General features: G+C 41.0%; 4 protein-coding genes across 6 annotated transcripts; 3 read left to right on the forward strand and 1 right to left on the reverse strand.

The window, feature by feature from the left end:
- Positions 1-3,667: 3,667 nt before the first annotated feature.
- On the forward strand, positions 3,668-10,202 carry LOC114566234 (rho GTPase-activating protein 24-like). Its single transcript, XM_028594558.1, has 9 exons — positions 3,668-3,719; positions 4,953-5,066; positions 5,761-5,968; positions 6,069-6,201; positions 7,344-7,417; positions 7,950-8,071; positions 8,146-8,380; positions 8,853-9,839; positions 9,962-10,202. The coding sequence occupies exons 1-9, from the start codon at positions 3,668-3,670 to the stop codon at positions 10,200-10,202; spliced, it is 2,166 nt and encodes a 721-aa protein (XP_028450359.1).
- A 6,048-nt stretch (positions 10,203-16,250) lies between these two features.
- Positions 16,251-25,346, reverse strand: LOC114566929 (putative monooxygenase p33MONOX). 2 transcript variants are annotated; one of them, XM_028595784.1, is made up of 8 exons: positions 25,197-25,346; positions 23,379-23,444; positions 21,703-21,878; positions 20,847-20,961; positions 18,905-19,032; positions 18,717-18,820; positions 18,398-18,555; positions 16,251-16,815 (listed from the first exon to the last, which is right to left on the reverse strand). In XM_028595784.1, the coding sequence occupies exons 2-8, from the start codon at positions 23,401-23,403 to the stop codon at positions 16,601-16,603; spliced, it is 921 nt and encodes a 306-aa protein (XP_028451585.1). In that variant the 5' UTR covers positions 23,404-23,444; positions 25,197-25,346; the 3' UTR covers positions 16,251-16,600. The 2 variants fall into 2 exon arrangements, with proteins under 2 accessions (XP_028451585.1, XP_028451586.1); XM_028595785.1 differs by lacking the exon at positions 25,197-25,346 and adding an exon at positions 25,013-25,187.
- A 1,222-nt stretch (positions 25,347-26,568) lies between these two features.
- On the forward strand, positions 26,569-57,351 carry pof1b (POF1B actin binding protein). The gene is made up of 13 exons (XM_028596427.1): positions 26,569-27,297; positions 30,245-30,306; positions 44,234-44,465; positions 44,865-44,898; positions 45,759-45,839; positions 45,995-46,087; positions 47,360-47,473; positions 48,197-48,349; positions 48,931-49,050; positions 49,935-50,066; positions 52,066-52,139; positions 52,748-52,862; positions 55,330-57,351. Exons 1-13 carry the CDS (start codon positions 26,933-26,935, stop codon positions 55,348-55,350), a joined length of 1,596 nt encoding a protein of 531 aa, XP_028452228.1. The 5' UTR covers positions 26,569-26,932; the 3' UTR covers positions 55,351-57,351.
- Positions 57,352-77,422: 20,071 nt separating this feature from the next.
- On the forward strand, positions 77,423-99,297 carry LOC114566798 (protein sprouty homolog 3). Of its 2 annotated transcripts, none has more exons than XM_028595553.1 (2): positions 77,423-78,253; positions 96,192-99,297. In XM_028595553.1, the coding sequence occupies exon 2, from the start codon at positions 96,278-96,280 to the stop codon at positions 97,196-97,198; it is 921 nt and encodes a 306-aa protein (XP_028451354.1). In that variant the 5' UTR covers positions 77,423-78,253; positions 96,192-96,277; the 3' UTR covers positions 97,199-99,297. The 2 variants fall into 2 exon arrangements, with proteins under 2 accessions (XP_028451354.1, XP_028451355.1); XM_028595554.1 differs by lacking the exon at positions 77,423-78,253 and adding an exon at positions 81,501-81,554.
- Positions 99,298-144,179: the final 44,882 nt, after the last annotated feature.

Consider the following 144,179-nt stretch of genomic DNA (forward strand, 5'->3'; position numbering starts at 1 on the left):
GCGGTTCAAGTTGTTTTCACTGTTGATTTGTTTAACTGTTAAAAATTCAATTAAATAACTGCAACATCTTTCCAAAAGTCAATGGGTTAAACGTGTTGAATAATCATGATTTCAATATTGAACCCCAAAAAAAAATCGTGATTATGATTTTTTCCATAATCGAGCAGCCCTAAGTGGTGGAAGACCAGAAAACCCTCATATAATTTAGATTGTTTCGGAAGGCAATAACAAAACATATTTTATCTTTTCAGTTGGAGAATTAGAGGACTTGTTGGATTGAGAGGCTGGCAAACAGGTACACCAACTGAATACCTATTATCTATTGCCTTGTAAGTTCATATCATATTTGGATATTTCCTCTGTATAGCCTGAAGAGGTCACTAAAGAAATTCTTTTCCCAGTGTAGTGTAACAGAACTTGACTGGCCTGCACAGAGCTTTGATCTCTCAACCTCATCCAAAACCGTTGGGATGAACTAGAACAGCGACTGTGAGCCAGACCTTATAAGCCAACATCGGTGTTGGACCTCACCGGTGCTCTTGTGGCTGAATTGGAGCAAACCCTGAAACCAGAAGAATGGAGTCTGTATCAGCCGATCAATGCCCGTGGCGTTGGGATAACATGTGCAATGAAAACATGTGGCTGTAATGTTCACATGGCTGCACTTATGATGATGTAGGTGATATGTCTGGTGTATATTTTAAGCCTGTAGGCAGGACAACTATTAAAGGGACAGTTCACCCCAAAATCAAAAATGCATATTTTCCCCCAAATAGTTCCTACATGAAACTGCTTACAACCAGGTCTGTGGTTATCTTAAGTAACCGGGTCAGGATTTCTGAAAAGAGACATTGCTTTTGAGTTGTTGAAATGTATTTTTTTGGTGCTTTGAGCACCACAAGCCCGAGTGCCATCTACTTCCATTATATTGGAGAGGAGGCAGATATCTCTCTGGCTCCAACACTGGGCAACTCACTGAAACAATAAACAATCTAGACTGATAAATAGGACTACAGGTACAGTCAATTTTGGGGTGTGCCTAAATAAAGTTGTGATAGAACTGTCTTTAATATTTGATTGCTTGATAGAACTGTCTTTAATATTTGATTGCTTGTATTGATTCTAATTCAATACACTATATACTGAACTGTACTTTAGGCCAATTCATTTATTGAATTGGACTGTATTTAGAGAGAGAGAGAGAGAGAGAGAGAGAGAGAGAGAGAGAGAGAGAGAGAGAGAGAGAGAGAGAGAGATCCTCATACTTTAATTGAGTTCAAAAGTCGACTGGGCCGACAAGCCTTTCTCGCTTTTATGTCCACTTGAATCACGGTGACAGTGTGTGTGTGTGTGTGTGTGTGTGTGCTGCAGCATACTTGAGCAGCAGCAGAATTTGAGCCAGATCATCTCTCTCTCTCTCTCTCTCTCTCTCTCTCTCAGCTGTGATTACTTTGGTAAAACAGCGCTGCGTCGCAGAGAACCAATTTTCCTAATGCACCCTTCACACACACACACAGCATGGTTATTGATGAGGTAAATGGGGAGGGGGGCAACAAGGGGGCACACACACTGCTGGGAAATGGGGAGAGAGAGACAGACGGAGAGAGAGAGCAAGAGACAGAGAGAGAGGGTAAGGATAGTTGAAACAAGACAGAAGGACGAGCTAGACGGGGACAAAGAGAGGGACAACGGGAGAGACAGATTGGAAGAAAAAGGGGACGGAGCGAAGGAGGAGAAGGACGGGGATGACAAAGACTTGGACATTCGGATGTGTAGACTGTGTTCTGGAAATGGAGCAGGGCCAGTTAAAGAGCTAATACAGCAAAAGACAGAGAGGGAGACAAGGAAGGAGGGAGGATGCAGGAGCCAATACTAAGACCGTCTCCATCCTGATGGACGATGGAGTAGTTTGACTTCATGGCCGGAAGAGATGAGGATAAAGAGATTAAAATGTTTGGATGGTTTAACTTTTCGTCAGCTGCTGACAGAACATATAATATAGAAAGAGAGAAGTACAGAGAAAGAGACAGGTGGAATTATGCTAATCCTGTGTCTCATACAGTGGGAAAGTAATCATGATGTACTCCAAAGAAAGGAAACAAAGTCAGACAACTTACTCCTCGTGCTTTTGATACCGTGCATGTGAAAGGGATTCTCTGTCCCATTTAAAGCATCAAGAGGACAAATTAAGTCCGTGTCTGGGGTTCTGGATATATGGAAGAATGCACCCTAAATGATCCTTTTTGTGGTAAATGCTGATGTTTAAGAGAAGTTCTACCAAGAGAAACCAGCACATCCTTTCTGAAGGAATTTTCTGCAACAAGCAACCTGGAACATTTTGCAGGTTGTGTTGCTCACTAAGCAGCACTGCACATGTGTAGGCTGAAATTATGTCTCTCACACGTTTTAAACTTGTATTTGTCAGGATTTTTTTCAGATTCTTGTGAGGAGGAGGCTGGATGCTGGAAAAAGCTGATTTTGTTGAGTAAATGAACTGAAACTGTCTGTGCTTCCAAAGAGAAAATATAATAATAGTCAGAGAAGAGTTGCTTATTTGGGAAAGATTGCAACTTCCTGGGACCTTTCTCTCTTTGTGACCCGTATTCAGCAAGAACTTCGCTTAAAGGCTGATTCACCAATAATCTCTCCTCAAGATATTTCCACACAGAACCTCTTTTGAAGACTACGCCCTGGAACTTCTCATCAAGAATTTGCCCACCAGGAACTGCTCCTAAAGGTGTCATACTGTATCCAAAGTTCTCCCTTTAAGGCTCGGTGCCCATCAGACACTCCTCCCTTTGAGGTAAAATCTCTCTGTAAGGCCCCACATCCACAAGAAAAAGCTCTATTTAAGGTGTAAACCTTACAAAAAACGGTTCTGTATCTACCAGGATCCTCTCTTCAAGGCTTTATGTCAATCAAAGCTAACTTGAGGTTAGCATGAACACCAGGATCCTTTCTGCATGGGTAAAAATCTGCAGAAAGTTCAACTAACTGGAACTCCACCTGAAACCTTTCAAAAATGTGTAAACGCCCATTTGAAATTTCTTTTTAAGGCTTAATTATATGATAATATTAAAAACCCACCAGGAACTGTATAACTACCTGGAACCTCCCTTTAGGCTTTAAATATTAACTCTCCTCTCACTCTTTCAAAGGTGTTCCAGCTTCTAAAATCCACTTCTCTTTAAGGCTGACTATTTAACTGGAATCTCTTTTGTTAAGGTACTATATCCACCAGGAACCATGAACCTCTCATTAAAGTTCTTCAAAGTAAAGTTAAACATCTACAAAGGACCTCTCAACTAAAAAGACACTATATCCACTTAAATCCATCCAGGAACCTGTTTTTTTTTTTTTTAAAGATTTATCCCCCAAGGAACAACTTTTCATGGCCATACATCTACCAGGATGTTAAAAACAAAGAATTTTTCACAATCTGCCTAAGTCCGATAGCTAAAACTAGGAATCTGGGTGGTAATAGGGGCCCACGACTGAAGCGTGACGAAAGAAAAATCATAAGTGATGCAGTTTTTTTATGGACCGTTGCTGTCTCACCCTCTAAACTTTCACAAGTCAGGTGCAAAAAACGTTCACATCGTTGTGTCTTATTTACGCTGAGCATCTACAACTGTTACCATAGCAACCGAAGCAGGAGCGCTGCAGCATGGGACTCAGCTGCTTCAAGTCCTGGAAACATGACAGTACAGGCCACAAAGGTGAGACACATGCACGCACGCACACACGCACACACGTACAGTACATGCCATCAACATATTGTTTGTTAATCCCTCCAGAACTCTAGCTGTGTGTGACTGTGTGTTGCCCTTCAGTGATAGGCCTATCTGTTAAATGCTGAGTCAGGGTCTTTTATCTGAGGTGAGGTGACTTTGTGTGTGTGTGTGTGTGTGTGTGTGTGTGTGTGTGTGTGTGTGTGTGTGTGTGTGTGTGTGTGTGTGTGTGTGTGTGTGTGTGTGTTTCATACATATATGTAGGACGTGACTTTGAGGAGGACAGAAAGTGGTGCAGGATGGGAGATGGAGAAGAAGATGGGGATAAGTGTGTTAATGAGATGAAGATAGGGATGGGTGGGCAACCGAATGTAGCTTATGTGGTGTGTGTGTGTGTGTGTGTCCTATAATGGTGGCTGATTGTGAAGGTTAATAGAAATTGACATGGGTGGTCCCATGTTGCTTTTTTGTTCTGTGTTAAGATTCATGTCATTTGTAACACCATGTCTTTGGTCGTGGGGTTACTTTCTTAATCTCCATTCAAACAGGATCAAATTTCAGGGGGAGGTGGGTAATCAAATATGACACTGACCTCACATTAAAAAAGACAGCATTTGCTAAAATTATAAAACCCATATACCTGACAAAGTCCTCTAGCACCCATGTGCATTGTGACATTTTAACCATTACCATCATATTTCTTTCTCTTAAACAAGTAGTTTTGTGCCTAAGTCTAACTAAACCTAATATGTGTTTGCGACTGGAATTTGCACTGTATGCCACAGGAAGTTAGCATTTTCTTGCCTTAAACACTAGGGCGCATACTTCGTATACTTTACAGAATTATGGACCCCAAAGAAAACCGTGTAGAAATAAGGCATAAAGGGGAAGTGTGCCAATTTCGCTCCTCAAAGTCTGTTTACATGTGAAACAAAATCTGGTGTTGTGGATAGCCCGCTCCTCATCTCTGTTTGAGGCTATCGGGTCAAAGTTTCATTAGCCACTACTAGCATAACACACTAGCATAAAAAGGTACACTATTACAATAAACCACACAGAAAACTTTTGAATGCACTTGAAGTATACTACATTAGCATTGTGTAATTGTAATTGTCAGCGGTGATTGACTTGCAACTTGGCTTGCATTTTGATTTCGTTATAAAAACTTGAGACTTGACTTGGACAAGCTCCCTAAAAACAGCCCTGTTTGTGTATAAGCAGGTAACAGAGACGTGTTGGCCAGCCCGGGCTCGTATTTCTTCCTCTCCAACAGTGCCGGTCAAGGTGACGAGTGGCTGAAGAGCCTCAACAAGGGGGTCTGGATCCCTTTCACAGGTAAGTACACCTTAGTCTAGCATTGCCAGACCAATCAACACAGCACTGTGGAGTAAGGTTGTGGCCACACCACATATATTGTCTTGGGTGGTGCTAAGCTCCGGACACAGAGATGGAGGCTCTGCAAAATGGTCTCAGGAAGGACCTTGTTTTGGTGGAACACTTGCACCCCTCAAAGTCCACACAATACAGTAACGTGACCTATTTAAATTAGCTGCATGGTTAAACGTAATTTGCTCCTACCAGTGTTTCGCCATGTGTAATCCCCACTAATTGCTCCAGAAATGTTTCAGTTAGATGGTAAATGCTGTATATCATATATATCTTTGTCAATACTTAGAATCATTTCCTGACAGAGCCAAGCAGGCCAAATCTTCTTCAAAACTTGCCATTTTCAGTGTGTAGCTTGCTAGCTCAAAGTTTTTTTTTTGTCATAGCAAAAGGAGTTTGTTTGAGAACAGCAACACAGAGAGCTGGAGGTGAGGGACATCCGTATCCTGGAAATGTACTTCCTTTGATCCAGACTTATATGAAACGCAATATGACAGGCCAGCTACACGTCTCACTCTGCATTCTGGTTTCTTTTTTTTTTTTTTTTTTTTTTTGCAATGTGAACCATTTTTAAAAGACCTTACTTCTTGTTTCTGATTGGATGGTGGAACTTAGCTCTATTAAAAATCTTCCTCTCTTGCAGGGGTCTTTGGTCAGCGTCTGGAGGAGACGGTGTTATATGAGCGACGTTATGGGGTACGTTTAGTTCCTTTAGTGGTGGAGCAGTGTGTGAACTTCATCAGGGAGCGTGGTTTGCATGAAGTGGGCTTGTTTCGCCAGCCGGGACAGGCCAGTCTGGTCAAAGAGCTGCAGGAGGCTTTTGATGCAGGGGAGAGACCTTCCTTCGACAGGTACAATCCCCCAGTTTTTTGTACTGTACTGTTTTCTGATCACTTGTTCTTAAAAAGGTTTTTAAAAGAAGTTATAGCTTGCTGTGTGTTTTGCCTGCAGTAGCACAGACGTCCACACAGTGGCGTCACTGCTGAAGCTCTACCTCAGACAGCTGCCGGAGCCTCTGGTTCCTTACAGACGATACAAGGACTTCTTGCTCTGTGGTCAGAAGCTGTCGAGTGACCGCACACTGGTAACTGCAGCTCAGTCAAACAATTCATAGAGCAGCTTAATACCCCCTGGAAATCTTGTTGTTGCTGATCTCTAGTGGTTTACCTTGGCTCACCTGACTGCTCAACCACAAAGGGCAACAGAACACTGCTCTTGGGATATTTTGAAGTGGGGTTGTATGAGGTACTTTTAAGTGTATTTCCTACAGTAGATGGCGGTCAACACGCCCCCAGTTTGGGGAAGCAGACAAGAGTATTGACACGGAAGCTATGCTGCTTTGGACGAGGGCAGGAGCTAAACATATTTTAGCCACTGAACAAAAGGCTGGTAATACACTGAAGTACCTCATACAACCCAACTTCAAAAAATCTCAAATATCGCTTTAAGTTACTCTAAAAGGTACAGTTATCTATAATTTCAGTATTTCTTACAATTTATTAATGAGGTTGAACAAAAACATTTGCAAAGCCCCCTTTTTTAATAAATAATTTTTTTTATAATTATTTATATTCATGTTTACATGTTTGCTTCTTTAGCTGGTTAATTGCTGCCACTTACATGGCATACAGTAGCATGTCAACTTTCCCCTCCAGTAAATATATAAACAACATTTAGCAGGTTGGCACCAGTTTGCCGTTACGGGCGCAGCCATGCTGGTTGTGGATGTGACAATTTTAGACGAGAAGGAGTGAGATAGGAGCTGCTTACACTCTACGTTACGTTACACACTTTCATTGGCAATCACATCATAGCCACGCCCTAAAACACCCCCGCTTTATCGTTGATTTTAAAATCAACGAGACCATAATTTAAAAAAATCATCATTCTGTGTTGCAGAAGACGTAAAACTAGCGATTGAGACCATAAACTCATTATGAAAATGTTTACTGAGGTAATAAATCAAGTGAGAAGTGGGTCACTTTCTCATAGACTTCTACAGAAACCGACCTCCTTTTGCAACCGCACGTGTCTCCCCCTGCTGGAATTCAGATAGAATGCCGGTTTAAGGCACTTCCGCATTTGCAGCACTTTGCCGAACCGGATGCGTTGTCCATTAATATTATACAGTCTATGGTTGGCACCAATAAAGGAAGAAAAAAAAACGTCCTTTCTTCCTTCTTCCCCCCCATCCTGAATCCCATCCTCTTATTATTCCCCCCTCAGGTTTTGGGGGAGTTGAGGAATCTTCTTCATGAGTTGCCAGTTGCAAACTTCAACCTACTCAACTTTATCTGCCAGTAAGCACCTTGTTATTTAGACTGTCTGTAGCCAGGTTTTCATTAAAGGTGCCCTGCCATACAAAACCGTTTTTACTTCCTTTACTAGGTCCATATGTGTTCCTCCTTTGTCAGCCACTGAAAAGACATAAGCAGAGAAATCAGGCAAATAACAAAAGCTGGTCAGTCTGACATCATATTGCCTGAGCTCATTACTATTCATTAGCTCGCCCAGTTGGGCTGGGTAAAGGATTCTGACAGCCAGTCTCTCATTGGCTAGCTGTTAGCCAATCAGATTCAAACAGCTTAGCTTGTTGAATATTAATGAGAACTGGCAGAAAGAGTCCATGGTAGAACTTCAGACAAAGTAATGAAATATGTGTGGCAGGGCACCTTTAAAGTACTTGTCTTGTTTTGAAAAAAAGCGTTATGTTATATAACGTTAATGGTTAAACTTGATGAGACTTCCTAAAAAAATGGCAGTCTTTTGTTTACGCTTTACATGGGTGGTGGAAATGCATGTTGTTGACTGATTTCAGCATTCAAAATGCAGGTTTCTAAATGAGGTCCAGAGTTTCTCCAGCAGCAACAAGATGAGTGGCCAGAACTTGGCCACTGTGTTTGGGCCAAACATCCTTCGAGCCAAAGCTGAAGACCCACAAAGCATCATGGGAGGTAGACAGCACAATATAACTGATTAATTATTCTTTTTTTTGAAGAATGTCTTAGTGTCTCTACGTGTGTCCTAGGTGCAGTACTGGTCCAGGTGCTGATGTTGGAGCTGATCAGAGAGCATGAGTCTCTGTTTGCCAAATTCCCCCCACTCATCTCCGCCCATCCACCTGGAGGTTCACATGCATCACCAAGTGCTCTGAGGCAGCCTCATCTCCACCCGTCGCCCTGCCTCCGCCAGCTGTCTATGCCTCTCATTGTTGAGCGGTCCAGAGAGCCAGGACAGCCTGGTGCAGACGAACAGAACTCCAGGTGCAACAGACTAACTGTAACAAAGCTTCGCCATCAACCCCACAACAACTGCAACAAAATAATTTCCCTGAGGGGATCAATAAAGTATTCTGATTCTGATTAACATCTCACAGACTCACAGTCTATATGCGTGCTCTGGCAACTAGCAACTTCCAAGTGCCTACAAAACAAAACACAATAGGAAAAACTCGAGAACATCATTCACACAGAGGGAGACAAGTAATAGATCCCCCGGACCTCCTCTTTCCTGGCCTTTTATTCTTTTGTCCTAGACATGCCAAACCAATAACATTTTCTTCCTACTTTCATCCCTTTTCTCACACACATCCATCTTTAATGCTCAATTCTACCTTAAATGATAAAACATTTTATCACATACTGTTGTAATCTTGGTCCTTGCAAGTGCAGTGATTTTAGACGTAAAAAATGGATCATCTTGAAAGTCTAACCTTCCTTTCCCTGCTTTCTGTAGTTGCATCTACTCTGCTGCTGCCAAATCAGACGTATCCTTTGGCCGGAAGAGACTTCTCGGCCATCGCTACACCTCCTCACACCCAGAGAACTGCTTCTACCCCTTGCCCTCCTCCAGTCAGCCCCTTCAGCACCACTCTGACAGACACAATATGGATTATCACCAGTACCACATGGGCCAAGGACCATCCTCTGCAAATGTTCAAGCCTCTACAAACAGCCTCGAGCTACAAGACCAACTGCCAGACAGCTCCAAGCCCAGACCGATGCTCATGGGCTGGGCAAAGGCCTGGCCCGGCCCGACAGAGGCAAGTGCTGGCTTCTGGAGCTCTGGTGCTGCAGAGGAAGAGGGTGCAGTGCCAAGAACAGCCAGCGAGGCCAGCAGTGAGGCTCAGGAGGACAGCAACCTTTCTGCCTATGACAACTTGGACAAAGGGTCTCTACGTCAGAGGATGGAGGACGTCACTGGTGGACATTTTGAAACCAACGATTCAGGAGGCCATATTGGAATGTGTGAAGAGCAGGTAGAGGTAGAGGAGGAAGGGCAGACAAGGGACTCATCCTCTTCATGGTCTTCCTGCGAGGTTCTACCATTGGACGAGAGCAGTGATGCATTGGGAGCGGTTAGTCCGGACATGTCACCAAAGAGACTTAAAAGATTACCTTCAAGTCAGGTAGCAGAAGAGGAAAACAGTGATAATGATGATCATGAAGACAACAATGAAAATGATGAAGACGTTGATGATGATTATAATGAGGATGATGATGATGGTGACAACGTCCACCACCCTAACTCCCCAGCCTCCTGTTCTGTACTCAGTGACAGCCCTCTAAGTACGGGCAGCTCAGAGGTGTTCCTCCCCTCTGGTCCTCCAGACCTCCAGGGGCCTGAGCCTGACTTCCAGCCCAGGGACACTCATTCACTCCTGGCTGAGCTGCGGCAGCAGATGGCCCAGCAGAAGGCTGAGTACCAGGCCAGGATACAGAGGTGAGACACCAGCACAAGGAGGACATGTATACAAGTGGCCTGGTATTTCACAAATGTGACATGTAGCTACTAGTGTTTGTTGTATAAGTGTATGTACTATATGGTATTTGTGTGTATTGCAGGTTGGAGCGCTGTAATGACGTCCTGGAGCGGCAGGTTGCAGTACTGCGGCTCAGTCTGGAGCAGCAGAAGTGTAGCCGAAGCGTAGCCGAGATCAAAATCCACAACATGGAGCAAGCCAAAGCAGACGCTGACCTCCGAAACAACACGCTGCAGAGAGAGATGGAGCTGTTCTTCCAAATGCATGGAGATATCAAAAGAAGAGGAGGGGATGAAGGAGGAAGAGGAGGAGCGAGTCTTTGAATCTGGAAAAAAGATAGATGAATTCTTTGAAGGGTTTGGATCAGTCGGAGGATAAGACAGGGAGAGAGGGGTTGTTGTTGCACAGAGCTTGATGAGAAGGATGGATGGATGGATGAATGAACAGTGAGAAAGAGTGAAAGAAGATCTCAACAGGAGATCCAACTCCTCTAAGTTCAATGTTATTGTCCAATCCAGAAGGCAATCTAAATAAATAAATGTTTGTGTAATTTCACGTTAGCCTCAGGCTGAGTAGCTTAAGTTCACGGTTTCCAGAAGAATGCAAAAAAGTTAAACTTTAAAGAGATAGTTATGGACGTTGGCAAGCTTCTTCACCTGTGAATGTCTGGACTTACCCATCTAGGGGCTGTTGGACTCGTATACTGGAGCAACTGATGGACACTCTAAAACTTACTACACACAAGCCGATAATCGGTCTGGCGAGGTCAGTGACTCAAGTCTGTTCAGTGTGTTCCGTGCTGTTGTCCGTCCAATGGGCCGTCGGCCTTCATTTTGGCCGATTTGACATGTTGAATCGGCGGGGCGGGCAATGCCGGCAGTCGGACTCAAATGACCCATCTGATTGGTAGAGTGCTAACCCGGAAACAAGGAGCGGGATGAGCTTGACTAGAGTCTCTCAAAATCTGACGAAAATCTTTTAAACTAACCTTTGTTGATCTGAAATGAAGACAGATTCAGCAGCTGCACGGCTTATTTCTCGCTTAAAATGATTTCAGAAACAAGTTTCGGTGAACTATTTTAGTACAATATGAGATCGTATTCTGAACAAGCCGCCATGACAGCGACAATACAGATTAGCGCCTGAACAACCAAGATCTAGAAGAGGAAGAAACTAAGAGCTTGTCCTCCAGACTATATTTCAAGATGTCAGAACTGCTCACACTACAAGATGTTTTGTAGTGTCACATTGACATTCACAACTGATCCCATATTTCAAGATTATTCCAGTAAGAGAGAACAGCTACTGGACTGCATGTTGCCAGAATTCAAGGTCAGAGTCCATCAGTCCATGTCCACATAACACATGGAACATTAATGTTGGTCTTTGCCTTTTTTAAAGCCATGTTATGTTGTTTTTGAGTGTTCGCTGCCTCCCGCCTTTTCCCACCCTTGTTTAACTGACAATCTTAGTGGGTACCGTGTCAGACTTGTCTCCAAGAAACTCAACCAAACATCACTGATGTTTACTGTCATAGCGTCTGGGAAAGCACACATCAAGGTCAAGATGCGTCTCGGAACTGCTCGAACTAGACAATCCGTTGTGAGGAGAGAAAGCGTTCATTCCCTTCCGACACAAGTGTTTCAGTCTCTGACCACAATAATGTATCTGGGACAGGAAAAATCATAGCCAAAGTTGTAAATTCTGCATTAAGGCTTTAGAAAACTTAAATAGTTATCTTCCAGAGACAGCAAGATGTAGTTTTTCAGTTCCTACCATAGACTGTATCATCTAAATGGAAAGGACAAACAAGTTTGAATTCCACGTCGGAAATTCAAGCACCATTCGCCACCACCATTTGCCTCATCAAGGCAGCAGACACTGTACTAAACACTAGTCTTTTTCACGTATTTATTAACCCCGAAATACAGACAGTTGTACTAAGTGGTCAGCTAATATAAACTAGAGCACAGGGAAAATTTGTGGAAAATGTCAATGTCTGTGTTTCTTTTGTTTTTCACAACTCAGGACCAACTTCAATGGGAATTCATGACTCACGTCCTGTTGTCCTTGCTCTGATAAATGGAGGGACTTTCTTGGAAAAAAACAACATATCAATCAACCGGTAATACTCGAGCATAACTGGTTTACTTTAGGATACAGATCTGGCTACACACTGTTTTTCACTATAGTAAAAATTATATATTGAGGAACTCAGGAACTAGACTGACTTGCTGTTCAGGAATTGAAACTGCACTCCAACAGAAGCAGGGTGAAGATGTTTTTGTTTTTACATTTTGAGAAGCATTGCAAAGACTGAAAGTGTACCCAGCCCCTGTCAAACATAAAGATACCAGAAGTCTTGTTTACTCTGCATGAAGGTGCTTTTGCAATAAAACACTCTCTACGCTTTACCCAAAAATAAACTCTGATAATAATCAGCAAATCTCTTTCAGTGTATTTGTCAGTTTTGAACATGCATGTGTCCAGTGGGGCTGGCTGACTATAAATTCACAGATTATTTGATTTAATTGGGTATCATTGCTGGTTTACCCGGGATAAGAAATACAATCGGAAAAAAAGATTTGTCCAAATTCTGCGACATCTCCGGATTTGGAGGATAGGACTGACAGGAAGCTCCTCTCTGGCTGATGATGGAGGAGTTATGAATGAGAAGTAACTTTTAAGATTATTCCAACACCACATGAAATGCAGCACACATGCCCCATCTTAAAATGTAAAAAGAAAAGTGAAATATATCCACCCTCTGATTGGGATCTGCTGTAAAATGTGTTCTGCCCACGCTAAACCCTTCCATCAAGTTTCATGAAAATCGGGCCAGTGGTTTTTTTCGTATTCCTGCTGACAGACTAACAAAAACAGACAAACAAACAGAGCCAAAGTTGCTAGTAGCCAAGGAGGACATGAAGGATTAAAAAAGAAATTATGGACTCCTCAGAATAGGAAATAATTTTTCATTCGAGTTTCTGCGTGCGAAAGTCGCCGGACGCCACAATCTTGCGAACGTAGCCATACTGAGAAATCCAGAGACAGTTTTGTGGAGCTGATAGTCTTAATTAGCTTTGTAGCAACTCTTTTGGCAATGGCTTGAATGTAACGGACATTCATTAATATCAAAAAGTTACGCACTAAAGCTTTAAACTTTAAGGGTTCTACTGTGTCAATCTCAGTGGAAGAAGAGTGGAATTAGCGTTCAAGATCTGTTGTAAAAACACAATGAAAAAGGTTTTGGCAAAGAAACACAGAAACGGTATAAATCAAGGAAAATGTCTCTTTATCATCAACTGAAAAAATGTCAAACAGATAAACAGAAACTGTAATTCAGTCAATTTGTACTACAGAGTCACACCACCACACACACAGGAGATACAGATTTGATATTTCAGTCAGATAGAGATTTAAAGGGAACAGCGTCACACTTTAAACACAGAGCACTTGTGAACACAAACTATTAAACATAAACGTTAACGGAGCATACACAGTCGTATTCATTTAATATTTACAGCTGCTGAAAGCAGAGTGTGTTGTCTTCTGTATCCAACACAACATCTGACTGACACAGCAGAGTTACAGGTGGCGATTGACTGGGACATTTTTTACTTCCACTGCTGTGTGTCACATAACACATAGAATCTATTACCAGCAAACAGTCTGCTTCCACTTAATAATAAAAGTGAAAAGATAACAACAACAATCAGCCAGGCGCTACATTTCATTTAACAGATGAATCGCGGCGCTCATTAAGCTCTACAAAGCTCCACACACACACACATGATCTTGCAGAAACCTTGTATAAAAACCCATTTATTAGCAGTAAACTAGTACTGTAGTATTGTAGTATTCAAGACCGGTCTCAAGACAACTTTTTTGAAGGTCTCGTCTCGAGATGGACTGCATTTTTTAAATCAGGATTTTATTTCAAGACCAGTCAAGATCACAACCGCAGTAATATCATTAAATTCCTACACATAAAATTCACCTCTGCAATGATTATTTTATCAGGACATTTCTCATGGTACCCTTATACATCCACACACGTAAAAGAGGCAAATTAAGAGGAACCTTAATTTGCTTTCCGTGGTTGTTTTAGGGAATAAACAATGTGAATCTTTCAGATCAATTGGAGGAGTGCCTATGGTTCGCATGTTCCACATTTTATTTTAAAGTGTGTCTTGCAGTGTGGGACTGGTCTGGTCTTGGTCTAGACTTGGTCTCAACCCCTTGAAGTCTTGGTCTTGATACAGTCTGGAAGTCATGACTTGGTCTTATTTTAGCTGGTCTTTGCTACAACACTAACTTGAATGGTTGACACCTCTCTTAGCAACCAAACCGCTGAAATCCCGCTGCAGTTTCTAGAACAAAACCCTGTACTTCAGTTATTTTCTGGTATTGTTGAGTTTTTTCTCAACATTTCCTTGCACTGAAGACTGCATTTATGTTTAAACGCCAAAAGCAAAAGGGTATCTGTGAAAAGCTCTTCCACTTATTCTGAGTGACAAGGTTTCTGCGGGATGCGGCCGGTGTGCACACCATCTATCTCTTCACTTTACTGCAGCGGTTAAGCACCAAAACTCATCAGAAACACAAACGCTTTATATATTTGACCGTTGGTAGAAAACAGAGGCAGACATGTTAACGGAGCTCACACACTGAAAACTAAAAGGAGGCCTTAAACACTCTTCTTTTTGGTTCTTTTAAGTGTTCCATTTTGATTGAATCCAGCAATCTGAAAACACTGCAACATGTCAGTGTGCCACATGTAGCTCTGATTTTTTACACACACATCTTTTATCTTCTGATCCGTAATAAACCAAAATCTGTTGCTAGAGTAGCATATATTAACAATCTTAATCTATAAATTAAAACATCTATAGAAAGTGGAATGCAAAACAAATGAGTAGAACGTTTCAGTGTTCAATTGTTTTCAGATTGTTTTGCTTTGCTGGTTTGATTCATATTTAACCACACTGAAGGAATTGGTTGACCTATTCTTCCCACCTTGCTTAATGAAATGCACCTTTAGGAAGATAAATGATACGGTTTAAAGACAAAAAGGATGTAAAGACTATCAACACTGAAGAAGAGGAGGTTTTCTCACATTTCGTTGCATCCTGAAGGGCTGTGTAACACGAGAGGTTTGGGGTCAGGTTGGATAATCGAGCATGTGGACTCTACGGTGGGAAGAGTGGGAATAAAGTGCATTTACAGGAGGGTCATTTTAAACCAGGATCACGACCATCTTCACCTTTAGCTGGACAAAGTCCTCAAGATCAGTCAGTCAGTCAGTCTCTCCAGGTAACCTGGACTCGGAAGTTCAAGTTGAATTTATTGGCTTGAGCCCATGTTGATGCCAGCACGCTGCAACTAGATGTAACAGTTAAGAGAGTGTATAAATTTACAGGCAAGCGACACGGTAAACACCTCAAAGCAGTTTCAATGGCAAAGACGGTAACAAGTACAGTGGTGGTCTGAATGTCAGAGCTGCTTGTAAAAAAGGTCCCACGAAATGGCTTGGAGTTTTTGCATGCAAAAAGGACGACAGGACTTTGTCTTTTTCTGCTAAATATGTTTGTCTAACCTGGGGGGGTTTGTTTACAACCTGCCCTGTCGGACTTCTTTTTGGTAATGTTGCCACTATCCCAGATGACAGGGATTACCTTGTTGAGCATTTTCACAAACAGGACAGGCTGTCCTTATTGACTGATCGTACATATGTTGTCGTTAGGCAGTGACGTATAGTGGCTGTTGTAATCATGATGGGAGCAAAGGGGGCAGCCAGGTGATGTGGTATAAAAAAAGGTTTTGTGTAGGAAGGAGGTTGGGGTGGATTGATGGGTCGAATAAACACAAGACATTCACCCGGGAGAGCAGTGCTCGCGTCCTCTGCGAAACCAAAAGTCAACGTTGTTGTTTTAAGTTACGGAAGTTAACATCCATACGGAACAACGTCAAGTTCAATGTCACTATGTTAAATTAGTTATGTACAGAAGGTAACTTATTTTAACCCAAACCATGATCTTTTTTCAGAACTTTTGGGGCCTAAATGTAACAACCACGTAACGATCACGTAGAGCTGGGCGATAAGGAGAAAATCAAATATCACGATATTTTTGACCAAATACCTCGATATCGATACCACCACGATATTGTAGTGTTGACTATTGGTGCCTTCACAAAATATTTACACAATGAGATTTTTGGCAAATAATCATCAGTAATGTGTATATAACTAAGCGGGTAAAGGCAAATAATAGAACAGTTACAACAGTCTGGTAAGTTCAGAAAATGACATCACTTTACTGTATTGCAGCCTTTAAAACCAGGAAAAGACAACACTTATGCCATATTACGATATCCAAAATCTAAGACGATATCCAGTCTCATATCACGATATCAATATAATATCGATATATTGCCCAGCTCTACAATCACGTAACTGTCGCCGTTTCCCAACGTTGAATAGAACGGTCATATTATTGAAAATGTGCGAACCGTTGTGTGAGAATACAGGAATTATATACAAAACTACAAAAATGAGACCCAAGTTGTAATGAAAAAGATTTGCTGACCCCAAAAGTCTACGATGACATCATTGGATGGAAATTTCATCCTAAACCCATAACAACACAGAGACGTTGTCATTTCATGGGACCTTTGGTGTCTGCGTGATGAGCAGCTCTGACAGGTGTGGTGCTTCCGCTCAGAAGCCAGAGGGCGTCAGAACGTTCATGTCTCTGGGTTTGAGCTTGTGTGCTCGCGCTCCCTCCCGTCGACCATCCACTGTGGGAATCTCCATTTTGGGAGGAGCCATTGACTGAGCGGCGGAGTGGTCAGCCAGACGCGTGGCCTGTGACTTCATCACCTCCATGGCGGTTGGCTTCTGGGCACCACGATATGCCTGCAGCGCAAAGCCTCCTGGGAAAAGAGAAAAGAAAATGATTTCTCACATTTTGGCAAAGAAAGTGCACAAGGCTCAAAGGATGTAAATAACAAAAAACAGCTTGCAAGTTGTATATATGTATGTATGTATGTATGTATGAGATTTCTGACTGCATCTATTAATATGTTTTTCCTCCACCATTGATGGTACTGCAGTCTGTAAACCTTCTTTGATGACTGGTGGAAAGATCGGCCTCACGTCAACAGCTTTTTGAAACACTTTTGCCTCAAGCTCTTTTACTTATTACACCTAAGTAAATATTATCTGGTATTACACTTTCCTTTTTATCCATTTCTTTGACAAGTTCTTAAATGACTTTTTACATTACAACATTTCATATTGAAATGATATACTATATAGAGTACACATCCAAACTACTATATGCCAATTCTAGATATTCTGTTATTTCGCTTTCCTCCCACAAACCCACTCTTCAGCTCGGCAGCTATCCCTTTAATGTCTTTGTAAGACTGAAAATTATGGATTAAGAGAGTGAGAGAATTCTCAACTCTGCATATAGAAAGCACATATTGTTTACATTACATCAAACTGGTGACAACGGATACTATCACACAGAAACTGTAGACTGTACAAACTACACTAGGAAAAACCAAAAAATGCATATAAATTACAAAAACTGGGTGGGGGAGAAGGTGAGGGGTGGAGGGAAATGGGGTTGGATTAAACCGTCACTATCCTCTTGGTCTTCTTCATTAATTCTTTAGTTTTGAGTGCATTCTAGTTAGAATAAAGTGTTCCTGCTAATAATGAACATGTGTTCATCTGTTAAACTGGATCACCTGTCTGTAAGTGTAGAGCACCGCAAGGAAAGTTAGTCTGCCACTGTACTGTTGCAGCCTCTATTGTATGTAAATGTCAATATCCAGCCATCTGTGATGGAAGATTAAACTACACAGGTACAACAGGGTTAGTGGGAGTTTCCCTCCACGTTGTGAATAATATCAAGCAGTTATGTAGTTGAAAAATCTAACAACATTTTCAGCCAGCAACTTTTGAAGTTACACATTGGTGTGTCGTCATTCCTTCCATCCACACAACTTATTTTACTTTTTTGTACCTACCTAAAGTCATCCTGGAAAAAAGAATTTGATAGTTTCCAAAACGACTGAATCGTCCCACATGTGAAAATGTAAATGTTGTGTCTCAGCAGCCGTCCGTGCTCTGAATTTAAACATGTCGGATCTGACTTTTAGATCACTGGGATGCAAAAAAAAAAAAAAAAAAAAAAAACTATGCTTCACTGTCACGTCACAAAAGCCAATAAGTGAACAGACTCACACTAAATCAGTGTTTACCGTTAGTCTAAAAGGTCATTTGTTCACCCATTAACCCAAATCCTGTTTCTGTTTATGCCAAACAGAAGGGAGTCTTTGAAGCCTTGAGCTTTTATTGGAGTGTTTAGTAAAAAGAAGAAGAAAAAAAAAAGATGCCATGGGAACTTAGCTGACAACCAATTAACATAATCCTTCAATTTCGGAGTACTTAAAGCTCTTTTTGTCAAGATTCCGTGCTCCGCAGTAGGGCGATGCCGTTTACCTGCGGTGGCAGAGTCTGATCCCAGGTCCGAAGTCGATTTCTGGACGAGCGGCCGAGGCCCGAACACGCTCCACCGTTCGACCGCCATGTCTCCTCCGGCCAGGTCCACACTGCTGTTGGAGGAGCTGACATCTGAACTCGTACTGCCGAACCAGCCCCTACACAAACACACAAACAGTGTGTAAACTTAAACAGGTTATTGATTTTCAGTGTTTATCCCATTTTCTGGTATGAACAGACTCATGAACAGGATTTAGACCACAGGACAGTAGACTCATGGTGTGTGTGTGTGTGTGTGTGTGTGTGTGTCTGTGTGTACCTGCGTTGTTGTCTCGGGGAGCTGTGTGGTGTGTTGGATGGAGTGGACTGGGCGGAGGAGCTCTGTCGCTCTTCTCTGGCCTCCATGCTCTGGATCTGCAGTTTCTAAACAGCGACGACAACAAAAGGCTTCAGTCTTTAGTCAACTGTCGGGCCGTGTTCCGACTGCCATCGGCGTGCGTATCTTACCTGGAGGGATTCAGGCATGCGGTGGTGGTGTCTCGTCTCCTCAGCGGTGAGGCCTTTGTGGGGAGTGTAGCTGGTGTCGGTGAGCCCGGCCCTCTGCTCAAAATTGTATACACTGTCCTGAGTCTGCTCTGAAAGAGAGAGAGAGAAAAAAAAAATTGTTTTGATAGTTCTTTAAAAGTGACACTCTATCTTTAAATATCAAACATTCAAACCCTGTAGATTTACAAGGATTTAACAGGTTAAAAAGGTTTTAATTTTATTATTTTTAGGATTATAATAAAGAGTTCATGTTAGGGCTGGGCGGTATGGAGAAAATCAAATATCACAATATTTTTGACCAAATACCTCGATATCGATACCGCAACGATATTGTAGTGTTGAATAGTGCCTTCACAAAATATTTACACAATGAGATTTTTGACAAATAATCATCAGTAATGTGGATAATGACTAAGCGGGTAAAGGCAAATAATAGAACAGCTAGAACAGTCTGGTAAGTTCAGAAAATTACATCACTTTACTGTAATGCAGCCTGAAAAACCAGGAAAAGACAACACTTATGCCATATATGCAATATTAAATGGCAGCGCACCGTTGTATCTCAATGACCTAGTGAAACCCTATGTGCCTGCTCGAGCCCTGCGTTCTCAGGGGACGGGTCTTCTGAGTGTCCCAAGGGTTAAAAAGAAGACAATTGGGGAACGGGCCTTTTCCTTCCGCGCACCAACATTGTGGAACAGCTTACCTCTGAACATCAGGCAGGCTTGTTCTGTTGAGGTTTTTAAAGCAAAGCTAAAGACCCATCTGTTTACTGTTGTGTATGACACCTAATTTTTAATCTAATGTTTTTCTGAGAGTGTGTGTTATATTTTAGTCATTGGAACTGTTTTTAAACTGCATTTTCTATGTTCTGTACAGCACTTTGACTTGAAAGCGCTTTATAAATAAATGTATTATTATTATTATTATTATTATATTACAATATCCAAAATCTAAAACAATATCCAGTCTCAAATCACGATATCAATATAATATCGATATATTGCCCAGCTCTAGTTCGGGTTGAATAAAAATGTACCAAATATCTACAGAATCTTGTCGAACTGGCTCCTGCAGTGTAAAGCACTTCTTCAGCTTTCTATCTGTATGCTTTAGAGGTCCCAAAATAATGCCTAGGGATGGGTATCATTAGGATTTTAATCGATTCTACAAATCTTTTCAATACACCTTATCGGTTCGTTCTTTATCAATATTCAATACTTGATTGATTATATTTCATTACTAAATAATAGCTTTAAAATATATACAAGTTATTTAAAATAATAAATTCAGAACAGGATTAGAATTTATTTATATTTTAAATATAACTAAATGTATTCGAGCAGCAGTTTTACAACAGCAAAGTCATTATATAAACTTAACAATATCTCACAGGAAACAAATCCAAAATGTCAATAAAATAAAAAAATATTCCTGACATCAAAATACTGAGTGAAGTCTTAAAAGAATGAACTATAAAAGAACCGGTGACACTGAATCTTATCAATACTATAGTAATTTAAACGGTTGCCCCAGGGCCTGTTTTATAGCGGCTTAGGAGTAAGTTAGCTCCCAAGGAGGACATCTATGGATGGTTTTGTTCTGCCTGTTGTCTGAATACAAGAGTATTACTGTACCCTTACCAAGACAGATAGTAAAAAAAAAAAAAAAAAAACATGAATTCATTACTTCCTGGTTAATTAATTACTTGCGTTGACTTGAACAACAAATTTAACAAAATGTTCAATTGTAACTATTCTTCTTCTGTTCTTCAATTATTTTATCCTTTTTTTTTTTTACTTTACTTGTTCATGGCATTATTAATTCTCAGTTTTGCTTAGATAAAGTACATGTGGTCCTTTTTAAATAGAGAATATTATTGGCATTAACAGATGTAACATACTGGTGATGAGAGAATTCATGATGATGGAGGAGGCCTTGGTTTTCACTACAACTGGTGACCTGGAGGGGGCGCTGTCCGTCACTTTAGACCGACTCACTGAACCACTCTCATCCTCCTGGTGGGAGAAAAAAAAAAATAAAAAAAAAATAACACACACCAACATCATCATCATCATCATCATCATCATCATCATCATCATCAGGGCCGGAGCCAACGATTACTTTCTTTGTCGATTAATCTGTTGATTATTTTCTCAATTAATGTTTGGTTTTCCAAAATTTGAGCAAATGGTAAAAATATGTCGATCAGTGTTTCCCAAAGCCCAAGGTGATGTCCTCAAATGTCTTGTTTTTGTCAACAACTCAAAGATATTCAGTCTTAGTTAGTGATGGCCAAATGAAGCATTTTCTTTATTTTCTGAGCCTACTTGATGGCGTTCTCGGTTTTAAGAAAAACATTCAAGGGATGGCAGCTCATTGTGCTTTCAACCCTTTGTTTAACAAAAAGAGCCATCTAGTGGGATCAAAAATTAAAACAATGCTTCACGAAAGCTTCATTTGGCCATCACTAGTCTTAGTTACGGTCACAGAGGAGAGAAGAAACTAGATGTATTCAAATTTAAGGAGCTGGAATCTCAGACATTTTCATAACAAATGACTCAAAACGATTAAAATCAAATAGATCAAAATAGTTAGTGGTTAAGCTAAGCGTTGACAAATAATCAATTAATCTTTGCAGCTCTAATTATCATCATCATCATCTACACACTGCATCACACTTATCCTCTTGATGACAAAACAGGATATTGTAATAGTAAAAGCAGCTGTGTTTGTGTGTGTGTGTGTTTCTTTCTTACCTCAGCTAGTTGGTTAAACTTCCTATCCGGTATGACGGGTCGTCTCCACAGTTTGTTGATGCTGATGTCATGGGGGGGCGTGGACATGGGGGCCTCCAGGTTATCATCGTAGCTGAGGGCTCGTCGGGTCATCCCGACGGGAAGCCTCATCCCGCCCATTCCCGAACCCTCCAAGGCTAAGGACACAAACAACAGGTTTCTCTCTTAACTTCTTGTTACCGACAGCGTATCACTCTGATACGGGTGGCGAGGCAGAGACAAAGTGAAATCATTGTCTCAGAAAGAGGAGAGTCATTAACTGCCTCACCAGTTTCCAGGTTCGTACCCCTTTTGAAGCGTAAACTTCAAGCATTTTCAAGGTATCTAAACCAATCATTTCCGGACTCTCAAAGCCTTAACCATCACACCTAAGTTGTTACTATAAATGCAATTGCGAAAAATAAAGTTTACAGAATTAAACACACGACACCTGAACATTACACCCATATGTGATTTTTAACATGTCATTCCAAATTCATGGACATTAATCTGCTGATACAGCAGACTCCACTTTTCTCAGTCAGCATTTCAAATTCATCCCAAAGCTGTTAAATGGGAAAACTATTTCTTTATGGACCTGGCTTTGTGCAACAGGGCGTTGTCATATTCAAACAGGAAAAGGCCAAACACAAAGTGTTGGCACAAAGCTCAGCGCACTGCACTCTATTGTCTAAAGCGGTGACTTTTAGTCCCAGGAACAACTTTTCAAAGAACTAAAAAGGTTCCTTCAGCCCATTGTTACCTGGGTTTCCACCAAGGTCTAAAGACCTGTGAAGATTAGGCAAATAAGTTATGGCGTTTTTCCATTACATGGTACCTGCTTGCCTTTTTTGGTTTTCCATTTAAAAAAAAAAAAAAAAAAAGACCCCTGGTAGCTGCTAACAGGTACTTTTTTTAGTATCACCTCCGTCGGTTTTGCTACCCAACCCTAATAATAAATGTAAACATTACAAAGGGTATGGATGTAATTTTTTGCACTAGCATAAATATTGGATGTAATTATTGCACAAGAAAAAGATTATACGTAGAAGTATAAATAAATGTTAATTTAGACGCTGGTCTCTGCGGCCAAAACGCAACAAGTTCCTCAAAAAGGTTCCTAGTCCCCGGGGAAAGTTCCTGCGGTTAAAAACGGGCTTCAAATGTTGTTTTATTCCACAGAATTAGGATTTCCCTTCATTGGAACTAAGTGGCCAAAACAGCCCCAGACCAAATTGTCTTTAAATTTAAATCACCTTTATTTATTCAGGAAGGGCCATTTCCAATGACGCCCTAATTACATGCCATATCAAATTACAATTCATATAAAATTGACTGAACATAGTAATTAATAGTATAATATACAGTTGCAATACACAAAACAATTGGAAAATGTTAAACAACTCAAAGTGCACATGTAGGCTAAATGTAGAATACATGGACTCCTAAAAAAGACATTTAAAGTAATTAAATAGAATCAGGCTGTTTAATTTCATTAGAATCTGAAGGTTATTCCATTTATATGGAGCATAATACTCAAATGCAGTTTTGCCTAATTCTGTCCTAACAAACCAAGGAATCACAAGTGTGAGTGCCATAGTGATACAATTTAAAATTCAGGAAGCTTGTTAAATACACACCTTAAGTTAAATACTAACCTGGTAAGTCCCCTGAGCCAGACATGATTTCAGTAAGACAATGAACAAGATCAACCAGGACAGGATCTGGAAAAAAGAACATGGAGGGGTTGTTGCATTATAACATTTAAAGAGGTAATAACCAGAAAACCATAGACCGAAAATCTTCTCTGCAGCAGCAAGACCTATTTTCATTCTGTAATCATCCTTTATATTTTATCAAAAATATCTACATGCCTCAGATTACAGCAGCAATGTAGAAGAGATACAAACAGACAACGTTAAACATTGAAGAACTAAATAACTAAGATACTTATAACATAAAAAAATAGAAACTATACACACATTACACTATAGTTTAATCTGAATTCAGCCTAGCATTTTAGGAATCTTTGCAAACGTAAAAATTATGTTTTGTGAACTTGAACAATGCTTGGTAGCCTATTGTATGCATATGGAATGTTAGACCGACTGACAGGGTTAACAATGTTAAGGCGAAACAAGTAATGAATGAAATTAATCAACTGGAGAAGTATCATAGTGATAGCTCTTAAAATGTACAGTATACCCCACATGTAGGGTCTCCCCTTAAATTATTTTGTTTTAGGTTATTTTCACAAAAAAGTTAAAAAATGCTTTTAGTCGAACAGAGAAAGGGATATTTATACAACGATCGAGAAATAAAAAAAAAAAAGATGGTGTTGACCAGATGCATGACAGAGGGAGGTTATTCTCTGCTATAACCAGCGGATGATGGCAGACGGACTGGATTACATAACTCCTGCAGCAGTAGAAGGGGCGCTGCATCACTGACAACGAACAGAGGTTTACTCCAAAGTAAAAGCTTACATTTGGTCGATACGTTTGTACAATTACAGCTCACTTATTGTCAATTAAATTATGAATAGGCCTATAATGAGAAGCTATGCCTTTCCTCAACAAGATTGTTTCAATAGTTCTTAGCTCATTAAACATTTTATATAATTTCACAAAATTCATAAAAGATCTCTCTCTCACACACACACACACACACACACACACACACACACACACACACACACACACACACACACAATCTGTAAAATACACATACACCATCCTCCCTGAACGGTAGAGACGAGGTTAGGGTTTTGAAACAGATCACAGATGAGGCGAACTAAACAAGCTGCGACCTCTAGGATTCTATAACCCAGTGGTTTGCTTATCTAGTTAGCATTCTAAACTGAATCGTTTAGTACGAATAAAATAAAAAATAAAAACATGTAGAGCAAGTAAATGTAACATAAAAAATAAAAACATGTACAGCAAGTAAATGTAACAAACTCCGCATTCACGACATTCGGCATTTTAAAGTAGCCTATTTTACAATGAGGGTAACAGGTATAACGTAACGTACTGTCTTATGCCTTAGCTACGTGATATGCTATGATATTACATTTAGCACATATCTGAATAACCTAAGTAAATGTATTTCCAAGATTCAGGCTGACCGTTAATATGGCCGTGAGGGAGGCAACAGAGGAGCCAATTTTATGATGTAGCCTACATTTTTACAAAGACAGGTACCGCTTGGTGAATTTTAACTCATCCCGAATTGAAGAATGGCTGCGATAGATTCAGAAAATGTCTGAAGTCGAGGTTTAAAATGTACATACGTCAACCGAGAAGCGTTGATTCGTTCAATTATGTATTTCCAGGGTGCAGTTTGGTGGCTGCTGGTATGGTCGACGCATTCAGCTAGCGGAACCAGTCGGAGCTGGATGAAGGACAAGATGCCACTAAGCTGGCAACTAACAACGGTTGACAACACCGTGCGTCGACTGCCTTGTGCTCTCTCACCGGAGGTAATGGCGTCTTCAGGACGACGACGGAGACATCAGTGACCCACCAATATTGACTGGATCGCGCAGAAAACAACTGAGTCGTCGGATAGCTGTAGCCATTATTGTGTCCGATAAATAAAAGCCGCTTCCTCAATGGAGTGGTACATTACGGTGCTTGTTCTCGCTGCGCATCGCGAGAGTAGAGTTTAAACACACACACACACACACACACACACACACACACACACACACACACACACACACACACACACACACACACACACACACACACACACACACACACACACACACACACACATTTATTCATTAATTTAGCTTCATTGGTTTCATTATACACCTTTTTCACGAGATATTTTTTATTATTTATATATCACAACGAGAAAAGCACAGGTGTACCCTAAATATAGACTAATACAATCATCCAATTCAAAAAGATGTATCCTATAATGGTTCTGGTCGTTGTTATAAACCAGCATGCAACACCAACACCAAAAATAAGCTAAACGTTATTAAACAAATCCTTTTTTTAAATGACTAAATAGAGAAAAAAATGTAATCTTTTTTTTTTTTTAAACCCAGCTCATTATTATGAAATCTTATTTCATCCTGGTTCTTTTCAAAATAGAGTAGGCTATTGCAGCCATGCAATTGTAAACTAGGGAATGAAATTTAAGGGCCAATGTCATTGGGAAAATAAAGAGTAAGAAATAACATGTCATAAGAAAGTATTGGATTATTTAACAATGTATGATTGCATTATATTTGTGTTAATTAAATTGTTCGATTAAATTTTATTTAGGATTATAGTGTCAAATTATAACGTTAACTTCTAGGTCTAGGGTAGACCACACTCTATAATTAGGACCCAACAATTCCCAAGAGCAATTGTTGACTAATAATAATAACAATAGGCTAATAATAGGTTACTAATAATAGGCTACTAATAATAGGCTAATAATAATAATAATAATAATAATAATAATAATAATAATAATAATAATAATAATAATAATAGTAGTAGTAGCAGTGGGCGTCGAGCAGGACGATCATACACTGTACAGCATTATGCACTGTTGGATATAACTGCTATGCACTGAACATATTTTGAGATAGGCATGGTGTTGAAATACTGGCAAATGCATGAATTACTGTGCTGATGGCTGTGACAGTACAATCATGGGTGGCTGTTTTTCTCAATTCAGTTCTTTGCCTACCCCTGACAGCAAATCATGACAATGTAAATTCACATGCAAGCATTTTATTAAAGAATTACCTAGAAACTAATATTTTGGAGCAGTTTAAAGTGTCCGCTCCACCTGCATGTGGGAGGAGCACCTGGAGGACAGAGCAACCAGGTAGGACTTCCTGCTAGCTGTGATCTACATTCTCCTCTGACCCCCCCGCCTCCTCAGCAGTATTTGCATACAGAGAAGCAGAGCACCTCCCTCAGTCTTTCGGTCTTCCTTTCCATGGAATAACTCCTGTAACCGGACTTTCCTCTCCAGTTTGCCCAGCAGAGAAGGAAGTTCAACTGGGGTGGTTAAACTCTCCACCGCTGAAAAACACACCCACGAAAACAACCCGACGAACCAGCGTGGTTTTGTGACTTTAGGCTACTTATTTAAGAATTTGACTTCCAACTTTCTGCGTTTGTTTATTTTTATTTTTTTTCTCTCTCTCGGTTTTTGTGGGGGGTCTACAAGAGCTGATCCACTCCGCCGATCCATCAAGATGTCTGTCCACACGACCCAGAAAAGGACGACGACCTACCGGACCGTGAACGTGGCCTCTCCGGAGCCGGTGACCAGCACGGTGATCTCCTCCGGGTCGGTGTCCCCGATGCCGTACGCGGTGAACGGCAACTATGAGACGATGCGGTACCTGGTCCCGGTGCAGCAGGCCGTGCAGCAGCAGTCCTACATCCCGGTGCAGCAGCAGTCCTACATCCCGGTTCAGCAGCAGCAGCAGCAGGCCTACTACGTGATCCAGCAGCCTAACATGGTGATGCAGCAGCAGATGGTGTCCCCGGTGTACCTGCAGAACATGTCCCACCTGAGCGTCAGCAGCCTGGACTCCGCCGACCTGATGTACCAGCAGCAGAGCACCATCGAGGTGAGCCCCATATGTTCAGCTTCTTCTCCTGATGGAAATGCCTGTTAAACCATTATCATTAGCCTATCTAAGATCTATTAACCTATCTGTGTTTATATACTGTCTGTTTATATATGGGTGTTTATTGTGTAAATATGTCTGTTTTATTACTATTGTTATTATAACTAATTCTATTTTTTCTATTTCTTATAGTTATGTTTATTTTTTTCTCCTATGTCTACTTAATGTGTATTTGTGTTATTCTGATGTATGTAAATCTTTTTCTTTTGAGCTGCTGTAGCACAGGAATGTCCCCAATGTGGGATTACTAAAGTCTATCTTATCTTATCTTCTATCTATTATTATAATGAAGGCTGGAACAAATCTTTCCCCTCTTCAACCCCTTTACCTGCAGGTCAGAGCTCATATTATGTGGTCCGTGAAAGGGTTTAATAAACTTGCATAACAGTGATATTAACAATGGCAAAGAATGTAGTTTAGAGAACAAAAAACAGCATACAAGCTGGTTTGAGTAACCGCCCCCATAAAACTCTGGCAGGCCAGTTGGCTTTCTTAAAATTAATTTTACACTATGCACACCGAAAATCAACCACCTTTTATGCAAAGTTAAAGTATAAAATCAGTACAAAAACATAAGAAAATATTACTTAAAATACTCTTATGTGAAAGGAGCCAACAGACTTTACAGGAGTAATAAAGTAATTTGGGGCCCCTCTAGGCTTCAGGGCAAGCAGCCATTTAGTTGACTTGTGTCTCAGCTATGATTAGAAGTAAGTTGGTCAAGTTGGACGAGGAGCAGTAAAACAAAATTCCGTAGATTCAATTTTTCATGTTTTTATGTCCCTTTTTCTACTTATATATTCAGTTGCTTGGTTTTTACGCATCTGAACTGCATCAGCATGCATTCATACAGTACATTCATAAGCAGCTTGTTTATTGGACAGAGTTTGGTGAGGGGTTGTGAAAGTACAAGACCAGATTCCAGTCTCTGAAACTCTGTTGTGTGGTCTCTTGATAAGAGATAAAAAACACATAAATAAATGAGCTGAATCAGTCCAGACTTGATAGTCTTGCTCAGATTTCATGACTGATTCTTGGTAAATGGGCGAAAGCGTGCACACATAAATCATTAACCGATGATCTCAGTTGGCTGTTTAACGTCTTTGATAGTTTATTGGTTTCGTCAGTCACGATCAGTTTTAGCCGCCAGAGCAGGAAAGAGGTCAACTGTAGGGTGAAAACAGAGTGAGCCGCTTTGCAGTTGTCAGAAGAACATTAGCAGCGCAAGCATGTTTCACATATAGCGCTGACTTATAAATTCTGACACCGGGCATTTAATTTTCACAGCTTATGATTAGGGATAAATGGGTGAATATGATGGACAGAAGGCTGAGCTCATGTGGCAATGTGAGCCTTTCATAGTTAGCACCTACAAAGTGTTGTGGTTTGATAGCAAGCCCCAACTATGGATAATGACTGCGTTTTTTTTCTTCTTAAGATTAATGATTTTGGCCTTTTTTAGCCTTTTATTGACAGCAGTCAAAATTGACAGGAAACATAGGGAGAGAGAAGGGCTGCGACTAACGATTATTTTCTTCATCAATTAATTGTCTACAAAATGTTATTCTCTGCAGCTGTCAATTAGGGCTGGGCAAAATATCAATATTATATATCATACATTTTGGATACCGTAACATCACAATATGACACAAGTTTTGTCTTTTTCTGGTTTTAAAGGATGCATTACAGTAAAGTGATGTCTTACCAGACTGTGTTAGCTGTTCTATTTTTTGCCTTTACTCACTTAGTCATTATATCCACATTACTGATGAATGCTTTTCAAAAATCTCCTTGTGTAAATATTTTGTGAAAGCACCATTAGCCAACCCTACAATATCGCTGCAATGTCGATGTATCGATTTGGTCAAAAATATTGTGATATTTGATTTTCTCCATATCGCCCAGCTCTACTGTCAAGTATCATAAGTTGGCATCAAAGGCCTGTTTTCTCATACTTACTCATATTCTTCAGCTATGGTACTGAAACTAAGGTACCATATTGGCATAGGTATTGATGTTGAATAACCGGTTAATAGACGCTGTTTCACTGCCAAGATATAATGTGGCATTACTAATTGTGTAGTCCTATTGTTCAAAACAAACTGTGCTGCAGGCCTCAGAGTTTGTCACCTCTTACTTTTATCTCTGGTCTACCTGACTCTTCCTCTCCATTGATTATGTTTATGTGGCGCCTGTCTAGTTCTGCATCTGTCAAACTCTTCCCTGCTCTGATAAATCATCGCTTCCTGAATGCTTTGCCCTTCGCCCTTGGGATGGTTTACACAAGGTCTCCACTGTTGGCTGAAAACATTTGAATAATATCTTCTCTCCCCATCTTTCTCCTCTGCTTCTTTGAGAAAAAATTGTCTTTCCTCAGCTCCTGGTTTGATTTGATCTCTTTCCAGTATTGAATGCAGCAGAATATTTCAGGATTTCTTTTGGATCTCCTTTGTGACTGCTTGTTTTTTCCAATAATTTACTCATGCAAGTTCTGCTGTTTGAGTCAATGCACTCAGAGCTTAATGCTCATGGTGTGTTTGATTGAGACACAGTGCCACACCCAATTTGACTCTGCTGAGGTGGCACACCCTACCATTTAAAGAAAAACACATTCTTCCACCTGGCTGGATCGGCTGAGCTTAGTTAGATTGCATCGATCAGTTCCAATCCATTACTTTTTTTTTAAGGCAGTAAAGACTTATATGTTTCTTTAGGGCCGAATCCACATTTCTATTGATTTACTTTAGCATGGTTTTAAAACATAAAGATGATGCCATGTGTTGTGTGTCAAGTGTCTGCGGTTTGTTATTTTCTGTTGAAATCTGACTAATCTCTAATTATTCTCTCCCTCCTTTCTCTGTTATTTCAGAGCATCAGCGGGAAGTCTTCAGTGTTCAGCCAGTCATCAAGTCCTATCAAGAGCCCTGAGCCAAGTGCTGAGGAGGAGGCAAGGGCACACACACACACACACACACACACACACACACACACACACACACACACACACACACACACACACACACACACACACACACACAAGAAATTCACCTCCCCATGACTGAAACCCTCAGTAAAGACATACATACGTCGTATATCTACTGAAGCCGGTTTGAGTCAAATTTGAGTCAGTGGCGGCAGTTTGGTTTGTGCCTTGGTGCCAACTCTTCAAATGATTGACAGTTTAAAGTACAACCTTTCTGCCGTACATGGAGCGGTTTCTTTGAAATGAGAAACTAAAAGAAGAAAAAAAATGCAGAGAGGGGTGTGAAAAGTCCATCTGTTCAGTGCAGACACACAGCAGCAGGAAACCTTCAACATGGGAACATGTTCAGTAGCACAACAGGTGTCTTTTTATTCTTTATTATTCTTTTTTTAATATATATTCTCATTTCAGCTGGGGGGCGATTCACTGCACAAGTATGCTCTTTTGTGCAGCTACGCCCTGCCTTCACATTCACGTACTTACAACAGCACTTCATAATCACTGGACTGTCAACTGTCGCAACACTAACAAACCATTCGGGGTGGGTATAAAATAGGGGTGTGTCCAGCCACTTCCCAGAGGCCTTTGCTGTGTGTGGGTGTTTTCCTTTTGATTTCAGCCTGTAGGGTCATGTATGTGTGGCTGTTGTCAAAACTGGGAGATTACCTGATTTATAGCAGCTTTGACAACGCTTTGATGCTGTTTGTCTTGTCATGAGAAAGTCATGTATCGGTACAAAGTAATCGTAATTTGTATTTTAATTCCTGTGTTGGAGTGACAGTCTTATCTGCAGTCCATCGTTGGTGAGAAAAATATTTGAAATACCTTCGTCTGCAGGTGTTCTCCCAAACTAAACATTTCATTTGATCTCAGTGATCATTTTGGCAGCATAGTTGACGCCTTATGGCTGCAACTAATGATTGTTTTCATTATTATTTTGACTCTTTTAGCTTTACATTTAATTGTTGAGTGTATAAAATGTTAGAATGTAGAGAAAAAAAAAGCCCAAGGTGATATTCCACTGTGAGATTTGTAATCTTTCCCCTAACATCATCTGTGGAGTGTGCGCTCAAGTCGCTGCTGCATCTAATCTGTCTTTGGTTCCACTAACTCAGCATGTCTCGTGTCAACTGTATCTTTAGAAAATAATTTGGGCTGTGACGTCTCATCTGCCAGTCAGCTTTTCTCAACAAGGCTTTCTTTTGATGATTCTATTGTTTGGCGAGTTACAAAGTCAGACGAAACTGGTTGTCAGGGAGACTCGTTGACCACACCCCTCTGTGTTTTCCTATTAGAGTGGAGAAGGAGTGTTTCTCAGCCTGGTTGGGATTTGATTTTTACATTTCAGTTTATCATGTATTCATTTTTAAGACAGCGGAAGTTATTTTGAGGGTCCTGTAGTTCCATGTGACTTCTGTCTTTGGAAACTTCGGATTCCTGAATAGCAGTGAGGAGTTTCTCGTCTCACGTCATGCCTTTGTAGTAAAAACAGACACAGTGGTAACGCACGCAAGTTTGAAGTGCTAAAAGTGTTTTTTGTGTGTGTGGAAGAACAGGTAAAAAAGACCCATAGCTGCAGAAGCGTTGGTAAAATCTGTTTTAATGACTGGCAGACTCACTTAACTTCGACAGGGTTCCAGGAAATAAAAGGTGTCAGAATATAAAGTGTAATTACAAAATGGTAAATTTCTATCCATGAGAATTTTTTTTACTACTTTAAAAAAAACAACCAGATATACATCAAGAGCAATAAAAAAAAACCCTGCGGCAACCACAGATAGATTTGGAGGGAGCTTCCCTGTGACTGTATGAAGGGATGAGGTACTATACAACCATATACAATCAATCAATCAAAACACATACACATACACACATATACATATATATATATATACATATATATATATACACATATATATATATATACACATATATATATATATATATATATATATATATATATATATATATATATATATATATATATATATATATATATATATATATATATATATATATATATATATATATATATATATATATATATGTAAGGCAGCTTTCATACAGGTTAGTGCAGTTCAAATGGCTTCACAGATGAAGCCTATAATAAGACAAATTGTAGACGTTCTAGATGTAAACCAAATACAAAATATACATATCTATCACTACAGAAATCCCTAAGTCCTTTACGTAGAGTGGCCGTGATCAGCTGTGCTCGGTGGAACCCAGGGAAAATCTAAGAAACAATGTGTACAGTTATGCTACGCTTTTCGGGTTGAGCGGTGTTTCTTCGAAACAGTGTGCAACTGCTTTGAGGAAGTTTTCTCGCGTTTGGTTGGTGTCCAAAGTGTTACCCAATCAGCAGCGATGATTATGTAAACTCTTTAAAATGATTCAATGTACTATATATTCATTCATTGTTGGAATGAGTATATGTTGTCGTACACGACACGGTGTTCAAAGCAGCACCATTGCAGTTTAAATAAACATTTCACTACGTACTGTCGGGGCTGAACGCACCCCAGGTCAGCTCGCACCAACAGCCTCTGAACGCTAACAGAATATGGAATACGTCTCAGCTTTATAGAATGAGAGAAAATGCAAAATGACTTTCTTTAACAAATTTTGTTTGTTTATATAAACAAAAAAATATCATTTCCATGAGGCTGTCAAGTTTATGTTATGTTCATGCTTATATAAATGGCATTCCTTAGCTTTAATAATTAATAATACCACCAAATAATACACTAAAGCGGTCAGGTTGGTAATCTTTAGGTGTATGCGTATTTCTCCTTGTTGCATTTAGTGTTGCTTTAAATATGACTAATGCGTTTTGACTGTAGCTAAAGTTATACCTTAAAAACAAGTCAGTTTCCTGTGACAGAAAATGTCTAATTTTCAGGAATAATATGAATCCGTACCAAATACTGTGTGTTGTTTTTTCTTTGAAAAACAAATGCAAAATATCACATTAATGGTAACTGTCTTAACACCTGCAAAATGTGGTGTTACAGTTTGGTCACAGGAGGGATTTATTTCTTTTTGAACTTTTTTTACATTTAAAAAATTGTGATTTAGATTTTATTAAGACTTCTCAAAGTTTAGACTTTTTGTGGTTTCTCAACGATGTGACAACTTCTTCAGATGTTGTTGTAGTTTTGAATTAAGCCTCTTATTCATGGTCTTTAAGTCTTTTGACAACAGTGGCTGAAAAATAGGATTGTTGCTACACAACATGATTGATTAATGAGGATCAGTGACTCTCTACCTGAGTGGAAGGTCTGGTAAACCAACAAAGCCAAAAACTGGCTTTGTTTGACTGATTCGCTCAGGGCTCAAAATCAAGTGTTTCGTAGTTCTGATTTGTAACTGAGGCGTACAGAGATCAAGATACCTCGGAAATGAATAGCAACCACTGCCATTAACTGCATTACATTTGTTTCCAGCTAACTCTCTAATGAAAAACTCCTTCATGAACTTGGCAGACCAGAGAAGAAAAACTCGCAGGACAAGTTTTAAAACTGTAACTACAGAAGAAAACCTCAGCACCTGACAGTAAAGGGTTTCACTAACTGGATCATGTCACGCCACACTGTTAGTCAGTCAGTCAGCCTCCTCAGTGATTGGTCGACCCATTCCTGACAGCTCTGCCTGTGGCTGGAAGCTGAAGTTTACAGGTTTGAACAAGCCAGAGCCATAACTGTATATATTAGGATATTAATCACCTGCAGAGGGGTGTTTGAATATTTCTTCTGGGGCAGTAAAATAGGGATTCCATGTAGTAAAAGATGAATATCAGACAAAAGAACTGATCTTTATGTTTATTTAAATCTGTTCATGGGCCTCCATAAAAAATATAAAACGCCACCAAACTATAACAACAATTGTTTCACATGTCTGCTAAAGCGACATATACTTTTGTATATTTGTAAACTTGGGCAGTTTTTGATTTCTTCTTCTTTTTCTTGGTTTGGGTTAAGCCCCTTAGTTCTCCTTAATGCTGCAGCATACAGTCATATTCAGACATTAGGTTGTGTTTTATCTGGATAGTTTGCTTTCTCTTTCATGATTAGCAGCTGCTCTATTTTAAAGTTTACCAGGATTGAAAAGAGGAAAGCTAATGTAACTAATTGATTCAGTTGGCTAAATGAAGGCAACGGTGTTTGTGAAAGCGCATACACATGAGGAAGTGTCGATCTGAGGCTCCAAAAAATCTTTAACTTTAGACATCTGTTGTCATTGTATAAGCAATCAATTTGGAACGGATCAAAGGTCAAAGCCATATTGCTCCGACAAAAACGCTGAGTGAACGGTGTGAGATTTTTTTTGAGCAGGTTGAGGTTTAAGTGCGATTAAGCAGGATTGACAGACATGCTTGCTACTGTGAGGATGGAATCCATCATCTGTATCTGAGAGATGAGCTTTAAAGATGTTCCTTTAAAAATAGTTTTGTTTGTCTGTGCTCAGCTGCTTCTTAAGAAGCTTTTCTCACCACTACAGGGTTTGTAAAGTATTTAGACTTAATTACAGGACAGTGAAGGAGGGCGTCACGTTGTGTCCTGAGGGAAGAACGCTACATTTTCAGTCATTTTAGAGGTGTCACCCACCCAACAAAATGTACAGCTTTCCACCTGATATGTAGGTTTGCAACCATGTTTATTTTACATAGCCAGCTTGCACCGCGTCAATGCTTGTTGGTGGTTCTAGAAATTACAGAGTAAGATAATGCTCTTCTGCTCCTCAGTAGTCTCGCTTTGCCAGAACACTCTCCTCAGCTGCATCTCTAACCCACTAACCTCTCCTTTCTCCACAACGCTGCGGAGGAGGGTCTGGCTAGTCCACACAGCAAAAACCTGCTGTGGTTTATTGGCATTTCTTTAAACCAATCACAATCGTCATGGGTAGGCGCTAAGCACCGGCATAAGCTGCGGTGCCGCCGCAAAATAGCCTCGGGAAGGAACTTGTTTTGGTGGGACGTGTGTACGTTCAAAAGTTGTTTTAGTCGTGCGAGAGAAAACTCAGATTGGACAGATAGTCTAGCTAGCTGTCTGGATTTACCCTGCAGAGATCTGAGGAGAAGTTAACCATAGCCCTCATAAATCAACCGGAGTTCAAAATTCCAACACAAACAAAACGGGAAGGTAACGGACATCCGGCTGAAAAGAGTGATATCCGGCGGAATTTCCGACGGCAACGGAGCAATCCTGGAAGTGGAACGTCGTGGATAAACACGAGACTAGCTCCTCAGAGGCAGCCAGATGATTTTAAAGATACAGTGTTTGCAAAAGTTGCTTGTGTAGAATCTTGTCTACATTTACACACACACTCATGACTGAGCTTACTGAATTGTTTTCATGCAGATTATTGCAGCTGAAAGTTATGTGTATGTTTTTGTCTTATCCCATCTGTACGCCATCTGCTCCACTGGCTGCTGCTGTCACACTTTCACATTTCTGAAGCTGTCAGGATGGTGCTGTACGCTTTTATTTACTGAGGTCCCAAAGCAAGGGACTTTCACCTGGGGATCAGTGATTGTGTCTTGGAGTTGAACGCAAAGGTTGCTTTAGACCTTTTAATTGTCTGACATTTTGACTGACAGGGTCGTAAAAATCCATCGTAATTTTTTTTAAATTAAGATTTTAGAGATTATTTTTAACATCTTAGGTCTGATAGTAAATTAGTTAAAAATCGCCTTAATACTGGCATAGGAAAATCCAACTGCTGATCCAACCCCTTCAGTTGTTGATATACGGTCCGATTGCCAATCGGCCCATTCCTGCTGTTGTGTAACATCAAGTCCTGAATTCCTCATGTCCCCAAACAAGGGATCAAATCTGCCAATGCAGTAAGAATACTTTATACTGTTTAGAGTAGAAATCAACTTGATTTTTTGGAAATAAGTGCTTGTATCTTTACATAAGAAAGAATACTGCAGGTTGTGGAAGAAGAATCAAGAAAAATTCCACTTAATTTTAGAAAACACTGACAAAAAGTCTGAAATCAGGTTGAAGTATTCTTACTGCACTGACGAATTGAATCTCACACAAACATGACCTGATGAGATGTTTTTGCACTATGAACATAGACTCACCCAAAGAGCCTGTGTAGTGGGCGCCCGGATAGCTCAGTTGGTAGAGCAGGCGCCCATATATAGAGGTTTACTCCTCGACGCAGCGGGTCTGGGTTCGGCTCTGACCTGCGGCCCTTTGCTGACGTCATTCCCCCCTCTCTCTCCCCTTTCCTGTCTTCAGTTGTCCTGTCAAAATAAAGGCTGAAAATGCCCCAAAAAATAATCTTAAAACAAAAGAGCCTGTGTAGTAAAGTGACTCTTGTCTCTCCATTATCAACCTCTAGTGTTACTCACAGTCCTGAGAGCCCAGCTCTCTCTCTCTCTCTCACACACACACACACACACAACATGGTGAAGAGGTGACGATGTATTGGGTTACTGGTCTTTTAGGACGCTCCTTTCACAGCCTGTAGATGTGAAACGAGATCAGTGAGCTTCTGATCCTAAAAGACTTTAAGTGATTTTTGTTTGCGTTTGAAACAGGAAGGTGTTGCTTTTTAAAGAACACCTGACGTTTCATCTCATTTGCAGGTTGTTTGACCTCCAGACAAAGTGAAAGAAAGTAAGAAATGAAAAAAAGTTATCTTGACCTCTCACTGTAGTCCATCAAGTTGTTGATGTCAGATGGAAGGGGGAGGTTAAAACACTATATAAACAACTATATACTGCAGAAAAACCTATTTAGGGCTGTAACTAGAATTCATTATCAAATGAAAACAAATGGAAACTACTTAATACAAGTTTTCCAGAACCTCAAATATATATATATATATATATATATATTTTTTTTTTTTTATGAAAGTCCAAATTCCAAAAGGATTCTTTTTTACAATGATACAAAACAAAGAGAAGCAGCAACATCTCACATCTGAGAAGTTGGTTACAGAGAATGATGTACATTTTTGCTTCATACATGATTTAAACCATGAATGAATTATCAAAATGGTTGTCTATTAATGTTGTGAACATGTTGTGAACAACTTACTTTCCTCACCCAAGTGTAAGAAAATCTGCCATTTCAGTAAGATAATTTCAACTTGTTTCCAATACAAATCAAGTTAGTGTCGTCTAAACTCAAGTTCATTTTTTTGGTTTTCAAGTGGAGCGACCAAACTTAATCTTAATCCCATGGCTGCTCTGTTCTTACATGCAGATAAGAACTGTTATGTTCACACACCCACTGTCACGCACGCACGCACGCACACAAACACACACACACACACACACACACACACACACACACACACACACACACACACACACACACACACACACACACACACACACAACTAGAACACTCTCCTCAGCTGCATCTCTAACCCACTAACCTCTCATCATCATAATATTGTTGTTTCCCTCCCAGACATTCTACACAGCAGCATGATCTCAGGTCTGTAGTGGATCCATGGAATTTAGCATCTGCAAGTTAGCTGCTTAATAAACTCTGTCAGAGTCCAACTGAGACATGAACAAAATGAATACATTTCAGATTCAGTCTTACAGTTCTACAGCTTCTGTGTCCTTCAAGCCAACGAGTCTCAAACCCACGGACAGTATTTCAAGATGGTTTAGTCGGGTTGTAAACATGTTTTTACAATTTCTTTTCTGAGGTTTTCCTTATGAAATATAGAACATAGCTCTACAAAATACTGTTTTCTTCTGTTCATTTTCTAATTAGTTTTTTTCTTTAAGTTTTTTATCCAAAATGAGGGTTGTCTATGGATAGTGGATATCGTACACTGTACAGATTGTAAAGGCCCTTGGAGGCAAATTTGTGATTATTTGATTTTGGGCTTTATAGATATAAATAAATTGACTTGACTTACGTATATGCCATGAGATAGACATTTGTCACCATCAGATCTTTTGCTATAGTTTTGCTACCAAGGTTTTTTATACCTTTAGTATTTCTATAAATCAGTGGTGGGCAATATTGCAAATCAGCGAGCAGGAACACATTATGGCAACATTGGATTTACAGGACGTTTGAATTGATGCAACAAAATCACTTTGTATTTTAGGTATTTAATTGACTAGATTAGTAATTCGTAGGAGGAACTCAGAAAAGTTGTACATTTAAATTATTAAATTAAATTAAATTATTTAATTATTATTAAACCCCCACTTAAAAAATAGTTTTGAAATGATGGGATGAATGTCACTAAAAATAAACAACGTATCATAGTCAGGGTGGATATCTCCCGGCATGTCTGGTGCTAATGAGCTGATTGTCCTCAAACCGAAGCTCTCCCTTTCTCTGCAGGAATGACAGGCATGTTACCGTAGCAGCCACAGCCCTGCAGCGCTGAGACACACACACCGATATGTAATCACATACCTATACGCCTTAGCCTTACTGTGTTACTGCTCACTTGTCTGTTGTTTGCAATAAATATCCAACAACAACATTTCAGTAATAATAGCCCCAGAAGTACAAACTGTTGGTCCTGCTGTGACCTTTGAGCTCTGCAGGATCATAAACCAAACTACCAGTTTCACATTGACTTCACTGCAGCCAGACAGCGTTTGGTTTTACAACCTCACGCGGTCAGATACCAGGGTGGGGTGTCAGTTGAGTCACTTGCCTTAGCCAAGCCCTTATTGAGACACTGTGAGATCGGGATCTGTTTTGATAAAACAATAAATCCACAGGTGCTAATTTCAGTGTTCCTGGGATCTTTCAAGCGTTTAGCCACCTCCCTGCCTATGTTGTTCTTCCCTTCTGTAGAGTTCCTTGACAAAAATACTGAAGATCAACTGCCGTGCCAGTGTTTTTCTGGTAGTGATAAAAAAAATTGTTTTTTTTAAATCTTTCTCCCATTGGTTCTGCTACATGGGTGGTGGCTACAGGAAGTGCACTCAGTAACACTTTGAAACAGAGACGGGAAACGTAGGCATCTGGAGTCTTTCTTTTCCTATACTCTGAACTATCAGTTTATCTGGAGCACTTATGCAATCAAATGCAGCAATCCTATATAGGAAGCTTTTGAATATCTAATTCATTTTTTTTTTTTTTTTTTATTTTACGTACAATTATTTGTCCCCCTCTTGCTAACGTGGATAAACAAATATTATAAAAACTTCTCACTTCAGCCTCAAAAGATGACCACAGAGTGTCAACAGAAGCTGAACATGACATTGGAGCGCTGCAGGGCTCCATGCGGGCCTTGGTGGCCCTCCAATGGCATAATGGTGTGTAAACTTATCTTCCCCGGGGGCTCATGTGGAATCTGGCTGGACTGCTCTGCACAGCCACAGGTTGGATATTTAAGAAGGCATGACATCAGACTCTCTTTTGTTACGGGTCAAACCAAGATAAAAACCAAATTAAGCCAAGTCACATCTCATAAGTGAGGAAATGGGTATGTAAATCCCTCAATTTCTTCCTTCCCTGATGTTTTCAAAGGAATGTAATTAATCTTTTTAGTATGAACTTCCTTTGTATCCCAAGATGAAAAGCAGTATTAAGATCATTTAGCCATTAGGGAATGTGACTTTAAAATCCCACATTTGTCGTAAGGAACTGAGCTGGCTGGCTCAAAGCTCACTTTGCTTCAGGATTTTTGCAAAGCAACATTTAAAACCCCAAAGTGCTGCTGTAAATAAACACAGAAATGCAGTTAGGAATTTACTGGCTAAATCTGTTAGCAGTTGTTGAGATTGGTAGCTTAAGAGAAGCATGACATTATAAAATAAAAGTGAGATGAAATTAAAGGCTCATAAGGAAAAAAATGCCAATATGAACCTAACATTTCTATAATGCTTATCATGCTTTAAAATAACAATGCATGCAGCTCTGACTCTTAATTTAGTGCTGGGCCTGTAATAGTTCAATATTTCAGTTACATCTCTTAAACATTAAGGTTTTTGCTGGGTTGAATGCTAGAATTAAAGATTCACACTCCCTATGTTAAGGCAGATGCATGCTGGGACACAGAAGCAGCTTCATGTACCTGTTTTTTTCTGATGTGCAGATTTGACATATTTGAATGTTTCTAATCATGGACACAAAGCAACTAATAAGCCTGTACACTCACCCTAATGATATATTGCATTTGGAGGGACAGGTAGGGGCCTTGGTGCAGTTGCAAGAAAAACAGCTGCACCTTTGGATTACATTTGTATCCTTAAGACGGGAGGGTTAAATCAGGCTAAAAGTAACAAACAGGCCTGTCAAAAAAAAAAAAAAAAAAAAAAAAAAAACATTCTTTTACAAAAAAAGAAGTGCCAAACTTAATTAAAAACTTCATTCTGTATCAGACTTAATCCCACTCAGGGCTTTCCCTCTGCTTAGATGAGAGATCAGGTCATCTTGTTGCTACAAGAGAATACTGAAGGAGTGGTTGTAACTGAGAAGAAATTATTTGTAAAACAACCCGTTTTGTAACAAAGTGCATCACAGGAGCCAAAAATAGAAGAAAAGAGGTTGAATCAAGACAATGCAAACATTGTAAATAATCTCGGCGTGGACCACCAGCAAACAAAGAGTGTGAGTGTTTGCAGAGAGTGAAAGTGCTTTCTGTGTGAAGAGTACTCACAGCAGGCAGCTCAGCGCGGCGTTAGATAACAGGTTACGCAACAACAGTTGGACTTGACTCTGTTGCCACATGTTAGCCTGACAAGCCAGACCCACATCAAGATGTTGTGTCTGGGAACTGACCATTGACAGGGCTCAATCCAAGGGGCGGGATAAACGGTTGTCTTTCAAATTCCCTCTGCACGTAATAGGATAGCGCTACAACCAGGCAGAGCAACGAAGAAGGTAGCAAAGCTAGTTGATAGCCCACCGACTCTATACACAATGTGATTGGCCTGACCAGAGTTTGGTTTTTCCAGCTCGCAAGCCAGCGAAGAGTGCCTAGACTCCCGTGGCTGCAAATTTTATTTGCAGCCACGGGAGTCTAGGCACTCTGCAGAAGGGGCACTCGGGTACCAGGGACAATGGACACTCGGGTACCGGGGACAATGGACACTTGGGTACCAGGGACAATGGACACTCGGGAACCGGGGACAGTGGGAAGAAAGGCTTTGGCCAACAGGACTGCGGATAGCAGCGAAGGGGGAACCCCTCCGGTGGCCGAATAGACCATCGAGCACTCCCAGGCAGCCGGAGCCGAAACCCCTCCGGCGGCCGGCGGCGAAGGCAAGATCCTTCTGGTGGCCGAGCAAGACGGTGAAGGTAGAGCCCCTTAGGTGGCCAGGCAGGACGTCGAGGACTCTTGGGTCGGGGAAGGCAAAACCTTTCTGGCGGCCGAACAGGACGGCGAAGGTAGAGCCCCGGCAGGGGCAGTCTCAGGGGCGGTCACAGGGGCGGTTTCAGGGGCAGTCTCAGGGGCAGGTGCGGTCACAGGGGCAGTCACAGTGGAAGTCTCAGGGGCAGTCTCAGGGGCGGTCTCAGGGGCAGTCTCAGGGGCAGTCTCAGGGGCGGTCCCAGGGGCAGTCTCAAGGGCAGTCTCAGGGGCAGTCTCAGGGGTAGACTCAGGGGCAGTCTCAGGGGCAGTCTCAGGGGCAGTCTCAGGGGCGGTCTCAGGGGTAGTCTCAGGGGCAGTCTCTCAGGGGCGGTCTCAGGGGCGGTCTCAGGGGCAGTCTCAGGGGCAGTCTCAAGGGCAGTCTCAGGGGCAGGGGCGGTCACAGGGGCAGTCTCAGGGGCAGTCTCAGGGGCAGTCTCAGGGGCAGTCTCAGGGGCGGTCACAGGGGCAGTCTCAGGGGCAGTCTCAGGGGCAGTCTCAGGGGCAGTCTCAGGGGCAGGGGCGGTCTCAGGGGCGGTCTCAGGGGCAGTCTCAGGGGCAGTCTCAGGGGCCGGGGCGGTCACAGGGGCAGTCTTAGGGGCGGTCTCAGGGGCAGTCTCAGGGGCGGTCTCAGGGGCAGTCTCAGGGGCGGTCACAGGGGCAGTCTCAGGGGCAGTCTCAGGGGCCGGGGCGGTCTGAGGGGCAGTCTCAGGGGGCGGTCTCAGGGGCAGGGGCGGTCACAGGGGCAGTCACAGGGGCAGTCTCAGGGGCAGTCTCAGGGGCAGTCTCAGGGGCGGTCTCAGGGGCGGTCTCAGGGGCAGTCTCAGGGGCAGGGGCGGTCTCAGGGGCAGGGGCGGTCTCAGGGGCGGTCTCAGGGGCAGTCTCAGGGGCGGTCTCAGGGGCAGTCACAGGGGCAGTCACAGGGGCAGTCTCAGGGGCGGTCTCAGGGGCGGTCTCAGGGGCGGTCTCAGGGGCGGTCTCAGGGGTAGTCTCAGGGCCTGTCTCTCAGGGGCGGTCTCAGGGGCAGTCACAGGGGCAGTCACAGGGGCAGTCACAGGGGCAGTCTCAGGGGCGGTCTCAGGGGCGGTCTCAGGGGCAGTCTCAAGGGCAGTCTCAGGGGCAGTCTCAGGGGCAGGGGCGGTCACAGGGGCAGTCACAGGGGCAGTCTCAGGGGCGGTCACAGGGGCAATCTCAGGGGCGGTCTCAGGGGCAGGGGCGGTCTCAGGGGCGGTCTCAGGGGCGGTCTCAGGGGCAGTCTCAGGGGCAGTCACAGGGGCAGTCTCAGGGGCGGTCTCAGGGGCAGAGGCGGTCTCAGGGGCGGTCTCAGGGGCGGTCTCAGGGTCAGTCTCAGGGGCAGTCTCAGGGGCGGTCACAGGGGCAGGGGCGGTCACAGGGGCAGTCACAGGGGCAGTCTCAGGGGCGGTCTCAGGGGCAGTCACAGGGGCGGTCTCAGGGGCAAAGTCACTGGGACGGACAATAACACAAAACATAGAACCAAAATACCAGACCGAAACAGCTTTCCTTCTTTCTATTGTTTTTATTTTTTTAATGAAGTTTTTATTACTATTTTCAACATATTCTTGCCTTACATCCTTTTTCTACCGTCTTTTTCCAAGGTTTTGTCGTTTAAAAAAAAGTTTTTGTCGCCTTTTTTCATTAGCATTTAAATGTTTCCAGGTTTAGTAAATCTAGCGCTGACATCACTGTATTGTTCCTCTTTATATAGACTTTTTTTATCCTACTAAAAATTATTCGCACTGGTTACATGGCTTAAAAAAACTGTTAAAAAAAAGCTTGAGAACCACTGGCTCAGATCATGCGTAGGTGCAGCGTGGACTGTGCCGGATGGCAGGTGGAGATCCTGGGACCTCAGGTTTTATCAATGAGCTGCCACTAAATCTGCTCCTCAGATGATCTTTTTAAAAATGATCCTGTTTGACAGAATGCTGAGGATGGGGTTTACTTGTAATGCATTTTAACTTTCTTGTGTTAATTACAGGATCAGAGAATCCAAACTAATGATGAAACATTACATCATCACACTACATGTCCTTCATCATCTGTTATCTGAGCAAAATGACAACTTGTTCTACAAAAACATGTTCATACACACACTGTTTTGGCACAACATAGTGTAGATATCACTGGGTGAAGTGTTGACTTTTTTTGCACCATATGTCACTATCAAACTGGTGATCTGGTGACTGCGGGTGGAAATTAGCATTTTCTGCTATAACCTGGCACATGACATCTCTTCTTTTATAGACTAATGTTTTTTGTGCATTTTCCCTGATCAAATAAAGTAAAGATAAAGATCTTTGTCACTGTTGTTTTATGTCTTTTTCCCAACTTGTATTGTATCCGGCAGACACTGGGAACACTATTATTAATGTATACAGTTAGCAATGCATGTGTCCTGACTGAAACTTATAACTTCTAAGGATCAAAACATGAAAAGATAAAGCAGAAATGTACTAACTCGTCTCATTCAGGCACAAAAGATGAACATGCAAATACACAGTGGTTAAAATCTGTCTCTGTCCTGTTCCTCCAGGAGGAGGAGGAGGAGGAGGAGGAAGAAGAGGAAGAACAGGTGGAGGTGGAAGAGATCGAGATTGTAAACGTCATACAGCAGAAGCAGCAGCCGCTGGAGAAGATCTCCAGGACGGAAGTGAAGACCGAGCTGAGGGAAATTCCCCAGCCGACCAAGTTGGACACGCGTTACTTTGGCGAGCTGCTGGCCGATGTCTACAGGAAGAACTGTGACATCCACTCCTGCATCTCTGAGCACGTGTCCAAGATCCGTGGACAGTAAGTCCTTGTGCATTTTAGGCATGTATCTGTCCACAGCAGGATACACAGAAATATATATATATATATATATATTTTTTTAAACTTTTTTTTAAATGATTTTAAAAATGAAAACTAAGTATTTGTGACACATTTTATAGATTTAAGATTCTTCAGTAATGGACTCGGGGCTGAGTGGACTAAACAAACTAAAGTGTCTTATTTTCTTCAAATGCAGTTTGAAGTCATGAACATGAGCATATCAGCATTATACAATTATTTAACATACTGTACTTACTCCCAACCCCAATTTAATGTCTTACTAACTGATGATGGTAATCCCCTTATCACACACACCCACACATACACACTCACTCATGCTGTTGTCCTCATTGTTTGTCTTTCCTCTCTGTGTTACAGGAATCACCAGCTGGATCCCAGCAATGACTACAAGGTGAGAAATGAACCGGCATCACACACATCTGATAAATTAATCTGAACAGAGCTCAGCAGACACACCTTCCTCTGTGGTCAAAGTCCATTTAGAGCCTGTATTTAAACTATTTTTTGAAGAATATGAAATTAATACATTTAAAAACAATCAGAGGTCATATTCTTCATGATGAAAAATGTAAAACATTCAGCTAGCTTCGGTTTAAAAATCAGAAATGAACTGTCAGGACATTTGTTTCAGTCGTTTGATTCTTCACTGAAAATATCCAGCCAGTACTTTTCTTTGTGTGTACTGTATGTTCTTGTATTTTTGTAATTTAACCTGTTACAACGCTATAGCTGGCCTGGCCGACATAATATCTCTTAGAGGCTGTAGCAGGCTCAGTTTTTCTAAGGAATCCTTTGGTACCAACAAATGTCATGCTAGCATGTTGGGTCTAATAACGCTCCAGAGTTGGGCTAAATTTTGGCGAGGGAAAAACTAGCATGGCCATTTTCAAAGGGGTCCTTTGACCTCTCACCTCAATATATCTAAGTGAAAATAGGTTCTATGGGTACCCACGAGTCTCCCCTTAACAGACATTCCCACTGAGAAAAAGTTTTGTTTTTATGCTAATGATGCAGTTTATCATGCAGTGCAAATGGGTTATTTTAGTAGAGGTCAAGGGACCAAACACTTTCTCAAAAATATACAAATCTGTGTAAACAAATTAAAAGGGAAAGTATTTTCTTCATCCTTTATTTTACAAGCGACAGTTTTATTCATTTGTTTCTATTGTGTGTGTGTGTGTGTGTGTGTGTGTGTGTGTGTGTGTGTGTGTGTGTGTGTGTGTGTGTGTGTGTGTGTGTGTGTGTGTTTAGGTGGATAGAGAGGAGGTGGAGGCTTTGCTTCCCAAAGGAGCCAGTGAAATGACCAAACAACAAATCCGCTACCTGCTGCAGGTGAGTGAGTTATTGATCATTATTTCAATAAAACAACACTGAAATACATTTTGGGTAATTATAACACACTTCCCAGTAGGCCAGAATATGACATACTGTGATGATGCACATCATTTATGTGTTAATTAATCTTTCTGTGTGTGTTTCTTTGTCAGACTCGTCTCACTGCAGATAAGAGCATGCGCCTACTGCTGTCCACCTTCAGCAGTCTGAGAGAGGAGCTCCTCCACATGTCTGAGGACCTGCGGGTAAGGTCTAGTTTTGTCACCATTACTGAGATTTAAAAACTCCTCCCTCCTTTGTTTGGCCCAACCGCTGACTCTGTAATTGCAACTTACAATTGCAAGCCAGTTGGACTTCATGGTGGCAGTAGAAAATAAACAAACGCGTCAGCAGCATCAAGCAGAATAGCACTCAGATCATCTGAAACTGGTTGCCTAAATTTGCTTAAAAAAAAGCTTTATCATATTGTGGAAAGATAAATTATTAAGCAGTCGTGGAATTACTATTCAGATCATTTACTCAAAGTACTAAAACAAGTAAAGATTTGATCTAGTTATAAAATGCAAAAGTATTTCTTCAGCAACATATACGTAAAGTATCTTATTAATAGTCCGATCTAGAAGATCTTTACAGCAGTTTGGCTCAGGTTGTCCCCACAGCCGGTACAGCACATTATAAGAGCCTGCAAACAATTATGTGAACTAATTGAATGCTTTAGAGTAGGGGTCTTCAATGTTTTTTAGGCCAAGGACCCCTTAACTGAAAGAGAGATGGAGCAGGGACTCCCTACTACATATATTGTATAAAATGATATTATATATTATATTAAACTGGGCCCACAATAAAATGTGGGGCAGTCTAAAGCCTTTATACATACCTTTTTTGATAGAATACCAAGCTATTAAAATAGCCTAATAATTGTTGGCATGATTTTCTACTGTAAATCATGTTTTAATGTTAAACATACTTGTGAAAGTGAATCCTTAGGATTAACTGTATCTGTGGATGGCCTTAGTGACTACCTTGACTATAGGCCAAGAAGCAGTGGGGGTTTATATTTGCTAATAATATGTTGGATTCATGTTAAAACTTTTTAATTTTTGAAAAAACTTTCAAAAATGAAAAATAATTTGGAGGCCCCCTCCTGCATTAACTCTGAAGACCCTCTAGAGGCCCCGGACCACCTATTGAAGATCCCTACTTTAGACAATAGGCGGCCAGATAATAACAGCTTATTACTGCCAGTGTTAATGCGGTGTGGTGGAGTCAGTATCTCTGTGTGCTTGCATTTCTAAACGGAAACAATTAGCATGAAAAATATGTTCTGTTGTTACTCTCTTTTGATAAAAAAAACAAAAAGAGACATAAACACAAGAATAACACAGGTTTCCAATTCCTCCACCCACCCAGGAGAAAACACTTAACCAATTCCCAAAGTTTCTTTTTGGTAAATTTGAAAAATGATGCCAATGTATTACTGTCCAAATGAAGATATCGCTGTCCTTCTGTGGTCGCAGCGTCTGGAGAGTGACAAGGAGTCTTTGGAGAGAGATCTTAGTTTCAAAGCAGACCAGGCTCAGCAGTATGACTGCCTCCTGGAGGCCGTCCGAGAAAACAACAGACAGCTCCAGGTACAGTACACCTGTGTGTGTGTGTGTGTGTGTGTGTGTGTGTGTGTGTGTGTGTGTGTGTGTGTGTGTGTGTGTTTTTACAGTGAAGTTAATGATCAGGGTGTTTATGTTGTCACTGAAGGTGCATTTACTTGTTTTAAAATAGACCAGGATGCCTTGCAGGCGCTGGTGTCTGTAGAAAGTTAATTTAGCACAGACAATTGACACAACACTGAAAAGTAATCATTGTATTCTTTTGTATCTTATTAAAAGAAAACATGTATATGCAGAGAGACGCGTGTGTGAGCACATGTTGGGGTCTTAAATATTACAAACAACAAAGGATACATATAAAAGGATGATTCCATCCTAAAATTCCTGTCAATTACTGTATGATGACTTTGTACTCACCAAGATCTGTTAATGTGGCTACATCGCTATAACGAAGTCCAATGGGAGGACACCGCGAGCAGTCAGATTATTTGACCCATTTTATTTGGAGCGCCTGCACCTGAAATGTTGTAAATAATCCTTCATTGCACAGGAAATGTGTGTGTGTGTGTGTGTGCGCACAACTACTGTACGTCTGGATGTTTACAACACACAGTTTGGGTCGTAATTAGTTTGCCTTTGTTTTCTCTTCCAAATAAGTTTAACCTGGGTGTTTCTGACTTCCTGCGTTTGTGTTTGTGTTTGTGTTTGTGTGTGTGTGTGTGTGTGTGTGTGTGTGTCCTCCCTCTCCAGGTGTCTTTGAAGGAGAGCAGCAGTATCCAGCGTTCCCTGGAGAGCCAGCTCCTGAGCGCCCGAAACAGCGACTCGAGCCGCGACTTCAGGGTCAAAGAGATGGAGGGGAGGATGAGAGCGCTGGAGAAGGAGAATGAGATACTCCGACAGAAGGTAACACGCCACCTGTCACCTTTTATTTTTTTTCAAAACATAAATGCGAGGTTAATGCCCAATAAAACATTACTATTTTCCAACTTATTTTAGGGTTTATCAACTTTTATCATATCTTATTATCTTCCTTGTACTTTGATTTTATGGTTTGTGATGGCATAGACAGATGTTTCAGTGTCGAGTGCGCCGCTGACATGAAGTATGCGGTCTAGATGAGGGGTTAGACTTCGTAGAACAGTGAGTAAAAAAATACTTGCATAATCCGTGGGTTTAGAAAAAAAAGCTGCAGGCAGTCCGCATTTTAAACCGGCTCTTTGATCTGTGACTGCCGTTACATTTCAGTTTTAGAAGCCAGCTTTTGACATAACTCAATCCAACAGAAGTTATTACATGACGGCTAGATAAAATGATTCATTTTCCATGTTCCAAACTTTTGCACAAAGACCGTTTGAGACACTTAAATGTTGATAAGGCGATCCAAATAATTGATATCAAAACATTGAGGCGGGAAAGTTTAGCTATGCAAAAGAGATGATGACTCACTTTTTCTTTCCCTCCATTCTTGTCAATCTGTCCTGCAGCTGGCAGGCCAGGGCAGCAGCACCAGCCTGCATATCAAGACAGAGGAGTTGTCACGTCAGTACAAAGATCAGCTCAGCTCTTTGAGACAAGAAAAAGACCAGGAGATACAGAGGCTGCGGGTGAGAATCAAACAAGAATCAAATGTCTCAGGATGAATTGTAAATACTTGGGAAATTGCTGTATTCAACAAACTGTTTGGTCTACCGTGCCTTCATTAGGGCGGGATGAAGGCCTGCCTTACTTTATCCTGTCTTCATCAAGACACACACACACACACACACACACACACACACACACACACACACACACACACACACACACACACACACACACACACACACACACACAAAGACAAACATTGTGCTAAAAATACCCTCAGGGAAGTCATCTTGCAGAACAGATGTGGTAAGAACAGCTCATAAGTTACTTAAAGTCATCTCATATTATACTCATTTTCAGGTTCATACTTGTATTTAGATGTTGTACCAGAATAGGTTTATGTGTTTTAATTTTCAGAAAACACCATATACTATTTGTTTTACTGCACATTGATGCAGCTCCTCTTTTCACCCTGTGTGTTGAGCTCTCTGTTTTAGCTACAGAGTGAGACATCTCACTTCTGTTCCATCTTTGTTGGGAGTCGCACATACGCAGTAGCTAGGTAAGGACTACTAGCCAGTCAGAAGCAGAGTATGAGGGCATACCATGCTAGCAGCTAGGTGAGCATTATAACGTGTGTTACAAAGTGACGCACGTTTGTCTCTGAAGTAAAGGCTGGACTACAATAGAGCTGTTTGGAGCAGTTGGTGAAAAGTGTTTTCTGTTGGAGATGGTAAGTGCCTTTGGGGTGGACTTTGGGCTTTTTTACTTTGTAAACCTATAACATGCACAAAAAGATATATAACACAATAAAGGAAAGGGGAAAAGACAAAAAGCATAATATGAGCACTTTAAGCTCTCTTTTTACTCATTTGCCCCTCGTCTCTCTCCATCTTCCCTCCAGAACCAGATAACAACGATCAGGACGGAGGTCACCACCGAGAACTCGTCCTCAGACAAGAGTCTCCAGCTGAAAATCTCAGAGCTGCTCGCCACTTTGCAGCAGCGGCAGACCACCATCACCCGACAGGAGGAGGTCTGTAACATACAGTAACACACCAACAGCCACTGTTGCTCAGGGAGAGAATCAGGTTCTCTGTGATGCTCTTTAAATGTAGTTTTGTGAGGACTGGCTGATCTCATGAGGCAAACCTTTTTTTGGGGGGTGGGGTCATTCGAGATTAGCAGCAGTTTGTTCAAAACTGCTTCTTTTAAAAAGGAATTTTGAAAAAGTTTAATTCTAACAAATTTTTCTTTCATTTATTTTAATCCTAAAACAAGCAAATCTAGTTTGCATGTTTCAGCTCCTTAAATACAAATCAAGTATTCATATTTCTTGTCAACCATTTTTGACTGCAGGCTACACAGTTGTTGTATTTTCTTTTGCTTAGTTTTCCTTCAGTTCCAGACATTGGTTTCCATCCACATCAAGTCTGCATTATTTTTTATTACATTAGTTTGGCAAAAGCTTTTGTTTAAAGCAAGTGCATGTGGATGGGGAGAACTCCGAGACGTGACCCTGCAGTTACTGCTCTTTAACAGTTTCACTGCCATTACATAGTATTGCACTATAAGTGCAGATTGATTTGATAAGTCTACACTGACTGCAAAATACAGACTTGATGCTCATGGTGATGGTTTATAATACTCAAGCAATTTCCAAGAGTTTGCCAATTGAAGGATGTATGGAAATGAATGGAAACCAATGGATGCCTGGAATGCGTGATGGGTTGATATATGCAAAACCTCTGGTCTTTTAATTCCTGTTTGTTGTTGCAGAAAGAAAGTGTGTGACTTACCTGGAATTAAGTGTTTACATCATAAAAACCAACCCTGCTGGGAAATGTGATCGGTTTACATAGAAAGAAACACACACACACACACACACACACACACACACACACACACACACACACACACACACACACACACACACACACACACACTCTCTCTCTCACTCTAGGCTTCTGAGCTTTCATTGATTACTTTTCACCTTTCAGGTCCGACTGCATTTTTTGTTTTTGTGCAGCACCAACTGAAGAGGGCTGTCAGTAAATTTAACCTCAGTAATGCCATGTCACCTTAGGGTGCTGACACACACACACACACACACACACACACACACACACACACACACACACACACAAAAAAACAAATAAATCAGCTAATTACACTTTTTTTGCATTTAAAGGAACACGCCGACTTATTGGGAATTTAGCTTATTCACCGTAACCCCCAGAGTTAGACAAGTCGATACATACCCTTCTCATCTCTGTGCGTGCTGACGGCTCCAGCGGCATCAGGCCGGCACAGAACATGCAGGTGAATGGTTCCAGCAATCCTACTGCTCCGAATAACTGACAAAATAACACCAACATGTTCCTATTTACATGTTGTGATTTATAGAGTAACAGCGTGTACGTGTGTCTCATGTTACGTTGTTTTGTGTACACGCTGTGACTCTACAAATCACAACATGTAAATAGGAACATGTTGGTGTTATTTTGTCACTTTTGTCACAATTGGGAGCAGTAGGCTAGTTGGAACCAGTTACCTGCAGGATCTGTGCTAGGCTAAGCTAATGCTGGAGCCGTCAGACAGCGTTACAGCACGTAAGGAGATAAGAAGGGTATGTATCGACTTGTATTACTCTGGGGGTTACGGTGAATAAGCTAAATTCCCAATAAGTCGGCGTGTTCCTTTAACAAAAAAAAGCCAAAATTCTCAAACGTCAAAACAAAAGCAAAATGAATGAAACAACATGAAATAACATTAAGGAAACTATTATTTCAATTTGTAACAATCTGATCAAAGACTTAATTAACAAGACTACAAATCCGACCGATCAATGCCAACTTTCGGTACTTGAGACTGTTTTTGATACTCGACAGACACAAAGAAATAAATGCAGATATATTATTTTTGTGAACTTCAACATGCATTACCCACTGTATTCTTATGAAGCACACTAGTCGTAACAGGGATGACCTGTAGGTGTTCACCTGCTAACTCTGCTGACCTTTTGTGGCCCTCAGGAGATCAGGAAGCTGATGCAGGAGAGGAGCGACAGCTCCAAGAACCAAGTCACCAAAACCATCATCACAAAGAGGTACAATATCACAGCAATCTACCTGTGATCACAGATCAGTTTTTCATGCAAATATGCAAAATATTTGAAGGTCCCAGCTTCTCAAATGTAGCAATTAGCTGTTTGTTCATGTCTTACATTATAGTTAATTGCATATATTTAGTTTTTTGGACAGTTGGTTTAATAAAAGAAGCAGTTTAAATGCTGAAAGTAGCATATTTAGTGATAACTTGGCAAAGCAACAATTTGATACATACAAATCAACAGGAGAGAAGTGGATTATGCAGCTTGAGTGGATATATCTTAACACAGTATATTCCACTGTTCCACTATTACCCTTGGTCCATTAAACTGCTGTGAATGCAAGTTGACTACACAGAAGAGAACGTTATTATACGGGTGATCGTTTGATAGTAAAAAGATGGAGCCAGTAGATGGTAAAAATAGCTAAACCTATGGTCCAGGAGAGGAATAAAAAAAAAAAAAAAAAAAAAGGGAAAAATATCAGCCCCAATATGTTGAAAAACCAAATTATTATTATTATTAAACTATGCATCCAATCTGTGTGCTCAGGCATTAATACCTGTGTGTGTGTGTGTGTGTGTGTGTGTGTGTGTGTGTGTGTGTAGGTACAGGAACCAGTACCCTCTCCTTGGTCTGTTGAGCGACGACTACAACGTCACCTCGCCCGTCAAAGAAGCCAAGACCATCGTCATCGAGAAAACTGGGGAGATGTACAAGCAGGTAAAAACGGGAGGGAGGGGGAAAAGATAATATTAGCCACCTACTATTTCTCAACATACTGCATGATAAAATGTTATCAACAAGCACCTGAGTGAGCGGTTTACTAGGTCTTATGGATGACTTTGTGTCAGGAGTGTTGCTTATTAATAATGTTTGGTTTAATGAAACTGCAGACATTGGGCACCGCTGCTGTATGGGAGATGTTTGATGATGAGCAGACTCATTCTGAGAAACCTGCTGGCATTGAGACACCGTGTTAAATTCTCTCTCTGCCAACAGACCACCTACACCAAGTCGCACCACATTCAACACTGACATAATGAAATGTGGGACATAGGTCAGAGTGAGAGTGAGGGGTTTATACTCTAGAACAGAGATCTTCAAGAGGGGTCCGGGGACCCTAGGGGGTCCTCAGAGTTAGTACAGGGGGGGCCACCAAATTATTGTAAATTTGTAAATGTTTAAAAAAAAAAAAAAAATTCTATTCTATTCACTAAAATGTATAAAGGTTTTAGGCCGCCCACACATTATTGTAGGCTCAAGGCCAACTCAAGAGAGGTAGGACATTTTAATTCCAAGTAAGGAAAAGACACAAAAAGGTTTTGGACAGGAGTAACAATATGTACAGTTTTTAACATGTTGAAATGATACAGCACGAATGGTTGAATGATGAATGGCACCAGGTTCCTATTCACATCAAGGAGTGGTCACAAAACCAGGAAATAGAGCACAGAGCATATTGCAGAGCAGAGAAGTGAAGCATAGTGCAGGTCTACGTCATCGTTGCTTCTGGCTTTGGTTGCGCCTTGAAAGGTCAGCGGCAACGAGGTCAAAGTTGACATCATTTGAACTTTGAGCACAGCTGCTTAGCAGCAATTTCAAGCGGTGCGCGGCGCAAAGGGGAGTGCTTTCTCCGAGTTGTTTCCACCGCTCCCCCCATAGGAAAGAAATGGCACAGCCAACGCAGAGCAGTTTTTATGTGTGGGCGGCTTCACTACTGCAAAGGTTTGAAAACTCCTGTAGGTCTTTGCATGAAGATGTAAATTATTCCACCAGGATGTTTAGAACTAAAAAAGAAGTAATTGGTTTCACAGTTTAGACTAATTGTCAACCCTGAATATATTTTAATACCCACCAGTTGTTTTCCCTTTACACAAATGTCAAACAACAACAACAACAACAAAAAAGAAATCAAAATGTGAGCAAAAACATGTTGGATTGGAATTTCTAAATGTACTATATCTGCCTTATGTTTGACTTGGTCTTGGTGGACATTGAACTACTAAACAAATGTTGTGCCATCCAAAACAACTGTATATGTTAATGACTGAATATCCAATAATAGTGATATTAGTAAAAGTAGTTTATTAGTAAATAAGGAAAAACTCGTTCTAATCATCCAATTTGTAATTAGATGAACTAGATGCACCTTGTAGTAAAAAGGTGCTGCTGCAGGGTTTTAGGTGGAAGCTTGCAATTTAATGATTATAAATCTGTATTTTGTGTCAAATGATTCAGAATTATCTGTGTAATATCTGAGATAAATGTAAATGTGCTGTCTATTGCAACATACAGTCTTTGTGTTGCATTTATGGCGAGTGAGAAATGTTGGATTTATTGGGGAAAATCCACTTCAGTTGGTCTCAGACTCATCCCAACTCAGCTGACTTTTTTTCTGATATGCATTGCATATACAGAACATAATGATAAAACTGCACAAGAGCACTGTTATCATGTTTTTAACAGTATCTGTGTGCTCTAAGATCAGCCCAAAACACTGACTGACAACTTTCTTTCTGAATTTCACTTAATATTTCCCTTAATATTATGCCTTACAGGGGCTATGCATCATCCCAAACTACTCAAGGTGTATTCATTTATTGCAAATTAATACATGTAAGGTGCATGCAGGTTATCTTGCCAGCCTGTTCTTCTCAAAAGTCTGAAGTCAAAAAGGCTGAATTTCACCACTACCCCAGGTTTAAAATAGGATCAGAATCATTCATGTTTTCTTCCAGGTGAGTTTCTCCATGCACTCTAAACACAATGTACATATATTCTGTGTTAGCAAGTTATGTTTATTTTGGCTAGAAATGTATTTTAATCCTATTTAGAACATGGGATAGTGGTGCACTTCAGCCTCTTGTGGCCAAAATGAGTATTACAACAACAAACCAAACTTTTTTTTTTTTTTTTTTTTCCCCACCTGTTTCACAGATGAAATAAAGGAACTTAGAAAGATTATCCTGGCATAAAAATTATTTCACCTGTTTTTAAGTCATAAACACAGGCGAGAAAACAATTGAGATCAGACATAGAAAATTGATCACCAGAATCTTTTTTCCCTCACTTGCCTTTCAGGGCTTCCATAGTCCAACATCCAGACACCTTCATACTTCTCTTTTTAAAGCTGACTCAACATTTGTACAATATGTAACAACTGTACCTGTGTTTTATTTTAAAACAGGAAATCATTACAACCCCTTAAAGACACACTGCTTCTCTCCGACAGGAATGATTAAGAAGACCCAGACGTCACCCACCCTCCCACTCTGCATGCTCCTCCCCCTTCCCTCCCTCATCCTCAGGGCTCCCAGGGTTGGTGGTGGTTGAAATCCCTCCCCCCCTAAATTTGGGATCATTGGTTCAAATCTTTGGTTTGACGAAATTGGGCTGGTACCCGTTTTATTTGGGCTTAATATGACAAGGAAAGAAATCTATGCTACAGCCAGGAGGTGGTGCAATGAATCATGACAACTGGGAACTGGTTGAGATTTGAACAGAGGACAGTTTTGTTAAAGAATCTGAGCTGAGATGATTTACTAATTGGCACAAACAGCTACTTCCTCTACTTTATCATCTTTATAACTGTGTTCTGCTTGTTTAAGTTGAAAACATGTCAGATCACAGTTAACCAAGTAAACGTTGACTGGGTCCCAAACTGGCTTGGATTGGCTGCCCTCCATACTGCCCGCAGTAGTTGAAACTAAATATCATGTGGAAATGATAAAAATGCAAAATGTGTATGAGGTTGTTAAAAATAAAAGTCTATGCTACTCTAACATACTCTTTTTCCAATTTAATACAAGCAATCTCTTGATCTGACTATGTACAATAACACTAAAACATAGCCTACAATATTTCGATGAAGAATGTGCTTGGACCAGGCAAATAAATGATTAGCACTCTGCAGTAGGGTTGGGAAATGACGATACATTGCCTGCAATCAAATCACTAAACGTGATTTTGTGATATAATGCAAGACAGTCATCTGTGATACATTACAGTGTATGTAACTGAAGAGAAGTGGTAAACTATATGTGAAAAAAATCTAGGAGTTTCCTGTATTTGTTGCCTGCATGATGAGGACATTCACATACAACTGTGACAAACAATGTGAGGCACAAACCAGGAAAAGGCCAAATGGTTCAGAGTTAAACATTCTGGAGTAAAAGATAGTTGCAGCTTAGTCTCAGTATCACAGGAGATTGTATTGTGATATATAAATGTATTGATTATTTGTCCCATCCCTACTTGGCAGCTCATAAATTACAGTAAGGCTGCATTCAAGCCTGGATGTTGTCTTCCCTTGAATCAAAAGGGGGATATCCCGAAAATGCTTGGATGAAAGATAGCTTCCAAACAAAGTGAAACTGATGGAGTGTCCCAAATCTATACTACATGCTAATTCTTAGCAGGTTTTGAGTATGTATCCACACATCAAAACCAGACAGTATGTACACATATACAGTTGTTTTGCGAGTGTGCTGGATGTTTTCCAACATGCTTTGCACAAAAAAAGGAGAGGAGCTGCTCACAAGTGGAAATAATTTAAACATGGATGATGGTGAGATTCCTGAAATATCTTAAAAAACAAAAAAAGGTATTACTTCTAAAAAAACAAAAACAATTTGCTTTCTCTTTGTGAAGTTTAATTGGCAGTGATGGCGTCCGATGGCGTCCAATGTCGTACCTATTGAATCATTTCCTGTTAACGTTGGTAAAGCAGTGCTAAAACAGTATTCTATGTCGATTAGTAGCCATTGTAGTACATACTGTATAGAATTATGATATTGTATGGATTTGGGAAAGTTTAAAATGTAAAGTTAGTCTTACTAAATTTGTCATTATCTGATCAATTACAACGCCACGCATGTTTTTCATATAATATAGTTCAGGACCGTTCTGTTTCATCATTAGTTGATCCTTTGCTGAGGGCTCTGGTCTTTACTTCACAAATGTCCTCACCATGGGGCTTACTGAAGGGAAGACGATGTGCTGGGGTAGAACCACATGCTGCCTAAGTTACCAAACGAGCGCCGCCTCAGTTTCCAGTTGTCACTAATGCACGTTTAGACAAGACTGGCACCATCAAGCATGTAGCATGAGATCCTCCTCAAAGCCACCACAGCCATGTTAGCTCAGGGGATAAGGAAGTGGATGTGTTACTATGATTGCTACTCTGCATGTAAATATGTATGTATATATATATATATATATATATATATATATATATATATATATATATATATTGTAAGATGGGCACGATCAGTGAATGTTTTCTACTGTGTGACTGTAGTTTGATCAGGTGGTTTGCTTTGCTTTTGTGCTAAATGGTAGTTTTTATCTGTGTAATAGTTTTTAAAAGGCTTTTTATTTTAAGGTTGGGATGTCTTGATAGACCCAGAGGTGCATGGGTATTCGCTGTTCACATGTAGCTCTGATGTGTTTATGTGTGACATCGGTGGGTGGAACTGGAGCATGGTTTTATGGGGTTTTATGACGGTGGAAGAAAATGTTAAAGCACAATATTATGTAAGATGTTTATTGAGATTTTTTGTGTCTGAGTTTTCCTGGTTGCCTGTGTTCCGGCCTTTTTTTACATTAGGAAGCATGTTTGGCTGCTTCAAGTCCACTAGGAGTTCGTCTTAAAAGGTGCTGCGCCTTGTTTCACTGATCCACAGGTTGATGGCAGTTCTGGGTAGAAAGTTTTCAGAAAAAATAACACAGAAACTAGCTGACTTTACACTGAGGCTGTTATGAGCCTAAAAATCTTCTTAACATAGAGACTGCTACATTGCAGACATTGATGTTTTCAGCTTCCTATTGCCAATAAAAAAAGCATCTATTTGTGGTTCCCAAACCAGCTTCATCCACATTATATACGTATGATAGCTGCATATGTATTGATAGTGATAAGAAGATGTAACTTATACAGAGATAACAGGGAAATTGGTTAAACCACAAATACATACAACACAGTGTTTTCTGAAGCATTTCTATTCATCTCTTGTCTGTCTCTCCAGACAAATACACAACTTTCAATATGTGCTAATATGCAACTCTCCTCCTTTTGATAACAGTTGGAGTCGATGTTTATTTCGTCTTGATCACCTAGAGATGACTAATTACTATAAACAGCAGGTCAAATTAAACAAATGCCAGTTTCTATGTTGTGACATTATTAACTTTACCGTGATACCATGTTGACTATTGACATGTAAGACATTAGAATTGGACAGATAAATACCATAAATCCAAAATGTAAAACCTGTTTCTACCTATGTACGTTTCATAAAGCCTACAGATAAGTTTTTGTATATGTTGAACAGACCAATTGCTTTGGTATTATTTATCAGGTAAAGACAGGAAATCTGTTCAGTGTTCAGTGTTCTTCCACCTCTACCTGGAGGTTTTTTGTCTGTCCGAGTCATGGATTATGCTCAAGGACCTTGCGTGATTTTACTGCTGGTAGGGGGTCAGGATGAGTTTCAAGTCGTCACTTAATTTTACATGGAAATAGTTTCAGTTTGTGTAACAGATCCAATTTACAGATGCATGTCCTGTAACTTGTTTAACAGGCTGCAGCACCAGTTACAAGATACTGAAGTATGTTAAAAGATCATATTTAACTATAGTACCGTGCTTATGTTTCAGCCATACTGTAGACATATTTATTTATTTATTAGGACAAAGTGCATTAATCAACATTTCTGGCAGTGTTAGCCAGTCGGCTAATTTTCTAAACTGTAGTCCTAGTTACATAGTATAGTGCGCAGACATTCCCCCTCAATATGTGATTAACACTACTGACCGAACAGAACTGCCCAGTGGACACGGAGCCGAATTTCAGTGGAAAGCCTGTAAAAAATGTCTTGACTATCATGGGACCTCAAGTGCCTTACTCTGTTAGCAACAAGCTTATGTTGGGCCAGCATCACGGTTTGGTTGACAAAATAGCATTATCATCTGGTCAGTTGGTCAAAATCTATCAACTCTGATCATTTTCAAAATGTTTTGGCAACATGGGACCAATGGTGGCTCTTTGGTTGCCTGAAGGCCTACATTTGTTTGCTCTCTGGGTAATCTCTGAGGAGACCTAATACTGCTTTCTTTGCCATCTGAGAATAAATTGTATACAGAGCTAAATTAACTGGTTTTAGTTAATCTACAAATAGATGCGTTTCAATATATTTTCATATGCAAACATTTTTCTTTATTTTCCAGTTCAGGAGGATCTGGGCTGCTAGCCTGCCCGGCAGCACTGCCTCAGTCCTCTCCAATGAGAAATGTTTCAGCTGTGATAGATTGTGAATAAAATCAGTAATGTATCTATGCAAAAGTGCACTTGTTTTCTGTTTTACTGAACTGTTTACTGCACGGTCAACACAATCACACAATCAATACGGTCATGTTAAAGGGGAATTTCACCCAAATGATAAGAACTTACATATCCCTTTCTTTACTTTTGTCTTTATCTCTGTGTGTTTCTGTCTCTATATCCTTTTTATGTTCAATTAATACATAATCTGAAAAGGTCCACCTATTTTTCAGAGATTTAAAGCACATTTCACCTAAACAGCTCCATTCACTGAATGAAGACTATGAAATATAGGCGAGAGCCCAGAAAAGCAAGTAAATGGACTGTTGAGCTCATTTTGTTTCATGTACTGTTCCAAAAGGTCAAGAATGGACAAATGAATGCCTAAATATTTGCTTTCTGTCTTTTGTTTCTCTCATTTTTATTAAATCTTCTTCCATTCCCTTGTTTCCTTCTTTCATCCCATTTTCCTTCCTTTCTTGCCTCCTTTTTGGTTTTAACGTTTTACTCGATATTTTTAATATAACAATGTATCAAAATCCGAAATTAGGGAGAAATTAACATCTGCAACCAGGATTACAGGTTTCCCTGAAGTTAGCATATAGCTACGTGTAGCAGCGTATCTAATGTAAACACTGCAGTAATGTGCCTGGAGCAAATGACCATATAAAGAAATCCGGCACGAGTTGACATCTGTTCGAGTCAAGAGTAGAAAAAACTTGATAGCAGAGTGAGGTTTTTGCTCACAGGGATTGCTTTTACATACATGAACCTCATTATTTGAAGCTTTGGCCATTTGTACCATTATATATTTACAGAAAATAAGGGAAAAGCATAATGGATCTACTTTGAGGATTACATTTGTGCTTTCAGAAGTAGCATGTATTTCTTCCAAATAACATGCACTTTTTTCCTACATATTTTGACTTTAATTGTCCTCGGCTGCAGGAGTCTATCCTAGCAAGCATTTGGTGAAAAGCGAGGAGACTTGTACGTCACCACTGCATCATACTCTAAGTGTGTCCAGCAGAGGGAACCAGCCGCTCTCAGCAGCTCGCTCCTCGCTCGGGGTCAATGAGTGGAGCTGATGGAGCAGAGAGGCAGAGAATGAGGTCATTACAGCTCTGTAGGGCTTGGCTCAGTTGGCTGCTTGTCAACCATTTTGACTTCAGTCACTGTTCTCAAAGCCCACATGGCCACAGAGAAAGCTCAAACCATCACAGAGCAACGCTGCAAGCGGCCATGACTGTCCTGACATAGAACCAGGCCCGGGAAGTAACAGATTACAACATTAAGAGAGATTTTAGTAATCAGACTATCAATAATTAAGTGCTATAATTGATTACGGATACTGACCAAATTGAATAATCTGATTTGATATTCTGGAAATGGGAGATTAATGTTTTGGAGAGAAAAAAAAAAGTCTATTTGAAAGGGAAAAATATAGTATCAGTCCTTAAGGTAATGAAAGTCATTTTATTTATATTGCGATTACGGTTCGTAAAAGTATCAGTACAGTAAGGTATATTTACAGTTTGCCATTTTGCACTCCACAAAGTTCATGCATATGTTTATGTTTCATCTTGAGTGTTTAACTATAGCATGGACTGATAAAGTCTATTATTACCTCTGGGAGGAGGTCATGTTATTGGTTCGGTTTGTTGGTTTGTTTGTCAGCAGAATTACATAAAAAACTACTGGCTCATTTTGAATGAAACTTGGTGGAAAGGGCATGGGCTAAGGAAGAACCCATTAAAGTTTGGAGCGGATCCGAATCATGGGCGGATAAACAAATCTTTTTTCACTTTCGTTAACATTGCGAGAGGCCATGGCCTTGGCGGAGGTCTGCGCTCTCCGCGTGCCCTTCTATAACTGTCATTGGGTCTAAATTCATGATATGGCTGAAATCATTCACCATGCTTCCTCTCTCCTCACTGACACATTTCCTGACTGAATTGATTATGCAGCTCATTCTATGTAGGCCTCATGAATTAAATATAAGGAGTTACACTGAAAAAACAAACTAAAACAAACAAAAAAACATGTTTTAAATGATTTAAACCTGGATTAAATCATGATATGTTCTCCATTTTCTTTAATGTGAATTTGTGGATGGTAAAAGCAGAGTGGCGTGATAGTGCTCCCCTAGAAGAACAGGCTGGGAAGCAGAAATGTTTCTTCCAAGTGCTGCTAAAACTGCTTAGCACTGTAAACTCACTGCATTGTTACAATCTACACAGACACAATATGTGTGTTACCTGCTGGTAATCTGATTGTGGCTCTCCCTGTTGTGCTTTTTTGTTGATTAACTGTGTCAGACCTGATCTGATGAAGCATCAGTGGTCGACCTTGCCACAAATTTGTGTGACACATAGAGAGAGAATAAGCAAAGAGCTCAGGGGAGCTGCAGTCTGGTGATATTATCTGTGGATTCATCACTATTAGCGACATCTTTCACAGACATTGATGCATTCTTGTTAAAAAAATATTGTAATATTAATAATATACTGTATGACAAATTTGCTATAGCAGATGGAGGGAGCAAAAAGTTGAGAGCAAGAAAACACTTATTGCAGGAAGCAACCAGAAATCTCCTGTGTCAAAGTCTAACATTTTGTTGACCCATTCATCCATCCTTACCTTCCCTCTCTGCAGACTTTGTGGCTCTATAATAACTATTTTAATTGTATTATTGTGTCATGCACACAAAGAGTATGCCCAGCCCACGTGGGCTTACAAGGCGCCATTTCTTATAGCAAGGGACCAGATACCAAAATAGCAACAACAAATTAACAAATAAACCTTCTTGTCTTTTTTGCCATGCTTTAGAAAAAAAAGTCGCCAACAACTACTAAGTTAAATTTAAACAACCACTCCAATTGGTCATCATCAGTACACCAGAACATTTCAGGATTTTGAACAGACATTTCATGTAAGATGATGGGTGTTCTTAACTCATGATAATGACAATACAAAAAAAATTTGATTCATTCTCAAGTTCTCCTAATTCACATAGTTTGCACAACCTTTTATCTTGTTGGATGTTTTTAAACCTACCAACTCCATATATATATATATATATATATGACTGTAATTTGGCTGCACGGTGGCCATTTTCAACACCGTAATACATGATCGCTGTGACAGTTTTAATCACGTGACCGTTCTTTTTAACATAACATCGCAACAAGACGTAGTTAGGCCGGCCACACACTGGCTGCGTGGCGTGAGCGTGGCGTTTCTGTTGCGTGTAAGCTGCTTGGATGTCTTTGCACACCAGAAATGTGTCTGATGCGGCGCTGCTGCTAGCCTTGTCTGGACACATGTATGTTTCCCATTGATTTACTGCACTCAAGCAGTATACTTCATGTTAAACATAAATATATACTGATTGACTGAAGACAACGTTGGCAGTATTGACGGCAAAATACGCTACAGAATATTTTGTTCTGTAGCGTAGGTGCAATATTTGAAAATCAATAATAATTTTTTTATTTTTATTTATTTATATCTGCATTTAAAGTGATGGTTCGGGGTAATTTCTCCCTAGGGTCCTTTGCACCATGACCTCGAGCCAAACACCCCCCCAGAAGCTTTTTTCACCTGGGTCGAACATTGGGAGAGTTAGCGTAGAGTAGCGTTAACCGCATGAATAGCTTAGCGCAGGATGGATCCAGTGATGTATCTCGTAAATGACCCCACTAATAATGCCCGAAATGATACCAAACTTCTACACTAGTACAACTAGTTTATTTACTCATAAAACGATGGATTGGAAAGTTTGTAAGTACACCAGAAGTTTATGTAAATAACACTTGCCTGCTGGCTTCTGCTCTCTGCTGTTGTTGCTGCTGCCGGTAGTTAGACGAGTGCTTAGGGACGTCTACAAATTACAACACCGAAAAGAGATGCAACAAAAATATTTATTAATTTAACTTTTTTTTTTTTTTAAGTAAGTGCTGTAGTATAACTAGCAGGAGACAAGTTATAATTGAGGTAAGTTTGGAGACATTACCTTATTTAATCATTAAAATAATAAATATTTTTGTTACATCTCTTTTCGGTGTTGTAATTTGTAGACGGCCCGAAGCACTCTTACTGCCCATTAGGTAGCAGCAGCAGCAGCAGCAGCAGCAGAAACGAGAAGCCAACAGGCAAGTGTTATTTACATACACTTCTGGTGTACTTACAAACTTTACAATCCATTGTTTTATGAGTAGATAGCCTATTTGTACTAGTGTAGAAGTTTGGTATCATTTCGGGCATTATTAGTGGGGTCATTTACGAGATACATCACTGGATCCATTAGCCCCTGCGCTAATAAGCTATTCAGCTGATAACGCTACTCTACACTAACTCTCCCAATGTTCGACCCAGGTGAAAAAAGCTTCTTTTGTTTGGCTCGAGGTCATGGTGCAAAGGACCCTAGGGTGAAATTACTCCGAACCATCACTTTAAGTCAAAAACTAGAGACTTTCAAACATCAACATGTCATTTATTAATATGTAGGCTATTCATGTCAAAATTACATATAAAAAAATCTTTTCCTATTCTATTTTGCCTAGAAACGCTTCCAACACGCTTGCGTGTCGCGTGAAAAATAGGCGTCGGTTCTATTTCTACCATGCACGCGTTTTCGGCGCCTGAGACGTGCGTGTCACACGAGCAGTGTGTAAACTCTAACCTGTTAACATGGGAGCTGAATATGAACACGCCACGCAGCTGACAAGCTCATGCGACGCAGCCAGTGTGTGGCCGGCCTTACAGTATGTTGTGAAACAGAACTACAAGTTTAGGCAACAAAAATACTTAGTTAAGTTTAGGCAAAATGAATGATTGGTTTGGGAATGGGAAAGATCATGGACTGGCTTAAAATGAGTCACGGCCGTTACTACGTCATGGACATAACTAAAGAAAAGCACTGACTTTTGGTTTCACACGGTCCTCTGTTTGTTTGACACATCCACCACCCCGTCCTCCTCCCTACTGTATGTGGAATTTGGGGATCTTATAATTCATCACCTTCCTTCCTCGTTTGCTCCCGCGATAATTACTACGGCCACTAGAGGTCACTCACAAACAAACGTAAATATGGTTCATTATTAGCTGCTTGCACAATCAACCTATACAGACTTTTTTTTTTTTTTTTTTTTTTTTGGTGAGGACGGCCTGACGTAAACACGTGTCTTTGGGGGGCTTTTGTTGAAACAACTGCTGTTGTTTTTCTTTGGAGAACAATCTCCAACTTTCTCTCCCACACACAAACACTTTTAATTTTGCACGCACACTTTTCCCCCTGTGTATGCACGTTTGTCTTTTTCACATACGAAAAAGTTAACATAATCTCTTACACACAACCACAGGCTCTCTACAACTTCTTTCTGTCCCATTCAAGCAGCTTATTTACTAAGTCTGACGTATACTCTCTCTCCCCTCTCTCTCTCGCTCTCTCCCTCTCTCTCTAAATCCAATATCCTCTGAGGCCCGGGGGTTTTAGAGTGTAAAGGCAGTGCAGAGGCAGGAAGAGAGAGACTGCATTATCCACATCAAAGAGCCAGAGTTAACAGCCATAATCAATGCTTCCCCATTACGCACTAAGGTCTGCCTCTCTCTCTCTTCCTCTCACCCTCTCTTTCTCTCTAATCAGATCAATATGCTTTATTAGCATGAATGGAAGTATGATATTAATATTGGCAAAAAATTGTGAATTCGTCAACAAAAGATGGCAACACAGAGAGAGGCTTGTTAATGATTTGAACTAGACATTTTGGGAGGCTGTTAAGACTTCATAACTACTAATTTTGAGAGAAGATAAATATTAAATCAGACTTTTTGAAAGGTGAATAGGATACAGAAACTGGAAATATGCTTTTTGTGTGCATGTGCATGACAAAAGACTGGAGGAGACCCAGAAAGGAAATGCTTTGACAGGAATGCAGCAAGAAGTTCCATTACACAGTGATACATCCTCATATCTATTTGTTATTATTTTGATTGATATTGTGATATGATTCCCAAAAATGGAGGCAATGGGCGATTTTGATATTTGTCCATATCAGACTAGTCCATATTCTGATGGACTAGACTAGTCCATATTCCGATTTCGATAAAATTTAGATTAATTGTTCATCCCTATAGCTATTGTTGCAAAAAACTGAATGATGAAATGGACATTATTAACAATAAAAAGACTACACACAAAGTATGAAATGATTTTATCTATGAAAAAGTAGGGCATCTTCAATGTGGAATAGGTCAAATACAACAATAAGGCAAATGAAAATCACATTTTCTCTGTCTTTCGCCCTTATTGACCCCCTCTGCCCCACACAGCCAGGCCTATCGACCTCTCTCTCCCAGAAACCAGGCCCCATGCCTGGGGTCAACGACCCATCGAAGCCCCCTGCCTGGCTGTTGGGTCGAGAAGTGTGTGTGTGTGTGTGTGTGTGTGTGTGTGTGCATGTATAAATCACCCCCCTTTCACTACGGCACAGCCAGGCATTTGTAGAGCTGAAAAGCCTGCAGCTTACACTGATGCAAATCTAATGGCAGTACAGAATAAAGTTTTGAAATAATCACATTATATTTTCTAACATTTATTTGCATTTCAATTTTTTCTCTCATATTTCTCTTGTCTTTTTCACCTTTAGGTGGAATGGACTTATTGTTAGCAGATTTGGATGAAAGCGTCAAATAATATAATGTCATTTTTTTTCATGGTTAAAAGAAGGCAGCGGTCCCTGTTTCTAGAAGCTCTCACTTGACCACTGATGTTGCAGAAACAAACTTCATTTAAGACACTACCGGTGAATGGGGTAAAAATTCTAACTAATATCACCATGATACTTCCCCAGTTGATTACTTATATTACGACATCACATCATATTTTATATGACAAATTTTCTAAAATGTTATGTTTAAATATGAAAATGAGGCATTGTCTAATTAAATATGTGCTAATCTGCATACATTTCCTGAACAGAACTCTTAACACGGGATGAAGCCAAGTTTGAAATTCTTGTTTAATTTTGTTGACATATTAGACTGAATGTGTTGATGTTTTTACGGAGGGAATTTTAGATCTCTCTTTTTATCGCTCCATAAATCAGAAAATACTGTCAACAGCCATACAAAAAAAAGAAATTTCGACCTGTTTTTATAAATAACATGTTCTATAAATGAATGATAAATGATCAAACCCCTCTGCACAAACCTTAATGAAACTGGAAGTTTGGTGAATGTACGTGCTACTAAAGTGGAGATTTCTGGCTCAGAGTATGAGTGTAAACTAATTTGTTGAAGATGAATGGTCCATCTGTATTTTGATGTGAGTGATAAGATGTCACTTTAAAACTGTTGACATATCTTAAAACCAGCATTACTATTACCAACTACTGAAACCAGAAGACTAAATCCTAATTTGGAGACCATTACATTAATTAAATTTGTAATCTCAAAACAGCTTCAAACTTGCTATTTTAATAGCAGTTTTTTTTTCATTTTTTCAACAACAGCAATAATACCGCCGGGATCTGTTGCTACATATGAAAGAGCTTAACCCTCTTGGGTTACCAGATCCGGATGGCTGTCCAGGTTGCATCTAATCAGTCTGGATATTTTCAGTTTTCCACCAGTCACGGCAGTCATCGCACTCTCTCTCTTCCCCCATCTCTTTTCCTTGGTCTCTCCACCCTGCCAGGAAAGCTTTGACAGCTCTCATCTTTCATCCATTTGATGTAATTATGCTCCTCAATACACATTTGAAGCTCCCCATTCACATTTTATGGCGTGATGAAAGGCCACATAGTGTTGTTTCTCTCTCACAGCTCTCAGCTTCTCCTGCTCAAACTTAACCTCAGGTAGAGTCTGGTCCTCAACAGATAATCCCTCTCACAGTGAATATTAAGCCTGGTTTTTCTCCCACTCCGAGTGACAGCAAACACTGTATTCCTTGTTAGTTGCTTTCCCAAAGAGACAGGTCGAACTGCTGTCGAACTGCTTGAGCCACCAAGAGTTGCATGAAGATTGTATTTTTTGTGTCATTCAGGTTCACGGGCAGACAGCCAATAATTTGTTTAATTCCTACTAGGGCTGTAACAGTTTGTGTATCAGTGCCGAACCGTCACGTTACGGAGGTCACGGTCTTGTGCATGCAGCCGAACCCAGACTACACAGTATGTAAATTAATGCTCGTAATGTGGAACCAAAGTTCACAAGCCAGGTCCCATTTGGACACTTTTAGTCGTACACTGTTAGCAATATGTGCCCTTTACATGTACTGTACAAGGGGGTAAGCAGGGGGTGACATTGAATAACTTTACATCTGAAGTGTTTAAAGACTATTTGTCCATTGTTTATTTCTAAAGAAACACGACAATGTATAAAACCTTGTATCTGACATTAGCTCCGTAGCAGACGTTTTTGTAAAAGTAGGCTAACAATTGTGTCATAACCACGCGACTTACTATCGCATAGTAGAGGAATTACCATATAGTACAGGAGAAGCTCGCAGGCATTTTCAACTTACATTAGCTGTTTAGTTTAATTACTAATGTTAACTAGCATGTTAGTTAGCAATAATTAGCCTGTGCCATCTCTGCAAGATTGGGAATGATTGAGATTTCTCTTGGCACAGCTACCAGAAGACTTACAACTTTCAGACAGGTTGCTCACGTCACATCTACATCGGCAAGCTCAGTTTGCAGCTGCGTAGTAACGCTCAGCCATCACCAGATAAGTGTATCTAATATACTTCACTGGTCTCCGTCCAGAGCAACAGGATCTGTTGGGCCATTCATTTTACTGTCTATGGTACTGTAGCACAACAACCTGATTGGCCTGAACATGGCGAGCCACGAGCACATAAGAAATGCTTTTTTAGTTTTTTAGCCTATTGTGAGCTGTTGCCTTTTGGAAAAGTGTATGTTCAGTGGAATAAAGAAATGTTTGAAATGTTCCCTTATTTTTATAGGGAAAATAGTTTGCCAAAGTTGCCAGTGGTCAAAATGTTACCTCGGTCCCCAGCAGGAGGATTTTGTCTTTGACACCTGCATATCCTTATGCGTGCTTTTTTTTTACACTGTATCAAAGTCCGTGAACCATCACCTTATCGTGGTGGAGAGGTTTGTGTGTCTCTGTGAACCTGAGGGCTGTGTTGTCTGGAGCTTTGTGCTCCTGGTAGGGTCTCCCAAGGCAAAGTGGTCTCAGGTGAGGGGCCAGACAAAGAATGGTTCAAAAACCCGAATGCAAAAGCTAAGCAGAGATGGAGTGACCCTGCCCGGAGGAAGCCCGGGGCCCCCGTCTGGAGCCAGGCCCAGACAGCGGGCTCGTCGGCGAGCGCCTGGTGGCCGGGTTTGCCACGGAGCCCGGCCGGGCACAGCCCGAACAAGCTACGTGGCAACTCCCTCTCCATCCCATGGGCCCACCACCTGTGGGAGGAACCGTTGGGGTCGGGTGCGATGCCACATGGGTGGCAGTGAAGGTCAGGGGCCTCGACGGACCAGACCCGGGCGGCAGACGCTGGCTCTGGGGACGTGGAACGTCACCTCTCTGTGGGGGAAGGAGCCGGAACTGGTGCGGGAGGTGGAGCGCTACCGGTTAGATCTGGTGGGGCTTACCTCACGCACAGTCTTGGTTCTGGAACCATACTCCTGGATAGGGGTGGACTCTTTTCTTCTCCGGAGTTGCCCAGGGTGTGAGGCGCCGGGCGGTGTGGGGATACTCACAAGCCCCGGCTGAGCGCCGCTGTGTTGGAGTTTACCCGGTGGACGAGAGGGTCGCCTCCCCACGCCTGCGGGTTGTGGGGGGAAAACTCTGACTGTTGTTTGTGCATATGCACCAAACAGGAGTTCGGAGTATTCAGCCTTCTTGGAGACCTTGACTGGAGTCCTGCATGGGGCTCCAGTGGGGACTCCATTGTTCTGCTGGGGGACTTCAACGCACGTGGGCAATGATGGAGACACCTGGAGAGGCGTGATTGGGAGGAACGGCCTCCTGATCTAAACCAGAGTGGGTGTTTGTTGTTGGACTTCTGTGCTAGTCATGGATTGTCTATAACGAACACCATGTTCGAACATAGGGATGCTCATAAGTGTACCTGGTACCAGAGCACCCTAGGCCGAAGGTCAATGATCGATTTCATAATCGTTTCATCTGATCTGAGGCCGTATGTTTTGGACACTCGGGTGAAGAGAGGGGCAGAGCTGTCAACCGATCACCATCTGGTGGTGAGTTGGGTCAGGGGGGGGGGGAAGACTCTGGACAGACCTGGTAAGCCCAAACGTGTAGTGCGGGTAAATTGGGAACGTCTGGAGGAGGCCCCTGTCCAACAGACTTTCAACTCACACCTCCGGCGGAGCTTTTCGTGCATCCCTGTGGAGGCTGGGGGCATTGAACCCGAGTGGACAATGTTCAAAGTTTCCATTGCTGAAGCTGCGGCGAGGAGCTGTGGTCTTAGGGTCTTAGGTGCCTCAAGGGGCGGTAACCCACGAACACCGTGGTGGACACCGGTGGTCAGGGAAGCCGTCCGACTGAAGAAGGAGTCTTTCCGGGATATGTTATCCCGGAGGACTCCGGAGGCAGTTGCAGGGTACCGAAGGGCCCGAAGGGCTGCAGCCTCTGCCGTGAAAGAGGCAAAGCAGCGGGTGTGGGAGAAGTTTGGAGAAGACATGGAGAAGGACTTTCGGTCGGCACCAAAGTGCTTCTGGAAAACTGTTCGCCACCTCAGGAGGGGAAGGGGGAACCATCCAAGCTGTGTACAGTAAGGATGGGACACTGTTGACCTCAACTGAGGAGGTAATAGGGCGGTGGAAGGAGCACTTTGAGGAACTCCTGAATCCGACTAATCGCCCTCTATGTTAGAGGCAGAGCTGGAGGATAATGGGGATTGTCGCCGATTTCCCAGGCGGAAGTCACTGATGTAGTCAAACAACTACACAGTGGCAAAGCCCGGGGATTGATGAGATCCGTCCAGAAATGCTCAAGGCTCTGGGTGTGGAGGGGCTGTCCTGGTTGACACGCCTTTTCAACATTGCGTGGAAGTTTGGGACGGTGCCAAAGGAGTGGCAGACTGGGGTGGTGGTTCCCCTTTTTAAAAGGGGGACCAGAGGGTGTGTGCCAATTATAGGGGTATCACACTTCTCAGCCTCCCTGGTAAAGTCTACTCCAAGGTGCTGGAAAGGAGGGTTCGGCCGATAGTCGAACCTCGGGTTGAGGAGGAACAATGCGGATTCCGTCCTGGTCGTGGAACAACGGACCAGCTCTTCACTCTCAAGGATCCTGGAGGGAGCCTGGGAGTATGCCCAACCGGTCTACATGTGTTTTGTGGATTTGGAGAAGGCGTATGACCGGGTCCCCCGGGAGATACTGTGGGAGGTGCTGCGGGAGTATGGGGTGAGGGGTCTCTTCTCAGGGCCATCCAATCTCTGTACAACCAAAGCGAGCTGTGTCCGGGTTCTCGGTAGTAAGTCGGACTCGTTTCAGGTGAGGGTTGGCCTCCGCCAGGGCTGCGCTTTGTCACCAATCCTGTTTGTAGTATTTATGGACAGGATATCGAGGCGTAGTCGGGGGTGGGGAGGGTTTGCAGTTTGGTGGGCTGGGGATCTCATCGCTGCTCTTTGCAGATGATGTGGTCCTGATGGCATCATCGGCCTGCGACCTTCAGCACTCACTGGATCGGTTCGCAACCGAGTGTGAAGCGGTTGGGATGAGGATCAGCACCTCTAAATCTGAGGCCATGGTTCTCAGCAGGAAACCGATGGAATGCCTTCTCCAGGTAGGGAATGAGTCCTTACCCCAAGTGAAGGAGTTCAAGTACCTTGGGGTTGTGTTCGCGAGTGAGGGGACAATGGAGCGGGAGATTGGTCGGAGAATCGGGCGCAGCGGGTGCGGTATTGCATTCAATCTATCGCACCGTTGTGACGAAAAGAGAGCTTAGCCAGAAGGCAAAGCTCTCGATCTACCGGGTCAGTTTTCGCTCCTACCCTCACCTATGGTCATGAAGGCTGGGTCATGACCGAAAGAACGAGATCCAGGGTACAAGCGGCGAAATGGGTTTCCTCAGGAGGGTGGCTGGCGTCTCCCTTAGAGATAGGGTGAGAAGCTCAGTCATCCGTGAGGAGCTCGGAGAGAGCCGCTGCTCGCTGCGTCGAAAGGAGCCAGTTGAGGTGGTTCGGGCATCTGGTAAGGATGCCCCTGGGCGCCCCCCCTGGGAGGTGTTCCAGGCACGTCCAGCTGGGAGGAGGCCTCGGGAAGACCCAGGACTAGGTGGAGGGATTATATCTCCAACCTGGCCTGGGAACGCCTCGGATCCCCCAGTCGGAGCTGGTTAATGTTGCTCGGGAAAGGGAAGTTTGGGGTCCCCTGCTGGAACTGCTCCCCCCGCGACCCGACACCGGATAAGCGGACGAAGATGGATGGATGGATGGATGGATGTATCAAAGTCACACTGAAGTGTGACGAACTGACGCCGACGCCAAAATCCTCAGACAAATTCAAGGAAATGGCAAGAAACTATCACAAAAAAAAGGTAAAGTGGTCAGTATTTTTCACATTTATCTGAACACTTTCATATTGCAAACTATAATGAACTCTGCAGCCACTTATGTCGAGTTGTTGGACTCCAGGCATTTGGTCATCTGATTTTTCAGGAAAACCCTTCCTACATATCTAAATCAACATTATGTCTTTGGGAAAGGCAAGGTGCACTGAGTGACCTGCAGTGTTAAGGTGTGTAATGAAGTTAGATTGTAAGAGATACTGTAGGTTGCGAGCCTGCAGAAAACCTCCTCCCTATATATCTCTCTTTCTCTTTTAATGTCTCGGCTCTGGTTTGTTTCACTTAATTCTATCTCTCCATCTCCTGATCCATCCATCAGTGTCTCTCTTTGTCTGTCACACACACACACACACACACACACACACACACACACACACACACACACACACACACACACACACACACACACACACACACACACACACACACACACACACACACACACACACCATCTTCCTCTCTCCTCCCCTGCTTGTCTCACATTGTGTCTCTTTGCAACTAATTTTCACTCCCATCATGCCTCTCTCTCTCTCTCTCTCTCTCTCTCTCTCTCTCTCTCTGTCTATGAGTGAGTGAGTGTGGGCGAGTGGGTATAGCTGCTGATGCACTCCTGGTCATTAATAAAAGTTTTATACACAGTCAGGAAATGCATTTGAGCCCCGGTGGCTGGAGAGTTCCTCTCAGACACACAGGAAATGGGCGCTTGGCTGACAGCCAATCCTGCTATTTCAGGGGTTTGTCCGGAGCCAATCAAGCTGGGCCTGGTCAGTTAATGGATCAGTGGCTCTACTGTTCTCTACACCCAAATATCAGCAGCAATTAGGAGGTGTGGGGGTGACCAGGCTGGGAGCTTTGTGAGAGGCAAGTGAACCCAACCAGAAAAGTAGTGAAATAATCTTGTAAATCCATAAATCAGCCACATTTACTGGATACCAGTTTGGCCAGTGACATGCATGCAAAATATCGGTTTGTATGACTTCTGACGAAAAGTTATGCACAATATTTCGTGTATTTCCTACAAATGTCCGGCACGAGTGATCAGTGCACCTGCGTGAGCCCCTGCAGTGCAGAACCTGTTTATGTAACAACACTTCTTTGTTAGGTTTAGGAAAAGGTCATGGTTTGGGTTAAAATAAGTAAAATAAGTTTCTTACGTAACTTTCGTACATGCCGTTAGTTAAGTACGTATGTTACCCAACAAAAGTAAATTAAAATAAGTCAACGTTGGCTATTGGTTGGCACCATAAGGGACATGAACATCTACCCGACCTCCTCCCTACGTGGACTTTGTCGCTATATAAACTTCGCTGCCTGCCTTTCCGTAGGTATGAGTACAAAATGAATGAGAACAGACTGATGCATGTGACACAGCAAAGGACAATGCGAGGGGTGTTCTTCATGCTTTTGTATAACAACTTGTGGAGTTAAAAATCTGTAACACAACGCTAACAGCTGCTGCAGCATCACGAGTTTCAAGGACTCAGCTGTCAGTCGTGTCACATCGATTCATCTAACCTGCAGCAGTTTTAAGACAAAGGAAGTGAGAATAAACTTCATGCCTGACTGTTGTTTAGCCAGGCACTTCAGAAAAGCATCCAGTGAAAAGCAAGTGTATGTGTGTGTTTGTGTGTGTGTGTGTATGCATTCGTGTATGTGTGTTCAGTGTTGCTAACGTGAGAGATATGCTGTAAAGTATTGTGCAAGTTGACACTCATGTGCTTCTTGGGTGGGAGTGCCTCCTCCCCATCCAGCAGGCATTTGTTACTGCAGCACAATGACACACAACCAGATCTCTCTCTTTCACATACACACACACACACACACACACACACACACACACACACACACACACACACACACACACACAAAGAGTGCGTCCAGAGTTGAGCGCCGGCAGAAATGAATGACTTTGTCAGCTGTATGCTGTTAACCAGGCCATTTGACATTGATCCCTGCCTGACCCAGAACATATGCCAATCTCTCTCTCCCTGGCCATTTAGTTGTTTTTGCCTAATTGGCATGCAAGTTGCATGTTAGAGAAGCAATATTTCAGGAAATTCCTTCCACGAAAAGGTTAATGTACAAACTCTGGGTCTGTGTGCGTGTTTGTGTTGCATTCAACAACATACACACACTCTCTCACTGGGTCCAGGTTTAGCTTTTATTTTCCACACATGGAAACTACTTGGTGAGTTAAATTATCCAGAGAAGGTAACACATTTTCGATTACTAAAACACTTTTTAATTGAAACAAACAATACATCGGCTCCAGCAATAGATTCCTGGATATGATCTTTAAACAAATGTATATTACATATCATGTTGAGATATTGGGAAAACAAAGTGTGGAAAAGTCATAGAAAAAAGTAGTGGACGAACATACACTGGCATCCATATAGCCAAAGCCAGCTAGAAAATTGTGCTTGTGCATTTGCTAGGAAGTTGCTAGGTGTTTGGTAGGGCATGATTACAGTAGATGGTAACTAAGGTGTTTTGTGTGGTTGCTAAGGCACTGTACTTTATACACATATGAAAAAAGTTGTGAACAAATGCCAGGATTAAGAACAGTGTACATCATTTAGAGTATGTAAAGTAAGTTTTTATTAGGGCTGTCAAACAATTAATTTTTTTTAATCGTGATTAATCGCTGAATTTCTATAGTTAATCACGATTAATCGCATGTTTTATCACGATTAAAATTCTATTGTTTTGCATTTCAGAACTGTTTTTTAAGTACATATTAACAATGGAAAGCAATTCTTACCAGTGTGTCTTGAATCCAATGAATGCAAAGAAAGTGACTTTATGAACTTGATTTTAAGATTTGTATTTGTTTATTATTTATTTATTTACTGTAAACAAAAGAAAATGTGTGAATCTAGTCACACATTTGAATCTAGAGTCAATATTAGGGTTGGGTATTGTTTGGTTTGGATACTGGTGCTAAAGTGGTACTTTTAAAACAGTACCAGTGCTTTAACAATGCCTGAACCGATACTTTTTAAGAAAGTAAAAAAAATGAAGGGTACTAAACAACAGTTGGCGACATTAAAGAACGGCTTGTTTATTGCTAAGGCCATATGGTCAAAATTAAATGATTTAATAATAATGTAATAACTATAACAATAACTGATTTCACTAGTAAATAGCTGTTGAACGACAAAAACAACCACCAGATGGGAAAAGGGCATTTAACAATAACTTTGAATGCACCACGAGGCTGTAGGTTACCAGTTTCATTGAACTGTGTTTTTCCGACAATGGCAGCTGCAGATTGTTACATCCCGGTGTCAGAATCCTCTACAGTGAAATACAGACAAACTTTACACCGTTTAGCGTTAGCTGTCAGAATTGTAACCATGTTTAATCCAGCTACTAGCTAGCGGTAGGCTAACGTTGCAGCAATGTTTCTGTTGCCTGTAACGTCTGTTTCAGAGCATCAGAGAGAAGGGCAGGCATATCAGTGGCACCGGTATGAGGCACAGAAATCTGCGTTGCTATTCCTGCAGCAGCAGGTTGTGTTACGAGGAAGTACTATGGCAGAGTGACGTGAAAATAAATTAATAAATGGCGGCATTGCATTGCATCGCGATTAATGCGTTAATGCTGACATGTAAAACAAAATAGGAGGTTTCTGCCTGGCTTTCATTGCAATGTATTTTGTTGTTGTTATTTGTTAATGTTGTTGACTTTATAAATTTACAAGGATCCCTGAATGCTCCAACTAAAAACATACCGACCCACACAGAATAGATTGTGGAAACTGAGGGAGGTAAAGGGCATACTGGTTGTGTCTACCTAAGAAGGACAAAAGATGGCTGCATTTGGAAGAACATTTGAAATGGGGCCTTGCCAGCATGTCTGTTTTTTATCTGATCAAATAGACAAAAGAAAGTAAAAAAAAGATAGATGAATGCTGGTTTATAACTTGTGACATTTTACCTTTTGTATCCTATTTCTGAATTACCATGTGGATGTTTATTTTGTAAAAATTATTTTCAAAAACACACTTAAAAAAAAAAAAAAAAAGAATTCTTTTAGATAATCACATTTTCTTTGTCTGTATTCCCCCCCCTCAGTGTGTTTCTATCAGCAGTTTGTTTCATCTCAGATATTTTCCTCAACAGGAAACAGAGCTCCCCCCACCCCCATTAGGGACCAGTGTCCGGTTACTTTAATGTGTGTGTGTGTGTGTGTGTGTGTGTGTGTGTGTGTGTGTGTGTGTGTGTGTGTGTGTGTGTGTGTGTGTGTGCGCGCATGCACATTTGTATGCCTACACTGGTGTGTCTTGCTTTAGTCCGGATGGTTGCAAGTTGCTGAGTAAGGGCACAGACCAAAAGAGACAAAGGCACATACACGCACATGCATGAGCATCCACTCACACACACAGACAAAGGAAGAGGTTCATATTACAGTCATGCAGCATATTGTCAGTGATGTCACTTGTCCTTATAGAACAAATTAATGAATTGCTCCCGCTTTTCTCTTTTGGCGTTGCAAACTAATGCATAAGAATACTCAATTACATTTTTGTTGTAACGAGTAACGTAACACGCTAGTTTTGCAATTCAAGTTATTAGTTACGTTTTCAATAAGCAATACGTTACTTTTCAAATACCTTTCCCTGCCTTAAACATTTGCACCATTTCTTTTGTTTATGCACCTATTCCTACTTTTTGGCAAGTAGCTTTTTACCAGTGGAAGGTATCTAATCCTTCGGTTGCGTCAGTGTGTAGCTCAGACAAAAAAGCTTTTCAAATTTGAAGAAGCACCTGCAAGCTAAGCACAGCTCCACAACACTAGCATTCAAAGGTAGGCATGAAGTAGGCTGGGAGCCCTCTGGACAATATAACCAACATGTCCATGGAATGGTAAAGGGGTTTTGATCTTTTGTAATGGAAAAGTACTTGTTACAAGCTACTTTCCTCAGTCAGAAGGGACTTTTTAATGGCAGTAATCTTGTAATCTAACAATTTACTTTTAAAAGTAACCTTACCCAACACTAACCATAATTAAGTACATCCTTCCTGGATTCCACCACATGTACCAGTTTGAATTTAAAATAAGATGAAAAAATGACAGTATCATGTTTTTTATACAATGTCAACTTTTGTTTCAGTGCTTCTGCCCTGTCATGTTCATAAAGCAGAACTGGATTGACTTGAATTCAGTGATGGGAGAGGGAGGGGAAAGACAGAGAGCGAGAGAGAGAGAGAGAGAGAGAGAGAGAGAGAGAGAGAGAGAGAGAGAGAGAGAGAGAGAGAGAGAGGGGAGGGGTGACTGGAGTGTGTGTGTGAGTGTGTTTGAGATAGACACACACAGAGGGAGAGAGAGAGAGAGAAAGGGAGAGAGAGAAAGTGCATCCAGCTCTCAGTCATTCATCTCTTGGGGAGAGGAGAGGAAACTAAAGCAGGAAGGCAAAAGAAAAAAAAATTAAATCGTGAAAAAAAAGGAAGATTCTTGGTTTAATCTCTGGCTTAAGAAGGTTCTCACTCCATCCTCAAACTGCAGTTTTCTCTTATCTTTTTTTTTTTTTACACCCAAGAATATTTTACTGTTGCAAGTATTTCACATCATTCCTTCTACTCTGCATGGAGATACTTAACTTCTTCTTCTCCTCTTGCAACTGAGGACACTAAAACTGCAGATTTAGGAATCAATTGCCAAAACTGTGCCTGTTTTTGAAAGGATCCCCGCATCACAAGCATCTCTTGCAACTTGAATGTCCTTACAACTTGGACAGAGAGTGGAGCCCTTCGATGCAGCGTGCATAAAGGGACTGGTTGGCATTTTCGGGAGGTGTAGGAGAAGGCGACTTCAGGAGGACGTACTGGGATCAGAGCACTCCTGGAAGAGCTCCGGGAAGAGGCGGAGGAGGAGTGGGGCGCGTCATGCTGAGAGAGAGCATCCTCCCAGCCTTCTGACTCCCTACAAACACACACCCTTAAGACAAAAGAGCTACAGTAATCTTATAAAGTTACTGTAGGTGGATATCATAGAAGTATTTTAGCTAAATAACCTCCTTCAGTATCATACAGTAAGATTAAGACATTACAAAAATCACAAAAGTGATTTAAGGTTTCAGATAAATTCATCACTGGGTTCCATAGACATACTATAAATCATTAAAAGGGATATTATAGGAATATTGTAGAGTTTATTTGTCAGAGGCGCACACAGACACCCAGGACGCCCAAGCACGCCGCCGCAGAATGGATCTCGCACCAATCAGAGGTAATCATAATTTCATTCTGTCGTTATACGATCTGCTGATGAACTATTGATGATTTGCGTGACCTTGACATGAAAAAGTTCCAGAGAGAATAGAGAAAGTAAGGAATTTGTTTTCAAAACATGCCTTGTATCTTGGAATGTGATTCTATTTTAAGCTTTCGTTTTACTTAATATTGAGGCTGCAATTGTAAAGAGTCTACAGATTTCACTGCAGAAAAATACTTCTTAAGGGAATATGATAGAGGTAAAGTAGGACATAGTATGGCTCTAGGTTCTAAAAGACACGTTGAAAGTAATTTAGAAGGCATTTTGGGGCTCTGAAAACTTGGTGGGAACCAGATGCAGATGGACAGGATGTTGAAATTTTGCACCAAGCACAAAAAAAAAAATGACGCCCTATTTTCATGAAACATTGCTAAAGATGCACATTTTGCCAGTTTTCTGGGTCTTAAGATTAAGATAAAGTTTTGGTTTCTTTCTTTACTAGAAATTAGGGAAAAGTCTTTCAATACCAATCACAACTCACAAGATTTGGTATAACAAACAAGTGTGTAGAGGGCAACCTGGTTTATTTCCCTATCAAACATACTTGAACTGGTAATTCCCGGTCATTCCTAAATCCCCTGCAGCCACATACGAGACGAGCAGAAAGGTGCCTCCTCGTTATCTGGTGGCAAAATTCCCCGTTTCTCTTCACTGTTTGAATAGTGTTCAATAATGCGGCTGGTGACTTCAACAAGATGTATTTCTTTCCCTGCCCCATTTTTCATCTCTTGGCTGCAGTTGGGTGGGTAAACAGTCAAGGAAGGATGGGTTTGTAATGATGTAAGTCATGATCATGTAAACGCTAATCTCCTTCCCCCCTGGTGGACGGATTGGTCTAAACTATCATTTTATTATTAGAGAGAGTGAATTAGTCATGTTGACAGCAGTGTTGTAGTCAAGTCACCAACTGTCGAGTCCGAGTTGAGTCTCGAGTGCCCAGTGTTCAAGTCCAAGTCCGAGTCACCAAAGAAGAGTCCAAGTCGAGTCACCATTACCTGAGTTTGAGTCCGAGTCGAGTCTCGAGTCCCCAGTGTTCGAGTCCAAGTCGAGTCATCAAGGTTGAGTCTGTGTTGAATTCCAAGACTATCTACATTTCTCCACTTTGGCATCTTTAAAGAGCTGATATACTAATAAAAGAGGGTCTACATTAAATAAAAAGACACTACTGTCACAATTGCAAAGGGAGTTTATTTACTGACTTTTTTCTAAACAACATTTAGCAGTGCTATTTCCAGCATTGAATGTAAAATCAGTGTAGGCGAACTTCACTATGCCGGGCGCATCTCTCTCTGCATTTTCCAAATGTGAACATGTAGTAGGGAGCCCGCGAATCATGCACTACAGTTGCATACAGTATATCAATATCAATTCCTTTGTTACAAGAGTAGTGAAAGTAAGAGCGAGAATGCAGCGTTCAGTGAGTGTGTTGTCAAGCGAGAGAGAAAAAGACATCCCAAAGACGATAAAGTGAGTTAACAGTCAACAATAAACAAGAAGCTTCTCAAGACATGGTGGCTTCATCTTTTGTTAAATACTGTCGGTGAAGTAAAGGGTGTTACCCCCAAAAGAACATCAGCTCTGGATGGAACGTCTCCCCAGCTGCTTCCCGGCCGGTCTTGGAGCCCACAACAGGAAAAGTGTAATATCTTATATCAATATATCCGTTTGAGTCCTTTTTCATGAATGCTCAAGTCCGATTTTATATATCCGAGTCCAAGTACAAGTCCTCAGTCCGCGAGTCCATGTCAAGTCACGAGTCCAGGGAATAGAGTCTTGAATTGGACTCGAGTCCAGAGAATAGAGACTCGATTCCTGGGGCCCGTTTCAGGAGGAGGTTTAACAAACTCTGAGTCTAGCCCTGAACTCTGATTTAGCCTGAGATGGGAAACTCTGAAGAACTCAGAGAACCTCAGATTTGAGTTGGTTCAATCAACTCAGAGTAGGTTCACTCAGAGTTAAGCGCGTGCACCACCACAATAAAAAGGCAGCATGAATGGAGCCATGATACTACGATTCACCATGGTAACAACCACAAACAAATCGGTCAGCGGAAATACTCATGCGCACATACAGCAAGTTTGAACATGTTTGTTGTTAAAAAACAACAACACAGCTGCTGCTGTAAAAGAGAGAGAATTTGCGTGGGAGAAAATTGCTTCTAGAGTAAATGCGTAAGTTCCAATATAGTATTTACTTATATGCTCCGCATCACCAATGTTGTAAAGAAAACTGCCGTTTGCAAAAAAAACGTAATGCGACACAAGAATCTGCTGGGATGTAAGAGCATGTCCACGATGGGTGATGTTAGTGATATGAGGACGGATAAGGTTATGTAGGCTACATAACTGATAGACTGGGAAGTAAAACGATACCACTCAAATAGGTAGGCTAGTATCTGGAAATGAAAATGCATCTATAGTCGGGGCCTCAATATCAGCTCCCGACGTATGTTTAACTCCCTGCGAAGTTATTTCAGCTTCTTCATCAACGGGATCCTTGACAAAAGGAAATGCCATGTTTTGAGAAAAAACAAACAATTTATAGTCTGCCTAACACAGTTAATAAATCAATCCTATTTTCTCTCGAGGTTTCTTGAAGAAAACCTGCTCTGGACCAGGTTAGGTTCACAGACTCTGTTACCATAGTTACTGACTCTGAGGTTAAGTTCCCTCTCTTTCTGAAATGAGCTGGAGTTGCCCCTCTCTTTCAGGTTTGATTAACCTCTCTTTCTGAAACAGAAACACCAGAGTTTCCCTCATCTCAGGGTTAACAAACTCAGAGTTTTCACTAAACCTGCTTTCTGAAACGGGCCCCAGGACTCGAGTACTCCATCACTGGTTGACAGTTTATTAGTCTGCACAGTTACAATCAATTTGTGTTTCTACTGACTTTTATAGTAACCTAGGCGACTTTAAGCATATGTTTGAATCAGTAGCCATTTTCTCATATGAACTCCAGACAATATGGTCCTGACATTGTCCGGAGTGGCCCTTTTACACATATAGCACACAACAGGAGATTGCCTGTGTCAGATGCGTTCTCACTCACTGGAAATACTACGTTTGATTTAGGCGAGGTGTGGCGCCTGGGTAGAGCATGCAGGAGGCAGGATATGATGCAGATTGCACCGCGGTCACGTAGCCAGTTCGTAAAAAAATATTTTGCCGTTCATTTAATTTGTCTGGTGATTTCAGCGTCGGCCCTTATTGATAGAAGTTCCCGAATCTGGTCGTCTCTCCAGTTATTGTGTCTTCAGGTAAATGACCGTTCTTCTCCAACATTAACACACTGACAACACTGTATTCAGAGAAATAATAGTAAAGGTGTTCACGAGATACCAACCTTTCGTGAACTTGTGAATTTCGCCAGCCGTCTTCTCTCGTTTTCATGGAGGGGAGGGGCTGTGTGTGTGTGTGTGTGTGTGTGTGTGTGTGTGTGACAAAGAGATGGAGGAGAGCAGGGAAAGGAAATGCAGCTGAAAGAATACACTGCGTGTTTTAAATAGCGTTTAAAAAAAATACAATAATAACGAAACGCAATATGTGGCGGCCGGTGTTGATTGTATGGCGCACCGTTACACATTAGTCTATGTGTGGGAAACACTGAGCTCCTCCGGGTAACGTCTAGATAAGTTCAGCGTTGCAGTGCATGTGTGAAAGGGGCTTAAGAGAAGCATGAGGGAGCACATTTCTGAACGATCCTCCCAATTTGATCAAAGTGAAATAGTCATAGTCAACCGATTGTTTAACTGCATGTTAACATTTGTCTCACTGTGTTTTTGCAGTTGCTGTGTGTGTGTGTAAGTGTGATGGGGACATGTGGGGTTGGGATTGATTGTCCTCAAGGTCGGATGCAGAATGTCAATACCCATCTCCGCTGGGGTGGGACTGGAGGGGCGGGTGGAGGAGCAAATGATGGGACGGATTGATGGGGGGGAAGGGAAAGAGAGAAAGAAAGTGAATGGGATGAGAAGAGTGGTATTGTTGATTGACCAGGGATGGATAGATGGATGGATGGAAGGGAGGAGACAGCATGTGTGGAACAGGGGAATATGGCGGATAGATGAATGAATTATGAAATGGATGGGTGGTAAGTTGGATGGAGAGGGGGGTGAATGGCGATGGAGGGATTTTGTATGCCAGAGAGGAGCTAATGCATTGACTGATGCACTATAGAACCGCAGACTTGTGGAAAGAAAGAGAAAATATTAACAGTAAAAACTTTGTAAAAAGAAAAGAGAAAAAAAACAACAGCCTTGACCTTCAACTCAATTTAGTATGAAAGAAAAAGAACATTGGGTCTTCCTCAAAGCGATAACGGTTGACATATGGAGAAATACAGTAAAGTATATATAGTTCAGTTGTTCTACTTAGTTTCTGATTGAGAATGACATTTACAGTATTTACAGTTCATAAAAGCTTTAGCAAAAGTGAAGACTTTTCATTTAGAAACATTTTGAGTAAATCAAACTTCAGCTGGATAATTCGTAGGACGAGACCCTCAAAGTTTGAAGAAGACGTCAAAGTTCAGCATTTAGTGCAGTTAGCGCTTAGCAACAGGAAGCAACCTTCAAAGCAGAGTTTGTACAAATGTCTTAAGGTTTAGTTCCTCCAAAGGCCACTAGATGTCACAAGAAAAACCCCAATTGTATTGAAGTGAATCAAAAATTCACTCCAATTACAAATTAATTGAATTGTTTCCCCTTTGGAAGCTGGAGGTCTCAGCCAGGGCTGAATTGCTTGGTGGTTTGATTAGTGGATGACTAGTCGATTGACAAAACATTCTTTAGCAACTATTTTATTTATCTAACAATGGTTCAAGTCATTTTATCAGGCAAGAAAGCTAAATTGCTGCCAAGAAGTGGGATTTCCATGCAAAGTTGTGAATTTGAGTCAAACGTACCACCACCACTTTTATTTTAATCATCATTAGCATCACCATCCCTCACTCATTCACTGCTTCTTATTTCCCCTCCCCTCTTGCTCTCTCCCCCCTGCCTGGACTTGCTGGTCTGCAGTGTCTATTTCAGTCTTTCCGTTGGGGTCAGATTCGGCACATCCGGTATCTCATCCAGTTTATTGTCATTCAATCCTGCTGTGCTCCCGGAGGGCATCAGGAGGAAGGCCCCTGGGTCTTAGCGCCTGTGGGTCTCACACAGTTATATGTATCCAGAAAGCTGGCAGCACTGTAGTTTGTTTTGACCTTATGAATCTGCTGGTTTAAATATTTTTATATGCAGCTCATGACTTTACTCTTGTTTTCTTGATTTCACGTGTTATTTTACCATATTTCCTCTTTTACAAGATTTTTCAAAGCTTTTTGTGATGACTTTGTACAATAGCGGCACCCCGATCAGAATTTGCAACCACAGTTGATTACTCCCATCACACTTTTGATGGCATTAGACCGCAAACAAACCTGTTTTCTACCACGGTGAATCAAAAATATACAACTTTGGATATGAAATGAAACGATGACTTTGAGGATAAAGTGTGTAGGAATCAATGTGCTGGTGTACAAAGCTTAGCCCCTTGACGCCTGAATTTATTCACAATTATATAAACAAAATATTATGTGGGTTTCTGGCTCCAAGCTGATGCTAAATTAAGTTGAGATTGTTAATTTGTCTATAGCATATGGAATAGATATAAATTTAGGTATGATGCAAATTAGCGACAACAGGCATTATGGTAAAATTCTTTACAAAATGGTAAAATTAATAAAACACATAGTAGATTTCATTCATGTCACAAAGTTGTTAGAACTTCTAAACTGTAAATGACAAATACATGGATCTTGACAACGGCAAGAAAGAAAACACTCTCCTACTCCCTAACATTGACAGTAGTTTCTTTAGGGTTAGGGTTAGGTTTAGGGGTAGGATTAGGTTTAGGGGTAGGGTTAGGGGTAGGGTTAGGGTTAATTTCGCTTACGTGAACCGGCTGTATCTCCGACCGGTCCTACGAGAAACCAGTGCATGCAAAAGGTTCCTAGGTATGTATCGCATGTAAACAAACCGGCATTGGGGGAAATACACACGCTATCTCGCCTGCAGTCGGAATGGATGGGGTTTGATGCAAATTAGCGACAGTTGGCGTTAAGGGGTTAGGTGGAACTATGGAAATAATGGTTTTGAGGTATTGAAATGGGCCCACTCTGTTCCTTTTAAAGGAGAAATCCAGCGCAAAATGAACCTATTTAGGTTAATAACAGATTTATACCGAGTCGACCGTTCTCTGGGATATGTTTTCATGCTAATCGAATGTGACCAGTTTTAGCGCAAACCGCTAATTAGCTTATAACGCTAGTCATCGGGGCACTGGTAAAGTAAAAAGAAATCGCTATTTCTACACCCCTAACAAGGCTCAAAATAGCACCATACTTCAACAATAGCATAATGAGGGTACCTACATGTAAACCGAAGCATTGAGACAGTTTATTAAATTGATAGTTTAAGACTGTACCGTTCACGTATACAGGCAGGCGTCATCTTGTGAAAACAGTCACGATCAGTTGAACGACGAACGCCGTGCTTGAGCTTTGTTACTGGTTACTGGTTGCACGGCGTTCGTCGTTCGACTGATCGTGACTGTTATCTTAATAGGGTTATTTCAAATAGGATTTAGGGGTGTCACGATCGACTATCGAAATCAAATGGAGGATCGGTGATTTCTCAGTATTTTTTTCTCTCTCTACCCCCGTCCTACTTAGGCACGTCTGAAAAAAACAACAACCTGAAGTCACCAGTAGGCAACATTTTTGCCTGCCCCGTGGGTGAGTTGTGTAAACAAACAATGAAGGTAAAGCATGCAGGCTCCGGGACTTCATGGTGCATTCATGGGTGTCTCGGTGAACTAATGGTGCACAATTGCAATTTTGGTAATTTTGAAGAACTCAAACTACCGTTGTAAAGTACCCTTCTGCCATCTGACACTCTACTGGCTGTTATTGTGGCATTACCATCACTGCTAAAAAGAAAATGTTTAAATCAAAAATGTAATGGTGACCTCAAAAATCGCAAGTCAAATTGAATCGTGAATTTAGAGAATTGTGACATCCCTAACAGGATCTAATAGGGCAGAACTTAAGGCTTCCTTCCGACTTGTTTCAGACATCCTATTATGTGCAAAGCCCACCATTACAATATTTCTGGCTACGCTACAGATTCAGATTCAGACAGACATGCTTTGAAACCAATTTCTCTACGTGGCTGTTTTAGGCACACAACATGTTAATTTGAAATAAAATATATATTCTTTGCCAGAATTATATCCTGGAACTCTGGGAGAGGATGTGGTGAAACTGCACTTACAACATCATGTAAGAGGGTACAATTTACAGAATATAAAACAGAATAGCTAAATAAACATAAAATAAATACAGAGCTTTTGGTGTCTTGTCAGGTATTTCTTAGTGGGAGTGGGAAAGCACTGGGGGAACTTAGACTCATGACCTCAGTGTTTCTAAAATCCTGGCTACAGCTCTGGATTTGTCAGACAGCTGGCTTTTTCTTTGAATGCACAAAGGTTAAATTAATATTTATGTTCTCTGTTGAAAAACTTTTCCAAAAATTGCATAAAAGTGTGCATAACTTTCCGTACGATATCATTCGAACCCGTTCATGAGAATGCATTGACTGTTGACCCGCTATATCCAAGATCCCCTGTACCCCCCCTTAAAAAAGACAAAGATGGATCTTGGAGGGTTAAACTACTTGTTGGGTTTTTCAATTGTTGCGATGGTCACTGCTGAGCTGCACTGGTCAAGTATTATTTCTTGTGAGGACTCATGCTCTCCTTAAATAATATGGTAAATATTTTGGAGAGCAAGAGAGGGACATAAAAAGGCCAAAAAGCAGAAAAGAAAAGAAAAGGGAGTAAAGGACGGACAGAAGGGATGAAAGGGGAGAGTGAAGGGAGGCAGTGAAGCTGATGTGGGGGGTGACAGGATAGGAAGAAAAATGAGAGGAAGGACGAAGAGAGGAGATGACGACAGGAAAGGAGAGGAGAGGGCAACCCCTCCTCATTCCAAGGCGAAGGGTCACTGCAGTCAATTTTAAAATAGCCTGAAACCATGATGTCACCGGTGAGAGATGCAGCGATGCTCTGTCCATTAAACTCAATCGACCATTGGCAGGTCGAGTCCAGACCCAGCGGAAGTTAAGGAGTCAGTGGACAGACAAGGGATCAGCACAGTTTATATGTTTCCGTTTACTTTTGACATTTGAATGAGTGACTTTTTAACCTGGAACATTTTTGTTTTTACTTAAATAGTGACAGGCATTTTAGTCAGCTACCGAACAGAATTGTCAGAAGACCAACAATAAGCTAATAGATGTCACAACACACTTAACCCAGTGACAAATAGATAGTATGTGTGTGTGTTTGCTATTTATTAGCACTGGTTTATTTAAGTAAAACATTTTTATACAGATACATATTTTCTACCGCTGATGCTCTGCCACTCGGCCGTTCTAAATTAGCCTATCACAATCTGGTGGCGCTCAGCTAGTTTCGGTTTTATTTGACACAGGTAAAAGAACTGGGTAGTTGGCATGCACAAAGGTAGTTAAAGAGAGAATACAACGGGTTTCTGCAGTGTTCTGGTTGAATTTTAGACTTTTTAAAATACGTTTTTAATACCACATACTGTAGAATGATATGTAATACCCGTTTCATGGCCATTCCAGCCAAAACGGGACTATATGGCCCTGAATTATTTAGTATATCACATTTTAAGTTCTTCCCAGCAGTATGCAACAATAATTCCTGATGATATATTTAATTTAATTAATATGACCCGGACAGGCATAAAGTGGATAGATGGATTAAGTTCATATAAATGTTTGCTATAACCAACACCATAATGAGACGATGACTTTCCTAGCTACTGTAGCTAGCAGTAGTGACAGCGTTTGCTACAGGTCTGATGTTGCCGACTCAAACGCCACAAAAAATGATTGAACAGGCTGATGCATGCACAATCTACTGTCAAAACAATAATTTTTAGGTTTTAGGTGTACGTCTCCCTATAGCCAGCAATTGAAAAAAAAAAGAAAGAAATATCTAAGATTTTTGTAAATGAAATCTAAGACCTTTAACCCTCGTATTATGTTAAGGGTCAATTTGACCCATTTGCGTTTTTGTGTTGACCAAAATACTGGTTAACCTATTTTTTTCTTCATGAAATTGTATGACATTTCCTCATTTAGGGTCATGAACTTGTTCATAAAATCTGGACACACTGATGTGTAGTGGAATGTCTGTTCAGAGTTTGTATACAAAGATGATGTTGCGGGTCATTTTGACCCAGAGATTTTCAACACCCATTTAGAACCGTGTGTGTGTGTGTGTGTGTGTGTGTGTGTGTGTGTTTGTGTAAAGGAGGAGGAGCTTTCTCGCGCTTGTCCTCTTCTCTGTTGTAATGTCATCTCTTTGACACGCACACTACAAAATGAGCTCCAAAAGGTTTGCAACTGAAGAAGTTTCAGCACAGATTTTTGATGGTAATAGTGATGTAGAGGAAGAGATTTCAGAGTCAGAGGATCTTTCAGAGACCGACAACAATGTTATTGACGATCCGGATTGTGAATTTTCCTATGATGAAGAGGATTCAGGGGACTAGTCTGGTGTAGTCTCTACATTAGCTGAAAACAATGGACAGCAATCATCCTCAACATGGACAGCTAAAGATCGTAACATAAAATGGTCAACATCACCACACAGACTGTCATCAAAATGCGGTATTGGAGACTGCACTACTCAGTACGACACAATGTGCCCTGCTATGACATGAACTTACATGACTACCTCAAAGTCACTGTTCCATTATCTCTAATGTGACTATTGTTTGCCACTGTTCATCACATCAGCAACTGGCCCCGTCAGACACCGATTACCAAGAGTCTGGGTCTGCCGAGGTTTCTTCCTAAAAGGGAGTTTTTCCTTGCCACTGTCGCAACAGCCACTGATAATGCTTGCTCTTGGGGGAATTAGTGTAATTGTTGGGGTTTTGGAATTTATAGAGTGTGGTCTAGACCTACTCTATCTGTAAAGTGTCTCGAGATAACTCTTGTTATGATTTGATACTATAAATGAAATTGAATTGAATTAAATTGAATAGTATTAGCTGGAGTGTACAAGTCAAAAGGAGAAGCAACTGCCAGTCTGTGGAATGACGAGAGTGGAAGGCCAATATTTCTAACAACAATGTCTTTGGAGTCAATTCATACGAAAGCTTGGGTGTTCCACAACACTAGAGCTGGTCGACATGAAAGAGACAAACTAGCTGAGATCAGAGATGTAGGGGATAAATGGGTCAAAATTTTACCTGTCTTGTACAATCCTGGTCCCCATGTCACTGTAGATGAACACCTTGTTCCATTCAGGGGGCCCTGTCCCTTCTGACAGTACATGCCCAACAAGCCTGCCAAGTATGGCATCAAAATATGGGCATCCTAGGATGCCAAATCTAGCTATGCATGGAATATGCAAGTGTATACTGGAAATATTTTCACTAAATAATTGGTAAAAACAGTTTTGGGGGAAAAAATGTTTGTGATGAGGAAAAAAAGTTTGTTTTGAGTGTATTTACACTGTACGGGTCATTTTGACCCGTAACATCATCAATGTAATTTTTTTTCAACATAATACGAGGGTTAAGCTATTTTTGAGGAAACTGAATTCAGTTATTTTTAAAGCAATTGCTAACTTGTAAATATGTAAACAGTTACACTGCAGACAGAAGCCTCAGTTTAAACCTGGCAGTGTAAATGGTAAATGTAAATGGGAAGCAGAGAGAGAGTGTGTATACAGTGTGTGTTTTTGTGGAACAGAGTGAAGGTTTGTGTGTGTGTGTGTGTGTGTGTGTGTGTGTGTGTCAGGGCAGAGGCTCAGTCATTACTGATACTCCCCCAGCACAACCATCCTCAGGTTACCACTGACGGCCGCTTGAAACACCAGCTCCCTCTCTCTGTGACTCTCTCTGTTTGGTTTGTTTCACTCACATTCATTTTTACATTTTACACAATGCAATGTTTGGGCAATTCATCACAAAGAAAAGATACATGTAAAACAAAAACTTTTTTCCCTTTGAAATGTTATGATGCTGCCTCGGTCCTCTGAGCCAGATGGGTTGTCTACTAAATAAATCACTCATTGTGCTGTCAGCAATGTTAGTTAAGTTTGAACCATAAACCTGCTTCCCCTGAACACACCATTGGTCATCTAAATATAATAGATCCTAATTATTTGGCTGATATGCAAAATGTATCAAAAGAATTTGACACAAAAACTTGATCAGGAGAATTTGTTGATCATTGAGCAACGGGACTGAATATAAAGTATAAAGTTTTTTGTTATTGTTGTTGTTATGAGTTATTTATACCACTCATCAAGACAGAAATAAAACCATCAGGAGTTTTCAGAAAAGAAAAGACCCACATTGATCATTTTGATCAAATATCCCCTGATCTAAATCAGACCCAATCATTTTAGACTGCATTTTATTTAGGCAAAATTTGTGTACAACTACTGTGTTAAAGGTCCCATGGCATGCAAATTTCACTTTATGAGGTTTTTTAACATTAATATGCGTTTCCCACAGCCTGCCTATGGTTAACCTGACTCCGCCAGATGGATTGCTTTGCATTTGCTCAGCATATCCTACTGGGAAATTTCCGTTGGAGAACTTTTGGGAAGGGGCGAAAATACTGGTTAGCTGATTGGATAAACCATCTGTCTATCACCTCCTATGTTGGTGATAGACGGGCCAAATCAACCAATCAGATCAAACTCTTGCTGAAACCAGTCGGGAGAAGAGCAAAAACATATTTTCCTCATGTAAAAGCCTCCAGTGCTGTTTTTTGCTCTTCTTTCAATGAAGGAATACTTTCTAATTCTGATAAAACTTGCACGATAGCTACGCTCATCTCATCTGTGTAAGCTGCCATGTCGCTTTTCGTTGTGTCACACCTAAACCCGCCTCAAAACCAAGCAAGGTTACCTCCCCTTTCTCTGCTTTGCCAGCCCAGAGAATTTGTCCCACCAATGAGAGAGAGACATCATGGCTTTTAAACGAGCAAAGTGGCAGTTGGTCAAGGCCACACCAAGGCCACTCCTCTAATAGCTACAGACACAGAAATGGCACATACTAAGGAAAGCTCATTGTGGGACTGGCTCTAGTGGCTGTAATTCTGCAGTGAAGCCAAAAGCTTCCAAAGAGCACCATGTCATGGGACCTTTAAGACAACACTGATGCAATTTAGAAGGGGAGTTTTTAGTAAATAAAAAGGTGTTCAGATAATGTTTTGGTATTGGTACTGAGACTTGGGTGATGTATTGGCACCCATATCAAAACATCTTAATACGCAGCCCTATGGCTGATAGCATGAAATAAAATGAATGTGGACTTCTTTTATAGTATAAGTTAACAAAATTGTAACTATTGCAATGGGAAAAAAAATGCCTTTATCCATGGGTAAGGTACTCAAGTGGATGGTTAGAAATAAAAGGACTTAAATAAATATGGGCTAGTTCATTATAAACATAGAGCAATGCATCGGCCTACTTGCCATCCTCAGGGTGTCTCGAGATAAAACTAACCCAACTTCAGTTTATTATTTCCATAGCTGAGAGTTTTTGAGAAACACAGTAAGTTCTGAACATGTATAGGCATTTTAAGATTCCAGAATTTTGCCAGTTTGTCAGGGTTTAATCAGAACTAAATGCTGCTGAGGTTTAGACACCTCTCCCTTCTACTATTTAGAAGATGTATCCTTGAAAACCAGAATTCTTACACATTAAAGGGAGCCTGTGGAGTTTATTTGTAAAAGGAAATTTATGTTTACCTTCAGTGTTAGCTCCCAAAACACATTGTATGTATCCTTGAGGTCTAACAAATGTGTAGAGTTAATTTCCTTCATCATAAAATATTTGCAATGCAGTTTTTTTTTGTACGGTTTCATCCATATTTATTTGCCTGAAGTTGTCTTTTTACCTGATTTTGTTGCCAAACTGCAGCATATATTGGTGTGTTACCGCCACCTATTCATCAGTGGAATAGTGTGACACCATTGGTAGGACTGTGTGTCGCATTAACTGCGTGCGCGTCCTCGTGTGCGCTCACATGACAAACAAAACTGGTACCCCCCTTATAGAAAAACAGAGGTCAAAAACTCCACAGGGAACCTTTAACACAGATTTGATGTTAAAAACACACACACACACACACACACACACACACACACACATATGCACACACGCACACACACACAGCGTTTCACTATCTTTATGGGGACCTGCCATTGACATAATGCATTCCCTAGCCCCTTACCCTAACCTTAACCATCACAACTAAATGCCTAACCTTAACCCTTACCCTCACCCTAACCATAACCTCATTCTAACGCTAACCCTAAAACCAAGTCTTAACCCTCAAACAGCCCTTTTAAGTTGTGGGGTCCAGCATTTTGACCCTACAAGTATAGTGTATTTTTGGACCCCACAAATGTAGTTAAACAAGAACACACACACACACACACACACACACACACACACACACACACACACACACACACACACACACACGATTATTGATAGCAGACACTCCCCAGCAGAGCCAGACTGAGCATCACTACTCGTAAAACAACTGTAGCTGTCAGTGCAGCTGATTCAGCTCATGTGCAGATGCTGATATCAGGGCCAGTGCTAGAAATAATGTCCAAAATAAAAATATATTTAAAATAGTGGGCACCTTTTTCCAAGTTCTCCTTGTTGAGGGAAACAATATGGCAGTGATCATTTAGGTCAAAAAAAAAATTCTCACAGCCTCGGGTGATGTCTTTAAATGTCTTGTTTTGTCAGAACAACAGTCCTCAACTCAAAGTTATTCAAACTACAACAGAGAAAAGAAGCACATTTAATAAGGTGAAACCAGATATTTAATTTTCTGATTATTGTTTGTTTGTTTCGCTTGAGTTTAGACATGAAGTTGAACTTGAAGGCACCACATTTTCCCATCCTAGGTGCATAGTCTAACTTTTTCACATAACTTGCAGTATCTGTGCCGTGTTGGGGGGTTGGCTCAACCAGTAAGTAAATATGAGCTCATGGAAATGGACGGCAGGCCTCTTCTTTTTAACAATTAGATGGGCTGATAGGCGGGCAGAGTACGAGCGAGCCGTGGCCACCGGTCTGACTGATCAGATTAGTCACCAGGACTTCTCTCTACTCGGACTAATTTGAAAATGCATCCTCATCTAACCAACCTGGGCCTTCTTATCTGCTCCTTTATAGCAGGACCTCTGGAAGGAGGGGACTGAGTGATAGATACAGAGAGACACTGTAGGGCAGTGCACCTTTATGCTCAGGCTTTGTTCAAAAAACTCTCCTTATAAAGCCTGGAGGAAAGGAAGACGTTTTTTTGTTTTTGTTTTATTTTTGTTCCTATGGTCCGCCTTGCTAATCACCTCTCCTTCCCTACAAGTGATGGATTGCCATTCTTGGGTTTCATCCACGTCCCCCATCCCTTCTGTCCGCTCCGCTCTTATTGCCTTTCCACTGCATTTTCCTGAGGCCACTTGCTTGTCTTTTTTCTTCTCTCTGTATTTAACTGTTTAGCTGTACATACCATGGTGATAATACACTGGGATTATTAATCGACCTTTACGTAAATTGGTGTCAATGACACATTTTACACTATTCTGCGGGCAAAAGTAGTGATTCTGGGCTTTGTTCATTACAAAACAAAACATTGGCAGATTTTTTTTTTCTGAAAAGGTGAACCAGCAGCAATTACCAGCAAAAGTAGAAAGTAAACTGATTAAGTGTCTCAATTCATCATCAGCAGAGGATTAGCCATGATTTAGGGCTAGAAGATGCTTCTCTGGGCTGCATGCACAGGTGTTGTTCAAAGACATTCACAAAGCAGTTTCTTTTTTGCATGTTTTTCTTTCTGTGGCCTTTAGTTTCCCACAACCCCTATCACTGTGTAGATCTGCTGACACACTTTGCAGGACAATAATTCCATCTCAACAGGAAGCAAGAAGGAAATAAATTAAGCGGCTAAGATCTGGAAGAGAAGCACAATGGTCTAAAAGGTCAGATTATGGTCAAAAGAAACTAGTTTGTAGATGTGCCATCCGACCACGTCTGACGAAAGTGTTTACAGCTGTGTGAAGTGGTTGTGAATGTTGGATTGTCGGTTTTAGAAAGTTACAAAAAATGTTGGTTTGGGGGGAGGGGGTTTCTTGCAAGAGTTTGCACAAATCTATGGTTACCATCTGGACACAACCCTCTTTTGTTATGGCAGGTCTGTGTAGATGTGAACCACAAGAAAACAATTTGTAAAACATGAATCTGGACAGAAAATCTTTGATACATTAACAGTGTATTATGGATATCTCTGTATTCACGTGGACGCTGCTCCCCCTTACCTCCCTCCTTCATCTAATCTCATGATCTGAGCTGCTTTTAATGCGTTTCCATTTGGCCTCATTACTCTGAGAGGACCGGCACCATGTGAGGACCAAGCCAGCTATCTATCCCCCTTGGCCACTTGGCATGACTGCAGTTTCTTTGTGCATGTATAGCTGAGCATGTACAGTATGTGTGTGTATATGACTGTACAGTATTTGTACATGTTGGTTGGGTTTCTACGGTCTTTATCATACACACAAATAAAAAAACACCCATTTTCCTTTCAAAGCGATCAACGGATATCAAGTCAGCTTTTTCTTCTTCTTTTTTTCTAGTGTTCTGTCTCTGTGTTTTCTGAGTCTTTTCATTCAGGGCTCATCTGATGTCTGAGCAGGAAATCAAATCAGCTGCATATTCAACTTGACTCAGGCCTTTTATTTAATTTACTTTTTTGCTTATTTTTACCGTATTAAGCATTTAACTGTAGTCTCACCCAGCATTACAATGAGTACACAATGCACTACAATGCACTGCAGAGAGACAACCTTGTGTATATTGCTCCACCTATTTTTTTCATATATGGGCAGCTTTATTTAGCTTATACCGTAGCAACTTAGCACAGCCAAACCAAAAATAATTTACAAAAGGTTAATTTTTCTCATTAGCCCTAATGCTTTCAGATTTCAGTTCGAGTTTTGCGAATGATTCTCAAACATTTATAAAACCCAACATCATCTTTCAAGAAATAGTCAATTTTTTTTTTAAAGATATAGATATTGGTAGCCACTGAAGAAACCACGTCTTAAGGCATCTCTCTACTGGCTTCAGCATTTAGCCATGGCTGCTGCTTGGTTGGAACCACAGAAAAAAAATATTTGCGGAATAGGACTGATCTATATACAGTGCTTGAGCGACCTTGCAAAGCCTTTAACGTGAACTAAACCTGTTGATTTATATTTATTGATTTAATATTTATATAACATTTGTTTTGCAATTACAACTGTGACTTTGCAGTTCTTCTATGGTCTTTGTAACTGCTTGGTGACGCTGCCAGGCTCTCTGTCTGCAGGTGGGTTTCCCCCGTAGCAGCAGCAGCTGTGTTCAACAGATGCTAAATTACAGTGTGGACCTCATGGTTCTTTGGCTCTGGCAGGCTAATAATAGAGGAAGTCTGAGCAGTGGAGAACCTCAGCGGTCATGATGACACGGCTGATGGTTGAGTGGAAGCTGTGCTGCCAAAATCCATCTTTAATCAAGTGCTGCTTAAATATTTGGAAAGTAATAAGCTACTGTTTGCTGCATGTAATGTGGTGTCCCCTCTCTGCCAATAACCAAGGCAAAATTCTTAAGTTGTATTACACTTTAGTTACTTGATGTAGTTCTTCTCTGAAAGCAGCAATGCTTTTATTGGTTAATAGCACATAATAACCATTATTATAATGCTAAGAGTTGTTGGCACAGATCAATGACTCAATGATTATTTATATTTCTATTTTTTCCCCACTTATTTCAAGAAAAGTACAATTTTATGTGGTGAACCTCTTTGCCTACAGCATTCAGTGTTTGTGTGCTCTATTCTCAGAGCTCATCTGTCAATCAAACACTGGGCAGGACTACGAGTTCCTACTTGGGATTTCTGCTGATGCAGTTTGACTTTCTGTAGGTGGTACTTCTTGGTGTATAGCCATTGTGGCTTTGGTTCCCATGCTAAATAGGCAAATCTTTTTTCTGTTGTAGACCATCAGTTCCTGTGTACCAAAGGATGTGTTTAGCACAGCAAATGGAACATTTTTCATGGAAAAGAGAACACAGAATACAGTATAGCCTGAATTGTTCTCGTATCATTTGGAGAGAGAATAAAGAGTAGATATATAAATGTAAATTTTGTGTGCACACAACAATTTTGATAATCACTTAAGTCATTTAAAATGAAAAAACCCAAACATTCACTGGATCCTTGCACTGGATGCATATTGTTGTTAATTAAATATCTTAGTATTTCCAGACTGTCACATAAAATAAGTAATTTACAGAATTTAGGCTCCTCTGGGACTTTTCAAAATCTTTTGAGATTTTAGGCAGTAAATGATTAATAAATTATAACAATTATGTTCATCAAAATTATATTCGGGGAAAACAGTTATAAACATATATGTGGAGTGCTAGGTCTGGATTCTGAGGAAATTCAAGGGTAATGTTCCTCACTGCTGTAACCATACAATGAGACAAAAAGGCTTGTAGATTTTAAAGATGTTTCCTTTAGCTGTCCATATAAACAAATAATATGTGGATGAATATACACAGTTTACAAAAGCAGCCCTAGTTGTGCTAGTTGCAATAAAATGAAAAAAACAACTTGCATTTGTCTGTATAATACCAGGTTTGTCTGATAAACGACAAGTTACAATTTCATGATGGAATTCTTGAAAGTTAAATTCATCATCACTAACCCCCTTCTTTTCTCTCTTTGTTTGCAGGTTTATCTGATGTGCCGTGAGTGTTGGGAGCACCTTGCCGCAGCCCCGGCCTGCAGCCGTGGTGCCACCCAGCCTGGCGTACCAGGATGGACCCTGCTCATTCCTTCAGGATAGAGCTGGATGGGCTGGACCTCCAAGAGGTCCCAGTGCTGTCGCTCGACCAGATACGTGCCATACGGGCCAACAATGACTATGTGGAGAGGCCCGTGGCGCTGGAACCGGCATCCCAGTCCGGATTTTTCTATGCCCATGATGACCGTTACCCTAATGGAGTATACCCCCACTACCCCCAGGCTTCCTTCCACTCAGCCCTGCCTCGCAGCCAAAGTCAGCAGCAGCCCGCTCACCTGTCCCACCTGAGCCGTTCCAGTACCATAAGCTCTTCCATGTCTCGGACCAGTGCCACTTCCGACCAGCGGCTACTGGCAGGTTTGACACCATCTCACTCTGGCCTCGGTTCGGTGGTCCGGTCTCAGCCTAAAGGAGAACTCAAGCCTGATGCTTCATTGGGTAAAGGCCTGACAGATGACGAGGCTGAGCTGGGCCTTCATTCGTTCATCTGCGAGCGGTGTGGTCGCTGTAAGTGCCAAGAGTGCTGCGCCCCCCGCCGCCTTCCTTCCTGTTGGGCCTGTGGACAGCGCTGTCTGTGCTCTGCTGAAAGTGCTGTGGAGTATGGCACCTGCTTGTGCTGTGTTAAAGGCCTGTTCTACCACTGCTCCGCCCAGGATGACGACGATAACTGTGCTGACCGGCCGTGCTCCTGTGCTCCAGCCCACGCTTGTGCCCGCTGGGGCACCATGGGGCTGCTGGCGCTCTGCCTGCCATGCCTCTGCTGCTACCCCCCTGCCAGGCTGTGCCTTGCCCTGTGCCAGTGTGCCCACGACCGCACCACGCGCCCTGGCTGCAGGTGCAGCAACACCAACACTGTGTGCCGCAAGATCTCCGCCTCCAACCCTAACCCTGGTCATCCCTCGCTCCGCAGCAAGGCCCTGGAGAAGCCATTATGACAGGTCTAGATGGGGGCCAGGTAAATCCACTTCCCCTCAACTGTCGCCAAAGCAACGCTGTCGCCAATCAACTGTGCCGCAGCTGACATTGTGACGACAATGCCATTGTGACCCACCTACCTACATTCGACAAGCCAACCAACCAACCAACCAACCAACCAACCATAAAGTGTTGTTCACCTAATGTACCTTGAATTTACTTTATCTCCAGCTCAGGAGGGACCAAAGCTTTACTGTGCCTGTTCATGTTGAAGACTTCATAGCCTAAAACAAAAACTCATTTGGACGAAGAAGCTGTCGTGTTTTGCTGGACTGCCCTTCAACCTTAACCATGACTTACAGACAGAAATCACCTCTCTCCGCATTCTGTGGTGCAATCTGGGCGTGTTAAAATCTACTTACGTATTGTTGAACCTCGTTCCTCCCCACCCTCTGCAAAGAAAACGCACAGAGCACAGAGATGGGCGATGGACCAAATCAGAAAGGAAAGATGCCTGTGGCGATGTGGATGGTCTATGCCAACAAGGTTTCTGTCCTCTACAAAGAGATAATCAGAAGAAGCATGAGAGATTGAGGACTTAGACCACAACGGCATTCAGAAAACTCCACAAAAGCTATAAGATCATGAATGAATGAAGAAAACAATGTTGTGCCACGGTGCATATCTGACTGGGACTGGGAGCAAAGCACCAAGGCATAAAGTGAGAACAAAGACACTTGTAACTCATCAACAGTTTGACACCAACAAAGGGGCCATGCACTGTGCAAGCTGAGTGAATTTAAATGCTATTAAGCTCATTTGTAAAGGAAAAGCACTGTGAGGTAGATGGACAATGTTTTCCCTAGCAGCCAAGAGCTGAATGGGTGATTATTTAACCGGAGGGAGGGTGCATCCATTGTCACTAGGCAGTGTGTGTGTGTGTGTGTGTGTGTGTGTGGTGTGTGTGTGTGTGTGTGTGTGTGTGTGTGTCCTCTTACTGTAAAACAACCTGTGTATATAGAAGCTGTATGTATGTTGTTCTGTCAGCAGAAGAAGCCTCCCTTGTCTTATTTTTAGCACGGCTGCTTCAGTGGAGCCGAGGGTCTGGTCAGGTTTCCTCCCGAAGTCAGTCTGTCGCCAACCTCCCTCCTCTGACCGACCTCCTTCACTGCCCCCACCTCCATCCTTCTCTCCTCATCCTCTACCACATTTAATCCACTCTCCTCCAATCCTATCATCAAATGTTGTTTTCTCTGAACCATCTTTGTGTCTCACTCTCATTCAGGCAGTCAGTTAGTACCTTGATCCAGAACGACTTATGGTGAGAAAACAGCACGATACGATAACGAACGGTAGCATCGTGAAAGTAAAGACGTTCCCAAGCAAAAGTAATGTTTACACAGAGGTGCAGTAGCTAAATAAATTATTTTCATTGTATAAAGTTACACTTGGGAGAACTTACTTCTACTTATGCTAAACTTTGTTTTTAACTCTTAACCAATCCAAAGGTGGTCACCGGATTTCCAGAGTTCTTGCTAACCCATTTTGTTGAGGAGATTTTGATCCAGGGGCCACATTCATACAACTTCTTAAGGCTAAATAGCCCCTAACCAGTTGAGTTATTAGAAAAAAGAAGAAAATAATGGTCATGCAAGTGTAATTTGCTAAGCTTTTTAGCATTACAAACCAGTTCCTGTAAGTCTCGGGTGTTAGGGGTAGTCTGGAGGACTTCTGAGCCACTAAGACCTACTAAAAAAATCAGTGGCTGCTCTTGGTATTTTGCAGAAATTGGAAAAATAACATGATAACACTTAACTTGAAGGTATCTACATAAGAGAGACATGACATTGTCCTGAACACACAACACTACCATGACGCAGTGATACATGAACCCTAACCCTAACTCTAACCCTAGCCATAACTTGTCATAACAAAAAACGAATGACACTTACTAAAAGAAGTATTATGTCATAAACGTTTATGACTTGTTTATAATGTTGTGTCTGCCATGTCACTCTTATGTAGTTACCTTCAGTAAAGTGTATCCTAAGGTAGGGCTGTGCAATTAATCAAAATTTAATCGTGATTATGATATCGGCTCCCAATGATCACAAAAAAAGAATAATCGAGAAAAACAATTATTCAGCTCATTCTTTTTTGCAAGTAAACTCTTATTTTATCTTGTGTTCTGAATGAAAAAATAAAGTTTAAATAGAAAAAGCATTAAGGCAAATTTCACAGTTGTATGTGTTTTTTTACTGTTGATTTATTTGACTTTTTCCACTGTTTTTTAAGTTAAATAATTGCAACATCTTTCCAGAAGTCAACGAGTAATCGTGATAAATTATTGTAGCCCTAACCTAAGGAGCTTTTAAAAACGGTACAACACAAAAGGAATACAATTACAAGCTAACCCAACTAACGAAAGCCATCTGACAAGAGGCACGTTTTCCCCACACATCTCCATCTATCCCTTCTGCCTCGTCCGTCTCTCCTCTTATGCTCAGAGGGCTAAAATCCTCCAGTTCCTGGTCCATAGAGAGTTGATCAAACAGGCAATTAGCTTCATGATAGCTTTTAATGGGCCGGAGAAGAATAGAGCGTGGGAGGGAGGGAAGTGAGGGGACAGGATGAGTGGAGTTGTGGTGTTTGGCAGATGGACAGCTGATTGGGAGAGGGGGATGCTGGGAGGAAAGAGAAAGAAGAGGAGGTTTTGATAGAGGAAAAGAAAAGAGGAAAGAGAGGATGTTGATATCGCCATTAAGTCAAATGGAGACCACACATGTTTGAAAGAAAGGAGTAGGACTTCCTTTTTTTTAGGTTAATATGACTTTCCTCGCCTCAACTGAACTTATTCAGCACTTCAGGTACACAGTTCAATTTCTATGTAAAACGTTGATGCAACAACAGCGCATGGCTCTTCTATGAAGAAAAAGCTGATAAAACAACAGGTGTATGCGTGTCTGTATGCATGTACTGTACATGTTTTTAAGCATGTGTGTGGTCATGTTTGGATGCATATGGACTTTTCTGTGTGTGTGTGTGTGTGTGTGTGTGTGTGTGTGTGTGTGTGTGTGTGTCGGTGTCCGTCACCTATGCACACACACACTGACCTGATTTGTTAAATCTTACTTTGCTATATTTTTATATGTAAATATGGGCTATTAACTGTATAACTATTTTTATTCTGCTTTATTTTGTTTCTATGAGATTGATATTATAACGGCTGTTTTCCATTATAGTGAACATTTAATTATTTACTGTTCAATGTTTGCTGTCAGGGATGCCCCAAAAGTTGAATTGATCACAAGGACTTTGGAAAATGCTGCATAAATTCATTGCTACATCTCTTAGTAAAGCTCAGTATTATGGCTTGGTTTTGAACCTTTTTGAATACTTTTTGAGACAAAATACATCTTTGGCATCAAGTATCAAAAGCTAAGCTATGATCATCCTTGTTCTTTCTGCTGGCCTGAAAGCAAACAAATAGACAACAAATTAGGATTTCTCTAATAATTATTCTCACATAACATTAGTCACAATATCGCAACCTAAATATTTTTTTTAATTCAGGCAAATAGTAAGTTAAACGATAAGCATGACTTAGTGAAGAAATGTTTTGCTGTTTGTTTTCATGATGTGTGAATGTGGCCCCAAATGTTTCTGTACTCGCTGGTTTCACTTTGATAGATAGGTTGGCAACTGGGGAGGACAATCAATTTTAATGTGGCTTTTTTTCTTTTTCTTTTTATTGTTGCAACTTTCTCCACTTTTAGTGTTACTTATGACATTATTATTAGAAGTATTGACAACCAAAATCATAATCTATGACACCTGTTAATGCAAATCACCTAGGTTGACATAATGTCCCCATTAATCCTGATGAATTTAAAAACTATTTTTCACACATGTTCACTTTTCATCCACAAGTCAGCATTTTCAACAACCAAAAGCAGAACGAGAGGATGCATTGGAAAATGACAGTGTAGAAAAAAGGGAGAAACTAAGCTTTCCCAAAATGCTGATGGAAGCTTGTCATGGGAGCCATTTTTGATCATTCGCTGGCACATCCTATCCTGCATGCATGCTCTGTGAATGACAAAATGCTTCAAAAGCAGCAGAAAACTACTTGGTGGCCATGTGCAGACACTGCTGGTTCAACTGGTCTGCCTGATAGAGGAAACAAACATATTTCTATTGTTGTGGTGACTGAAAACAATAATGTGAACAGAAAACCTTCAAAATGTAACTGCATTACTGTGGTCATGGCCTCAGATGACACACACACACACACACACACACTTTTCTGTCTGAGCTAGATGACGTTACAGAGGAAACTGTTGCATATGTTTTAACCATTTTAGTTTCATCCATATTCAGAGTAGCTTTAAAATATTTACAGTTGTCCGATCATAAACTTTTTTAGTATGCAATGTTTTGTATGTACTACAGATACACATAGAGTGGCCCAAGCAGTGCACTGTGGGGTAGCAGGCAAATCCACTTCCAATCATTCTCATTTTAAATTAGTGATTCTTCAAAGGAGATTTTATGTTAAGCTTAAACTGTTTTATATTGTATATATCTAAATATCACAAGTAAATTCTTTTTACTTACCAAAAAACATTTCTTTTACATTTTAAAATGATCCAAATTAAAATGATGGACTAAAACCTTTGCAGCTGAATAGGGAGCTAGTTGCTAGATCATGAAGTTGCATGTGGCATTAATAAATTAAATGAAAATATCATGTATCTTAACAAGATATAGGGGAAATGAAGGACATCTATTGCTATAGGACTCTTTCAATGGCAGATATTACATGGTGTGCAACTTCCACACCTCACTGCTGACTACACCGTGTGTATCTGTATGTATAAATAAAGTGTTCCAATATATAGATATTTTAATTCCAAGATTTCCTAAATATTTCCAAATGTTTCTGACATTCCTCCCTCAGAACCGGAGCTCATGTCAGGAACCTGTCTGATGCTGTATGTACGCAGGCTGCCACTATAAGCATTCACCTTCTCCTGCTGTGTCTTAGCAAGCGTCGCTTTTGGTACAAATTGGCATCTTGTATGTTGTAAAAGAATTTAAGGAGAGTATATGGAACAAATATATATTGAAATCTATCTAAAATGAATATATTATACATGGAACAATATGCATTCACACTTTCTCTTTCATTGCTGATATTGCTTCATGGATATTTATTTAAATGGTTGCAACAATAGCGGTAACAATAATCATGAGGATGGTGTTGATGAGTGAAGTATTTATTTTACAGTGGTCAGAAGAGATGATGAGCATCAATGTTGTTGTTTGTCTTTTGATTTGGTTTATTTGTTCCTCTCTGTGTGGTGTGGCTGCTGCTAACCTCCTGGCTAAAGATGAACCAATAAAAAGGAGTTTCCAAACGGAACAAATGTGTGCTTTGACTGATTTAACTCACCATTGTTCTATCTCTTCATCATTAAAGTGACACAATATTTATTTGATACTTGTATATAATCCAAAGCCATCTTCTATGTTGTTTGAACGTGAAAAATTAAATAAATGCAGGTTCACTTCATTATTGGGACGTTCCAACCAGATTTAGTTCTGAGTATCTGCTGACTTGACATTAGCTTTATGTTTATTTAAATAATAGGCCTACTGAAAGTGGGCCACCAGTTGACCATATACAGCTAGATTAGGTCTGGTGACTGCACGGCACGTAGAGTCTCATCCTCACAGTGATGCTACGGGGTTCACGCACCCTCCTCCTTGGCTAATATTTTAGTATTTTAATATATTAGCATGCCAGCTAAGAAGATGCAACATGTACACAAGACAACTTTGACTTAAACAACTATTTTCTTGTTACCTGGAGTCACAATTCTCCTCTTCTTGTGGAGGCTATAGCGTGATTTATGGTTCTGCGGAGGCTCCACGCAGAGCTTTCACCATAGCCTTCGTAAGTGGCCTGAAGTTTAAACTTGTGCATTGGTGTGTGTGTCAATCTCTTTAGGAAAATTGCAGGTCCTGTGTGTGTGTGTGTGTGTGTGTTGTGTGTGTGTGTGTGTGTGTGTGTGTGTGTGGTTGAGCGAGTGAGAGAGTGACGGCCATAAGCTTCGGCAGTAGCAAGTACCGACTCTAGAGTCACAGTGAGAGAAACAAAGTGTTACCCCTGGGAAATTTGTAGCAGGAAAAGTTAACCCTCTCCTTGATTTCATGTTGTTTGTGGAGAAGGAAAACCAGGAAATGAGTAGGGGGAAATGCAACACTACTAAGCCATGGCCAAACGACGTGCGTCACCGCAACGCGTAGTCACAGTTTTCGAGAGGTGCACGAATGTAGCTACAGCGTAGATTTTACGCAGATGCATAAATTAACAGACTAAGCAAATGTTCCACAGCAGTCTAAGTCCCCTAAAAACAGATTTCAACCCCCCACTTCCAGTAAGACAACCCAACCCTCTAATTGTTAAAGTAATAGAGTGTTACTGGGATTAAAAACTGTAATGAAATTATTGAATTTCAAACTGTCATTTCTGACACTACTTGATTCTGAAAGAAAACGTAATCCCTGTTACCAAGTCATGTGTAACCACCCAACACCGTCTATGGCAGCGGCCATAGTGGGCACACTGAGTTCAAACAAGGTCATGGTCAAGGTAAACTTTATTATCCCACAAGGGGAAATTCATGTGGTCATTCATTACGCACCCTTGTCACAACATGGACATATAATTAGACTCCAAGATGGCACCCATTAATCACAATGAAAATTGGTCATGCGGAGAATGCTGCAAAAACATTTGTGTATCTCTACTTGGACATCTGCTCAGCCATTCATGATACAAAGAGTAGTAATCAACCTTGTTTCGAGGTCTGGGTGTCCTTTCAACAAGTTTTAAGAAGTTTCTTTTACAATAGCGGTCTATGTATGAAGAAAATGCTTTCAAGACAGCATGGGAGATTTTTATGTTGCAGAATCTAAAAGTGAACTGATTTGAGAATTTTTGAGTTTCTCACTGAAATGCTCCTTGGAAGTCATAGTTGACAACACAGTTGTCATCTTTTGTACTGATGTTCCATGTACATCCAAGCCTTTAAAGTGCTCCAACTGACAGTCACCTAACACTGTCTACACAACCTGGACACCTGAAATAACTTCTCCCACCTTATAACTACTTAACCAAATTAAAACATTTCTACATTGTCTCCAACAGATCCCCGGTAATTAGCCATTTTTTAATACTATGGAATAACTAAATTGTATTTTTTTGCTGACATTGTAAGAAATGATAAAATCAACTGTGGTGAGATCTGGGTGAAGTCAAACAACAGTTTTATAAATGAGGCCCCCTGGTACTCGCCTCGCCTCACTCTACTCTGTTGGGCCCATTAATAAGTAATCAAGGCTGGGTCACACTAATGGCTTCCCAGAGCAGTGAATACAGATGTGTGTGTGTGTGTGTGTGTGTGTGCACATACAAGAGATGAGGAAAGAGGGGGAGAGATTTTAAAAGGAATAGAAACGAGACGTATAAGTGTGTGTTTGTGTTTGTGTGTGTGTGTGTGTGTGTGTGTATGTGTGTGTGCAGAATTGGAGAAAAAGAAAAACAACCTTTATGTTCATCATCTTAAATCAGAGTGCATTAAAGCAGAGCTCTTAGCATCTTCCACCCTAACACACTTCCCTCTGGAGCCGGAGCGCCACAGCACACGATACTATGTACTCATGTGTACATACATGAGCAAAGGCACAGATAGAAATGTGCACACATACTCAAGGAGATGAACACACACACTTTCTCTGTCTTTTGCGACACACAAACACTCAGAAGACAGTGTATGTGTATGTGTGTGTGTGTGTGTGTGTGCGTGTGTGTGTGTGTGTGCGTGTGTTAAAAGTGTGATAGAGAAAATAAATAATGCATGCATGTTTCCCATAGCAAGCTTTTACCAATAAACCCATTCACCAGCTCTGGGCTTTGATATGTGAGTGCTGACCTGGTAGCCTGACAGCTGGCCCTGTGCACAGAAGGTTGCTGGTTCATTTCGACTGCCAACTGTTGTGTGTAAACGTCCATGTTGCTTACCTTTGTTTTGGGCTTTGCAGTTACCTGCTGTAAACTACTGTCCCTGGCCACCTTCTCTCTGACCACTGACCCATCTAGTGAAATGGGTACGGTATGTACATCTAAAGAGACATTTAATCATCTTGATCTGCAATTGCTGTTTTAAACAGCACTGACTAGGCTTGGCACATACACCGATTACATTACTTGCCCAAAACCCCCACCATTGTTTCTTCTTCTTCTTTTTTATAGAAATAAGCATGGGTGTATCAGCACCCATGCTTCTGAAATGCTCCCAGTGTGGTATGATGTCGTGCGGAGGACGAGGAACAAAACCCAGCTGGACCGTGGCACAGCTGCACCCCGTGGAATCATTATACACTGAAAAGTGTCTGCCCTGTACAGCAGCAGCATCGGAGACGCAGGAGTCAGGTTTCACCAATCATGTGCCGTGTTCAGACGGAGAGTTGACTGACAAGAGGATGCCGAAGGATTTGGCGTCAAAGCGAAAAGCAAAAGCGCCTATTTGGCAATATTTCAGATTTAAACCCAATCTAAAAATATTTTTTCTTGTAAAATGTCCGGTGGGAAAATGTCTTCACCGTGGCATCGGTAGCACTACCTCTCCCAAATCCCATATAAGTCTATTTTGATGTCTGTTGATATGTTCATTAGAGTTCAGACTGACATTATTGTGAACATCCATCTTGCCGACTGGTATATCTTCCATATGCCTAAATGTTTGTTAAGTCAAGCTATGAGAAACACACAAGTGTACTTTAATTTACTAAAAGAAGCTCTCTCTTCCTCCCTTCCAGAGATGAGACAGGCTGATGAGTGATGCCACTTACAACCGTGACCTCTGACCCCGCTGTTAAAGCTGTAGGCGTCCAGAGGTGAGGAGTCACCCCCCCCCACCCTCCCCGACCCCCTACCCTCGAAAACTTGTGCATCTTCACTGTGGCCCTTGTTTCAATACAGGCACTGTCCTGGTGCACCCTGGGAGTCGGTCCCACAGCCACTCTGGAACAAAACTGCCTGTCCATCAAACACCCATACAGCTGTCAATCATGTCAAAATCTGCTCCATCTATTCTTCTGTGTTTACACAGACGATACTAGAGCTGTGCTGTCAGTGAGGACCGTCACGGAGTAAAGTGAGATTGGCCTCACATGCACTCAACACTATGGTTCATAGCTGTCAATGGTCAAGCAAAAGAAACACAGTAACACAAATGAAAGAAGGTCAGAGGTCAGGGGTTTAGGAGGGATTCAGTGTCTTGCTCAAGGACACTTCAGCAGGGTGAATTGTGGCCGAGTCTTTCCAACCTCACACACGGTTTCAGTCAAATTATTGATACGGCAGGAAGTAAATGTGACTTTAAATGGGTAATCGTAAATCGATAAATCCCTAAATCCCTAAATCCCTAAATCCCTAAACTTAATAGCCCCAGAAAATAAATTTAGAATGAACGGCAGTCATATGCTGTGATTACTCCAAAGGCAAAGCAGATTTTCACCTTGCGTTACTCTCGCAAATTTGACCGCGGGATAATTTGTGTTTATTTGCATTATTCACAAGACGCGCCGGTGTAGATACCAACAACGTTTCTTTCATTCATCAACCATGGCCAAAATAACCACTATTGCTGCTTTGTACCTGTTGTGGAAGTCCCAGATATGTTGGAACACCAAACGCATGTCTGGGTTCATAAAATCATCCGGAGGCGCACACAGCTCTGTGAATTTCACCGCCTTCTCCAGGAATTGCGTCTGGATGACTGCCACTTCCAGCGCTACCTGAGGCTCACCAGTGCCCAGTTTGATGACCTGTTAGCTAGGAACGGTGCCAGGATTTCTCGGATGGTAACCAACTAACTTACAAATAAAAGTTAAATCAACAACTCTCTAAAACAGTAAAACAGTAAAACCGTAAGTGCAACTGAGTGTACATTAAAGATCATCTTCAAATGTCCAACAAAAAAGCAAACACAGCAACACAACACATACAGCTAGTGCAAGTTGCTCAGTCTACAGCCATGCTATCGATTCTGTGACCAGTGTAGCCATCTCTTTTCCAAACAAAGTAGCTGGCACTAGCTCCAAGTTGCTAAAAGTTGAAATAAAGTCACTAAGAAGGTCTGAAAAGTCTAGCACAAAAGTCGCCAAGTCTTTAACACTGTCTGTGAGGCTGCACTTTGGCACAGCAGCAATTTGAGCTAAATGCTAATATCAGTAGGCCCCAACCAATACAGGCTTTTTGAGACTGGTACCAACATCCATCCAATAGCTACTGTTATGGGCATGTGAGAATACTTTCTGGTTTGTATAGGCTAGTCATTTTGTGAACCACTTTGGCAATGCCATTTCAGATCATCAGTTAAGAGAAACAAGAAATGCATAAACTGTGACTGTGAGCAGTGGGGATTCATGGAGTTGGACTTGCGTACAGGAAACTAGTAAAAGAGACAGATCCAGGGAGCGAGGGAGGACTTCACACAGCTGCAGAGATGGGGGAGGGTGGGAATGTTATCTGCAGGGGTCAAAAGGTCAGGAGAGAGGTTTTAGCTCACTTCCTGTTTCTGCTGCTGGGATGACAAAACTCCTCTCCTTGCTCTCTGGAATTCACATCCATCCATCCCACCCTCCCACACTCATTCTTTCGTCCCCTGTCCTGTCTTCAGCTTTTTCTCACTCGAGCAATTCACAATAACTGCGTTCCCATTCAGATCATTTATGTGGAATTAGGTGAGAAAATAGCATCACCATCTTTGTATAACATCAACTAAAAACAGCATCAGCTGTCGATTAATTTTTGCGGATGTTTGTTGCTGACCCAGTGGTCAAAATGAGAACTTGGCGTCCGGTCAGACATGCAGCTGGGTTTCAAGGACAAAGATAAACCATTTGGTTCAAAAATGTTCCCACCCACTTTATAAAAAGGCACATTTGAGACTTCTTAAGTTGGTTTTATTTGGTCAAGTGAGAGAAATACCAAAATGTGGTGTGGTTTGTTAAGAAACTGGATCTCAAACGAAACATCCCCCAAAACACAAGAGTTTATGAGTAGGAGGAGACAGATGTTGACATGAAATTTCATACCTGGATAACAAACCGAGGGCAAACTTACCATCAGGAAGAAACAAATTGCATTTTATGTGGATGTGTTTTTACTCCTCCCTACACACCGGGGACGTTTTTTTCGTGCGATCAATTTGCATGTCAATATATTTTTTTGAACAGTTCAAAATGCAAAAATGTAGAAGAAATCTATATGTAACAAAACGTAAAAGATAGGCAAAATGCTTTATGCCACATCAATGGTACAAAACAAGATTTCTTAAAGTTGAAGACTAGACATTTAACTCAGTTAACTTCAGTTTTCTTGTAATCGTGTGTAAATCGTGTGTAAACCTAATGTAGGTCATGACCAGGAAACACACACACACACACACACACACACACACACACACACACACACACACACACACACACACACACACACACACACACACACACACACACACACTTTCAATAGACTCCGTGCATACTGTAGAAAATGCAGAGAGGAAGTGATATTGAATAATTCAGCATATTTCCTGAACAGTAATGGCCTGCTGCTGCTTCTGATGGTGGTGGTGGTGTGATATTCACCGATGGGGTTAAGTGCTGTGTGTACTCAGCCAGCCAGCCAGCCATGCAACCAACCAGCCATGCGGGTTGGGTTTGGCCTTCGTATATTTCTAGCCACAAAGCATAAAAACTTGGAACTTTTAGGCAAAACATAACTATAAAGAAGCTTCATAAACAAAGGACATAAACACACACATTTCGATAAATGATTATGTACCATCACTTTAGTGTCCAGCTGCCAAAATTCAGATGTGACAAGGTCTGAGTTGAAAGCTATTTAACTAAGATGTACAGTATTTAGGGAACAAGTTTTTTGGCCCAATCCCGATCCATACTTATATTTAACTAAATGTAGTGTTTCTTAGATGCTCTATTAAAAGATTATGTATCGATGCAAAAAAGTCAATAATCGGACATTTACAAGTAACCCATTTCTCGACATTATGATCGCCTGTAACAATTTTGTAAGACCGGGCTCTATGCTCCTTATGGCTGAACAATTGGACCAACTCAAAGCTCTTATTCAGGCTTAAAATTCTGCATAATTGAGGGCTATCCGCTTTGAGTGACAGGTGGCTGCCATCACAAGAGGCAAGAATAGACTAGGCTTCATTCAGCCTGCCTCAGCCCCATCCACGTTCCACCTCTTTGCCCATTTTTGGATTAGCTGACGTAGGCATTGCCGAGATGGCGATGGCCGGAGCCACCAGCAGCCGCCCACTTTGAGTTTAATTTTTTCACTTTAGAAACCTGTGGGTGACAAAGGCTATGTCCATATTTTATCCAGTCTATGATTGTAGCCCTCTGAATGGGGATTGAATTGTGAGGTGCCTAGAGAGTCCCAGCCCCAACCTAAATGTTGATTAAGTACTGTATGTATTTGACACATTGAAATAGCAGGTGTAGCCTTCTAAATTTCGCACACATTATTTTTCACGAGCTTCTTGATTCAAATACTGAAGTTTCTGATTGAAAACTATAATGCTGATGAGGTTGAATTATTGATATGAATAAAAGTTTAACTGGGAGAATGACTGAAATGCCATCAATGTAAAAGAACATGAGAATGAGAATGAGTGACTTGGGAAGTAAAATCCAAGAAAAAACATGCTTGATGTCAGCGCAGTTTTTTGGCTCTATATTTTGGGAAAGGGCAGGAAATCCACGGCCATGGATGTATTATATTTAGCCACTTGGTCCAGGAAGCAGGATGAGAAAGGGTGGTCTGTTGTCAAATATTAGTGAGCCTTCTGGGACGAACTGGGGTTCTCACATTCCCACACTCTGAGCTGGATAACACTGGACAGAGGCCCTGACAGCTGGCCCCGCCAAGGACCCTGGGTAACGGACTGCCCGCTGCCTTCACAGGAAAGGAAGGTCACAGTGCAAACACACACACACGTCACTGGTCCTGCTCACACAGGCTTGTCTGAAATTACATGAGAGATCTTTTCATTGCCTATTTTATTCTGTTAGTTATGATTACCAAAGTTTCAAGTAGGCCTGCACGATATTGGAAAAAAACTGACATTGCGATTTTTTTTTTTTTATGTGATACATATTGCGATATGAAAAAAAGACACATTTTTACAAGATTACATAAATAGCTCTATTTGGAAATACTAAATCATTCTCGACTACTGGGGTGATTTTGTAGGGGAGTGTATCTACATAGAAAATAAAAATGAAAAAGGAACTTTTCTTATGTGAACCCTTCTTTGTTGAACTTTAATGCTTTACAAACACCAAAGCAAGTAAGCGCTGTGACTACTCTTCTCAAGTGATTTTGGAAAGGGAAATTAGATGGTTAAATACACTGGTTGACACCATTGTATTCATATAATACTATCAATCCAGGCTAAAGTGAATGATAGTAATAATGCATTCATGTTGCTTCCTCTAAATTTCAGGTTGTGGTCGGCTTGTTTGTTTGATAAATTGACCAACATTGATTGTGACTGGTGGTTTGCTGTGCATGCAGACCTGCATGTCACACACTAGCAACAAACGGTGTATCCAAAAACACTTAAATCAGTGTAAATAACATTATATCATAAACAGACTGCTGTTGTAAATTAGTTACCGTTAGTGAATTTTACAATTAGTGAACCGTAACGTTAGTTGGGACAGACAACTTGTTTCTTTGGGCTAACTATATTAGCTTCAGCCTGGCTGGTAGCAGTTTTATGAAATGAAAAATGGCCGGGAGATGTTGTGATAATGTTGCATTAATCAGGTGATTTATTCTGTCTTTGCAGTGAACATAAAACACTGACTACTGTAGTTTCACCACCCATAGAAAAATATGTGCGTTACTGTGTCAGCAGCAGCTGCCGCGGTACTTTTCTACACACAGAGAGCCTCACTTCCCATAACAATATAATGGCGCGTTCTATTTACCTCGGAACTCTGATTTTCCGAAGTCAAAGTCGTGGGCAGTGATAAACTCACGAGATCAAGGCGGCCGCAGTTTTTAGAGCCAGGCACCGCAGTTGCTCTCCACCGACTGCAAGACCCAGGCGGACTCAGGGCATGCTGGGAAACGCTGGCCTCTCAGCTGATCTAACAGCTGATTGGTTCAGAATCGACTCAACATGATGATGTTTTATATAAACTTTTTATTGATTTTGAATTGGAGGGATTTTAACTGCGATTTGTCTGATTTAAAATCTTATTCTGTACAGAACGCATGTTGTGAGGCTGATAGTTATGTTTATAAGTCAGAGAGACTGAATCTGTTCAGATTATGGATCATCTACAGTGTGTTGTTAATTAAAATCAGCAACAGATTGCATGTAGAGCATTTTGACAGCTACTCTGTCATAATAAAAACAACTGGAGACTGTGTACAAGCAGATTTATGGGTCTGATAACATTTTATTAAATCGGAATCGGACCATAGTGTTTCTGTCACTTCCTGTTCAGCATGAAGGCTGCTGGAATCAGCCGGAAAACTGTCCGATTTGAGAGCGGATTTTTGTCACCGCCCCTGGCTGCTGCCGCCTGCTCTCGTCCACTTTACAGGCAACGCGCAGTTCATCTCAAACGAGCCTAATGAAAATCCGAATTTTAAATAGAACGCATTCAACTCGGGTATGACGTCATTCCCAGTTCCGAGTTCTGAGGTAAATAGAACGCAGCATTACGTCACATACACACGCCACCCACACGGCTACCTGTCTTAAAGGGGAAGGTTCGCTGGTAACGAACATGTAAAAGGAGAACGGTGAAAGTTTACTTGTCTATCAAGCAGCAAAATGTTTTAGCGTCAACATCGCAACGTCCTGCGATGTAGACGATGAAACAAAATATTGTGCAGACCTAGTTTCAAGCATCTCACTGAGATGATAAATATCGGCGGACTCTGCAGTCCACCTCTTAGACAAGCAGTGTCATTTCCAGCAGGTAGCAGTTTTAAATGGAAAAGCTCTGATAAACCCACTGTACACTACCTGCCAGCACCACACAGCAGACAAGGTTTTTGGTTCCACAAAATGGAAAAAATGCCAAATTACCTCACAATAACCAACCAATAACTTTCAGCTTAACACCACCACGAACAAAAAGTAGTCCCTGTTGTCCTACACTGAAAAACTGCCATATCCCTTTTTAATTAAATTACTGGAAACACACAGACACTTCCTTCTCTTCCCACAGTGTTTTGTCAGGGAGCAAAAAGAGTGTGGGAATCTTTTCTGTGTGTCTCACACACACACACACACACACACACACACACACACACACACACACACACACACACACACACACACACACACACACACACACACACACACACACACACACACACACACACATTCTCAGCTGAAAGAAGAAAAGCTTAAATGTTTTGTGAGGTTGTAGCTCCCTCTTGTGGTATTGAGGCATGATGGCCACTACTAGAAAGGAAGATGACATGCTCTGCAATAGATTTGCGGTTCACTTTTGGATGTAATCAGAGGTGTATAAAGTACTCGAGACCCAGACTTGAATAAAAGTACAAGTGCTCTATCAAAAAAGGGACTTGAGTAGAAGTAGAAGTGCTCTTTAAGCACAACACTTAAGTGGAAGTACTAAAGTATTCAACATATTTTGTACTTAAGTATTGCAAGTAGTTTATTTTAAAATATACTACTCAAGTACTAAAAGTAAAAGTACAAGTATTGTGTTATTCAGTTATTAAAGAAAGCAGTCAAATTTTGAATATCATATTGTTGGAGTTCAACTTTTTACTTGGTAGTAAGGCAGTCACAAGCTGTACATGGCTGGATATGAAGGAGGTATCTGAAATAAACCCCAAAAAGTATGTTAATGTCACAGCTGTTATAACTAGTATTATCTGATACAACAGTGTATTATTAATCACGTATTAACAACGACTGAAATAAAATGTGTGATGTAGTGGAAAGTTAGCAAGCTAGTAAAATCCAGATAAACTAGCAGCTTCACATCACAGGGTAAAACGGTTAACATTCAGTACTCACTGCAGACTGAAACTACTGAACGTGCAACCGTAATGAAAAAAAACACGACGCAATCTCTGGGAATTCTTACTTAACTTACATAATTATCATACGTAACTAACGTAGCCGTAACTACACACACTGTAACCTACACAGTCTCCGTAGCGTGAGGAATTCCCAACAGTAACGAGTAACTATGCAGCACACAAAAAATGTATCGGAGTAAAAGTATTAAACTCATCGAAAATATGTACTCAAGTACAAGTGGAAGTAGGAGAAAAAAATAATATTCCAGTAGAGTACAGCTTTTTAGTACTTAAGTACAGTAGTGAAGTAGTTTTACTTCGTTACTATACGGCTCTGGATGTAATTAATATCTTTTGTAAGCCAATTAATTAGCATAACAAAACAAAGTATTCACAATACCAATTATTTAGGCTAAAATACATTCTCAGGTTTAACTCAACAAACTGTCATTAATAATTATTATATATAATTATAATAATTATAATTACTATTTTCATTTACATTAACCAACAAATTATATATTTTATAGATCCACAAAGGATTGGAACCCACAACCTTTGTGTTTAACTGTTTAACAAGCTGAAAAATAAGAACTTTCTAAACTGCATAGTTTTAAGAAATGTTTAGATGAGAACATCAGATGGAACAGAAATGCTCATCAATTATGATAATAAACAAAAGTCCGACTGTCTAAATTTTCTGTTTTGGTCTGATTTTAGTCCTCTTTTTCACATGTGAATATGTCAAGATATGTTTTCATATCTATGTTTTTCATATATCAATTTTATATTTCCCCATTCTATTAGCCCAAAGGCTTGAAGTTGTAACAGGGTACAGTACATTTAAGATATAGCAGGCTGCAAACAACAAAACCACAACAGTAAAGCACATCACACTGTAAGCTGTCAGTGTCCAGCCACAGGTCCATGACATATGACTGATTTGACACAAATAGCCTTCCTTATATGCACTTATAACAGCCCTAAGCTCAAACAACCTGCTAGTGTCTACTTTTTATATAGTGACAATCTCACTCTACATATCTCTCCCAGAGGACACACTTCAAACTTCTGGATGCACACACAACAATGCTTACACACCAAGTACAGCACCCACTGTCACCCCATATCTGTATTCATGTGTTGGTCTCTTTTATGATTGGTACACTCAATAACATAGGCTACACATGAAAACATTGACATGGGAGCCAGATAAACAACACCATAGCATAACAACAACTCAAGACTGTTGTTTGAATGCTAATCACAACATGTTAGGTAGGTCATGTCACAAACACAGACTCACTACTTTTTTTTAATTAGGCTATCAATCATGATCATTTAGTCTGTAAAATAGTGGCCAATTCCCATCACTATTTTTCTTTTCTCTTTGTTCTTTAAATCAACCATACTTTCAAAAGTTCAAAAGTCAAAACAAATGAAGATCAGCAATTTCTCACAGCTGGAAACAGTAAATATTTGGCATTTGTGCTGATAAATGACCCACACAATTAATCAATCATTAAAACATTATTTCTGTCATTGACTATAATCAATTGTTTCAGTAGAGGTAATGACTATTACCTGTTTGGTTTAAGCAACAACGGCCGAAGTATTTGCAGCTGTGTTATCACTAAGTGCCATGAAATGTCTTATGCTGCGTTCTTGCCACCTGGGAATAACAGGGACCGCCCCCGTGATTACGTTGTTTTTCCGACTGCCAGCGTTCACATAGTCGGAATGGGCGTTTGGCATAACAACTTGTTGCATGACTGCCACCAACAGTTGGCCGTAGCCTAGAGCATCTAGTGTGTGAAAACATGGAGGCCACAATAACAAAAGATTTGCTGCGGTTTTCTTATGCGAGCATAGAAACAGCACATGGACAGGTGTTTGTTTGTGTTATCTGCAGGACAACGAACGGGAAAGGACACGGATAAGTTTATTGTCATTGAAATATGTTCAGTGAACCAAAGTCGCCTACATCAAACGTCAGTTGTCAACTACGCGTCACCAACTGGGAAACTCGGTTAGCAAAATCTAGCCTGAGTTTCCCACCTCTGATTCCCACAGGAAGTGACGTGAATGCTGACGTTTTCACTCAGAAAAATGTTTTTCCGATGTCCATGAATGCAGCATTACCTCTCTGGTCCACGATGCTAACCGCATCTCCGTGACGTGTCCAGGAAATAAACAACATGTGCAACTCAGCCACAAGTCCGTGAAAGTGATTGACAGATGCATCTTGACTTTAGACCTGGAAAACAATAGTCCAATGCTTATTTCATGCTCAGGTTTGGAAGAGGTGAAGAAAAAACAGAACATGCGCAGTAGTTGAAACCCCGCCCATCTGCACACCTGGACACACCGGCCAATCACTGTACCAAGCTGACAGCTGTGGGGTCATTTTGGGGGTTAAAGCCCAGTTGTTACTTTTTTTAGCTGATTACATTTTCACATAAATTATTTAAATCATAATCAAATTATTATTCATCTACTGAGCGCTGTATATGTCAAGCGACAACCTCCGGTCTGTGGTGTAGCCTTTATAGTATCATTCTCATGTGACTACTAGAATTTACTCCAACTCCCCGTAAAACTGTAAACAAGCACAAAAACTTGGAAGTTAAATCAAAGAGTCAAGAAACAACCAGTAAACGTATCCAGATGATCAACACCTGTGGAAACGTAAGTCTGTCAAACAGACCTTTTCTCACACTAATTACAGAAACTAATAGCTTCCTTTTAGACAGGATATCCATAACTTTTAGTACAATATCTGGCAAAAAGTATATGGACACATACCCTTGTGCACCTTTGATCTGGGTTTTTCCTGGTTTGGTCCAGGCCCCTTAGTGCCAACGTTCAAAATCATTTTTGACAATAGTGTGTTTTCAGCAGGCTTTCCAGCAGTTTGGGGAAGACCCTTTCCTGTTTCAACATGATAATGTCCCCCATGCACAACGCCAGCATAACACAAGGTACTCTGAATGTATTCAGAAGTAGCCACAGCACAACCAATATAGATTTTAAGAGGCACACATTTAAGATTTGTTCGATCTGATTAGTTAAAGATTAATCTTAGCGCCAGAGGTCCCAGGTCTTCTGTAAAACTAAAAGGGCACACAAGTTTAGTTTCCTGCCTCCATTTCCCACAGAGCTGCCATCATTAATAATAAACAGATGCTCTACTTTCTACAATGAGTTCTGGGGGGTTGAGGGGGGAGGGGGGAGGGGGGAGGAGGAGGACGCCAAGGGTGAGGAAGAGGAGAAGAATCAGAAGGACATGCACTTCCTCTGCTGAAGGAGACTTCAATGGAGGACCAATGGAAATGAGTCGGAGGAACGGAGGAAGTACTGGAGTACAGGAAAGGATCGGGTAGAGGAGGAAGGGAAAGCAATGAATGGGAAAATGAAAAGGAGGTAGAGGTGGAAAAGAGGAGGCAACGGGGGGAAATAAAGGATTTAAATTAGCAAAAGAGAACAGGTAAGGAAATAAAATAGAGAAGTGCAGGAGAAGGTATCGGACGAACGGAAGAGGATCTAACAGAGGAAAGGTGGGGGTAAGGATGAAAGAAGGGGAGAAAGGAGGAAAGAAATATATTTAAGGAAGGAAAAGAGGTAGTAGAAAATGGACACAAGGAGATAGAGGACGCAAGGAAAAGGTAGATAAGGAATAGATGAGGTAGAAGATGTTTGTGTTTGAATGAAATACAATAAGGTGTTCAGTCGTGTTTCTTGCCACTCGGTGTCAGTATTGGAGCACTCTAAAGATCACCTGGAGGAGGAGACAGTCTGTGTGCTCCCTCTGGTGCTGTGAGGAGTCCGGGCCCCTAAAAAGGATGTGAAACATGGCGCTTTAGACAATCTGCTTCATCCCGGCTACCTTTTGGGAGCTCCAGCTTCAACAAGCACTTCCTGGCAGCAATTTAGTTTGGATCCACCTGGGCAGACTGCATCCATGTCTTTTCCAGTTCCTAAAGGGAGAAGCTGACTCAGCACACACATGCTGTTATTTATTTATTTATTTTCAGTAACAGCATGTTCCACTCTGTTAAACACATTCACACCTGGGAGCTGCTCAGTGGCCTCTGAGCAGCTCAGGTGAAGTTTTGGGTTCAGTGCTTTAGTAGGTCCTCAAAAAGAGGTTTTGTTTTAAGTGAGGTTCCAGCCTCTGATATTCTCACGCTAGGAGGTATGATCATCAATTTATGATGTTTGAAACAATCCAGGAGTTATTTGGGGAGGAAGTGTTGCGAATTACTTTCTTTTTTTTTGGTCCTATTTCTAATTTATTGATTTCATACAATTCCCAGAATGCACCTTGCAGAAATCAGACATGAAAATGTTAGATTTAGGTGTGAGTTATATGTTAGAGTTGTTCCACCTTAGTCTCCTCTGTTATTCATTTCTAATTCGAAAAGAGATCTAAAATAAATTTGAGGGAAAATAGATTTAATGAATTCAACTGAGAATTCAAAATAAGTGCATCATGAGGACTACAACAATGGCTACCCCTGTATTATTACAATAGCACTATATTAGCCATTAACTTTTCCACCACAGGAGCGTAACAACAAGTCACCAGGGGCTTCCCATAACCTCAGCTTTGTGAGGCTTTGGTGCCAGCTTTGTCCCTGCATTTTAACTGTATTTTACAAGCCAGGACATTTTGGATTTATGTCATTAAAAAGGCAACAGTGGGACCGACCTTATCACCTATACACACATTGTGATCCTTTATTTTTCTATAATCTTGTTTTCATCTTTCACACCACATTTTGGGTTGTACGCTGTATATTATTTTCTGCCAGTTTGTTGTAGTTGTCCTTAACCAATCACTGCCTGCAGCCGTGAAAGTATTGCATGTAACTCCCTGAGCAGAGCTGAAAAAAAAAAAAAATCTCTTATTGTCTCTGAATGTAGCACATGATTGCATGATTCTTGCACTTTTTTGGGTTGTACCCCAGGGGCGATTCTAGGATCAGACCTTTAGGTGGGCTCAGTCCCTAATGAGAATGTGACACGGATACAGTGCCTCGCAAAAGTCTTAACCCCCCCCCCCCCTGCTAAATCAGTAATTTCACTGGATAACAATGAATATGTATTTATTATTATAACAAAGGATAAATACAAAATATTGAACATATGAACAGACTATGAAAGTCCCTTAATGGACTACCAGAATCAAATGAAATGATAATGAGGTGTAAAAAATAAATAAATAAAAAATACAACTTTCCTTGACTGGGTTACAGGTTCATAGCATTGGCGACAGACACACAGGATATCAAACCTGTTTCTTTAAGCCTGTAATTGTTTGCCCTCTGTCACTAACAGACAAGTTCTCAAACTCTAACTTGAAGCACTAAAAAGTATTTAAAATTTAAAAAATATATATATTTATTTGTTTTTTATTATAATAATTTTTAACAGGGCTGAGATGAAAGGGTCTAACATTGCCACTGTTGTACCCACATGGTTGAATGTACTTATTGTATGGGTAAATAGGCTTGTTTCAAGAGTGTTACTTTACTGTGCAACAGTTTAAAATAGAATTTGTTGTTGTTGGCTTGAATTGAAATAATTTGGGATTTAAAATCTGGAGATGTGGAGACAGCAGTTGACAAAACACTCTCCCCTGAAGTGCAATTTAAGGAGCTGGAGCTTTTAGTCGTACCACATCAGAACAGCCCACATTGTTCAAATCTCATAATCAGAATCCACTCAATCCACACAAATCTGTGTCAGATAGATTTATGCTGCACAGACCTGTTGAGCAGAACTTTGGAGTTCATATAAGGGTCACTGAAAACTATAAACCCCCACTCTCTTTCTCTCTCTCTCACACACACACACACACACACACACACACACACACACACACACACACACACACACACACACACACACACACACACACACAGACAGAGCATGTGTGTATTGCAGCAGCAGTGTCCCAGGCTGATCAATAAGTAGCGCTGAGGGAGGTTAGTTGTCACTCATCCAGTGTCTGACATCTGCAGTGGAGAAGGCCTGAGTCTGTGATACCCTCACTGTCTGACTGACTGTCTGACTGTTTATCTGTCTATATTGTCTGCTTGATTGACTGTGTTATAATCTGTTTTTGACTGACCGACTGGTTACCCAATTGATTACTATAACAACTGACTATGTATACTGTACAGTATGTCTGATTGACCGACTGACTTCTTACCTTTCTGACTGATGGACTGGCTGACTGGTCATCTGACTTGTTGTTTAATATTTGTGATTTGATTGTAATTTAGATTCACATTGATTGGGTATTTTCAGATATGTTGTGAATCTTTACCTTTTACATTTTTGGTATCTGACTTTGTTTTAAATTAAATTAAGTGCATTCATTCAACAGTTTATGAACTAGTCTGCTAATACAAAATCAAATTAAACTGCAATCCGCAAATTTGTGATTCGTCAACCACATGTAGAAGCAATACATATCTGTTTGAATTTGAAGATTGAAGGACTGCATTATCCAGAGATCAGAAAGCTGTACATTCATCTGTCTTGTTTGTTGTGGCTTTCTTTGGATCTAGCCATTGCTACTTTTAATAAGACAGTTTTGCAGTTAACATCAGTATTCAGTAGCATTTCATGTGGGAATCTGCATGTGAATTTATGATGAATTTATCTAAAAAGACAAAAAAAAAGCCGTTTTGCACAAAATAAGTTGCACATCTCAGATTTAATTTCAAATTTCCACAGAAATTCCATGAAATATAACATAACCTTTTCCATATGGAGACTTATGTGTTGTCTGCTTCACTGCAACACCAGCATGGCTATATATATATACAGTGCCATCTGATAAAGTGGATGTGGCAGGCAGGAAAAATAAATGTTATATCTGTACACTGGAGAAAGAAAGTGGGTCAGAGTAAAGGCCTGTAGCGCATTTAGAGGAAACTTTAACATGCTGTGCAATCATGGTTACATCGAGAGATGCACAGTGCAGTGTGGCTGGCACATGCACCGTGTGGTAGAGTTAGCATGTTCCAATGACAGTTGAGTTAAGGGTAACAGAAATGCCTACAGATGCTATTACTATATGCACACACACCCATTATAATCCTTCCTTAACAGTCTCCTCATTTTATGCTGACTTACAAGATAAGACAGAAATATTTTGCAGGGAAAGCGAGGGGGCAGAGGAACAGGCAGGCAAGCTGGAAATCAAGCAGGCAGAGAGGTTGTCACCACAAACTGACAGGTCAGACCGAAGGCAGGCAGGTCAAAACACAACAAGGTTGTCAGGTAAGTAGAGAGGCAATGAGAAGGCCAAAGAAGCAGCACAAACAATTGGACAGCTGTGAATTCAAAGTGACAGGCAGACCGGAAAGTGAGGAGACAGATGAGCACAAAGGCAACAACAAAACACACCAAAGATGCATCAGTCAAAGTGTTGATGTGGGAGGTAAAGTGGGCTGCCCTGTACACCCAGGGATGCAGGCTCCACCTCTGATGTTGTGGCGTCGAGGTGAGGTGTCTCGCTACAGGGTGCTTTTGATTCACTGCTGAAGTGGAGTGTTAACACTAACTTCAATGCAGCCAAAACCACTGCAGCCAATCCTGGGCTCCCTGGCGCAGCTCTGCCAGGAGGCATCAAAGGCTGCTTCGGCAGCCAGACATCAGTGATGTATCCGCCGGATAGCTTGATATTCAAATATATGTTTGATTTTACTTTAGAGCTGTGAAAAATATCCACTGATCAAATATTGCAGCAAGTAACGAAACATTTTAGACACTATGGGTCAGAAAATGCCTCAGTTCCTGTGTGTATGCAATTATAGCTTATTAATGCTTGTGACATTCTGTTACAATAACGGCAGAGAAGATATTTTCTCTTCTCCATGATCATGACGGTTTGGTTTGACCTTAATACAAAATCAGTACAATGTGTGATTAAAGGGTTATTTCTGAAACCATTCAGTTCACACTGTCTGCATTTAAATATTGACTGTATATGATACTACCATGTGCAAACATGTGGGTAGGTTCGGATTTTATTAAAATAATATATATATATATATATAAATCATAAAAAAAATCAACAACACAAAAATCCAGGTGAAAATTGTATTTTTTATATACTGTTTGCATTGCAACCACTTTGTAGTTTCTTGCTCGTTTTCTTAAAGGGACTCTCTGCTTTCCATTAATGAAAGAGAGATCTAAGCTGCAACTTAGACTGTAAACTGTGGTTGTCCATGTTTTCTTGCAAACACAACAGCTGTTGCTTGGCTGGAGCTACAATCCAGGTTAATCTGATTGGCTCCTTTTTTTTTAAATCCAGGTATTAAAAGTAAAAAGTAAAACGATGATTTGTGTGTGAACCATGAATGGCTCTGTAACCATTACATCAGTGCTGCAAGACTTTTCATAACCCTCACAGCTGCTTAGCAATGTAGATTTCTAAGATGATTCTCATCACCTGGGACAATCTGACCCAACTAACTTTGCCTCAGGATCCAACCACCCCAAATGATTACACTCCCTGACAGAGGAAATACATTGAAATGGCATTGTAAAGAGAAAAACCAGACCTCTTGTAATGCCCTAGAATCTCATGCAAACTGATGCATCAATGAGATCATATAGAAAGACATTCACACATAATAACAGTTTAGTTTCACTTTTCTCAGCTAATTGTATTGCATTTGGCCTGCAACAAAAAAAAAGCTTTGATAAACCCACTGTGCACCACCTGCACCGACACAACAGACAGACAAAGTTAGCAACTACATAACAACTTTATAAGATGACGACATGTCAGATGTTGTTCCACTACTCCTGTACAGAGTGGTCAGTAAATCAACGCAACATCTGTTGCTCTTAGTGTCACAGTCCAGCCGTTTATTAAATGGCAAACAGCATAAATAAATCAATAAACTTCACACAAGAAGTTATTACGCGGATTATGTGTTCCTGCGGTTGAAAATGGTTTACTCCTCCGCTATCCCTGAACACCTGATCACCTGTTCTAAATCAAAGGTGTCACCACGCCTCCAGATCACATCATCCTATCAGATTTCACATCATATCAATTATCACAGCAATGATGAACAAAATAACAAAACCTAAACACAAGATATTCCAATGTATTATCATCATAATACACAGAAAACAACAATACAGAAAATGCACAATGTCTGACGTAAATATATGTGTCCGGCAACTGTGGCTCAGGTGGTGAGAGCAGTCACCTACTCATTGGAAGGTTGGTGGTTCAATCCCTGGCCCATGCTGAAGTGTTCTGGGGCAAGACACTGAACCCCGAATCGGTGTGTAAATGCGTGGCAGTGTAAATATATGGCAGCCTCGGCCACGGTGTATGAATGCATAAAATGCATTTGAGTGGTGAATGGTTCGTGTGCTGTGTAAAAGCGCTTTGAGTAGTCGTTAAGACTAGAAAAGTGCTATATAAATACAGTCCATAAGGCAAATGTGCAAAATGGCTCCAATGTGTCTAAAATAATAATGCAGCTCTAAGTAATTTCTATTTTTGTTCAAGTTGACAAAGATCTGGCAAAATTCAAGCATGAAAAGTTGATTAGAAAATTATGCTTTAAACTCACTCTATATGTGGTTTAGTTTTGAGACAAGATTTTCTTAAGCCCTCTGTGAGCTTGACAAGACGAAGGTTGGGCTACAGAAGATTAAGCATCACTTGAGCTTTGTTAATAGATTGTGCTTCAGTTACAGTACGTGCAATTCTTTTTGTCAGAGAAGGTGCCACCTTTCTTGAGTGGGTAAAATTAAATCTCGGAATGGGGATGCTTTTTAAGGCTGTTTATCGTCTCCCACCTATGTAGACCTTGGGCACCATGTGTAAAGTGAATTAAAGCCGAAAAATATGGAGGACAAGGAGGAGGGATGGGGTAATGTTTCTGTGCAGTGGGGAAGCTGCTGTTCTGAGAGAAAAATACTATAAGCCACAGAGACAGAGGGGATGATGGGGAGAAAGAGTGAGTTGTGTGATAAAGAGGTGTCTGAAATCTAATATCAGAAAGATTTATTTATTTTGCAACGGGAGGGAGAGAAGAGGGCTTTAGAAATTGTTGGGGGAGTTTTAAGCACGGAGGTACTGCGCTGAGAGATTTCAAGGCCAGAGAATTTTGAGAACACAAAAGTAGAAGAAAAAAAAAGAGGTTTTTATATATATATTTTTCATTATGAATCCTCAAAACAAATTATTTATTTTGGACAGAGTAAGATGGGGATGGGAGGGGGCTAGTTGATTTTTCTTTTTTCTCTGTTTTTCCTCTTCTCTTTTCCCCTTATTTTTCAACAGATGTAAAAATGATTGAAATCCCAGCAGGCCTCATTACCGCGGTCCTCCAGAGACCCGGGGTAGGGCTTAAGGTCTTCAAGTAACGATTGAAACATGATTTGTATTAAAGCCAACGATCTTCCTCGCCAGAGCATCAAATTAGAAGTAAAAGAACCTCTGCTGAAGAAAGGAAGACATATCACCAAAATGTAATTGTCTCTGATGCCTCAAGCCACGGATAACATTACGAGCCGAGACAGGGAAAGCTCTCAAGGAAAGTTTGTTGGCTGACAGAACTGTTGTATGTCGTTACTGACACTACTGTAATATTCAACACAAGGACAAAACTTCAGACTGTCTAACGTCAAGGTACCATTAAATCACACTGCAAATGTTCAGCCTGTGAGCAAAACTATTCAGCATCACATTTCACTATGAGGTGAAATTGTTTCCTAAACATTTTCAGCATCTGTCACTGTCCATTAACATCCATTAAAGCTGAAGGAAGATTATTGTCTGTGGATCAGCAGAGTGAGCAAGCCGGCAGTCTTTGATGCCTTGGATCACAGTCCCAGAGGAGGCCGTATAGTGGCATCTGTGTTTGAATAATCAAGGCTTTGTTTTTCCTGTTTGTTAATGGATATGGTTTAACCTTACAAATCCCAATCCTTTGCTTCACAGAACATTATTTCCCAGAGCTTCTTATCTACGTGTCGTCCCCTTCTAGAGCAAAAGATGTATTTTGGACAACATGCATTATCTCATTGTTATGTCATAAAAACGAAAGGATCATGTATGAAATATGATGAGGTTTTGTCAAACAGTTACATCAGTTAAAACGTGCGCAAACCTGTCTCTTACAAATTACATATACAGTACTGTGCATACCACTATTTCGCAACAGCAAATACATTTTGAGAGAACACTTACCAGTATGAATTGTATTTCCTTCTAGCCCCGCTAGAAGGAAATACGATTTACAAACTTTTGTTTATTTATTTCTTTTTGGTGAGCATTAATTAAACACCTTACGTAAGAAATGATTTTGCCCAAAAGTAGCAGTGATGTATTTTAAGGTGCAATCTTCCAATTCCTCCACTTCTGCTGGTATCTACAGAGGAACTCTGCAATGCAGGAACCTGACAATGACAAACGATGGAGGGTTCCTCCGAGGTGAAGGAGGGAGATGGGGATGAAGAGGATGCTTAATTGATCTTATATTCTCGAGGTTGAAACGTTTGAGCAGAGACTACAGGAGTCCGACCCACTGTAAACCCTCATCCATCTGTACCTACCTTTAGTCTGCCCCATTTGCAATCTTCATCAAGAACATCACCTTCAACTCTCATATCCCTGATGATGCAGCGACTTGGGAACATTTTTGTGACTTTTCATGATTTGAGAGCTGCCTATCTTCTGCTGCTTTTTGCACAGTTTGTTTCATCTATCTTTCCGTTTACTTTCCTGCCTCCAATGTGACTTTTTTTGTCTTTCACTCTCCTGCTCGCCTCTTTTCTCCTTTTTCTCTTTGCCTACCTCTTTCTATCTTTTTCTTCCTCTCCCTTTCTCTTGACCCTGAGGCCAGGCAATGAGTCTAGAGAGGATAGAAGAGAAAGGCGAGGAAGCAAAAGGAAAGAAAAGAAAGAAAGATAACTCTCTCTGTCACTCACTCTTCTCCTCCTCCTTCCCCTGCTCCTCACGTCTCCTTGCTCTCCCTGTTTGTCTGTGTGAATATAAAGCTTTGAAGGGGAGAAAAGGAGTCGGTATTGATTGGCCCTCTGAAAGATGTAGCCCAAGCAGCCAGACCCCCGCTGCATTGTGAACGCACCTCCCACCTCTATCACACCGGCAAATCGATATGAGGGCCGGCAGTGAATTCGGTGTGGAGGGCTTGAGGAGAAAGAAAAAGGGAGGAGGAGGAGGAGGAGGAGGAGGAGGAGGAGGAGGAGGAGGAGGAGGAGGAGAGGAGCACAATAACTGAGAGAGTGATTGACAGGCTGACATGATAATTGAAAATTAGTGTTTGGCCAGGTTGGAACACTAAAAGAATATTTTTTTTACAAATCAATGAATATAAACATTTTGTAGAAAGTTCTTCCTGGCATGAATAGCAATTCACCACCTGTGTAAAATTCCGAACCGTAAACCAAAGGAACTGAATCGTTAAACTTCAACCGTAAGTTTTAGCCTTTACTTTTATTATAACCATTAATGCTCTTTTAAACACAAGTGGTGTTTGATGCATCACGAACAAGGCTGAGCTGACACAAAAATCATAAATTGCAGCGAAATGTTCTCACTTCCAACTCATCACATACGGACCCTTGGTGTCACTTTTTAACTCAGTCCTTTAGTTTTGCACATGCAGGGCTGCCTCTAAGGAGGGAATCAGGCGGCGTAGGTTAAAAAGTAACAAAATCTTCGTAGGGAGGAGGCCAGGGTGGATAGATGGGTCAGACAACATTGACTTTCACCCAGGAGACCGCTTGTCGTGTCCTGTGGGAAACCAAAAGTCATTTTTAACGTTTGACTTATTAAGTTACGTAAAAAACATATTCAAACCTAAACCTCGATTTTTTTCCTAAACATAACCAAGTATTTTTGCATGAATTTGCAACGGTAAATGACGTTAAAGGAGTACCCGGTGCGTTAAAAAGGGGTCCTGACCAAGCAGCGTTATGTGACGAGTTGGGAGTGAGAATGTGTTAATTGCAAAGCAGGGTAAAAGGTACACAGAGGGGAATCAAATCTGGAATTGAAATTTTAATAATGGTGAACACAGAGATCGATTGTGTTTATTGAACCTACATAGTCTTACTTTTTACCCTGTAACCAACATGTTTAATAAGTCCTGTACACTTTAAATAATGACAGAAAAAATTGCAACAATACAACTTTGAACACTACTATCTGTTGGTGCAGTCAGAATGTCTCAAAGAAAACTCTTCATTTCATCATTGTTTCTGTGAAAAGGCCTCATTATCATTTAAAAAGTGGAACATCTTGGAATCAACTCGTTAAGTGTGAATTTGAGGCAGAGAGTGTAAAGGCAGCTGAGTGCTGAAGCAGAAAAGCAGTGAGTTTGACCCTGCAGGTTGGTGGATTATGACTTTATCCAGTGCTAATGAGAGCGGCTCAGCTCTGATCCCTTCTCCAAATCAATAAAGAGAGCTAATAAGAGTCGGGCTGTTACTGGCTTACCCAGAGATCACAGCAGACAGAGGGAGGCTGCACTTTCAAGAAAACATGCCTAAGCTGGTGGACATTACCTAGGATAAGAAAGCAAGGAGCCCCTGGGAGGAGAGCATGTGTGTGGGTGTGGTGGGATGTACTTTAAATAGTATCCCATATGATGAATGAAATGTAATAGAAGTTGATATAGTGTGTATATAAAGATGCAATATTTGTGAGTTTTGTCCTTTATGACGTCAACATATACAGTAGAGCACATACAGCATTATCCAGGACTTGTACTACATGTTTTGTATTACTGCTACATTTGGGTTTTTCTGATTAATTTACTTTTAAAAGGAGATGATTGGTTAAACAGAAAGTACATGTCCCCATGCAACCTGTAGTTGCTACATTTGCTGCAATGCAAATAAGCTGCTGATTGTGAGTTTATTTTTCCAAATAAACGAAACAGTAAATAATTAAACTACACAGTGTTCTTGCCGCAAACTGATTTTTTGATCACATTTTTAAAACCTGTTTTGATTGAGTTCATGGTGAAACTTATATTGGGAAACATGAAGTGTTGCCTGTTGTCGTGTTGATACACGAAAACATGGATGTTGGCCACTACTTCAAATACAGATATGTGGGCACACCAACACACACATATGCCATCTACTTCTACTTACATTATGTAATAAAAACACAATGCATGCATGTAAACTCAGGTGCCTGACAGTTTTTGAGATGTAAAATGTACGGATCATAAGTGAAAGTAAGAGAGAGGGTGGATGAGAGACTCTTGGTTTTTTCAGCAAACATCCCCTCTGTCTTTGTTGTCTATTGCTGATAGATGTGTCAATCCCACACCCCCCAAAAAACCGCAGGCCCTCATGGGGGAGGAAGGAATGAGGGGGTGTGTGTTGATGGCGCCTTGATCAAACCTTAATCCAGTGAGTAACACCCCCTCCATCCAACACACACACACACACACACACACACACACACACACACACGCACACACACATGCTTTGGCCTGATCTATGCAAACACCATCTCTGCATGGTAAACAGCCTCCTCCCCTCTAATGACAGAGAGAAGACGGGGAGGGATGACAGACAGAAAGAGAGAGGAATATGGGAAGAGAGCAAAACAAGTGAATGGGGGAGAGGAAGAGTGTGCAAGTGTCATCAGTACCAGATCCTGTTGGAATTAGTCAGTCCAAATCTGGTCCTGTGTCATTATTCAAAATGACTTTGCTGGCCTCAGTAAGGGATACAAACATTTTAAAACTGTTTCACCAAAGTCTAATCGAACCAAGGTGTGAGTCTTGTGTCCCTTTTTGGCTGTAGACAAATGTTTTGTTGTCATGAAAAGTAACAATTTGCCCAAGATCTACTACTACTAAGTATCTAGTAATAATACATTACAGAAATCAAGGTAGAAGAATTGGCAGTAGAACTTCTATCTAATGCCGTAATGAGGGGCATCTAAAAGTTCTAGTCTTCTCACAATGGCCATAACTGTAATTAAGGCACACTGATAAAAACATATAGAAATTAAAAACTAGCGGTGAGTTGGAAAACTCGACTGCTACTGTACCTTTCTCACACCAAATGCCAAATATCACTAGTGGCCAAGGAGGACACGGAGGATTAAAAAAACATTATGGACTCTTCAGAAGGTAACAGATAGGGATTGAGAAAGACAGGACAAAAGAGAGTAAGAATGAGTGATGGAGTGAGGAAGATATTAAATGACAAATGACAGTGGGGGATAAAAGTAAATGGCACTACGGAAAAAGAGGAGCGGAAAAATGACAGGGAGGGAAACAGACAACGAGAGGTAGGAATGAAAAGGGGAAAAAGAGAGAAAGCGAAAAGCAAATGCATGTGAGGAGAGACAATGGAGTGAGAAACAGAGCAAAGGAGTGCAAGAAGAAGAGAGTGAGAGACAGAGCGAGGGATGAATATAGAGAAATTGGGAAGGGAGAGAGCCAACGAGCCAGCCAGGCGTGGGGTTAAAATTCTTTCAGATCAGGTACACATAATAGGCCTCGTTAATATTCATAGTTTCCTCAGGTACAGCGAAGGTTAAATTTTACTTACTTTTCAACTCTCATTACTAATACATGACGGCAATAAGAATATTCAAAGCGGACGGGTGACCAAAGGTTGATGAGAACCGTACCTTTCCTCTGACATTTAAACACATTACCATTTCAGGGCCCCTTCCTCTCAATTGCGGCCAGCAGAATAAATTGCCAGCTAATCACGACTCGCCCTACGCGCCCGGCCTGAATGATGATATGCCAGGCAAAGTCCACCCCTCCTCCATTAGGGCCCGGCTCTCATTGTGTGAGAAAAGAGAGAGTCAAAGTGTGTGTGTGTGTGTGTGTGTGTGAGGACTTGATAGATCTATCTATATATCTCAGCGTGTTATTTAACTCCCTGATTTGAATCATGCAAACACAAAACAAACACGTTCCAAAATTTGAGCATGCAGCCAATCACAGAATGATACTAGATCAGTACTATTAGTAAAATACAAAAAAAGGCAACCCTATATTATGTAGTCTTTTGGTCCAAGTCTCGAAAAAAATCAAGAGTTGAGTCCTTCTGGGTTACTGTAAATTCCACTAGCTTCTGGCTCTCAATGTGTGTTCTATGAGTTGTAGAAAAACTGATCCTTGGGTTTCTGCTTAGAGTAACTAAAAGGGTTACCTGCTACTGCATTGGATGTTAAAATAAAACAAAAAACACATCACAAAACCAAAGTTTTACTACAGCACCCTTAGCTATTGGTCACGCTACAATATTACATAAAACTACCATCACCAATGGCAGTGGTGCCGGCAGCTGTAATCAGTTGAGAGTTGTGGGTTAGCGGAGCCAGTCTATTGTCTCCCATCTCTCTGCCAATCATGGGAATGCATGGTATACGTGCATGGTCAGTGTGGGTGCTTGTGTTTGGTAGAGCAGACGGGGACAGGTCTGGCCCGCTGGTGATGTAATCTCTGTTGTTGGCTGTTGAGTGAGAGAGAGAGAGCTATTTTCTGTGAGACATTGCAACACATCTATAAGTTTTGAGTTGTGAGTGCTGTAATAAACCGGTTAATGCGAGAACTTTACTCTTGTCTTCGTCTTGTTGTAAAACCTCACAGTGGATGTGTATACAGACCTGTGAATAAATGTATCACCGAATCCAAAGTACAGTATGATCCATAGTTCGGCATTACGTATTTGGTGTGGCACTAGCTCAGTCCGTGGAGATTTGTCTTGGGAACCGGAAGAAGTTGACAAAAACTAATTTACCTAATTTAAAATTACTCAGAAATACGTAACAAAACGTTTCAAGTAAACAGGCAATTCTGGGATTTCCCTCCAAAGTAGTCCCAGCTTACGGACGCTTAAACACATGTAAAAAAAAAGGTTTTTGAGTTCTGAGTTTAAAGACAGAATTCAAATACGTTGTTCACATGTGGCCCTAGTCCTTTTCCGTGCCACTCTAACATCTCCAAATTTGATATGACTTATTGATGTTTAAATGCTGCACACACACAGTAACATATGTAAAAAACAAGAGCTGCCAAAGCCTCAAAGGATGATCAAAAGTATTGAGGTATTCAAAATGAATATGTCAGTATGTGTGTGTGTCAGTATGAGAGACAGTTCCCCTCCCAGGTGGTACTGTGACATGACGGTGCTTTAGGTGAACAAACAGGGACAAAGCTCTCTGCATCAGGACCGATCAGCATCAGAGCCACCCAACATGACATGGAAATGTCTGTCGCCCCGAGGCAGTCACCACAGCAACAGGAAGCATGACAGGAGAGGAGACAGCAGGTGACAGAAGCAGGGAAACCACACACCTGCACAGATGTACACAGGCACAGGCAGACATCTTTTTTTTTAATGGTATACTGTACTTTTGATAATCATCCCTTATCTTAATTCTAAGTTTTTTTTTTAAACTATTACCTGAGAGCATCAAAATGTCATCACATTTAAAGATTGTCCTGCATCAAATTGGACCAGTTTGGTCCTCATTAGTATGGAACTGTACACACAATCAAACCGCAGCAGACAGCCTTGGAGATGTGTGAGTTCCCCCAGTCTCCCCAAACTCTGAAAACCCTAAAGTTTTCTTACTTTGACCAGTTAACTTTGCATTTTATCTTCGATCTTGTTGTTTTCACGCAGGGCCAAGCAGTTTGTTTGGACTTGAGTGACAGGCGATGGTATTTGAAGATGTGTGATCGCGGCTGTTTAACTGCGATAGCGCTTGTCGTGTGATTTCTCCAGCGTCGACTTCAAGGCTTTCTTTGAAGTGATCAAAGTGAAACAGTGATGATGTCAAGTCGTCCTTCTGGACAGAGTTTAAGGAGGCCATCATCCACCCATCAACCCGTTCCCCTACACACACCTCCACTGAAGAAACCAGACAACAGGTTTTGGTCTGAGAATGTATTAAACTGACATTTTTTAATATGCTGCACTGAAGGAGCTGTTATCTTAACTCTCTGAAACATTTTCTAAGTGTGTTTTCATGCAAACTAGTATTCCTTTGAGTCTGATCTTTATATATGATGGATGGAGCATAGCTTTTTGGCTCTCTGTATACATGATTCTACTATTATCCAGTTTTCTGTTTGTCTGCATCAGTGCAGGCATGTCCGACTCTTTCACATCCAGCATTTCTTTCTTTGTGGGAACTGCAGGGCAGAAACTCCACAGCAATGATGATTGAAACAATAAATACAATGTCAAAAGTCTGTGAACAGATAATGAGAGTGCAGCCTCTGTTGCCCACAAAGTTTTATCCATCCATCCATCTATCCATCCATCCATCCATCCATGCCCACCTCGTCCTGCTGTTTTCTCCTCCTCCTGCCCCAATCCCTGAACGCCTGTTTGTCGCTTAAACGATAGCTCACAGACTGACAGGCCGATATCTGAGTCTTTAAAACGGAACTACGAGGAAATTAATTTTTCATCCTTTCTTATCAGTGACTGATGGGCTGCCGGGTCCCTCCCAAAACCCTCTGTGTCCCCCCGGGCAACTCCTGCAGCCCGGGAACCAAGGTTTTCATCCTAAACGGTGGTAAATGGCTCGCCGCACAAATAATGCATAAACAGCTGTTTTGCCCAAGTAAGTTATCCTCTTAAAAGATTCAGAACCCTCTCTCTCTGCCATCCCACAGTCTCCTGCTCTCTCTCTGCCTATCTCTCTTAGTTAATTCATCAATTTCTTATGATAGCAACAGTTCTGCTCAGCACGGGTGTTTAAGTACCAATTAGGGGGGCGGGTTCCCCTCGGCCCGTTCTGCCACACCTCTCCTCCTCCTCGTACAACGCTTCTCTTCCTCTCTTGCCTCTATTCCACTCCTCCTCTGTCCATTTTCTTGCAATTTTTTCTCGTGGAATCTCCCCAGCTGCACCCCGTCCCTTCGCCATCCGCATGTCTATCAAATCTCTTCTCTCGTCTCAGTAGTCCAAATTGGAAAGATTTTCTTGAGTCTTTATTAACTTTTTAGTACTTTAAATTATTTATCCCAGATAATCACAGATCAAAAGGCAGAAAACACACATCATTAGGAGAAACTTCTAGTGGGCCGCCTCCTCGGACCATCACAAACCAGTGACAGTTTTTTACTTTTGATTTCATTTTGAAGTTGCCTCCTCGGCGCGGGTCTGACGCTCGGACGGCGCCACTTCACTTTGGCGTTCTGGTGGGTGGAAATCAGACTTGAACTTGTGCTTGCAGGTGGGTTTACACCAATGCAAGTGCCACAGGAAAATGCTGGTGGAAAACAGATGGTGGCCCTTACTTAGCATGCCAGAGGATCTAAGTGTGTGCATGTCCATCTGTGTTTATGTGTAAAAATTTTGATTATGGGGGAGGATGAAGAGAATCTTTTTTTTTTTTTTTCCTAAAATAGCTGTTCTGGCGTTATGATTAGGAAGGATAGGAGGGGCAGGCCACCATCTTGATTTCTGAAGTGCTGCCACTTGGCCTCGGAGTCGTCTTCAGGCTCCGACTCCTCCGAGGAAGCTGAGATGGAGGGAGCTGAGGCTGTTGTGTCTCATGTCTCTGGAGCCGCTCAGATGTCGTTGCCAAACGTCACACAGACTGCCTGCTCACAAGAAAACTCTGCTGCCAACCAGAACACATATAGACATATAACAAGTGTGTGTGAGGTTAACAAGCTTCTCTATACAGGGCCAAAGTGAAATCAGAACTTTGCGTTCTGCTCAAGCAGTAAGCAGAAACATAATTCTAAATTATAATGACATTTATGATAACACAAATTATTAAAAATCCAGCCCTCCAACATAGCCTTGCTTAACAGTATTACATCAGATAGCATTAGAAGAGTGCAGGGATAAGTTATAAACTCAATGATAGTACACATTTTGATAGAAGGGGTAGCTGTTTTCCCAAAGAACTGGCAAAACTCTAACCCCCACATCTGGCATTCTCAGCACTATATAAAGATTTACTACATTTTCTAACATTGTAATGACCTGTATGCAAATAACAACCCTGTTTTACTGTTTAACCCCTGTTAAGTTCCCGTACTAAACTGAATACTCAATTACTTTTAATGGCAAATGTAATTTCTCTGGGATTTGCTGTAGGCCAGTAAGCCTATGATCAATGTTGAAACAAACTTTACTAATAATATGTTGGATTCATGTTAAAGTTTTCATATTATGGTAATTTTCAGGTTTATAATTGTATTTAGAGGTTGTACCAGAATAGGTTTACATGGTTTAATTTTCAAAAAACACCATATTTTTGTTGTACTGCACATTGCTGCAGCTCCTCTTTTTACCCTGTGTTTTTTAGCTACAGAGTGAGGCATCTCACTTCTGTTCCTTCCATTTTTTTGTTGGGAGTGGCCCATGTGCAGTAGCTAGGTAAGGACAACTAGCCAGTCAGAAGCAGAGTTTGAGGGCGTGCTACGCTAGTAGCTAGGCGAGCATTATAACGTGTGTTACAAAGTGGCACGTTCATCACGGAAGTAAAGGCTGGACTACAATAGAGCTGTTTGGAGCAGTTTGTGAACTGTTGGAGATGGTAAGTCCCTTTGGGGTGGACTTTGGGCTTTTTCTCTTTGTAAACCTTTAACATGCACAAAAAAGATATATAACACAATAAAGGAAAGGGAAAAAGCCAAAACGCATAATATGAACACTTTAATGTATATTTTTAGACATTTTTTTAAATTTATTTTTTAAACCATTGAACAATAGGCAGCAACTCTGAGGACCCTCTAGGCGTCCCGGATCCCCTGTGTAAGATCTCTGACATAATAACATAGTTAATTCAGCCTATGCCACGCACATACTAATATAAGGACATTTTTAAACGTTTATTAATATACAGTATTTGTTAACATGCTGCATGTCAAACTGCTTGAGACATACACTCAGGTTCCTTTTCAATAATCAGAAATGATTTTGTGTTTTCTGCTCAGGACAAGAAAAGATTCAGACAGTACTACAGTATTCCTCCACTCTTGTGCTCATATTCTTCCCCACTCTCGTCGGTCACTACTATAATACTTTTTCTCTTCCTCAGTCTGGCAAGACGACTTTAACTTTCTCAAACAACTTTTTATTTTCATAAATATGTCAAATATTTACAATTCTATGATCTCGGTTCCTCACTGAAGGGTGGCATGAGTTGTTTAAATTTGTTTCCCCCAAAAGCCACTTCTACACAAACCCGGCCTGTTTTCTCCTTGCCATCTCTTCTCTTATTTTTGATTTTTTTTTATAGCTGACACAGAGTTAAGAGGGATCTCTCCTCCAATTGAATCATGCCTGTTTTCTCCACAGCAGCCTGTGAGTCGGAGCCCAGGGATACAAACCCGAGAAAATAAAACCCATCACAGAAACTGTCCCCAGATTCTGCGAGCCTTTCAAGTGCGCCATCTAGATTCATTTACTTCCACTTTCATGTTAGAAATTTGGTTTCATCGTGGCAATTAGCTCGTTCGTGTCCCAACCAATTATTCCATTAAATTAATGACTCTTCCAAGATAATAAGGGCTGTAATTGATTTCATCTGTGTAGCCAGACTTCCTTCTTCTGCAGCTCTAGTGTGCCGTTACACCTCATTTGAAGGGCTTTTCTACCATCTTGCCCTCATTAGCGGTTCAGTCTAGAGTGCCTCCTCCTTACCCCCCCCACACACACACACACACACACACGCATGCTGCACGCACGCACACACGCACGCACACACACACACACACACACACGGCAAATCAACATCCAAGCTGTGTAAAGTAATTTGTCAAACATTGCCTTTAATGGGATACACGGAGGGATCTGTGACACAAATGAGCATTTGTTCCTCCCTGTGTTGTTTTTTTCTGTTTCTTTTTCATGCCACCACTACTGTGTTGCCACCCTGGCAGCACTGTTACTTTTCCTCTACTTGCAAAAAAAAAAGGAGAACAGAAAGAAAATAAAGTGCTAAGGAGCGGGAAGATGGGTGGTTGGGTGAAAAGGCGAGGAGTTTGGTGGTGTTGGAGGTGGAGGAGGGGTTAAATAATTAATTCATTAGGTCCACAGAGAAAGGGAGCATAGGGAGAAAGTGAGAGAGAGAGAGAGAGAGAGAGAGAGAGCATGAAGGAGAGACAGAACAGCAGGAAGAGGAGGAGGTTGTTCAAAGGGGAACGCCGTTGATTTTTCTGGCCCATCCACAGAAGCAGGAGGTCGGTCACGGGGAGCCCAGGGGAGCCCAGGCCGTCTCCAGTGGAGAGACGGGCGTTCAGCTTGGTATCGACCCACGCACCCCTCCTGTGTGCCCCCAGGCTGCTAGGGTCGGCCTCCAGATCTCTCTAATGATGCCCCTGGCCTCTTCACCACAGGCGGGGCTGGAAATGCTGCAAAAAATGTCAAGTTATGAATAAAAGGTTTGTATGAGGTTTATGAGCCCATCACAGAATCACTGTTTTCCTTCACGTCTTTCAACTGTTGCTCTGAAATGTTTCATTCCCATTCCCAGACTTTTTGGGTACTGATCTCTAAAGGTGAGTGTCCACTTGAGACCCCTCATCACAGACTGTAGATGTCTGTGAGTTGTTGTGTGAGCAGGTGTTTCACTTAAAAAAACCTAACCCTAATCCTCTTCTGACACCTTAGAACAGCCACATGTGTCCTTCCTTTTGAGTAAGTCAAATTTACTTATTAAGCCCAATTGCCCAATCACACTATTTGTCCCGGTTTATTCTCAGGTACACTTAGATAAAACCAATTCGACCTTTATTTACTTCTCGGAAATACAATGAGTGGTGGAACCTCATTTTCAGTGATGGGCCTACATTGGGCAACCAAAATACAGAAATAACAATATAAACAAAACCAAAACCAAATTAAGACAGACAATAAGAACACACACATCAACATTGGTTAAAACCATTCATGCAATTACATGCAAAAACATTACAATTTATAAGCATATTTCTAAAACATTCCAATGTTATGAGCGTTGTAGGTTGCCCCACGAGTTCGGAGCACAAATCCTAAAAGCAGGTACTGTTGAGTTGTATTCTTTTATACTGAGAGGTGTTTTTCTATAATATTATATCTACCCTGATTGATGTAAATATGGTGGACACATTTTTTTTCAAAACAATTTCTGTAAAGCAACTTTGACAGCAACTATGATATTTGTGTGTATTCATATGTCCCTGTGTGCCTGGTTACAGTTTTAATTTCTTTCATGCTCTCTCAATCCACAGACATGCAGCCTTATGATAATCAAGATTTCGCGATTCAACCCTCATTTTTTGCAGCGTTTGGATCTTCATCCTCACCTTCATCTCTTCATGGCTCCATCCATCGTCTCTCCAGCAATGCTCCGCACTCCTTCCTACCGAGTCCCTCTGAGGAGCTGAACACACACACACACACACACACACACACACACCCCCCTGTTCACCCCACAGTCTTTGATTCCTGCATTCCTAAGCAACCAGCCACCATCCAGGAGCATTGAATAACCCAAACCCCACCCAATATATGCTAATTGCATTTCCTCATTACTATCTGTGCTGTCATTAATCCCATTAAGCCACCTATTAATCACAACAGGGAGTGGAAGTGGTCTGATGACCATGTACAGGTTATTTTAAACATTTGTTAAAGGAGCAATTTGTACGTGTTGTAGAGCAAAACAAATGATTAAAACAGGATTGTATTACACCTTAACAATGTGTCTGTCTGTGAGGCTGTGTGTTCAGGACTGAATCCACCATTTACATGAAATTGTAGCCAGTTGTGCTGCTGGCTGTTGTCTATTAATGGATTCTGGCATGGATAAAGTCCATTGACTGACGTAATATGCTATTGCATCAACTTTGCCGTAGTTAACGAGGGATGGAGACGCACGTCTGCAGGCAAAAATCCTCAAAATCTTCCCACTCTCATTACTTTGCCCCCGTCTTTTTCCGATTTTACCCCTTATTGTAATTCCACAAATGTACAGATATCCCCGGGACAGAAAATCTAAGAAACCTCTGATAGTGATTTTTCAAGCAATATCCTTGCATGGGTTTCAGCTCTCTTTCTCTCTTCTTTTCCTTCAAATCACTTTAGGGAGGCAGACGAGCTCTGTGGCGACCAAGTAGATAAGCAGCTAAATTAAAAGTTGATTATTCCCTGGATATCCCCTGGAAATATATTTGCACAGTGGCATTTAACTTTTAAAACCAGCAGCTTTTTATGAGCGCAATAGCTTGGGGCCGGGTTTACAAGGACTGAATGTGTGTGTGGGACTGTGCACGCTCACACACAGACAGTACATACCAAAGCTAATTAAGCTAATATAAACACTTTGAAAATCCTTCTAATGAGGCTAATTATGGCTGCGGCTCATCAGTAGCGCTGCCGAGATGTTGTTAAAGGAGGACACTTTGAGTAACAAGAAACAACATAATGGTGGCCAATGAGGCGCCATCTTTTTTAGTTCTCTTTGCCCATCTGTCTGCCTGTTGTTGGGCTGTCTGGCTGACTGAAGTTTTGTTAGCCATGTTTGTAAAATGTCCCTTAAAGACAAATTCTGGTTTATTACATCCTGGGTGTTTCTATATCTTGAGTTTTTTCATTTCCATAGCTTTAGCCATTGTAGGAATGGTGACATTGTACATCACCAAGTTAATTGCTGAGCCATAGTTAACACTATGACCTTTCTAAAAGGGAGTCAGAAGGAGCAATAAATAAGCCCAGGTTACCCACAGTTTATCAGAACCATTTTATTTGGAAGTAAAATGAAAAGTGAGCATACATGAAATGCCTGTAATATTCAGTGGTTACACTGTACATGACTGAACCATGAAGTTGGTCTGCAAACTAAAATGGATGTTACAACAACAACAATTTGGATTTCAGGTCTTTAATTTTACTACAGTATTTTACATTCCATTTCCTTCCATTGTGCTGGGGCTTGGCCTGTTGTGCTGAAAGTGGATATCTCAAGTCCTAGCCACACAAAACCTGAAACTGTATCCACGGCCAAACACTGCTGGAGTAAAAGAAAAAAATACCATTGTGTGATGTGACTGAACTGTACAAAGTCCTGACCTTTGTCTAAGTCTCTCTTGTCCCCTGCAGGCGGCCCAAATTAGTTGGACTTTAGCCTTTTTGGCAAACTGTTGACTACAATCATTCTGAAAGTCGTGCAGTGTGTCTCTTGCCAAACTTTATCACCATCGATCTGATCTGATACCTCACTCCATCCCATTTTGCTCTGTGTTTAAATGTGATGTGTACATGTACAGTAGAGTGCACTGAGTGGACACCGGGCCGGCCAGAAGCAGAAAAACAAGGGGCCCCTCCATTCATAATTCACAAGGTGGAAGAGTACTGTAAGAGTGTCGGTGGGGGAGAGAGAGAGAAAAAGAGGCAGGCAGGTCCATTAATGGAGTAATCTCGTCCTGAGTGGTGGGGGAGTAAAAACATCTTACCTCCAGTTTTGATGTCGTTTTGTTCATGTTTTTTTACTGCAGCTAAAAGTTAACGTGAACGTTCAGGGGTTGGGAGTGAGCTTAATGACCCCTTCACCCCCGGAAACATGTTAAAAACATACTTCTTGCTCAGGTTTTGAGATATTTGTCTCTACCTCAAGACAAAAGAGATTAATGCAATTTGGAGTTTGGAACTGGAACTACTTTCTGCAAATGAAATAGTCCCTATAAAAACTATTGACCATTGTTATCTGCATGTCTTTATCCGGTTTATAACAATAATATTGATCATGTATACTGCAATGCATTCACGTGTTGAAGGACAAGTGCATGCTCTTCCAAAGACACTTGGATATTTTGGAAATGGGCTAAAATGTCTTTCCAGCTGGTCCATTGGGACCGAGAGAGAAAGAGAGAGAGAGAGAGAGACAGACAGACAGACAGACAGACAGATAGTGTCCAGTGAAGTGTGTCAGAGACTGTTTTGTTGCTTTTTCATTACATATGTGGCCGTCTGTGGGTACGTAGGTACAGTAGCGTTGGCTGTATGGTTTTCAACATGCATTTGTGTGTGTGTGTTTTCAGCTTTAACCTTAGAAAAGCTACACCTGTACAGTATAAACTACCTGGGGCATCAGTGCAGCACTTCACATAAGTCTTCTCCACTTGTTACTGACAAACCAAAATTCATCATTGTGTGTAGCAAAGTGCTGACAGTTAAAACAGCAACTTGAGCGGCATGAGTTAAAGTCAAAATGCCAACACTGGAAAAACACCTTAAACATATTGACGTGATGATAGGCGCATTACTATTTCATATTTACACAAAACACAGACTAAACTAGACAGCACAGAGCTTGTATGTCTCAGCAAAGGCTGCACACTCCTCCAAGTTTATTATTATTTTAATAACAGAAAATGTTGACAATTCTTTGAATGTGCACCTGGATTCAGATAAGAGTTGAAACAGATATCATGATAGACAACCATGGCAGACATGTCTCTCTGAATTTGTCAATTTGAAATTCTTTCATTTTTCAAGTGCAGTATTTAAAAAAATAAGAAAATTATGGAATTGTCCCATATCACAATGTTACAGCAGCGGCTGCGGGTCACTCGTTCTACTTTGGCTCAGGGGCTGCGCGCTGAACGAGAGTCACGCTGAACAAGAATTTGAAGCAGCGGCTCTCAGGAGTTAACGTGGCTCTTATGCACACTTGCACAAGAAGCATGGTGTGGAATTCTCACCCGCTTGCAAATTGTTCCTCATTGAGAGTTGTTAAAAAAGAATAATTTGTTGATCTCTCAAACATCACTAGTTTGCGGACACCTTTGCCATAACAACAAAGTGCTAATCTGTCAAAATGTTGTTGTCAGCTTGTTTAGATGCCCCCAAGAGGCTCATTCCAAATCAATGAGTGCCACTGTATTCACATCACTAACTGACAAACAGAAACAGACAAAATTTGTGATATTGGTTGTTAAACTAAACAAAAATCAAAGTTCTTCTGATGGTCCTTTTTTTGACACGTAGTTTGAGAAAATCCAAAAAAATCCGTTTGCAAACAGTTCTGCCGTTCACGAGGGGGCACTAGTCTGTTACTGCCCGCCATTCATCCTCTATTTAAAGATATTTCTACCAGTTCTGTCGGTCCAAAACTTTGTGTGATACTGTGATACACAATATACACAGTGGCATACCGAAAAACAAAACACACATACACACGTAAATCCACATACATGAGTGCATGTAGCTCTCAGTCTCACAGACACACAGGGAGTCCCAGCCGCCTCATTGATTCTCGCTCACTGACTGTCCCACCGGCCTTGTCCTTTAAAACACGGCTGTTAGGAAATTCACTGGCGTGTGTGAATCTGTGTGTGTTCCCGAGTTACTTCCTTACATTATCTGCATGGCTGGACTCGGAGCACTAACACAGAGTCATGATTTCTGTTATCCAGGCAGCTCTGCAGGGAGAGACAGAGGGAGAGAGAGAGAATGTGTGTCTGTGTGTGTGTGTACGTGTGTGTAAACTAAAGCACAGTTCAGAGCAGTTTGGTGCTTTGCTCAGAGGTTAGGGTCAAGAGTGTCAGGGCAGAGTGTGTGCATGTGTGTGTGTGTGTGTGTGTGTGTGTGTGTGTGTGTGTGTGTGTGTGTGTGCGTGTGTGTGTGTATTTTCTTTCTTCTCCTCGCCTTCATCTTCTTCCCTCAACTTTCTTTCTTCTTACTAAACATGTGAAAGTTCACATTTAAATAATACAACAGTTAGTTCCAACAAAGTAATTTGATTGAACAAGAGACTTTTCATGAGTGCTGATATACATTATATCATCACTGGGACTTTTAACTATGTATCACTCCACTTTACAAGTGTTGGTCGTTGTCTATCTTAGATCGTAACAAACTTCGTATCGCAAAGATGAACATAATTCCATAAATAACATTTGAGTTAAATAATGAATGGTCGTCAGAGGAGGACGAAGGGAAGGAAAGACGCCTGGTGGGCTCACATGACTGTGGTTAAGGGAGCTGCCAAGTGCTGGACTAGGCGGCACACATACCTGGGTCTCATCAGCCAACCAAGACAAATTACATTAGAGCAAAAATTAAGCTAATGCTAACACTGTAAAGCAAACATTAATTAACAAATCATCTCTCTCTTGTCGCTTATTACTGTTAACTAATAAATGGTGCTTGTAGAGCTGTTGTATAAAACCTGACCTGCGGCCTCGTGATGATATTCAGAACAACAGCACAAGCTTGAGTGTGATATTGCTTAAGTAAAACAGTTTGATGTAATTTAATGAATGTGCCATTGTTTGCATTTCTTTTTCTCTATTTTGACAAAGCAGTATATTATGTATACAATATATAATGTTATCATCAATGCAACCTTTATGTAAAAACAGTGATTATGAGACAAACAAAATGGAGCTAAATAAAGACTGGTAACTACCACTGACATTACATTACACCCTTAATGAATATTCACGAGTTCATTATTTTTACATCAAGGACGACATCTTCAACCTTGACATTTTGTAGCTGTGCGTGATATAAATTGGCAAACCTAAACCTCAAAACTGAAAACATTTGTCTCACAACCTTATCTCTATATATTAAAGTTCTGTTATCAGAGAATTTTCACTAACAATATTTAATGTGGAGTGGCCTATACTGATATCACCTTCTCTGCTGCTGGGTAAGGAAGAAGGCAAAAGGCACAAACTTTAGACTTTAATCATAAAAAAAGAAATGTCATTTTTGATCACATTTTAATATTGTAATATAATAGAATAGAATAGAATATACTTTATTGTCTCCTAGGGGAAATTTGTCATGGACTCAAAAGTGCATAGTGCATAGTAGTAGCTGCCATTACAGACAATATATACACGTAAAAATACAAATAACAGCTAAAAACATACACATAGGCTACATACACACAGAAATAAAAAATGCAGAACACTGGGTTATTGCACACTTCTCAGGCCTATTACAAATCGTACAATCTATTTAAAATAGAGCTCACACAAGCAATAGCGCTCAGTTGACAGTAAAGACAGAGTAGCCCGCTATTTCTAGTGTTAGCTTGACTTCCTCTATTGGCCATGTGACCCTTGCCTTGAGCGTCATAGCTTTTCCCCATCAGTCTCTTCCATTTCTTTTCCTCTTCCCTTCTTGCTCTCACCTCTCACAGTTCTGTCTCCTTCTTCTCCCCTGCCTCCGCTCTCAGCTCTTACTGCTCAGCTCCCTGCTCTTCTCCTCCACCTCTAACCCCAGGAGGATGTTTCATGCTGGCCATGCTAGTTTTTACGTGCCATTGGCTTTGCCATGTTACAGTTCTGTCTGCCGCCTCCTGCATCATTTAACAGAAACCTCCCACAGCGGACAGCAGACAGGTAGAAGAAGAGAAGGAGGTGGAGATGGATGGGGTGAAGTGGGGCTGAGGGAGGCTGTGGGGATGAAGACAAGATGAAGAAAACAACAAGAGTAGACAAAAGAAAAGACATAAGTGGAGAGGAGAGGAAGGGATAGAAGAAGAACGAAGGAGATTTATAGATGAGGGGAGGATTGAGAAACCAATGAGAGGAGATGTGGAGAGGAAGGAAAAATATATTCTTCTCAGTACACACACTTAGAACAATAAGTGTGCTCAAAGAGAATCTTGAGTCATGTCTGATCTGAAACAAAACTTTATCAAACTGTGCATATAGTTATAGATACAAATTACTGTCTCTTTCTCTGATTTATTCCTCCACTGTTTGCCAAAGGAGATGCCTCATGCTGCATTTTCTCTGCCGCCACAGCATTAAGGGCTATCAATAAGACTTTATTTACTATTGCAGAGGAATTTAAAATATGACCATTGACACATGCATCCTTTGTCTATTAATGTCTTAAAAAAACAATGCTATGAGAGTAGTTAGAGTGAACCGGAACAGTAATGTTGTTGGCCAGACAGATAAACAACGAGCTGGAACTCGCTATAAAGCTGCAGGGAGCTGCAGATTCAGCTGATCATTCTCTGTAGGTTTGTAGGTATCACTAAGAGTGACCCCTTCCACTGTCGCATTGTTTTCACATTGCCATTTGATACATTGTTATCTTAAAAATATTGATTATATACGCTTTAACAAAGTACTTATTTTCACCCATGAGCTTTCCCTAAACCTAACCAAGTTTTGTTTGTGCCTAAACCTCACCAAACCTAAAAGATCATTTTGGAAGGCACTGACAAACAATGTTGTCCTGCATTCTGGAGGGACAAACCAGAGGGAAGTTACAAACGCCGACCTCTATTCACATGAGCTTAAAGCCACACAAAAAGTGTGTTTTCACTGGAGTCTGAAGTCACATTTCAGAGGCTTTCTCACTCCACTCATGCAACTGCTTTCTGATTCATGTTCTTTGCTGCTGATCACCTAAATGTTTTAGGAAATGACATAAGTGCAAGTGTTATTAATTCATCCAGCTTTTAGGCTTTTGGGGTGGTTTCTTCACTTTCTAGCTGCCCACCGGGGGGCTCGGTGTGGATGTTTTCTAGTTGTGATAAAGTCCTGGAGGAGTATATCTTTTTATATATTATATATCCCTCACACCTCCACTGCCCAGAGGAGGGTAAGTTATCCTGGCAGCTGGTCTTTAAGCATTTATCCAGCCTCCCTCAACCTCACTCAGTTTGTAGCATGAACCCAATTTCATGAGAGAAGCTGGTAGATTACCAGACAGAAGAGGTCAGAGGAAGGGAAAGAGGTGCATGTATGTGTCAGTATGAAATTTGCACATGCTGTATATACTTTTATAAATGTCAAGTCTATGTACTTATCCCACCATCCTCTCCC

This window comes from Perca flavescens, chromosome 13 (assembly GCF_004354835.1).
Source record: "Perca flavescens isolate YP-PL-M2 chromosome 13, PFLA_1.0, whole genome shotgun sequence".
NCBI lineage: Eukaryota > Metazoa > Chordata > Actinopteri > Perciformes > Percidae > Perca > Perca flavescens.

Coding starts and splice junctions, on each gene's coding strand:
- LOC114566234 (XM_028594558.1), top strand. CDS start 3,668: ATGGGACTCAGCTGCTTCAAGTCCTGGAAACATGACAGTACAGGCCAC. Junction 8,072..8,145: donor CCCACAAAGCATCATGGGAG/GTAGACAGCACA, acceptor CGTGTGTCCTAG/GTGCAGTACTGGTCCAGGTG. Junction 9,840..9,961: donor TACCAGGCCAGGATACAGAG/GTGAGACACCAG, acceptor TGTGTATTGCAG/GTTGGAGCGCTGTAATGACG.
- LOC114566929 (XM_028595784.1), bottom strand. CDS start 23,403: ATGTCTGGCTCAGGGGACTTACCAG. Junction 21,879..23,378: donor TGGCTCAGGGGACTTACCAG/GTTAGTATTTAA, acceptor TTGTGTCCTTAG/CCTTGGAGGGTTCGGGAATG. Junction 18,821..18,904: donor GCATGCCTGAATCCCTCCAG/GTAAGATACGCA, acceptor GTCGCTGTTTAG/AAACTGCAGATCCAGAGCAT.
- pof1b (XM_028596427.1), top strand. CDS start 26,933: ATGTCTGTCCACACGACCCAGAAAAGGACGACGACCTACCGGACCGTG. Junction 46,088..47,359: donor ACATGTCTGAGGACCTGCGG/GTAAGGTCTAGT, acceptor CTGTGGTCGCAG/CGTCTGGAGAGTGACAAGGA. Junction 48,350..48,930: donor ATGAGATACTCCGACAGAAG/GTAACACGCCAC, acceptor TCTGTCCTGCAG/CTGGCAGGCCAGGGCAGCAG.
- LOC114566798 (XM_028595553.1), top strand. CDS start 96,278: ATGGACCCTGCTCATTCCTTCAGGATAGAGCTGGATGGGCTGGACCTC.